Consider the following 144179-nt stretch of genomic DNA (forward strand, 5'->3'; position numbering starts at 1 on the left):
ATTGTGGGAAAGGGACAAGTTTAAAATAATGAAAGTTTGGAAAAAAATTTAAGAGACACAATAAAAACATTTAAATACATTATAATGCTTTTTTAAAGCTTCAAGAATAAAATTTAAATTTACCCTGGGGGACAAAAAACTAAATCCCCTGAATGCAGAATCAGCCAAATCCATCAGAGAGGCAGATGATGCAATGATGCAGGGGTTGTTTTGTGATATCACAGCATTGTGTAATGGTCATCACTGATGTCAAAACAAAAACACCATCGATTTGCAGTTTTAATATCAGAGCGTGGTGGACACGCCAGACAGGAGAAAAAAGCCTGCTCCTGATCCTTTTATTTCTTTAGTGGTCACTTTCGATTTGATTACGCTGATTCATGACACACACATCATCACGGCCGTGAAAGTGTTTCCATGGCAACCGTGTTTCAGAGGTGTCTGTCCAGAAAAGTAGAGGAGGATTCAGAAACCTGCACACCCCATTTCCAGCAGAAAGAGAGACCACAACCATTCACAACAATGATGGCAAACGTACGCTGCAGATGGGCTCTGGCAGCTAGTGTTCAGTGCATAAATCTGATCAATGCTATGTAAAGTCTTTAATGTCTGTGCTCGGAGATCTTTTAACGGACTCGTTGATCATTTGGTTCTGCTGAAAAGTGAATCTGCGAATGTTCCTCGTTCATACTCATTAGGTTCATCATGTCCATTGATGCTCAGCAAATATAGATTTTTTGTGCTGATTTAAAGAGGTTTATTCAGCAAAGTGCTTATAATGAACTGAAAAATAACTAGTTCATGCTGTTGTTAATTCACCATCATGTCGTTCCAAAGCTTTCTGAGTTTCTTCTGTCGAACATAAGAGATGATACTTTGAAGAATGTTGCTGGTAGCTATTGACTATGTCTATCTATGGTTATAATTAATGGGTAAAATTGAGGGAGAAAATACATTTAATAGACATCAGCAGCATTATTGGCATTAATGACACTGGCCTTCATTAATAATAGGCTACTTAGTAAAAAGATGCCATTAGATGCATATTTAAAACATACCATCTTTATGTTCTACATTAATTTGGGCATTCAGTGTGAAATTATGACATCATAAATATATTAATATGCGATTAATCACAATTCATTGCAGAAAAAATACCTTTTTACAGTGAGTTTGGGTTTTTCAGTGAATTATGCCTTTGGTTTGTTCGGTCTGTTTCCACTCAAAGACATCGTATGACTTCTAGACATACAGACCACATTTATGGTGTTTTTGCCTCTTTTTTGAACCAAAGTCAAAGTCTTAAATACACATTCATCGTAACCACAGAGTTTCTTGTTTTTGTGCTTCCCATACTGGAACAACATGAGGGTGATGAAATCATAACATGTTCATTAAGTCTACTCTATCTTTTACAGTGCAACACAGAAAATGGTGAAATCCCACTTTGCCTTCTGTGGCTCCCAACAAACATCCAATGGTCACGGTGTCCTGGGGTCATTTTAATCAGCCGGGTCATTAACACAGGTGAAACAGTTACGCTTATTTGTTTACACACCATCTCGTTTCACCTGACCACAACTTTCATTGAAAAGCTTTTCACAATTAGCCTCTAATGGCCATGCACCTGTGTAAATTACCTAACGATTACTCGGATTGCGTTAGTGCTTACATTAGCGCCCCGAGAATAAGTGCTGAATTAATGGCTAATGATGTCACAGGCCAGCTGGTTGGAAATTTCTCTGAGCCCCAGTAATTAGATGGGCGATGTGTGTCGAGGGAAGTTCAGGCAACTTTATGCCCTTTAACCTGCGGGTTAGGAGTGCACTTTCCTTAAAATATCAACAGTACTATAGTATCAATATTTGGGATGGAGATAGATGTGTTAATAACTTGTGGCCTATGGCAGATGGGACGGTTCACAATCTGCAAACGTAAGGAGGATAATTCAGCACATGCACAAGTGAACACTGTATTTTATGGGTCTGGGTGTTCAGGAGAGCCGGACTTATAAAGCATAGCCAGTTTGTGCTTCCGTGAGGTGACCGAAAAAGTTTGAGCCCACAGCAGCTGGCCAATCACACGCCTCATGTCCTTATTCAGCTGACTGAGAGGATAAAGACACTGGTTTTTGACCCGTCTTACTCAGCGCCCGCAGCCGCCACATCACATCGTATTTAAAATCAGGATTGAAGTCTTCGCTGCATGTCACTGGATATGATCTCAGTGATCTGATTTAATGTACAGAATGAATACAGTGAAATATCAGCATAAATGAACCAGGCCTTGTTTTCCATTGCAATTCAGAGGCCTGTTTCAAATAAAGTTGGAGGCCTCCAATGAGAAAAAAAAAAAAAAAAAAAGACAGTGAAAACATTGTATGCAGTGCGACTGCATTTACTTCATTATTCCTGTTAGATTTAACACTGTTTGTAAATGCATTCTAACTCTTTAACAAGAGCTATTGTTACAAACATGAGCAAAAACAAAAAGAGCATTCAATCTTTGTCACGCTGTCAGCCCCTCAGCTAAAATGAAATATTAAAACCTCCAGCAGGTGGCAGCAAATCGTTCTCTTAATAAGTGAGCCACTGAATCATTTAGTCAAATGATTCTTTCAAAATGGGGGATTCATATAAGGACAAAGCAAGTGGGTCATTGATAGAGTGATTGTTCAAAAATACAATTTCATTCAGTGACGAAACTGAAACTGTTTCTCAGAAATGCACAATGGCATTTGGAAAGTTTTTTTTTTGGCAAAATAGTGCAAAAACAGTCAATATAATGTGTCTAAAATGTAAGTCACTTAATATTAACAACTTGTTCATTGAACTGTTGTATGAAATCAATATTACATTTGCACACATCCTGCTGATATTTAGGAAAATTTGTGTGTTTTTTTTTTTTTTTTTTTTTTTACAAACTCTTGGATATTTGGGGCATTTTTAGTATTTATTATTAATTTCCTATGTTGTGTGCACAGTGTGGTGTCGAGAGGAGCCCAACCCAACAGATTAGGTTGCATATTAACCCCAGGCTATTCTTCTGATTACTGTCATAAAAATGGCAAGAAAATGAAATATAGTATAAGATTTATGCACACAAAGCAGTAAAATACAATATATTTATACAAGAAGACACTTTTCTGACATCTTGAACGCAAATGAATTATATGATTATATGTCTTTACTAGCCTATTAAATTTTGTTTACTTATTTCTGGTTCCCTAAATTGATTTTTTTTTTTTTTACTTGGGAGTGGGCACAGCCCTTTTTAACTTCCAGTGTGATTAGCAGCACAAAAACCATTATGCTGTTTAATATCGCAAACTGATATGTTATCAAATAATTTGAATTTATTACAGTATTCTAATAATAAACACACTAGTTTGCATATAGTGCAAATCATTTTACAGTCCACTGCATTTTGTTATTTTCTATGTACCTGATGAATCAAAAGTCTCTGAATAGCTTACTTGCATGGTGAAAAAGGCTCTCTTACTGTTTGCATCTCTCCACATGCCCATGTTTGTGTTTTAGACAGAGGATGTGAGAGTGTGAGTGTTTCACATGATTCAAGGGTTCAAGTCTGAGCATCTGTTTTTTTTTTTGTTGTTTTTTTTTTGTATTGTGTGTTAATTATTTTTCTCAATATCAACATCCTAAATATATATAGCCAGTGAATTGAAATCAGATATAACACTTGATATTTCAGTGTCCGTATTGCATTCCCTAAATAATTAGGGAAAACACCAAAACCTGTTTCACACTGCATGCACAGGGGAAGCAGCAGCTTAATTTCTGACTTATCACACTGAGTGTTTCTTTTAATAATAGTACAACAGTTATGGGAGTGTGCCATTGAATTTTATACACGTGTGATCATTCCGAAATCTAATTGAGGAAGAGGATCACATTTACACACAAATGGACATTAATCTGCACTGAACATAATCCATACAAGTGTAGCTATGTATAAAGTGATTAAATTGTCTTGATTCAGTGTTTTTTTTTTTTTTTTATATATATATTTTATGTTGCTTTATAAAAGCTTATATTGTACAATATCGCATTGATAAATAGGTTTATAAACTAACTAAATAAATATGCACTGCTGTTTAATGTGTTGTAAAACAGGCCTGACAAGGTTTATTTATGCTTTTAATTCATTGCAAAATTAACACAACAGGTTGCAACATATGCTTTTCAAAATGTACCTCTACCAAACTCCAAAAACACCTCTATACATACAGTACAATTCACTGCAGTTTCCAGCTGAAATGAACACTAAAGGTTAACGCAAGCAGTTAAACACAAGCAACTTCTGTTACTTGTCAAACATATTATTACAGAGGCAGATTATTGGTTTATAAAGACTTATCACATGGTTCCATCCACAATACTGTGTTATGAACTCAAAAGGCTTTATAAATTAATACATTTTGATGTTTGCATCACATAAGCAGCTCCATATGTTTGGCTTTTCTGACATAGTAAACTTGCTCGTTAGCGCACCCAGTACAGCATTGCACTTGTGATGTGAGTCCTGTCAAACACAAGTCAGGATAAAACAGCTCCAAGACACGTAGAAGCAAGCTAAAACGACATGGTTGTGTTTGTATCTCACATTTGCCTTTTTTAACACTATCGGTTGATTTAGGGTCAGGTTTAGTGGTGTTTGATTTTCAAACCCAAAGCACCATTTAGCCCCATTCAATAGACATTTAATTTTACTGCTGTGATACAAAACAAACAGTGTAATAAACGTTTCCTGATTCACATTCATCTGTTCTGGCTAAAACTTAACACTCTTTAGCGCCACTCACTGGACATTTGACTTCATATCGTAATATAATTTTACAGAATGTCACCAAGGACACATTTTTCCATAAAACTTACAAATGTGAGACAAAGTCACAGCAGGAGATAGTTAATATGTACACCATCGCAAAAACAATCCATTACAGTTCTGGAGATGGTCAGTGAGGTAATATCCATAAAAATGCTGTCAAGACTGCCAATTCTGATCTTCAAATAAATAAATGAATGAACAGATTGGAGAGTGTAAAGGCTTTGGCAGTGACTAGTACGCAATAAGTTTGTCCCTCAGAGATTTGCCAAGAAAAGACAAGGTTCACAGTCTGTAAGTGACTTTCATTTATTGGCGCATCACATCAGGTTCTTGTTTTTGCTCTTTTAATCCATTGGAAATGCATGTCTTAATTATCACCCTTTCAAATGTTCTTCAGTGATCAAATGTCTCTTTCGAGGATGGCAGTCTGTTCAAAATAAATTTACAGGCCATCAAAGTGAGAGATAAGCCCTTGAGGAGCTGTAGAGCTGTGAAGAATCTCCGGTAAGTAAAGACGATGTTCTTGCCCTGATTACACACAATAGTCAACCTTTTGTTCAATTTCTCATACGCTACTTCAAATAAAAGAAATTGATTTAATAGCTCCTCTATTATATCTGGACTCATAAAGATTTGCTTTAGGCATAGCACGGGCTTCTTTTTTTAACCAATGTAGCATGAAATGCGCATGCTATCTCTTCCCTCCGAGTGTGGAAAAGAGGATTCAATGTGAAAGGCCTAAATGGAAGCAGTTCTTTCTAATGCTCCATACTGACTGCAAGTGTCAGATGCTGTTAGGCGTTAGCAGCTCCTCAGCCATTAGCAGCAGCCGGTGCTCCGCGCCGTACAGCTGGATCGGAGGTGGGAGGAACTGGCTCTAATAGGCTGGCATGGCATTGTTCTCTGTTGGAACACTACAGATGCACAGACCGGCAGATATCGCAACACTGCGCCAAACACATATGCTGCCGTTGGAACATGGCATATTCAGACCTGGACTCCCCCTGGTAACTTTAATGAGATGAAAACACTTTCTTGTAGTCAAGTGCTTGTTCCTGTGAAGATCAAAAGTGCATGTTTTTGATTTGAAGTTGGTGTATTATCTACTGACGTACCAAGCCATATATATATATATATATATATATATATATATATATATATATATATATATATATATATAGGGCTGTAACCACCATAGACTTTGAAGTAGACGAGTCCTCCCCAATATTTAAAATTCTTGCACTAATCTGCTGCACTACATTATGCAGCACTTTGTTTTTAGGATGGCAAGAGGTTTAAAATTACATTCTTAGTCTGATCTGCCTCAACAGTCTATCTGTGCTCGTCAGAGTTAAAATGACTGAGATAACCAATCAAATCAAAGTAGACGGGGCTTATAGTGCATCATGTCAATTTAGCATTGCAAGAGAGTGAGGTAAGAGAAAAGTATGAAAGCATGTAATATTTGTGTTTTACACTGTTAAACCGAAATGTTAAATGACCGACAGTAATATCTAGGGATGCAAACTACTCTGCTTTTTTGTCAAATACAGCATGGCCGTTTTCTGTTTACAAGTTTGACAAATCATGTTTTTCAGTAACATGAAAACAAATGTGCTGGTTCTGTGCTGTTTGGTGTATTTGCAGGAGTATATTTTTATCTAGCGGCAGCAGACTTTCTATGTTAAATTGATTTGATTAGGCCATCTCTGTTCCAGGAAGAGCATTGTTTGCTGTGGCTAATTCTCTCCACTTAATGCCTGTCTCTTTTGCCAGCATCAGATCTCCAGCTCTCTAACACGCCCATCTCCCCGGTTGGGTTTTCTCATCATATTTGGTAGAGCACTCAATATGTTGTATTGACCTTCTGTGCATGGCACAAATGGATCAGATCGCTCTGGCTAAAAGCAAGCTAATTCCAAACACCATCGCATGCGTAAAAGTTTAATGAAGCTGCTGAACCGTAAAATGAGAGAATAATCTGAAGCGCTGTGTGAAGGGAGCACGTTCGTGATGTGAGGTTTGCACGGCCGCGTCATCCAGATAAGCGGCGAGGTAAAGGGGTCTCGCTGTAGACCTGTGTTTGCTAATGAATAAACCATAAAGCTCAGTCATACATCATCTTGTAAGACACGATCAATGCTGTCTTTCACGGAGGCCTGGCTTCTGAATATTTTATACCTATCAAGGTAGCCTTCAAAAAAAGCGATGACAGAGAGTAAAATCAAAGTATCTGACATCACACTAATTTATTGTAAGAAATGAATATGTGGTGATGAGAATAGCAGTGAGACTTTAAAGGAAGAGACAGAGGTTTCGTTAAAGTGATCTGACCAGGCTGATTATTCATATTTGTGCATTACTGCTTTGGTTATGTATGCTTGGATAGACTCTGAATTAGGGTTGGGTGATGTCTACCAAATTGGCATCAGTGAATGATTTGCAGATCCTGAGCACTACAGACAAACATCTAATCTTGTAAAATGTGTGGTAAGTACTGCTGCTCCGTAGTATGTGTGATTGTGAATCTTGAAAGTGAAAGTAAAAAGAGAGCACACATTCAAAAGCGGTTTCAATGCCCCACATATTAATAGTGGCTCCCTGATGCCCACAATTTATATACAGCATAATTACCCAACGATATAACCGCGAGAGAAAGTATATATTTTCAGTGAAGTACATATATTTTTTTCCTTCTATCTCGTATTTATTTCCTTTAGGGGTTTCATAGTACATGCCATTTTTGTTAAAGGCAGAACTAAAGGCAATAAGAAGAAGTGTAGCATAATTTCCAGGGGTGTCCAAGTATTGAAGCAAACAGTGCAGAAGACAAGCCACTGCGTCATCTGTACCTCTTTTCTGCTTGTATGCAATTTAAAGAGAGTCCAAAAATGATGGAAAATATATATTAAAAAAAAAAAAAAAAATTGGACCAATTTCTCAAAACATTTCATTATGATTGAGGTTAACGATGGATGTGATTTTTTTTTTTTTTTTGGGACAGGAATGACAATTGAGGATTTCCATATGACCAGTATTTTTGAAGTGTCAATATTCAAAATTATTATTACGTTTCTCATACTTTTAAATCACACTTTTATTTCAAGCTCTGACCTGGAAACATACATTTCCATCAGGTTCTTTCGAAACGAGAGGACAGAGTGACAGAACATGCATGGACGATGTTTTGATATGGTTTTTTCCTACAGCAAAACACAGTAAATGACACGAAAGCTCTCGTCACGATTTGATCGTCACACGCGTCTGTGATGAATCTGTATTTTAAAATGTGTCATAACATCCTCCATTAGGAGCAGTCACTGTCCACAGGGAAATCACTTACGGAGCGACCATGCTTTTAACTGTATTGATGTGCCAGCGGAAGCCAGATCGCCCGCAATTAAACATGCTATCATATTACGAGATTAATGCTGCATTTCAGACCCAATGCAAAGCCGCTTCTGCTCGCAGCATGCTAACATTACAATAAACACATAAGGGAAGGCCAGTGTGATATAAGCGTCCTCTTTCATGACAGTCTGTCTCTCTCAAGGTCATCATGGTTGTGTTGTGTACAGTCCTGTCTCTTTCCAAGGCTGAGGAAATTGAAAGCATTAGGAAACGATTCCTCCCTCCAGAGGAAATAGGCTTAGGCTGCCGGCTGTCATCACAGGCAAGCGCAGATTGACATTTGGGTTTATTTTGGAACGGAGCGAATCTGAGGTTATCACAGAGGATCCATTTAGTGCATCTACAGCTCACTCTGCTCTAAAAAGCAATATTCTTCTAAAAGAGAAAGACTAGTTGAAGCTAAACAGCCGGCAATCGTGTTTTTTATTTATTTTATTTTTTTCTGAATGGTACACCTACATTTGTGCGTATACTGTATACAGTCCAGAAATAACTGAATGCCACACCAGTGATGTGCGAATCGAGATTCACAGTGGTGGCAAAAATTGTTGAACACATGGATCTGAAAATATTAACCTGTTTTTGCCTCCAAATCACGATTTCATTTCATAATGTTCATGAAACATGCAGATGGATGCTCAGAGCACAAGTATCAGATGGAGTCGTACTGTTTTTATCCATTTTTAACTTTAATATTTGGTATGTCCACCTTTTGCAGCAATTACAGCAGCACATCTCTCTGGCATAGTGTCAATATATTTCCTGAGATCTTCAACACTAATGTTATCCCATGCCTTCTGCATTTCTTTGAATGTTCAGTAGATCTGTCCAGTTTATTTTCAACTCGCCTTTGAGGGGCTAGTCCATAATTTTCAATGTTCCAGTGGATTCCTTCCATCGCAGGTACTTTCGGCAACAAAATCAAAAACAGCTGAAACCTTTTAAATATGCAAAGTGTTCTAATAATTTGTGCCACCACTGTACTTTCCCGCTGGTCACGGAACTTTATTTTATTTAATTATTTATTGTCCTTAGGATAATGGAATCGCTTAGCTTTTTTTTCCTCAAGTGTCGCTTCCAGCATCATATTCAAGATCATCAGATCTCTGTGATACTGCACCTGTCACAAAAACAGCAATGCACTTTGTGATTTGGTTCCTCATATTTCTGTTTTGATTTAAACCAGTAGTTGGCTTCATCATATGGGTCATAAAGTCACATTGTGAGATATGATGCCACAACTGAAAGATGTAAAGTTGTATTTTAGTATTTTTGACATACTATTATAGTTTTTATTAATATTTTAAATGAGTACTAATTTGTATATTTTCTTCTATTTTCACTTGAATTAAGTTTGTCATTTTGTTGTGTTTTCATCATTTTATTAGTTTTTTATGTGTTTATACAGTTTTTCTTATTTTTATTTTAGTTTAAGTTATTTTAGTACATGAAGTTGCAGTTATGAGAAATAACTTAGCTTTTGTGAATTATAAAGTCATATGTGAGATATAATGCTACAGTTGGGACAACTGAATAGATACAATGTAACAATTTTGAGAGATACATACTGTATCATCTTTTATACGCATTTTACACTAAGGATTCAGAATGAATGCATTAAATTGATCAAAAGTGACAGTAAATACATTTATAATGTTCCTATATATATAAATATATATATATATATATATTATTATTATTATTTTTTTTTTTCAAATAAATGCTGTTGAACGTTCTGTTTTTTTTTTTTTTAATGTTGTTTGTGTTTCACGTGACACTGAAGACTGGAGTAATGATGCTGAAAATACAGCTGCACATCACAGCTTTGCATTTTAAAATATAAAACAGAATTTAGAATTTTTACTGTATTTCTGATGCAGCCTTGGTGAGCAGAAGAGACTTCTTTCAAAAACATTAACAAATCTTAAGACCCCAAAGTTTTTAATCTAATGTTGCAATTCCTTGCTAACCAGTGGCTGTTTTATATATACTGTATATTAACCAGGCAGTTTTTGTTCACATCTACACGTCTGAAGAAGCCATGGTATCAGTATTGTGTCTTAGTGTGAGTTATAGTAAGTTCCAACTCTATTAACCGACCCTCTTTTAGTTAATGAATTCCATTAGTATGCGCTAAGGAAGAAAACAACAAGGCAATGTTTAATCAATTATAATCGCTTCATCACATCAGCCTCGGCGTCTGTTCTGGTGTGTGTGGCTGCACGTCCGTTTGTGCTCCGAACACATTTAGCTGTTAACACACTCCATAGTTTCTCAGATGCACCGTTTGCAACTTTCTGTGCTCATACTGAAAATCAGGCCATGCATCAGCAGCAGTGATGAATAGACTCCTGAAATTACAGCACAGCAATAAACTGGATTATCTTCACAGTACGAGCACAATGCACATGTTGTATGACTACATGCATGAGAACATACAGCACTAAAGTGGTCGTATCATTCATGAGGAATCTCATTTTCATTTTGAGTTAAAAGAGTTTCAGTGCAGTCTGAACATACTGTACTCTCTAGCCATGCTTGGAAACAATATGCTTTTTAAATGTTTTTAATGAAGTCTCTTCTGCTCACCAAGACTGCATTTATTTGACCAAAAAACAGTAATAGTGTAAAATATTATTGCAATTTGAAATAACTACCTTCTATTAAAATCTATTGTAAAATGTAATTTATTGCTGTGATCATATCTGAATTTTCAGAAGTCACCACTCCAGTCCTTGGCATCAAACAGATAGATAGATAGATAGATAGATAGATAGATAGATAGATAGATAGATAGATAGTAAAATTTTTTAATTTTTATTTTTACCATCCATTTGGATTTTTTAGTTTTTGTATTTCAATTAATGCATGAAATCCTGTTTTTTAAATCAAAATGCAATTTTTTACCCTACTTAGTCAGCATAAATCTGTTCATTGTAGGAAAAAATAAGTATTTGAGTTAAAAAGAATGACTACTGATCAAAATATGGCTTTCTGTTGAACAAGAGTTATTCTTTTAGTTACAGTTTTTTTCAGCTGCTTACACACATTTTCAAAACATTGCCTCTTTTTTCAAAACTTTACACATAAATCAAAGAATTGCACACAAAATGCAAAATGCCTCACATCTCTTGCAAAATGAAGCACTGCATTCAACATAGCACAAACACATCTCAAAAGCAAACATTTGCAAACATCTTTGCCATAATATTAATTCCTGTTAGATTTGTGTGTGTTACATAGAGAATTATCTGTGTTTTGCAAAAAGTGTTTTATGAAATTGAAAACTGAGTCAAAGGCTGAGAATTAGTGTATGGTTTTGCAGATTTGGTGTGTTATTCTGCTGTTTGAGTGTCAGCTTTCAGAAACTGTGTGACAAAGAAAGATTTTGAAAAAAAAAAAAAAACGGTAAAATGTGTGAGATGAGATGCTAAATTATTGACAATAAATAATATATCAATATAGTTATTGGTTATAGAAATCTGACCTGTTTAATTTATGTATGACTGACAAACATGTATCACATTAAGTTTATTGTTGTCTAAAATGAAATTTTCAGTTGTAAATGAAGCAAATATTATTGCAGTATGTTTTACAAGAAAATACTACTTCAGTTTTTCTACTTTAAAACTTCACATTTAATGCACTTGCCATTTCTTTGTAGTTGTTTATTACACCCACTTGCAATTTCTGAGTGAAAATTGTTTCTACAATTTTTAAATTCAATTAATATATAAGGTGAAAATCATTTATGGCTTGAGCAAAGATATTTTATTGTATGAGCAAAGATGGCAGATTTGTGAGTGTGTACATCTTTGGATTTTTTTTTTTTTTTTTCAGCTTGCATCCTTTGTTACACTACATTTACAACTTCTCATCTCTTCAAGAGGGAGCACTCATGCTAAAGTGAACATGAAATATAACTTCTTAAAGTATATGGCCATATAATGACTGTAATTGTTCCTCCCTTGAGATCGTCATCTTCATGCTAAATGCTGTTTTCTTTATTAGCGGTTGTATTTCCCTAATTTGTTTACAAGATTTTCCCTTGTGCTCGTATTCTGTGACTTGTGTAATGTACCAACAGGCCACCGTACCCCTACTGACTTTAATTATTTGCTTATTTAGCCGCAGCTGATGTAGAACAAAAGCGAGATGACACCAAACATCACAACCCATTTCCTTAAAATTATACACGCTTCCCTGCAACTAAAGCGATTTGGCTCACAATGGCAGAGATAAAAAAGGATCCATTAATGATTTTTTTGCTAAGTTAATTAAAATCAAGAGAATTAAGCACTTAAGCAATAAACACTTGTTGAGCTATAAACAGGAGTTGTCTTCCAGAAGGCTGACTTATGGAGCGGCTTCACGTTCAGATGCAAGTAAAGAGAGGCTGACGTGAACATGTGCATGAATGCAGTTAAAATGTCCCTATAATTAGGTTAGGGTTAGGGAGTTGTGATTTTGTTATGGTTGAGTTGAGAATGTGAATTGTTTCTGTGAAATTATTTAATACGTTGCTATGTTGATTTTTTAATTTTATTCAATAATTAAGGAGTGAGTTATATTTTTGACACAATGATTCAATGATCCATTCATAAAGACATGTGCCTACTCATACTACGCCTTTACATAGCTACTCTTTTTTTTGCAAAGAGAAGTACACAGTTTTGAGTTTATAGTAGCAAGCTTTGTGACATACTATCATGTCTATGATCAGGGTTGATCTGAACTCTGCAGGATCTCCAGGGCCAGGATTGGGCACCCCTGATTTAATTTGATTTGTGTTTTACTTTAGTGTGTTTGATCTGGGTTGATATGATTTGTGAACCCTGATTTATTTGTTGATTTATATTGTATATGTATTGTTTTTTTTTTTTTTTTTTTTTTTATTTTCATGCAGTGGAAGTCATTGTGGTTCATGGGTTGGTTAAAAAGGAGCTATGAATCGATACTCGAAACCACGTTCAGCAATGCAGCGATTGGCAATGAAATGACATCATCTAATTAAAAAAAACACCTAACAAATTTCAGGACTTTTATAAGGAAACAACCAAGTGAACAAAACAACATAAATGCTATAATAGATAAATAAAATGTTTAAAAAAATTTTTTTACGTGATTCCCAATTATTTATATTCACGATTTCTAATATTTGTACAGGCTTTACATTTTTATTTCAATGTAGTAATTAGCAATATATTTAATTCTATTTTATAACAGATTTGTTATGTGACAGCATTAATTCAAGTTTCTTAAGGGTGAAGATCATGTTTTCACGTTTTTTTTTGGTGAATCGAGTAACTCGGGTTACATATGTAAGCTTTTGAATTAATGCACAACTCTACATTATCTGTATAGCATGTGTGTAAGACTCCAATACAATTATGAAGTAATTATTTTATGACAAATAAATATTTCAATGAGTAAAACTGGCTGTGTCTATAGTATTAAACACTGCACAACATTATAATATTATATTTAAATACATTTTTAAATGATTATTATTTTACATTATTGTTCCTTGGATCAGTTGGATACTCTTGTAATAAAGTAGTGGTGGTAGCGGACAGATTTTAAGTATCAATTCTGATTACAAATTTATATTTATATTTTTTATTGTGTTTAGATTGATTAAGAGTGGTCTTTAGATTTTTTGAATTTATGGACTTGAAGTTTTTTTTTGTTTTGATTTGTATGAGGTTTTCCACTTTGCCACAGTCCATTTTAAATGAGGCTTGGCCCAGAGAAAACACCTGCGCTTCTGGATCACGTTTAGATATGGCTTCTTTTTTTACCTATAGAGTTTTAGCCGGCGACGGCGAATGGCACGGTGGATTGTGTTCACCGACAATGTTTTCTGGAAGTATTCCTGAGCCCATGTAGTGATCTCCATTACAGTAGCATTCCTGTATGTGATGCAGTGCCGTCTAAGGGCCCGAAGATCACGAGCATCCAGTATGGTTTTCCGGCCTTGACCCTTACGCACAGAGATTGTTCCAGATTCTCTGAATCTTTGGATGATATTATGCACTGTTGATGATGATAACTTCAAACTCTTTGCAATTGTTCTCTGAGAAACTGCTTTCTGATATTGCTCCACTATTTTTCACCGCAGCATTGGGGGAATTGATCCTCTGCCCATCTTGACTTCTGAGAGACACTGCCACTCTGAGAGGCTCTTTTTATACCCAATCATGTTGCCAATTGACCTAATAAGCTGCAAAATGGTCCTCCAGCTGTTCCTTATATGTACATTTAACTTTTCCAGCCTCTTATTGCTACCTGTCCCAACTTTTTTGGAATGTGTAGCTCTCATGAAATCCAAAATGAGCCAATATTTGGCATGACATTTCAAAACTTTCAACATTTGATATGTTCTATATTCTATTGTGAATAAAATATAAGTTTATGAGATTTGTAAATTATTCCATTCCTTTTTTACTCATAATTTGTATAGTGTCCCAACTTTTTTGGAATCGGGTTTGTATTTAGCATAGGACACTGGGAAGCAGGGAGTCAAAAGCTTCCTGTCTAATTGAATTATTAATGAATCTTTTGAATGAATGATTCAATGAATCACTCATTAAGGCACTTGCTGCCACCTACTGGTGGTTTTAGTATCATATTTATTTATCCATGGCAGTCCTAAACCAGCTTAGGGACCAGCACAAAAACTCAAACAATCCCAAAAACTATCAAGATATCATTTTTTTTTTGTCAATATGGCACCCTCCTGCATGGCTGTGCATCCTCATCCTCATGACTCCACGGTTTGACTCTCAGAGGGTGGGATGGGAGAAAGCGTCACTGTGAAGAAAGCTGGGAATAACAACATATATAAGCAGGAGGAGAGAGAGAGAGAGAGAGAAGCTCGTACCTGTAGAAGGTTAGATAAGGTCTGAAGAGACTGAATGGAAATTATTCAGTGTGTTTGATGGGAAAACATCCTTTTCATTAAAGAAAACAGATATCTGGCATGTGTGGTGTCTTATCTTTGATTATTGTGTCTACAGGTGCCTATAACAGTGTTTTTTTTTTTTTTTTTTTTACTTTGTAGATAATTGGAGTGTGTTTCACAAGAACAATTTCAGTTTTCCTACTTCAAAATGTCATGTTTAATTCAACGTGTTACTTGCCACTTCTTTGTAATTATTTGTGAAACTTAACAATTTCAGCTTCTATTGTTGCTTTGTCAAGTCATGTCACATTTATTTCTGTAGTGCTTTATACAATACAGATGGTTTCAAAGCAGCTTCACGGTAATAAACAGGAAAATAACAGTATTAATGTAGCAAAGTTCTTCAGTTATGAAATCAATCATCTCTATACAGAAGACAATAGAATCATTATGCAGCTCACTTACGTTCAGTGTTTATTCAGTTTAGTTCAGTGACAGTGTCAGTGTTGCAAAGTTCATTTGTTATGAAACAAACTCAGAAAAAGCAGCTCTACAGAATCCAATAGCTCAACTCAGTTCAGTTCAAATCATGGAACGAGACTAAGATCATCAAAGTATGAAACAACATGCAGCTCAAGTTTTGTTAAAAGAAATTGTATCATTGTTTATAATTTTAGAATTGGCTTCCTTTTCGATTCATGACTGGAAATTTGAATTAACAACACAGGATGTTGACTTTGCATTTGAATCAGTATTTACTAAATTGTAATTTAACTATATATATGTGTGTGTGTGTGTGTGTGTAAATCTAAGAAAATGTATAATGTTTATATATATATTTTCCTCGCATTTTCATAGTTTTAATTTAATTGCAATTTTATACAAATACTTATGACTATCCAAGGTGTACAAAACTAGAATAATTGCATCAATAAATAACTAATTATGTATATTTATTCCATTATGTAAAGGGCATTTATTCTCAACTGAGCAGATGCTAAATATATATTTAAGATTTTTTTTATATATATATACAATAAAATATAATAATGATTAGGCATAATTTACTAATTATAAGAATGTATTTATAAACATAACACTTAATATTCTTTCTGTATGCTTTTCTATTTGTACGTTTCGATGCTAAAAATCGAATTATATTTTAGAAGTTATATGACTTTCTTTGAATTTCATCCTATTTTAATTGTTCTTTAGTTACAGTAGTGTAATTTTCAGTGCACTGAGTCATTTCTGAATGATGCACAGTCCTCTGAGGAACAACGCAAACTTGCTCTCACTCTTTTATTCTTCCTACAAACATTCTCTAAAACACCATTGAGTTTGATCATTTGACTGATGGATATCATTTGTCAAACTACCTTATTATTTTGTCATCTTGGCAAGGAACATTTTATGTTTCTCTAATTGAACATCATTCAAATGAGATTTCCCACCTGGCATCATGCTGTCACACGGATAAGGGTTCAAACCGGAGCATGTGGATGTGCCATAGAGGACAGCGGCTCTGACTGACTGATACTCTCAGTTTAATTCACATTTGTTAACACAAGACCTAGATGATAAACACACTGGCTTTTTATTGGCATTTATATATCAGCTACTTCAAACAGTTAGACTTCACCTATCAATAAATCCATCCATTTAATAATCTAAAGAACCTTTTTTCACTATAAAGAAACTTGTATGTGAAGGAAAGGTTCTATCAATGTTAATAGTTCTTTGTGGAACCATTGCTGCCAATAAAAAAATAAAAATAAAATAAAATAAAATAATTTAAATAATGAATCTACGTTAAAATATAATTTATTTCTGTGATGCAGAGCTGTATTTTCAGCATCATTACTCCAGTCTTCAGTGTCACATGATATTCAGAAATCATTTTAATATGATGATTTACTGCTCTAGAAACATTTCTGATTATTATCAATGTTGAAAACAGTTGTGCTGCACAATATTTCTGTGGAAACTGTGATACATTTCATTTTTCAGGATTCACAGAAGAATAGAAAGTTCAAAAGAACAACATGTATTTGAAACATAATCTATTGTAACATTATAAATGTCTTCACTGTCACTTTTGATCAATTTAATGCATTCTTGATGAATAGAAGTACTATCTATCTATCTATCTATCTATCTATCTATCTATCTATCTATCTATCTATCTATCTATCTATCTATCTATCTATCTATCTATCTATCTATCTATCTACTGTATCTATCTATCTATCTAGACAAAAGAAAGAAAGAAAGAAGGTTGAATAGAGAGTGGCATGTGAAAGGGAGTCGGGTCGAGCCGCAGGATTCATCTCCAGAGCTGATAATATGAGAGCAGGACACGCAGGTCATGAGATGAATACACGGGAATTAGAGTCATCCCTCCAAACTAATTGCAAGTTAGCGAAGGACAAAAGAGGCATCTGTAAAACTATTGGCAAATGTTCAAATTTTAGATTAGACAATGGAACGAACAAAAAAGCACATTATACCAGTGAAGATTATTAATGGTGTTGTGCATGAGTGCCTCTGAATACAGGATATTTAGCAGATTGTTATTTCACAGATGGATTTTACTATTGCCTGTATAAGACTTGCAATTGTGTTAAATTTATACTATTTGCAGTCTCCGCTCTACGAGTAGGTGCTGGAATATATTAGCGCCACGACAAAGTTCATCATTATCTGCTTTATACTCCATTACTTTCAAGTCAACGCTAGTTGCGTGTAGGCCAGGAACACAGCTCGTGATCTGACGCTGGGCTCTTATGAGTAATTCAGCACTTGCGTTTGATCCGTAGGATGAGATTCAGAACAAACGGCAGCATGCGTGTTCGTAGGCCACCCGTCCAGTCCTGCTAAAATGCACAGAATGTTAATAAAATTCAGTTCGCACTTGTGTAGAAGGTGTTGCTCTCCGCCGAAGTGGGCTTCATTTTCTCTCTGTTTGAATACAAAGCAGAAGCCTTTTGTTCTCAGGCTCTCCAACTGTCTGCAAACAAACCCTCGTCAATGCATCATTAGTTATTTTGCATTGAGCGGTACTCACCTCGCTCCTCAGCGTGACATCGGTCCAGCAGAGGAGCTCATCAGAGAGAGCTGCTGAAATACAGTACTCCAGGACAGAGAAACACTCTTCAACATCGACGTGTGCTCGAATGCTCAGGCACTCATTTCCAGAACTTTTAATTAACACCCTGACCACTTTGATGTTTCTCTTCAGTGCTAGAAAGCAGGTCAGTCTCTCTGAGGAACACACAGTGCTGGGAAGGTTACTTTAGAAATGTAATCAGTTACAGATCATAAGTTACCCAATTCAAAATGTAACAAGTAGTGTAACTATTTCAATTACTTTATCAGTTAGATTACTTTTGATTAGTTTTTGACCTTTTTAAATGTCTAACATATGTTTTCAACTGTTAATCATTTTCAAACATTTAAAGCAGGCATGGTATGACTCAACACTGATTACTTTCAGAATCCTTCACCACTTGAATTAAAATTATAATAATTATTTAATTTTAAAGCTCAGCCACCACAAAATCAGACTTTAGCACCTCTTCATACTTTAAGATTGTTCTGAGGTTGAATACAGTTATCGAATAAGCATGTGCCCTATTCTGTGTCCTAAACTCCTGAAACATTGGTGTCTGACGACGACTTTCATACTTTCCTGGACCTTGACAGTGTTTCTTGATTTATTTGGCAGTCTATGGGACAGTCTCAAACCTCCAGGTTTTCATCCAAAATATCTTAAATTGTGTTCCGAAGACGAACGAAGCTTTTACGGGTTTGGAACGACATGGGGGTAAGTGATAAATGACAAAATTTTCATTTTGGGGTGGAGTATCCCTTTAAGGTTTACTTCAACTCAGCCAAAAGGTCAGTGGTGTTTTGGATATGTAAAATTGCAGGTCAGTGTTCAGCAGATGTTTTAGCATGAGCTTGCCTTTCTGGTCTCCAGTATTCATTTGTTTGTGTATGTATGACTTTTTGTGTTCCCATAAAGTTCTGCTTAATAACAAGTGATATCATGCAGTGCTTTGGGGAACGGCCGGTACTCCAATGTAAATAACATACAGATGGTCATAAGAGCGTGATCTGCAGCATTATCACATCTCTCAGCACTGATCCCGAGCTTTGAGAATGTTAATGATGAATCTTCAGAGGAATGGTGTAATACCGCATTTACCGCGGTGTTTAACTGCCCCCTCGAGAGCTCTGGTGGGTTCTGGACATATCCATAAAATATATGAAAAATGATTTGGCTGTGACTAATTGCCTGTTTAGTGTTGTAGAAAGTTGTCAAACAGACCGTTGACTTTTAAAACCTAAAGTAAGGAACGGGATTCATTATTCAGAACTATATTCCATACAGTCAAGCTCTATACATTCAGTTATACAATTACAGGAATACTATAGGACTAAAGACAGCGGGACGGATGGGTTCTATCAGACGATTAAATAAAACACACCACCTTTGAGAAAAAGAAGTACATTTTAGTTTAAAAAAAGAGTAATTATTACCAGTGTTGGGGAAAGTTACTTTTAAAAGTAATGCCTTACAATATTGCGTTACTCCCTAAAAAAGTAAGTAAATACGTTACTTAGTTACTTTTTATGGAAAGTAATGTGTTACATTACTTTTGCGTTACTTTCACGTTACTTTTTAAATATGAGCAGGGCTTGATTGTTTTTAATATAAGAAGTTCTATTTATAGCAAATGTAAAAGCCCTTTCACACCAAAAAGTGTAATGAATAAACCTCAGGCTGAAGGAAAAGTAAATTCACGTCTGTACAGTAGAACACAGGAGAAGAAGGTTCAACACTCTTCAGCAATAAAAAAAAAACAAAAAAAACAATGAAGCACAATTGTTAGTTTATCTAAAGTCATTTTTGATTATTAGTATGGTTGAACTGTATCATTAAAGGTCAGCAGCAAAGACACTGTTAATAAAATGGGAATAGATACATTTGTGTTATTTAATATATTTAGTTATTGCAGGTTTGCGTCATATTCTGAGTTTGCATTTCACTGTTTTGATTAATTTTGATGAATACTAAATCTGTATTGGTTTTTTTGTTTTTTTTTTTGTGAGTGGGATGAATTAATGCACATTCACATTTAGTCTAGAACTACAGTAACATCATGTTCACACACAGCGCACACAACGCCTCCATACTTCCGATTTCTCCCAGTATGGGAACAGGAGGCTTGTCAGTCAAAAAATGGGAATACAAAGTAACTGGCATTACTTTTTTGAAAAAGTAACTCAGATATTTTCTTGTAAATTAAAAAGTAATGCGTTACTTTACTAGTTACTTGAAAAAAGTAATCTGATTACGTAACTCGCGTTACTTGTAATGCATTACCCCCAACACTGATTATTACTAAAATAATATGCTTTAACAGAATACACTTAAGTTTGAACTGAATGTAATGATTTCAGAAACTTAATTGCATAATTTGACTGACAAGACTAAAATATACTTTAATGTCATTTCTATTGAAACTTGCAGGAAAATTGTTAAAATATATTTGTAATTAAAAATTTGTAATGAAGTTACAATTTAGTACATTTCAAATATATTAATTTAAAATGTAATTTCAAATAGCACACTACAGTTAAAAGTATAAGTACTTTATGTGCTTTAGTTGTATATAGTACCATATGTATACTGTATATACAACAATGTGTGTGTGTGTGTGTGTGTGTGTGTGTGTGTGTGTGTGTGTGTGTGTGTGTGTGCGCGCGTATATATATGTATATATATATATATATATATATACTTTTAAGATTTGAAATAAACTGCATGTGCACATTCAATGCAATTAAGCACACTTATTTTTCACAAGGGTATATATTTGGAATTTATTTGTATTTTTGTACAAAGCATTTATACAAACAGTAAAAACATGATTTATGGATTATAATCTTTAGATATTCATATAAAGAGGTTGTAAGAAGCAGCAGGGGTCTGTCACTGCTGATCAGTGGAATAAAACCTCTTTACTAAGAGCAGACAGATTTGTGGAGCTGTGGACTTTTTTAAAGGACTGCTAGCAGTCCTGCGCTAAAATTCATTTTTAGCTCTCCACTTCTTCACGATGACAGGATCTTGGCATGTCCTTTTCTGAATAGAACTGGAGTACTTTCGAAGCGGCCAATAAACCAGGATCCCAAGCATGGCGTTAGAAGAAACCTCTGCAGCAGCACTTGAAGGGATGCTCTCGAGTGCCCGAGGAGTGATTGAACAACAGGACGTCTGGGGAATCATTACTGCCTGATTTTTGAGAGTGTGTGGGACATAATATAATACTGATTGAGTCTGCTCCACATGAGGCCCTGACACAGACAGTGAGAGGACTGTGATCACGGGGGGTCAGTGGCTCTGATGGGGCTTCATACGGATGCTTCCACCTTCAGTTTCGTAGATTCACCTGAAACAAACGGCCACCAGAGCGAGGCCAGTGGAGTAATTGAAAATGAGTGACATCTGCACCACTCACCGGCCTCGAGTCCCACGGAGGAGCTCCAGAAGGATAAGAGGAGGAGTAACGACAGTGAAGCACAAGAGAGGACCAGGCCTGGATTTTATTTTGTTTTGTTTCTGTTTGTGCGCGGCAGTCGTTCACGAGGGGCTGTCGTGCTATTTTGTTTTTATTTTATTATTAAAGTTTTATTTAAATGTTCGTCAGTTCCCGCCTCCTTCTTCCCGATGTGTTTATTTTGTTAGTAAAGTTTTATTTAAATTTTTTTTTGTTGATTCATTTTTATTTGTTATGTTTGATTTTTGTTATAAAAAAGCATTGATTCAATTCATTAAATTGTAATAATTTAATCATTTAATAACAACAATAATAATTATTATTATTTTAAATTGTACTTTTTTATTTTTATTTTTTATTTTTTTCTCAAATTTGATGTTTTCCATTTCATTTTTTCTTCATTCCATTAATTAAATCAATTAAATTGTATATATATTCACTTTCATTTTTGTAGATCCTGTGTTTTATGACATAATACATTGCTTTTATCAACAACAATGCTCAAATGATTACTTTTAGAAGTACACAATTCTGTTATAATTTCTTCAAGTTAAACTGAACTTTTATTTTGGTGTGTTCTAGTGAAAATCTTAGAATTTCTGTTTGTATCTTCCAATAGCTTTCTCAGATGAAACGGCAAAGTGCTGGTGAAGTGACGATGTTGATGATGATACAGTAGTTCATGTCTTCATATCCTCATATATTGATTTCAGTATTAGCAGTGCTTTACTATTGACAGACATATCAGCATTTGATTAAGTGTGCAGTCTTACTTTTGGGTTACCAAATTAATTACTGGATCATATAGAGTGCAAGTATGCTATTATATGCACAATAACCATAAGCAATAATCTTTTGAAATATGAATACATGTGGGCAAAACCTGCTTAGTTCAAAATAGAAATGCAAAATGAAGCACCAGACCAGACAAAGAAAAACTGCAGAAGGATTTGAGCAACTAACGCACCGAAAGTAATGCAAACTTGATCAGCTTGAAAATGATTTGCTCCCGTGGCCCTGAAAATTCACCTCCGGAAGCGTGTGGGTGGATCTCGCTGATTAAACAAATTCATCGTATGGTCCAGCTCATAATTAACCCCGCGCCTGCATTCAGCGCTCTTCATTATCCCAACATGTTCTTTTAGTCAGATACCAGAAAAAAATGAAAAATCCTCACAGCCTGCTTCACATACCCACATATGTGTGTATTTACAATCAAAAACCGCAGGTCTGAGGTGTTCTGTTTATCTTATTGTGCTCCAAGTGCGTCCATCCGTCCATACTGAGATTCATATACAGTGTGTATATCTTGTACAGCAGATGTTTCTGTCTGTTCTCTGCATCCGTGTTTTCTATTACAGGCATTTCAGTCTGTGTTTAGCTCTCATTTACATGCTGAAGCAGACCGTCAGCACAATTGTGCCCTGCTGACCCGTACCTGTGATTGCCACTGAAGTGCTGACAAGCTGACAACCCCATACACGCTTAAAAGAAAAATAATAACGTCGTGTTTTTCTTTCGACCTCATTGTGCTCTGTCAGAAAAGTGGTTGCTAGACACATCAAGCATTATGTTTTTCCCAAGCAAACAGTGCTTCTATTCAGACTCCGCACTACAAGTGACCTCAATTCCCACAGGCTTAGAGCACTTTATGAAATGACTTGGTTAATGCATTTACAGTCTTTTTATATCTTTGCAGCCAAAACATGTAAATTTCAGTTTTGAAGACTGCCAGCTTACCTGAGCTTGTCTTTCAGTCGCATTAGACATCTATCTATTTTTAATCAATCATAAAATCACACGAACATTTAAATGACACTGTATTTGACCTTGCATTGTTTTTTTTGTTTTTTTCGAATAGGTGATACATTGTCGTAAACTATCATTATTAAGGATTATTATTCTTCATAGAAATATCTGATTAACCAGTTGTCAGTTTCATAAGTTTTCATTCACATTTTTAAAAACAATTTGATGCCACGCACCACTATTTAGATTTTTTACATTTTAGAATTTTAGAAGTATGATGCAAGTTGCATTTAATGCTACACATTCTTGCTTTGCTCAAGCACCAACATTCATTTAACTTGATTTTCACTTGCATCATCCTCATTCTCTGCATGCATGATGAGGTAGAATAAAAATACATTATTTATGGAGTATTTCTGATGTGAATTTCATATCAATACTCAATTATTTATTGAGTATTTTTTATGCTTTTTTATATATACACAAGACTAGAACAACTAAGATGCCTTTAAATTAAACCAGCAATGTTTTATTGTTGCATCATGTAGAAACTGTTTGCATATTCCAGTTCCTATTGAACAAAAGCATCAACCAGCTTTAATATCTGGATATTTGGTAAAGCTGGACAATGTGAGATAAAGCTAATGATCCATACAAGATTTTACATTCTGTACAATATGCAGTCATTACCAAACATATATATACAATTAGATATTTTTCATGGAAATGTAAATAAAAATGAGCTAATAAAAATGTATACTGAGATTTTTGTCCTGACAGATTTTTATTATTGAATTATCTAAATATTTCATGAACATTTGAATGTTTGCATATTGTATTGTAAAAATGCATTCATTTATAACTTATATTGCATCTTATGTTTATGGATTTAAACCTGTAAACATATGAAATGTATATATATATATGTATATATATATATATATATATATATATATATAGAGAGAGAGAGAGAGAGAGAGAGAGAGAGAGAGAGAGATATATAGATAGATAGATAGATAGATAGATAGATAGATAGATAGTTTGCTTATATAAAAAGGCCAAAGTTTTATATAATCCAATTACAAAATATATGTTTTGTCCTGTTTAAATGTGATTTTTATGCATAGTAACTCAGAAGATAGTCAGTGCTGTCTTTTTAGTCGACTTCATTTGATCATCAAACAAAGCATCACACATGAATACAAATCACACCAGCCACTGTGGAGAGAAAACATATTAGAGAGGTTGAGGGAAGAGAAAGAGTTTGTTCAGGTTGCAGCAGGAAGTAAATGACAGAGATGAAACAAATCAAGTCTGAGTAGCTTCCTTGAGTGAGCCAATCGTCAGCAATCAGTGCGACTGCATCCAGCTCTTCCTTATGGACCCTGAACATACGCCTGTCATCCATCTGCTACTGCACTGCGAGCCGTGATTGCTGTGGTTTTGTGATGTGGCTTGTGTTTCAAGAAAAAAGCACAAGAATGAGCACAAAAGTGAGGAGTGATTTTTGCTAACAAGATGATTGGAAGATTAGGATTATGTCAAAAAACAAGATCAGACCCCTTAAATATGCATGTTCAGTGACTGGATCACAATCAGATTTTTCTGTGATCAGATCACACTCAAACTGCATTTATGTTGTCCATATAAAACTACACATGCAATATATAATACAGAGGTTGTGCTACAAGTCATTATCATTTGCTGTGTAAATTTACTGCCATGCTTTATTTCTTATCTTTCATTAAAATATTGTAACACATAGTAATTTTAATGTGACGTCCAGATCATTTATACAAAAACAAAACAACTTTAATTAGTGCTGCATTGAGGATTCTTGGCCTTTTCTGTCTTTTTTTAGTTTTATGAAAACAGAACAGACCATGGAGTTTGGCGGTTTTCCCACTGGATATTATCTGAAATCTCTACTCTCTCTGCCCAGTCCTTGACTCATCTTTCTCTTTTTCTTCACCACAAATACATTTAACCATCCTTTACTGTTTCTTAACTCTATAAAGCCTTGATACACAAATTTCTAAGGCCTCATGACCAGTGTTTTATCCAGTCAAAGCTCTTTTAGTGTAATTGTACAAGCGTCCAGCTTCAGCTGCTGCTTCTCGTCTCAAATCTTGACTGATTTTGAACATCGCACATCTTCTGAGGAGCATTTATTTCTTCATCTCTCAATCAGCATTGGATTGCATTGCATTCATTGCATCTTTGGATCATTTCAATCTCATCTAAAACATATTATTGGAGATATAGAGTGAATGATATTTAGATCATTTTATGTCATTATCTGCTTTACTGTTATAAATATTTCATTGATTTACATTACAACATTTCATCATAGAAATATCAGCATCTGCACCAGTTTTACTCAGTTTGAGGCTCGATAAAAATAAGCTGTTTTTTCGTCTATAAAAGCTATAAAAGCCTGATGATCAAATATGATGCAAAATATAAAACACATATGCAAAAGTTGATTGTCTAAAAGGTTCAATAAACTGTTTCATTTACTATTGGACTTTATTTCATATGACTATTATTATAGGTTTTACAGAGTTAAGTAGAGAATGCAACAGACCAGGTTTCTTTTTTTATCCGACCCTATTTTATATGAATTTTTTCTTAATTTTTGTAGATTTACAAAAATGTTTAGTTGTGGCAGACCTGTGTCCAGATCCAGAGCAGGCCCACCAAAACTACAAACAGTCGCTACTATCTCACAATATTACCGCAATTCTGTCGCATTTATGGCAAATAACATCGCTGACCCTGCTGACAAAAACAATAGAAACCATCACAGAAATTCTAATGATTTCCACTACAAATACCACTAAAAACCATCAACCTTTAACCATTAAATAATGGTATCATGTAGTGTGTGTTTTGGGACATATTACATTAGGATTTAATGGTTTTAACAAAAGCCACCAACATAATGCAACCAATTACCAATTAAAAAAATTGAAATAAATGTATTATCGTATGAACTAAAATACTTGAAATCTATAGAAAAAGAGCAGAATGTAAAATGTATAATATAGCCCTATTCACACGGGATTAGTATGACCTGGTGACCTCCAGTCATTTGTAATAATCGCAGAGGTTATCTGTGATCTTAATCCGGTGCGAATCGGCCATGTCTGTAATTTGTAAAGTAAACATTCCCCCGCAGATGACCTACCATATTTCACCGAACACCGAGGTCCTGTGATAATATTAGTCCCGTGCGAATCAACATCTCATATAACATTTAACAACGTTTTTGTTTCCTGTGCCTTTTTATCCATCTTTCGTGAAGAATGGAGCTGTGTTGTAATGTTATTTTTTATTACAGAACATTCTCAAAACAACATAAGAGGACAGTTAAAAAGGGCTTATTAAAAATAAATAAATAAATAAATACTTATTCCAAATGGTTCCATAAAATAACCGGGTAACTGCAAGATTTTTTAAAAATAAAATAAAAGCGCTTAAAAACCTTTTAAGACCTGCACTTCACATTTCAGCCTTTAAACAAATTTTAAGAAAAGGGAAGAGTCAAAAGCATCAATATCTATATTAATTTAAACAATTAGGCTATTATTAATCAATTATATTAAATTACATAAATATATCTTAGTGTCTTAATTGTTTAAATTTTTAAAATGCATGAGCTTTTTGTCGACCCACTGGTTCACGTTTAAAAATATGTAGCAGAAATAGCAGACAGGCTTACTGAAAAAGCAAACTTATTCTATGCAGCAGCAGGTGTCACTTCCGGATCTAGCAGTTTCCCCGGTAACCAGAACAAAGCAGTGCGCCTGACTCTGAAACGTGCAGCGCTCAAGTTTATTCAGTGAAATCATAACCTTTTGAAATTTAATCTACATACTAATCTATATTGTAATTCTGGTCTCTCTGTCCCCAAATTTAAGACCTCTTATAATTAAGACTTTCTGTATCATTTTAGAGTTTACATGGCCTTAAATTTTAAGACTTTTTATATAAGGACCCGCGGAAACCCTAAGAACATAGTTCAGTGCAAACACTTCTGTCATGCATTTGGCAAAAAGCTTTTGTTGACAATGCATTTTACCTTTGAAATTTGAGGCAAGTGCAACTCTGGCGTCCCCATTGTTTGTGCATAGCAGTGTGATGATTTAAATAACAGATTTCCAAACACTACAAACATATAAGTATCTCTTTGTAGTTGGTAAAAAGATAACCTGTTTACCATCTTGACTGGAAAATGCTGTTTTCATGGTCTGTTTTTCATTTATTATTTGAATGTTTACATTAGAGTGCTCGTCCTACTACACTGAAATTAATATGAGGAGCGTCTGGAAACCAGCGACCTCTCCTGGTTGGAGATAGTATTAATATCATAAACTGAAAGCAATCTTTACGTGACTTACATTTTAGATATTTTCAAATTGATCATCCGAGTCTAAAATGATCCAGTAGGCCGTATTAAAAACATTGCGGGCTGTATATGGCAGTTTCTGTTTCTTATAAGCAAAAATACATTTCATTAGTGTCCCCTTTTGTCAGCTGTCAACGTCACTTTATCTGACACTTTTTCTTTGATGATGAATCAGTCAGACCGACGGCCCTTCTGGACTTCTCCAGAACATTCAGATGGCCAGTCCATCCCTGATCCAAAGCTCATGTGGATGTCAGCTGAGGTTTTTCTCCCGACGTGCCCAGAAATAAACACTTGACAGACGTCTTAACAGTAATGAAACGTCGCTGTTCTGTTCAGGTACAAAGTAATGATGGCCTGGAGGCGGTTTGAGATGCTGTCTGCTAGCAGTTAAAAATGTTTGCCACCCTCTCAGATTGAAGGCTTATTAGTTCCCATCTCTTGGACCTCAGTCTCCAATAGGACTGTATCAGCAAATCCACTTCATTATCCTCTTTAATTGGCTAAATAATCCCCCTCGCTCCCTCCACACTTGTTTGTTGGTGGGCAGACAGGCGCTGTATGGCTGACTGGAGAAGATCTAATATAAACTGGTCACATTTTTACACACGCAATAATTGATCCTGGATAAAAGATACAGACTGTCATGCATCTCATGCATCACACAGCCTGTTTTAACTCTAACTCATCCTTGTGATTCACTTCAGAAAGCAGAGCTTTGTAGTCAAATCAGCTCTGCGCCGAATCGCTTCAATTACCAAACCAAGCTCGTTCATTTGAAGACAAATCTGTCGATGCCGATCTGATCACCTAATGGCATGTTAGTAAAACAGAGCAAGCTTCATTCGGTGTTTTAGCGTTTACTGGCTGTGAAGGTGCTGCTCTTGGTCTGTTTTTCTGGTGATGGATGGCTTTTCTTGCAGCCGCTGCTTTGCTTGTTCATGCTAATGCGTCTGATGACCTGTTGGTCTTCAATCTAACCGGAGGAAATGGCAGCTGGAGCAGCGGGGTGTGATCTTTTGATTGTTATTCAATGCATCCTTCACCACAAAGCCTCACCAACATTAAACACACAAGATGAATGGAAATGTGAGCAAAACGTCGGGTTCAGTTTGCCAGCATGAGCACATTGCTGACACCATTGCTGGATGATTGTCTTCATTGTCTTGACTGCAATCCAATAAACTATACTGATTCTTTAGTCCCAAATCCACCAAAATACCTTAGTTAACACAAATTGAACACCGTTAAAACAGTAAAAATAATTCAAGGCATTAATGTTTGGCTACCAAACCACCACTGGCTCTGCACCTCTTTACCTAAATTCATTTCTTCAGACTCATATGCCTCTAGTCACTTTATTGTTCATCCCAAAGAGGCACAAAATCACTTTCACAGACTTTTACATTAAATGTTCCCTCCTGGTGGAATGATCTGGCCAACTCAATCCCAGCAGCTTGAAGAAACGGCTAAAACATTTCTCTTTCATCTTTATTTGACCCTCTAACTCTGGCACTCTCTATTCTAATTCTATTCTAAAAAAAAAAAAAAAAAAAAAAAAAAACACTTGCTACTTGTGCTGTTTTAGGCTTGCTACGTGTACTGTGTTATAGCACTTGCATATCATTGCTCTTTTGTTTGCTTCCATTGTCCTCATTTGTAAGTCGCTTTGGATAAAAGCATCTGCTAAATGATTAAATGTAAATGCAATTATAAATGTCTCTACTGTCACTTTTGACCAACCAAATGCCTCATTGATAAATAAATGTATTATTTCTTTAAAAAAAAGTCTTACTGTCCCCAAAATTTTGAGCTGTAGTTATATATACAGTATAAATCTGTCGATGCCGATGAGTTTTAGAAGCTGGTTTTCATGCATTACTGCAAACTGTGAAATAGCAGGTATCTTAATAACGTTTAGTTTGCTGTAGCGTTGGCAGAAATCTTCTGACCCGTACTGGGTTTTAGGTGACACAGAGTCACATTTAAGCATAATAACCTATAATGCATCCTCGAGTTTACACTGAACGTCATCCATCAGCGTGCTTGATTCAAATCCACAAGCTGACCTAATGACCCACCATCAGATTTCACAAGATAAACGTCTCGTCTTGAAAACGGAAGCAGTGTGTTTGGAAGCCCATTAGATGGAGGTTTGCGGAGCGTGCCGGTCATTCAGGATCTATGGGTCTGACCGTCTCAGCTCCCGCAGTAGATGAATCTGAGTAAATAATTATACAGAGGGGGTAAGTGAGAACAATCTGTCTTCAAACACTCATTTTGCTGGGCTACTTTGCCCTTCATTTGCCTTTCCGTTTTCTCTAATGTATAATTTCGCTCTCTTTTCTCTGTTCCTCCCACTCACAGGATTGTTTGTGCGCTGTGGGGTAAATACCACGAGCTCTAGCAGAGAGGCAGGTTTTTGTTAAAGACCCTCGAAGGCGCGAGACGAGGACTCAGCACGGAAGCCCCTCACGGAGGATCGATCCGCTGCGCTATTGGCAACATCCCTTTGAATAAAACACAGCACTATTGAGTTCACAATCCCCACTGGGCCCAAGAATAGGGAGACATAACCTTTTGCATCTCGGCTTTGTGCGCCGAGATTCAAGTCGTCACCCCCAACGACCTCCACCTCCCCGCCGAGAGGAGAGAGGCAAGAGAAGCAGTGTAAATGTCAGAGAGGAAAGCAGGCACTTCAAAATACATCTTTTTTATCCCTTCCCTCATCCCACCCAACCAAAGGCTCTGAACTGAGGGTGCGATCCTCAAATACTCTGAAAAATCAAAGGAGATTTATCTACCTACCGCCTGTAGAGACTAAGATTTTGTAATGTTTCTGAAAGAAGCCTCTTTCTGCTCACCAAGGCTGTGTTTATTTGATGGCAAAACAGTAAAAATTGTGAAATATTATTACAATTTAAAATAGCTGTTTTCTATGTGAATATCTGTTGCAATTTTGTATTTTCAGCATCATTACTTCAGTGTCACATGATCTTCAGAAATCATTCTAATATGATGATTTGCTGCTCAAGAAACATTTCTGATTATTATCAATGTTGAAAACAGTCGTGCTGCTTCCAAGGTTGTTAAAGTTAATTAAAAACTAAAAATAAAACTATAAAGATATTTTCATTATTTGAAATAAATGTTAACGGAAACAAACAAAAACAAACAAACAAACAAACAAACAAACATTTTTTTTTATTATTTCAGCTAATTGCTGGAATAAAAACAACATTTCTCATTTTCAGTTATTCTAACATGATGCAATAAAATGATAAATGTTTCAAAATATTTTAGTATGTCAATGATACTAAAGTAATACTGGCTTCTTCATATTTTTGATACAATGATTTTTTTTTTAATGCATTTATTTATTTTTTAAATTCTTTGCTGAATATAAATATTTATTTGTTTATCCATCCATCCATCCATCCCAAACTGTTAAATGAAAAAAAAGTGAAAAATAATAATAAAAAAAACCAACAACACAGGAATAAATTACATTTTCAAATATATTACAATTGAAAACAGTTATTTTAAATGTTAGTAATATTTTGCAACATATTATTGGTTGTACTGTATTTTTGAGCAAAAAAAAAAAAGCAGCCTTGGTGAGCAGAAGATACTTCTTTTAGAAACAAAACTCATTAGTGTTGGTCTTGTCTTGTCTGCAAAACAGTGTTTGAACCATTCCTAACTTCAGCAGTTTTCATATGAACACTTTAAAGACCCTGAAACCCTAAACAGAATAATGCTGAAAGGAAACCAAGATCTGATAATATATGAAAGGACGAGAATATCTTTTCTGAATACGTGTAAGAGTCCTAAAATGACTTTGGCAAGTCTTGAAATTTTCCCATATATAATTTATTTAATAATTCATTTATTGTTTTTTTTTTTTTTTCTTCTTTTTTTTTAATCTATTATCTATGTATTCAATATTAAATAGTATACAGTTCTTTGTAATTCTTTCTCAGTCCGTTGGTGTTTTGTATATGTAAATTTGGCTGTTCTCTCAGAGGTCCTTGTTTTTCTGTTTGGCGGGGACGTAGGGCAGTACAGTCTGAGTGCTCTTATCCGAAACCGTCTGTGTGCTGCTGTTCCGTAGCAGTTTTTGGGGGTTCAGAAGACCTTTTCTGGGTAAAGTGTGAGAGCCCATCACTGGCATCTTCACAGGAGAGGGCCCCGCAGACGCCGTTTCTCGACAGTTATAGACCCCCGGCGGGTGTTCAGCGGGCGGACAGGTCAGAGGATTGGGCACGCTGTCTATGTTTGGGGTCCCACAGTCCCCTTTATTGTCCTCATCGGCGCCACCGTCCTCCTCCTCGTCTTCATCGTCATCGCAGCACAAAGCGTGGTAGAGGATCTTGTCGCTAAAGCGGACGCGTTCTCTAGTTTTCTGGCTGTGAGTGGAGCTGGATGCCTCCTCGCTGGAGGAGTCTGGGGTGATGATCAGGGGTCCGTTGGGGACGGGGAGGCCCCCGTTCATCTGTGAGTAGACGCTGGCTGTGGACGATGACGGCCTCCCCTGGCCCTCATCCGTATCCTCTCGCTGTGCTTTCCGGTTGGAGGCCTCTAGGAAGTTGCAGAAGTCCCAGCCGTCGGAGAGCATGTCCTGGCTGAGGAAGTCCAGTCTGAAAGCCTCACCCAAGCCACGCTCGCTGCTCGACGTGCTGCTCGCCGTCGCCACCATCCAGTCATCGGGCTCCAGGTCAAAGTCGATATCTGATGTGAGTTTGTCGATCTGACCCACCACCTGCGTGACAGAGAGAGAGAGAGAAAGTGATGAAATAATCAGTTTGCGTCCCTCGATCATCAAAGATGCATTAGCATCACCTCGCAGGTCAGTTTAATTTTACTTTGGTCAACTCAGGAGATACCAAGCAGAGCCCTGAAACGATCCTAGGATCATAACTAATTTTATTAAACTGTTTGGACAAAAATGGAATTGAGTTTAGAACCTTTGACTTGAAGGTTGTCCAACATGATATTCGAAGCGAGTGTCAATATATGAAATTAATTAACTACAATTATTTTTGTGATTCCCAGCATGGGCTTTTACGGCTCACTCAGCATTATATTAAAAGCTGGATAGATACAGCACATCAAATTTATCTGCATACACTCAAAAATAAATTAAATTAAATTATTAAAATATGGATAGATAATAAAATAAAATAAAATAAAATAAAATAAAATAAAATAAAATAAAATCTTTTTTTTTATTTTGTAAGTTTTTTAATTGATTTTTTAATTAATGTTTTTGTTTACATAATATATGTGTGTGTGTGTGTGTGTGTGTGTGTACTGTGTGTGTACTGTGTATAATTATTATGTATATAAACACATATGGGTATACACAGTATATATTTTGAAAATATTTACATGCATTTACATGTGTAAATTTATATGCATATATATATATATATATATACAGTATATATGTGTGTGTGTGTGTGTGTGTGTGTGTTTTGTACATGCAAAATAAATATACACAGTACACACACATATATTATGTGAACAAAAATATTTTTTTGGAACGTGATTAATCGTGATTAATCATTTGATAGCACTACTTTTAAGTAATATTAAGTATGGAAATAAGTGAAATCTATGTAATATTAATGAGAATAACTAAATTGAACCCAGTTAGAGTTGTTGAGTAATTTCTATTTACTCATCTGAAGTTTACTCTGCAATACTCAAATACATTTTACTCAGTCTTTGGTTGTAAATTTTACCTGAACAGTGTAGCAATAGCAAGCTAGCTTTGAAAGCATAAGATCCCACCCTCCCTGCAAATCTCTCTCCAAAGCCACGCCTCCTTTAAACACATGACCGCGCACAGCAGAGTAGAGGATAACGCTGTCAAATTATCTCATCTCATTCACTGCTGAGAAAACATTACAGTACAAAGTGCATAATATTAAAATAATAAGACCAAAGAATATGACCAGACATGTTCTGGTCCTACACCTTCCACAGATGATATAAATATATTTAGACCACTTAGGGATTGCTATCGGGATGTGAACCAACATGTTTTTGAACCAAATCACCTACCCTCCCTTTAAAGCATGGTGTTCACTTGAATAAACAATACTTTTAAATAAACAAGGCAGGAGCTAGCCTGTTACACTTTGTAAAACAACACATCTACATAATATCATTAATGAGACACCCAACCGAACACAGAGACCTCAAGTCTTACTACACAATACACAATAACAGTGGATAGTTTTCAAGTAGGAATTGATCATTTTGAGTAGAAAATTAATTCCAGATATTACAAAACAGCCAGTTACTAAACCTAACAACAAAAGCAATGATAAAAACACTGTAAATACAACTAGAAAACAGTGAAAAATGCAACTTTATTAATCATTCATGCCCCAGTGATTGATGGGAACAACAGTATCAGAAAGTTGAGTAGGTTTTAGTCACTCTATAACTTTGATACTTTCTCAAAAAATCATTTTAAATAAACAATTCCAAGTAAAGTATATTTACAAGTTCAAACTTTAATTTCTACAAGCTTGAATTGAGTAGTAATGTAGAATTTATAATTCTTGCCTGGACTACATTATTTAATGCAGAGAGGACATTTGTTTTTCTGTAGTATTTAATCATTTTGATCAGTGTATATACAGCATACTATATAGTAAATATCAACTGTTTGTATCTTCACAAAATATCATCAGCATCATTATTTCCTGCAAAGCTGCCCTGCATCGTGTATTGTGAAAACCTATATAGGATTCTAATAGTTTCAAGAACTTTATGTTCTTTAATGAAACAATGTACTGCAGGATGGCATGATATATTCCATCTGAATCTACGTTAACCAGCATAAGCATCATCCATGAATCACTGAATAATGTGGTTATGTGCACTACATGTCACGCTGCACAAGAGAGAGACGAGCAGATGCTGGAGAACACTTTAACTTGACTTTTAATTCAATAAATCAAGGGAGACAAACACAGGAATATGTTTAACAGCAGATAAAGGAACGAGAACTTGAACACACTTTAAATACACAGGAACTGATGAGGGGAAGACGAGGGACACCTGGAACTAATGAGACAATCAAACTACATTGGGACAGGAACAGGAAGGACCAAATAAGGACAAACAGGAACATGCACGTGACTCTGCAGTACACATTATTTCTACTTGATCTAAGCCACTTTTAGTGCTGTAACCCCATATATATATATATATACACACATACACACATACACACACACATTTAATTTAGGTATTTATTTATTTGTTTGTTTATTTATTTCAGCTTGCATTTATTACCTTATTTGAGTGTTTACACTGAATATTTTTCCTTAAAAAAACTCACACTGCAGGACTAATTTAATTTATTATTATTATTATTATTATTATTATTATTATATTTTTAATTAAATAGCAAAGGTAAAATGGTGTTTAAAAACCTTCCAGGAAAATGTGTCCATTTATAAGGCCTAAGATAAAATGTATATTTATTTTTATGTTATGGACTCTTAACGATAAATGGTATTAAAACTGATATTAAAACTCAACACTATTTCATTTAACAAAGTCTGAATGGATCACACAAATACAAGTGAGTTTACTCATAACATTATTCAGAGGTGACCAGTATGAAAAGGAATATCCATTTGGAAAATTTCTAAAGATTATAATATTATGAAATGATTTGTGTTTTTAAATATTAACTTTAAGTGAATAATAGATGATGGTAAATACACAGTTGTTATATAAACACAGGGTAAATGAGGATGTACAATACATATCCAATAACAACTGATCATAAATCAGATATGGGACAAAAAAAAAAAAAAAAAAAAAAAACTCTATAACAATGTTAGTCTAATTAGTCTTGTTAAGATTAAAGGCATTTGTGTGGCCTTGATAAAAAACTCAAGTCACCTTTATTTCTATAGTATGAGTTAACTTTATACAACACAGATTGTTTCAAAAACAACTTCACAGTGATAAAAAAAAATGCAAACAGAGGTAAATTCTGCTGTGAAGCTGCTCTGAAAAGACAAGAGTTAACAGACATTATTCAGCTGAAATCAGTTCATTGTTGATTCAAATAATAAGGAAGGAATAATAAGGAAATGAGGAGTAATTATCTAAATGTTCTTCAGACCTGCGTAACATGGTGTCTTGGTTTAGGTGTGTTTTTCCTGTCACTGTGTGGCATAAACACAGACAGATCAGATGAATATGCCCTGCTGGCATGAAGGATTAAAAATCTAATTCATTTATCCAGCACAATGACTCCAAAGGAGCAATTAGGAGCTCTAAATCCCTGATTACACCGCAGCCAAAGCCAGAGGAGGGCCTGTGTTTCCGTGATCTGCTCGCTGATTTAACAGATGAGTTGCCTGAGACACTTTTTCATCTCTCTCTGTAATCACTGACTGAATGCATGATACTATATTTAAGCATGCACTGCGAACGCAGGTTGCTGAGTTCACTCTGGCGCTTATGGGATACGACTGCTTGACTTCATTCATTTAATGAATGCAATTTATATCAGCTAGAATTCATTTGTTCTGACTTGACCTACTGTACCTCGCATTGTTTGAAGATGTATATTTAGAATGAGTGCCACTATATCGTCAAATGACAAATATGATGTCCTGGATGAATGAAACCCCTTACAAAACCTCTTTAGTAAGAGATGTCAAATGCTATTAGCTCAGAGATAACAAAGGGCAATTTGGGTTTTAATTGAGTGACAGGTTATTAATGATGACATAAATTATGATGACCTCTGCTTTTATGCTTTTATAATGCAAGATTAATGTAAACAGCCTACTGTGAACACTCTTGTAATTCACTTCAACCTTTCCAAACTTTATGAACCATTATTTTTGGTTCAAGTGGTGTGTGATAGGAACTGGAAGCAGGCAGAGTATGTCTGTTTTTTAAAGCACACATTGCCATCTGCTGCTAAAAATTAAGCTCAGAATCGGTCCAAGAGAGAATCGCGATGCATTCAGAAAATCGCATAATTGAGCCACAAATTATTTTATTGTCCCACCCCTGATGAAGACTGGAGTAATGATGCTGGAAGTTCAGCTTTGATCATAGGAATAAATTACAATTCAACAGATATTTACATTGTAAAAATATTTCACAATTTTTACTGTATTTTTAAATGCAGCCTTCACTAAAAGAAAAAAAAAAGAAAAGAAAAAGTTTTTCTTTCTTAGTATTTTTTGTCTTGTTTTCCAGTATAACTATGCACATATTCATATATATATATATATATATATATATATATATATATATATACACACACACACACACACACACACATATGTATATATATATATATATATATACATATATATTATATATATATATATATAACTTGAGAGGCAAAATTACTTAAATCATTAATATTAAGTCTTGTTTTCTGGATTTTTTTTTTTTTGTTTTTGCTTTCAAGGAGAAAAATATCTGGCAATGGGGCAAGAAAACTAGTCTAGTTTTTGCTTTGAGTCAAGATTATTTTTCTTACTCCATTGGCAGATAGAATGTCGTGGAAAAGTTCATTTATTTCAGTAATTCAACTCAATTCGTGAAACTCGTGTATTCAATTCAATGCACATAGACTGAAGTAGTTTAAGTCTTTGGTTCTTTTAATTGTGATGATTTTGGCTCACATTTAACAAAAACCCACCAATTCACCAATCTCAACAAATTAGAATATGGTGACATGCCAATCAGTTAATCAACTCAAAACACCTGCAAAGGTTTCCTGAGCCTTCAGAATGGTCTCTCAGTTTGGTTCACTAGGCTACACAATCATGGGGAAGACTGCTGATCTGACAGTTGTCCAGAAGACAATCACTGACACTCTTCACAAGGAGGGTAAGCCACAAACATTCATTGCCAAAGAAGCTGGCTGTTCACAGAGTGCTGTATCCAGGCATGTTAACAGAAAGATGAGTGGAAGGAAAAAGTGTGGAAGATGCACAACTAACCGAGAGAACCGCAGCATTATGAGGATTGTCAAGCAAAAAAAATTCAAGAATTTGAGTGAACTTCACAAGGAATGGACTGAGGATGGGGTCAAGGCATCAAGAGCCACCGCACACAGACGTGTCAAGAGATTTGGCTACAGTTGTAGTATTCCTCTTGTTAAGCCACTCCTGAACCACAGACAACATCAGAGGCATCTTACCTGGGATAAGGAGAAGAAGAACTGGACTGTTGCCTAGTGGTCCAAAGTCCTCTTTTCAGATGAGAGCAAGTTTTGTATTTCATTTGGAAACCAAGGTCCTAGAGTCTGGAGGAAGGGTGGAGAAGCTCATAGCCCAAGCTGCTTGAAGTCCAGTGTTAAGTTTCCACAGTCTGTGATGATTTGGGGTGCAGTGTCATCTGCTGGTGTTGGTCTATTGTGTTTTTTGTAAACTAAAGTCACTGCACCCGTTTACCAAGAAATTTTGGAGCACTTCATGCTTCCTTCTGCTGACCAGCTTTTTGAAGATGCTGATTTCATTTTCCAGCAGGATTTGGCACCTGCCCTAAGTGGAAGAACTAAGGATGACCATGGTGTTGGTGTTCTTGACTGGTCAGCAAACTCACCAGAGTCAAGAGGAAAATGAGAAACGAGACCAAAAAATGCAGATGAGCTGAAGGCCACTGTCAAAGAACCCTTTGCTTCCATACCACCTCAGCAGTGCCACAAACTGATCACCTCCATGCCACGCCGAATTGAGGCAGTAATTAAAGCAAAAGGAGCCCCTACCAAGTATTGAGTGCATGTCCAGTAAATTAACATACTTTCCAGAAGGCTACCAATTCACTTTTTTTTGTTTTTATTTTTTTTTATTTTTTTTGGTGTTAAGTATTCCAATTTGTTGAGATTGAATTGGTGGGTTTTTGTTAAATGTGAGCCAAAATCAATCGCAATTAAAAGAACCAAAGACTTAAACTATTTCAGTCTGTGTGCACTGAATTTAATACACGAGCTTCACAATTTGAATTACTGAAATAAATGAACTTTTCCACAACATTCTAATTTATTGAGATGCACCTGTATATATATTTGCTTGTATAAAGCAAAAACTTACAAAAGTTTGTTACATTTCAGAAAACAAGACTTAATATCTTATTAACATTTTGCTTCTCAGGTACATACCTCTAGATACAAGAATGTTTAGATATTTGTACTGGAAAACAAGGCACAAATACTAAGAGTTTTATTTTTTTTCCCCACAGTGTTGTCACGTTGCGCTACTTTGTTGGAACAAGGAACAAGGAGCATGCAGGAGAATTACCATAAACACAATCTTTATTTTCTGTAACCACAAGGAACATGGAAACCACACATAGCTGGGGATCAACGAACAATACCAGACACCAACTCAAAACAGGGAACACTATTTAAACACTGAACAGGATAATGGGAAGACGAGACACACCTAGGATCAGTTCTTGAGAAGAAGAGACTTTTTTTTAAATACACACACACACACACACACACACACACACAGGAATAGTTCATGAGATATTTTAATTAAAAAAGTTTAAAAAAAAACTAATAAAATATATACAGTATATACTTTCTCCAAGTATTATTACACCTCCTTGGTTTTGAGGCTCTGCACCTAATTTCTGGTAGGTAAGTAATCCTGGTGTCACTGTCTGCGCAGTGGACTTTCTGTAACTTCTGCGGTTGGGTGTGTGTGCACTGAATGAAGGCTAGAGAAGCTTAATAACACATACTGAGGTGTTGACTATGGGAGATGAATTGCTGGCCCAAGGGCGGATGAGATAGCTTTGTTTACTAGATTACTGGTCCCGCAAAAGCAGGATTTAATTCAATCAGTGTTTTCCGGATAGTCTGGCACCGTTAGACACGTTTTGCAAACCCCTGTCATCCAAGAGAGGAGCGTAATTTTATCAATATTAGGTCCGTTATGACTCATGCCATTTTTAATATTAATTGGAACTGCACCATATCAAAACGGGAACGAGTGCACTGTCAGAAGAACTTATTTCCAATTCCAAATGAAAGGTGAAGTGTGTAATTTCAGAGCCACTGGAGGCACTAGACATACACTCATAAAATATAAAGTTTCCAAAAGGGCTTTTTTTCAGTGACACCATAGAAGAACCTTTCGGTGATCAGTGATTATAAGAACCATTTTTTATGTCTTAGTTTGAAGAACATTTTAAAAATCTAAATAAACTTTTTCCACTATAAAGAATGTTTTGTGCAATGGAAAGATTCCATGGATGTTAAAGGTTCATAATTAAACCATCAGTGACAATAAAGAACATTTATTTCTTAGACTGTACATGCAAGAAATTGGGTCAACAAACATGCACTGTAAAAATAAAAAAAAAAAAAAATCTTAAGGTTTTGCAGCCCATCCTCCACCTGACCCTGCAAAACTGCAACAGAACAGATATATATATATATATATATATATATATATATATATGTATATATATATATATATATATATATATATATATGGTGGTCTATTTGAAACATATCTATAAAAAACATCAAACAAACTAAAAGTATATACATACATAAGAGCAATATAAAAGCAATATGAATACATTTCTCCCTATATCAATCTTGTGCAAAAAAGAAAAAAAAGAAAGAAAAAACACTTTATTTCAACGTTTATTCACCTTATACAGTCTGAAGCAAAGCATGCTCAATACAATCACCTCATTTCATTTAGTTAATTTTACTGCTGGGTTTTACAGTGCATTGATTGAACCAGTGTTGTTGTGTAGGGAAATGTCTATCTACAATTAACTGGGGCAGGAGAAAGTATTGCAAAAATTACACACTTCACCCTCCCACCTTCCCCCTCGCAGCCCAACACAAACTGCTAACAGAAACAGAAAACGGCTAATTTCGCTGATAATATCTGTTGTGCTGCATAATCATGAGCCACCGCCTCCGTTCCCATGGCTTGCTCTGGAGCAGGCGTTCCTCAGGGTAAAAAAATCATTCAAATGAACCCGTTTAGGCGATGCCCTCACCCCACTATGGCTCCTGAAGCAATTTAACTTGATAGCAGCGCAAGCTTAAAGGGTCTGCGCAACCTTTCTAGGTCACAGATGGACTCGACGCAGCTACAATGAACAGTAATCCTTGCACATTTTCTCCAAGATGCCGAGAGAGTGAGTGGGCTATGGAGTAAATTATTGGGTAAACAGATTGCCTAAGTGTAAAGGATGAATGAACACATCAGGAAGAAGTCATTAGCGTTGGGACACATTGCGTTTTAACTGGAAGGAGCACAGTGAGAACCTGAAATACTAATTACAGTCGATAGGGTAAAACTCACATCCTTTTGTCGGCCTTGGCCCTCATAATGGCAGAGATTGCAGCTGGATTATTCAGTTCGGAAAAGATTCTTCTTCCCACTCCGGTGCTTTCAGCTGATGCTCGTCTCACTGGAGCTAAATTATACACCAGCAGCAGCTCGAGGAAAACAGCACATTGTGGCCAACACGTGGAGGGCGAGAGTGACACAAAGCCTGCATTGTGGAACAGTTATATCTGGTAGCACGACACCAAACTGGCCGTTCAAAGCTACTTTTCTAAAAAAGTGTGAAAATGTATAACCGTTTCGATATATAATATGGCCATTTACATTGTGCATTAGTGGTCATTTTCACTAACTCTTTCAGTAGACCAGTAGGTGGCGACAAGTGACTCTCTCTGAATCTTTCAATCAAATGATTTGTTCCAACAAAGGGCTCAGATAAAAACACTGGAACAAAATATTTGACTGTGTTTATGGCTCATGGGTGAGTCATTGAATCAGTCATTCAAGTGTTCTTGGTTTTTTTTTTTTTTTTTTTTTTTTTTTTAAATAACACATTCCTTCTGGAATGAAACTCAAATATGTGTTTGGATTAGATTATACTGTAATATACTGATGTGTAGAAAAAATAAAAAGAATAAAGTAATGGCACAGTAGTCATGATTGGTCTGTCACAACCAAATCACATTAATAAAAAATAAAAAAAATAATGAATGAATGAATGAATGAATGAATGTGTTTTTCTGTCTTTGATAAACTGTCTGAATTTATCGCTAAATTGCAATATATATTGAGATGAGGTGAACATGTATAGGATGATGCATCATCCAATATACAGTAATATTAGTGCCCCCAATTATGGGTTATGAAAGGTTTATATTTTGGTTTTGGGAGTCCCCCAACAATAGGTTGACATGCATTCAAGGTCAAAAATCACTTTCATTGTCTTATAATATGCATTTATTTTTACCTTATTTGACTAACGACTCCCAAACGATTCGTTCAACGATTCATCTTTCGGAACTCCCCCTTGATGCTTATCTGTGGTGATTGGTCGATTGGTCTCATTTACATTTGATCATGCCTGTAATGCCCGATAATGCAGCATTTGTGAGCACAGTGCTGCTTTGTGTACAGCGTTACCGGGGAAACCGCTATTTGCTCAAAAGCAGCACCTAGTGGCTTGGGATTTGTTTTAAAAATGACTTGTTTCAATGAATCACAGTCAACTCTTTCTTTTGAGAGACAATAACTTTATAAATGGTGCACTTTCAGATTTAAAACTTTGCAGGATGTTTCCATTCACTTAGAGCTGTGTTACACACTGCATGAAAGGTGATTTTCAAAAATCCATAACTGGGGCACTTTAAGATTGTATTAAATTAATAATAATAAAAATAATAATAGTTGTATCATACAAATTTGGCAATATTTTGAATTGTTTATTTTGTATATTTTTATTTTAATTAAATATTAAATATACAATTTTAAATTACATAAAATTTTGTTTAATGGCAGGTAGGTAGGAACAAACAAACAAACAAACAAACAAACAAACAAACAAACAAATAAATACATAAATAAATAAATAAGGACTGACTTTATCTCAAAATCGTTCGCATATTTTTCACAGCTGTTCACAACACTTGCTGAAAATGTTGGTTTAGATAAAAAAAAAAAAAAAAACTAAAAAAAAAACATTAATAAAAGCATAACCATTTAATAGACCGTAGAGTTGAGATTTAGTGACCACTATAATCACAAAAAAAAAAAGAAAAAAATCCCTTGAAGAAGATTCTTACAGATCAAACCGACTGTGATCACCTGCTGATATTCAGAAAAACAGTAATCTTGCTTCTGTGATACTCTGTAAATATCTTGTCTAGAAATAACAGCTTCAGTATAACGCGCACAGTATACTGAGTGTAGCATTTAGGTATTTCAATGCTTGGAATGTTATTTCTATTTCTATCCGCAGTGATTTGAGCGGTAATTGCAGTCGGTGTGGAGCAGGTAGCGGTGGAAGAACGGAGAGAGGTTAGCAATCCTGAGAGTGACAGCTGACTCTCTGCCAAAGCCTCCTGCAAAATGTCATCTGTGGCGCTGATCCGTGAATAACACGCACTGGAAAGGCGATGCAAAGGCAACGCAAGGCAACTTCGTGTGGAGTACAGACAGAAAAACACATGCTGCTGTTGCTTCATGTGTTTCAGCTGAACCTTGTCCTGCGTCGAGGTCACTGAAGAACATTTTCGCAGCGTTAGAATCCCATTCGCGATTTAACTGATCCCTTTCTGATTACATACATATAAATATATAAAATTAATTATTAATTATAAGCATGCAAATTAAATGATAAATAATAAATAAGTTTTTTTTTATGTTTTAAGTCTCTCATGCTCAGCAAGGCTGCATTAATTTGATCAGAAATACAGACAGTAATATTGTGAAATATTTTTACAATATAAAATATCTGTTTTCTATGTGAATATATAATACAATTTAATTGATTGCTGTGACCAAAGCTGAATTTCCAGCATCATAACTCCAGTCTTCAGTGTCATGTGATCTTCTAATAAATCATTCTAATATGCTGATTTGCTGCTCAAGAAACATTTCTGATTATTATCAATGTTGAACACAGTTGTGTTGCCCAATATTATTTTGTGGAAACTGTAAAAGATGTTTTTTTAGATCGTTCTGTTCATCAACGAATCCTGAAAAATGTACCATGCTTTCCACGAAAATAGTAAGTTTAATGATGCAGCGTTCACCTCCACAATAACACTGCTGTCCTATTACAACTTCTGCTGAATCCTGAAATCCTGTGCAGTGATGATTGTGGGCATTTATAAAGCTCTTCGATAAAAAGACTAAACAAGACGAGTGTTTGCTTTCATGCTGTCTTTGTCTCAAACAACCAGTGCCATCAGGCTATTTATATAACAGCATACATTCCATCAAATAGCTATTGGAAACAAGTTTGTCGGGGAAACTTTTCAGGCCTCTGAATGATCCATTATATAATATCCAGCCTCTGGCATGAATTTCCCAATAATCTGATTGAAATGTGAGCAGTATGGTAACAGATAAGTTTGTTAGGTGAATTTTTTAGGTGTGGCATACGGCCAGTCGGAAGTCAGATCCAGATATCAGCACATATTCATCACCATTTCAAATAGGGTTAATTTAGTTATTGATGTCATCTTCGCCGTGTTATTACCAGGTGGCTTGCACAGGTTCTTTAGGCTATATATGAATTATTCATTGCAAACAAGTCACACATGAATTGTTAAACATAAGAATCACTTACATCAGTGTCCCGGAGTACTGCCAGTCATTTAAAATGAAATAATCACACTTTTGCATTTCTGACAGAATCATATCATGAATGTGTTATAAATGTGTTATAAATGTACTGTAAGCCATAAAGTGCTTATATAATGATAAAACATCTATGATGATTATAGTATCTAACATAACTTTTTCTGTCCCTCTATACTGCCAGCCAGTCAAAATAAAATGATCAGGTTCTTTCTCTTTTTCCACTGTATTTTATCACATGTGTTATAAATGCAGGTTGCACTTTATTTTAAAGGAGACATATTATGCCCTTTTTTACAAGATGTAATATAAGTCTCTGGTCTCCTCAGAATGTGTCTGTGAAGTTTCAGCTCAAAATACCCCACAGATAATTTATTATATCATTTTGAAAATGTCTGTTTTGAGTGGAAGCAGAAACACGCTGTTTTTCGTGCTTGTCTCTTTAAATGCAAATGAGCTGCTGCTCCCCGCCCCTTTTCTAGAATGGAGCTGTGCCTTACAGCTTGTACCTGGTTCTGATTATCATGTTTATCGTATTGAAATCATGCATTTTAAACCATATTAAGTTTAAACTTTTGATATACGTTTTTGTGAGTGCAAACATACAGAAAGCGGCTGTCAGCATGTGGGTACTAAACTAAGTTCTCATTCACATACAAGTTTACATTAGAAATCACATGAGTTACAAAAACAGTGGGTTATGTCTGTGAAGGCAAACAGCTGAGAAATAAATTGCTAGTTTATATTAGATCTGTGTGGCAGCAGCAATATGCAGTAAATAAATCCACTGCTTGTCTCCTCTGAGGCTGGGACTCTAAATAGTGTTCTGTGCTCGTCTGTGAAGCCAAAGGCAGAACAGTTGGCATGTTTTGCTCAGACTTTAGCCATGGCATTAGAACCGGTACACTGTTGTCACTTGCAAAATCAAAATGACGGCACCGTGGGTGGGAATTTACAGATTAAGGGGCGGTTCTTTCTGTCCCTAAATACTTTTGCAGTGTACTTTTGCATTTCTGATAGTTTAACATTATACATGTGTTATAAATGTATTATAAGTGTGCTATGAGGAGTAAAATTGCTTATATAGAGATACAATGAAGATTATGTAACAAAAGTACTGCCAGTGATTTATAATGGCATAATCATTTACTTTACAATTTTTTTTTTTTTTACAGTAATGTAATACATTATAGCAATGCTGTAAATGTATTAACAGTAAAAATGCTAATATTGTAGTATAGGGACCAATTCTCACTATTAATTAGTTTCTTATAAGCATTTCTAATATTAACATTGTTTATTAGTACTTATAAAGCACGTATACTGAATTATCATATTCTACATCCCTTATCATAACCAATGCCTAAAATTACACAATTACCTTACTAACTATTAAAAAACAGCAAATTAGGAGTTTGAGGCAAAATTTGAGAATTTGACCTTAAAATAAATTGTGGCCTAATTGCTAATCGATAGTATGATGAAGATTACAGTATGTAGCATAACTATTTCCGTCCTTAAATACTTCCAGTCATTCAAAATAAAAATGCACACTTTTGCATTTTTTACAGTATAATAATGTTACACATATGTAATAAATGCATTCTAAACAGTAAAATAACATATATCAATAAAACATCTAAGATGAAGATTATGAAATATGTTTATTTTTGTCCCTTAATACTACAAGTACTTTTACATTTCTGACAGTTTAATGTTATAAATGTGTTATGAATGAATTATAAATGTGTTATGAGCAGTAAAATAGAGCGATATATAGAGATAAAACATCTACTCTGAAAATTATGTAACAAAACTCTCTGAGTGCTGCCAGTCGTGCATAATAAAATCATGGATTTTTGACAGTAAAAATTAGTATGTAACAAAATTATTTCTGAACCTAATAACAGTCATTCAAAATAAAATAAAATGTATTTGCATTTTCAACAGTAAATTAATTTTATGCATGTGTCCTAAATGTATTAGAACTGTGTTTTGAACAGTTAAATTGCATATATAGAGATAGAACATCTACTATGAAGATTAGGTTACAAAACTAGCAGAGCAGTGCTAGTAATTAATAATGTAATGTAAGGTTGTTTTTTGTTCTTTTTTTTGTGACAGTAATATAATGCATGTGTAATAAATATATTATCAGCAGTAAAATTTATTTTATAGTGATAAAACATCTACAATTAAGATTTTGGTATAACATAACTCTCTTTTTTTAACATCTACTCTCTTCCTGAGTACTGTCATTCAAAATGAAATATGCACTTTTTGCATTTTTTGACAGTATGTAACATATGTTATAAATGTATTATAATCAGTAAATTGTTTATATAGAGATAAACTTCAACTATTAACATCTAACATAGCACTCTTTCTATTCCTGAGTACTACCAGTCCTGCATAATGAATTATTTGAAATTTTGACAGTGTAACTTAGTTGTTGTACATGTGTTATAAATGTTTTATAAGCAGCAAACATGATTATGTAAAGAAATAAATCATCTGCTGTGAAGATTATGTAATTAAACTATTATGAGTTTGACACTATCAACCCCAACATTATTTTGAATAGACTAGAAAACTTTGTTGGCATTAGTGGAAGTGCATTAGCATGGTTCAAATCGTACCTATCTGACCGCCATCAATTCATAGCGATGAATCAAGAGCTATCATATCGATCACAAGTGCAGTATGGAGTACCTCAAGGCTCAGTACTAGGGCCGTTACTTTTCACATTTTACATGTTACCCTCGGGGGATATCATCAGGAAACATGGTGTTAGCTTTCACTGTTATGCTGATGTTACTTAGCTCTATATTTCTCCATGGCATGGCGAAACATACCAATTTGAAAAACTAACGGAATGCATAGTCGATATAAAAATCTGGATGACAAGTAATTTCTTACTGCTAAATTCTGAAAAAAAAAAAAAAAACAGAGGTGTTAATTATCGGACCTAAAACCTCTCCATGTAATGACCTAGAACATTGTGTAACACTTCATGGCTGCTCGGTCAGTTCTTCGTCATCAGTAAGGAACCTAGGTGTGCCCAGTTCTGTCAACACTGCACTTGTTTCCCTATTAAACATCTTATGGATTTTAAAATCTTGCTAATTATTTATAAAGCTGACTGAGCCTGGTTTCTCCCAAGTTTTTTTTTTTCTCCATTCTGTCACAGATGGAGTTTTAATTCCTTGACGCTGTCGCCTCTGGCTTGCTTAGTTGGGGACACTTCATTTCCAGTGATATCCAGTTGACTTGATTTTAAAGATACTATTTAAATTGAACTTATCTGGATTATGACATCACTGAATTCAATGATTAACTACCTTTAACTGAAAATTGAGTGTTTACTATTGTCCTTTTGCTTTACTGACACATTATTTTCCTATTTAATACTACATATTATACTAAAACTAAATAGTATAATATATACTATATATTATACTAATACTATACTAATACTAATTTCCGTTTTTGATTATTCTGACGTTTTGTTGGACATTCTAGTCGGAGGTACAGCTGTGTTGTTCAAACGCGCGTACAGACACAGAAGAGTGAAATGCGCCGGCACCCTGGTGAACCTCCGCGCACGCGACTTTCGATCACATCGCGGCGTAAACGGGGAAAACGAGAGGTGGTGGATTGTGTTTCTACATCAACGATAGTTGGTGTTCAGACATAACAACGCTGAAAATGGTATGCTGTCCTAACTTAGAGGCACTCATCATAAACTGTTAACCTTTCTACTCGCCTCTACTGAGTTTTCCTCTTTCATTCTCGTGAATGTGTACGTGCCTCTGGACGCGTGCGTGAGAGCCGCGATGCAACAGCTGGCCAAATAAATAACTGAAATGGAGCAAAGGTACCCAGACTCTATTTTAATCATCCTTAGAGATTTTAACAAATCAAATCTCTCCCGTGCAAACTGCCAAAATACCAGCAGCACATTATGTGTCCCACCAGAGACAGTAATATATAGGATAACTGTTACACAGCGATAAAGGATGCATATCACTCTGTCCCACGGGCAGCTTTGGGGCTTTCCGATCACTGTTTGGTTCATCTTATACCGACCTACAGGCACAAACTGAAATCAGCTAAACGTGTTTTAAGGACTGTTGAAAGATGGACTTATGAAGCAGAGAGTGATTTACAAGCTTGTTTTGACCTCACTGATTGGAGTGTTTTTGAAGTTGCAGCCACCGATCTGGACGAGCTCACAGAGACTGTAACTTCATATATCAGTTTCTGTAAAGATATTTGCATTCCTACCAGGACATTCTTATCATTTAATAATGATAAACCGTGGTTTACTGGGAAACTCAAAGAGCTTTGTCATGCCAAAGAGGATGCTTACAGAAGTGGGGATAAAATATTGTATAACCAGGCCAGGAACAGACTAACAAAGGAGATCAGAGTGGCTAAAAAAACTACTCGGAAAAGCTGAGAAAAGAGCTGTCAGCAAACGATCCGCCATCAGTATTGACTGGTCTGAGGAACATCACCATGTAGAAGACACCTCCCCCACAGTCTGTGGAGAATCAACAACTGGCTGACAATCTGAATGTGTTTTACTGCAGATTTGAAAAAGATAGTCTACCACCCCCATCCGCTCCGATCTGCATTTCACATATTCACTTACCACCCCTGCAACCCCCCTCCCTCCCCCACCATTTAACCTGTGCTTAAGGTCTGTGTAGAGGCGTGAACTGGTGAAACCGGGTCTTCAGGAAGCAGAAATCTAGAAAAGCTTCAGGCCCAGATGGTGTTTCACCTACCTGTTTAAAAGTCTGAGCTGACCAACTGGCCCCCATCTTCACACAGATTTTCAACAGATCTTTGGAGCTGTGTGAAGTTCCCTGCTGCTTCAAACGCTCCACCATCATTCCAGTTCCCAAAAAGCCCAAAATCACTGGACTTAACGACTACAGACCTGTCGCTCTCACTTCTATGGTCATGAAGTCACTTGAGAGACTGGTTCTGGCCTACCTGAAGGACATCACTGGACCCTTGCTGGATGCTCTTCAGTTTGCCTACAGAGCAAACAGGTCTGTGGATGATGCAGTCAACATGGGATTGCATTACATCCTGCAACACCTCAACAGACCTGGAAATTACGCAAGGATCCTATTTGTGGACTTCAGTTCGGCCTTTAATACCATTATGCCTGACCTTCTCTCTGACAAACTCACACAGCTCTTTGTGCCCACCTCCATCTGTCAATGGATCACCAGCTTCCTGACAGAGAGGCAGCAGCTAGTGAGAATGGGCAAACTCACATCCAGGACTATCACCATCAGCACTGGCGCCTCCCAGAGATGTGCTCTCTCCCCACTGCTCTTCTCTCTCTATATGAATTACTGCACTTCAAAGGACCCCTCTGTCAAGCTCCTGAAGTTCGCAGACAACACTACAGTCATCGGCCTCATTAAGGATGGAGACAAGTCTGCTTACAGACAGGAGGATGAGCAGCTGGCTGTCTGGTGCAGTCTCAACAACCTGGAGCTCAACACTCTCAAAACTGTGGAGATGATCGTGGACTTCAGTAGAAACCCCCCTGCACTCCCCCCACTCACCATCATGAAAAGCGCTGTGACTGCAGTGGAGTCATTCAGATTCCTGGGAACCACCATCTCTCAGGACCTAAAGTGGTATACTCAAATAGACTCCATTGCAAAAAAAGCCCCAGCAGAGGTTGTACTTCCTTCGCCAGCTGAGGAAATTCAACCTGCCACAGGAGCTGCTGAAACAGTTCTACTCTGCCATCACTGAGTCTGTCCTGTGTTCATCCATAACTGTCTGGTTTGGTTCAGCTACCAAATCAGACATCAAGAGACTACAACGGACAGTCAGGACTGCTGAAAGGAGGTGCCCCTGTGCCTTCTCATTGGTGCCCCTCTGCCCAGCCTCCAAAGTCTTTACATCTCCAGAGTGAGGAAAAGGACTAAAAAAATCACCTTGGACCCCTCACACCCAGCCCACTCTCTCTTCCAACTGTTGCCTTCTGGTCGGCGCTACAGAGCACTGACCACCAGGACAGCCAGGCACAAAAACATTTTTTTTTCCCCGCTGGCTTTATTCAACCTGAACAATTAATCTTACAACATCCTTCACAGCTAACATAGTTATCTGACATATTTATATTAAACTGCACACTTTGTAAATAACATATCTGCACACTAATAACAAACCTGTACATTTATCTAAATAATTATCTTTTTTTCTATACTTCTATTTCTGTATATATATAGTACATTATTTATTTTTTATTCCTTTTATTCCTTTTTTAAGTGCTATATTACATCCCTACTGTGTTATTCCTATGCATGTCTGCACAATGTTGTACTTCTGCACTGAAAGCTGTAGTCAAGTCCTGTCGTCAAGTCAAATTCCTTGTATGTGTAAACATACTTGGTAATAAAGCTCTTCTGATTCTGATTCTGATTCTGATACAGCTGCTTTGACACAATCTGTATTGTTAAAAGCACTATATAAATAAAGGTGACTTGACTTGGCATGAGCACTGCCAATCATTCATAATGAAATAATCATGCACTTTTTAACAGCAATGTTATACGTGTTATAAAGCTATTATTATTTGTAAAATAGCTAACAGAATATAGAGATAAAACACATACCAGCATCTAACATACCTCTCTTTTAGTTTCTGAGTATTGTTTGTCACTCATAATGTATCATGTACTGTCCTTCTGCAGCTTTGACATGATAAAGTAGTTATGTTATACATGTGTTATACAAATGTCTTATAAGTAGTAAACTTGCTGAAACAGAACTGAAACATCTACTATGAAGATTATGTAACATAACCCTCTTTCTGTCTCTATAAATGCTGCATCTAGGTGCGTAGGATGATATTCATGGTGCCCGAGTCACAGGTTGCGTGAATTTAGCAAAGTCTCTGAGAAGAATATGTAGAGATACTCTCAACAAGGACCCAAAACAAGATGTATAAGGCTGCTTTTCTGCAATAGACTAAATGTTTGCTCTTTCCTCTGCCCGATGCCTTGCTTTTTACAGAGAGAAACACAGCGTTCTATCAAGTCAGTTCTAATAGCATGTTCACCATTGTTAAAGACTGTGACAATGTGCAGCACTACTCATTAATGAATCAGAAGGTATACAAAATGAATCAGCTCTGCCCACGAAAACAACCATCTTAGATGCATTTGCATTCAATGATGACAACTGAGGCATTGCCAAAGAAAGATTTACACAAAGAAAGCTGCAGCGAACCCACGGCCTGACTCTAAAATCAGGGGTTTTCTTCCCTTTAAGACATCTTAATGTACTGTCAGCGTGTGCTGTAGTTTCTTCCTCGCATTGAACCTCAGGATTATATAAGGGAGTCATTTCATCAGTGAAGCATGTGTTCATGGAACAGATTCTAAGCATGCACTCGATTGGTTGATGCAATTGCTTATGGCAGTCTTTAGAGAAAGAGCAGAGTAATCTGAATTGCATTCGCATCACGTAACTGATGTTCTCTGGATTTTCCGAATGATTTTCTAATACTTAAATTTGAATATTTTTCACATTGCGACTTCATGACGCAGTTTGCAATATACTACATCCTCTGTAACTACCACTTTTCATAAACGACTTTTCTCATCTCTTTGATGAAACAGTGGGGAGTTTATTTAGACTACCTGATGGTGGCTTAAAGAGAGTAATTTGTACGTTATAATGGTGAAACCTACTGCCTACTCTCAGTGGCTGACAGTATAATTGGAAGTAAGACAGGGAAGAGCTTTCGAAAAGACATAATAGAAGCGTATTAGTCACTAATTAAGTCACATGCATTTTTCTCTTCCCTTGACACATTCATCATCCTTTCAGTCCCTTCATGTGTTACTCAGCGCTTAAGTGTGAAGCAGTGTTTATACGTGCATGTGTGACAGAGAAAGAAATGCACACAAAAGGGTGCATGGGTAGTAATTAACTCTCAGCAGCTATAACCTGGATGACACACTGAAAAATGGCCAACAAATTGCAAACTGTTATGCCATCTGAGCTATAGAAAGTCTGATTTTCACACTGCATTTCTGGAGGTAAAGCAATTAAAAGGGCTTTAAGCGATGTCAGTCATTTTTGCTAAACACCTGACTCTAAAATAGACGAAACACTGCCGACCCATCATCAAATTCATAAATGGAAGGGAGTTTTCTCATTGGCTCAAAAAAAAAAAAAAAAAAAAAGAAAGAAAAAAGGTTGGGTCTAGACCAGCCTGATGTCAGTGTAAAAAAAGAAGAAAAAAGTCCTTTACAAAACAAATCCTTGCTTTATTTATTTGAAATATATTTGTAGATATATCACCTATTATCACTGCTCTGGGTGTGTGTTCACGGTGTGTGTTTGCAGTTTGGATGGGTTAAATGCAGAGTGCAATTCTGAGTATGGGTCACCATACTTGGTTGTATGTCACGTCACGTCATAATTATATCAATATTTGAAGCCTTTCCAAAAGTGATTGCATGATTTTGAGAGCAACTTTTCACACTGAGGATAAATAAATAAATAAATAAATAAATAGTAATAACAAAACATTTTCATTACATAACAAAGTAAATGTTACATGAAATAAAACATAAAATAAAATTCCAGCTAGTTTCCAAGGCAACATATCTAATTTTCATTTACTTTAACTTGATGTGCTAAAATAACAACAACAACAACAAAAAAAACTATATAAATAAATATTAATGAAACTATATAGACATTTAAAATAACCAGTAACTAAAAAAAGAAAAAAAAAAGAAAAAAAGAAACCTAAAATTATATATATATATATATATATATATATATATATATATATATATATATATATTATATATATATATATATATATATATATATATATATATATATATATATTCTAAGTAATTCAATGGGACGGGTACTGCAACACTAGAGTGAAAACATTTTGAATATGGTGATCAGGGTAAACTGCACCGGTAAACAAGTATATTATTTAGCATATGTGGCCTATACTAAATTAAAAAAAATATATATATATATATAAAGACGTTTATCCTTTTCAAATTAATACTTTTCATACATTGTTTCATTAATGAATGTTTGCATCTTTACAAAGCTATGCAGATCATACTAGAATCACGCTTTATGCACGAAAACATGCAATAACTAATGAAATAATATTGCAGATCCAGGTGTGAATCTCAAGACACCCATCAAAACCACAGTAACCGATAACATGAGCGTCATGAACATATTGCAATTGCTGTTTGTTTTTATCCAGCAGTGGATAGAAGATTTTGTCTGCCATGCTTGTCATTTTCTTAACAGGAGATGTTTGGATGCGTCCTGTTTTTTTTTTCTCTGCAGTTTTCTGCCAGACAGTATTTTCCCAGACTGTGGTTTGCCCTTCGTCACTCACAGGGCAAAATCAGGGCTTGAAATAGCATTGGGCTGGAGAATCTGAGGGAGACTCTCTAGTCTTATTCAAAGACTCTCATTCTGTCTGTGATACAGGCCATCAGATCGATGTTTCTCTGGCCAACACTGCATCTGTTTAAATAGCTTCCCCTTTCTCATTTCGCAAATCCCATATATCATTACTCAACAAATGTAACTCGCTCTACCATACTGAACTGAAAATACCAGCATTCTGGATAAAAAAATAAAAAAATAAATCTGGATTTAAAGCTAACCATAGCACAGAGACAGCCCTGCTCAAAGTATTAAATGACATTTTAAATACAGTTGACTTTGGTGACTCTGTGATTTTAATTTTACTAGATCTTAGTGCAGCATTCGATACGACTGATCACAATATCCTTATTACTCGTTTAGAAAAGACTGTGGGTATCCGAGGCATAGCCCTTGAGTGGTTCAGATAATTTCTTTCTAATAGGACCTTTTCAGTAAATATCAGTCAATCTTATTCTAAATCTGCTCCATTGAATTGTGGTGTTCCCCAAGGTTCAATTCTTGGCCCATTATTGTCCTTACTGTATATGCTGCCCTTGGGTTCCATTTTCAAAGGCATGGAGTTTCTTTTCAGTGTTTTGCTGATGATACTCAGGTGTATCTACCTTTAAGGAAACAGGACAAGAGGAAAATTACATCTCTACTAAATTGCTAGCATGAAGTTAAACTATGGATGTCAGCATTTTTTTATTTTTGTTTAAATGAAAGTAAGCCTGAGGTAATTTGGTTTGGAAACTCTGAGTCTCAAGTCCTTTCTGATTTGGGAAACTTCCGTAAATCAGTAGTTAAAAATCTTGGGGTTTAGTTTGATGTCTCTCTGAAATTTGAAAAACAGATCATTTCGGTGGTTAAGTCTTGTTTCTTTCATTTGAGATTACTAGCTAAGGCAAAACCATTTCTGTCAACCAGCAACTTTAAAAAGCTAGTTCATGCCTTTATTTTCATAAGACTGGATTACTGTAATTCTCTATATGCAGGTGTGAGCCAATCGCTGTTAACTCGCTTACAACTAGTGCAGAATGCTGATGCTAGATTACTGGTAGGTGTTCATAAACGCTAGCATATAACAACTATTTTAGCTACTTTCCATTGGCTTCCAGTTCACTACAGGGTAGATTTTAGGCTACTTATCTTAGTATATATAGTCTTACACAATCTGGCACCCTCTTATTTAACTGATCTTTTACAGTACATGTACACAAACCTCAAAGGAATCTAAGGTCATCAAACCAGATGATTTTAGACATCTCTAGGACAAGATTAAAACTGAGTAGTGACCGGGCATTTTCAGTGGTGGTCCCTAAGCGTTGGAATAGCCTGCCTTTATATCGTAGACTTTTACCTACATTGCGTTCTTTAAAAATAAATAAATAAATAAATAAAATAAATTGTATTTGTTAGAGTTAGCCTTCGGCTCAACATATTGACTTAACAAAGTGGCTATCCTTCTTTTCTGTGATGTTTGTTTCACTTGCTTTTTATTACTCTTTTTCTTCCTGTGATGATGGTTTCTTCCTATGATGTTTTATTGTGCAGCACATTGGTCAACAGAGTGTTGTTTTAATTGTGCTCTATAAATAAATATATATATATATATATATATATATAGAGCTGCTTTTATACGGCATGGAGCATAGCAGCAGCAAATCTATTTCCATTTCTCCGTCCTTTTCGTTTGGACTTTTCCAAGCTATCGTTGGAATTACCTTGACACAGCCAGGAACGGTTTACAATCAGTGATGCGGTGATTTGATGGAGGGCATGGCAGGACCTGCGGTGGAAGCAGGAGGAGACAAAAACATTGACTCGATTGCCTGAACTGAGAAACATGAGTCACGCTGTTCAGTCTGCTTAATCAAGAGAACAAAGCTTTTTGATTTTGTGTATTAGTATTCAGATAAATCACAGGGGGTGTAGTGATTTAAAATCAGCTGGGCTGTGAAACAATATTCGCAGTTTATGTTATGAATTTTTATGCATGTTTGAAAGGATGTTAAATGACTTAAGGAGGCAGTTTAAAGGAATCTTCACTTTCAGCGTTGATATTGATGGCATATTGCATATGGCATATTGCATGAAAAAAAAATATTGATGCATATCTTGCTATGGGGTAAAAAAAAAAAAAAAAAAAAAAAAAAAAAAAAAATATATATATATATATATATATATATATATATATATATATATATATATATATATATATATATATATATATATATATATATATATATATATTATAATATAATATATTTAAAAATGAAAGATGCAACTGCAAATACATACATACTGAGTCAACCAGAGTCAACTGTAGTTAAAATGTAATTTCCTATGCATTGCTAAGAACTTAATTTAGAGAACTTTAAAGGTGATTTTCTCAATATTTAGTTTTTTTTTTTTTTTTTTTTTTTTTTTTTTTTGCACCCTCAGATTCCAGATTTTCAAATAGTTCTATCTCAGCCAAATATTGTCCTCCTATCAAACCATACATCAACTGGTTTTGTGGTCTAGGGTCACAAATATAATAACAAAAATATAAATGTGTGTTTATACTGTATTATGATAAATAAAAAAAGGTAAATTAAAATTAATATGTTCCTGCCAAAACTGTTGTGAGCTTCTGCTATTTGTAGTTTCAAGCCATATTTACTGAAAACACATGTATTATTTAATTGCTTTTAATAACTGTAGCGATTTGCAACAGTGCTTCTCTGGAGGTTAGTAATACGGATTTAACAACCTCAAAGTTAATTATTTCTTTGAAGAAGAAAGGAAACAAAAATAAGACACTGAATTGTGCACAACAAAGTGTTGCATCTGAAAGTCTTCGGTCAGAAGGCACAGCTGGTGAATATTGAGACGACATACCCATACTTGACAATCTACATCAATCTATAAGATGGACTTCATGAAGGGTGACTAAAGTCTTACACAAACACAAATATAAATATTCTTCAACTAGATTTGGGTCAGCATCACCAGAAACAATTTTATTAGTCACATCAGAATACTAGAAATATTTGCTTATATTTATTCAAAAGACTGAATCGTCTGTAAAGCATCACATTTGTTTTTAAGCATCTTACTGATCAACCCCATATAGCAAAAAACTTTTTTTTTTTTTTTTTGACCAAAATATTGTATATTAAATATACAGTGTGTTTTAAACAATGAGGTTATGAAATGCAATATATATATATATATATATATATATATATATATATATATATATATATAAATTTAGTTTCAGCCTCTGTGTACCAAAATATATGTTACATTATAATGTATAGGCTAAATAATGACATTATTGTTTTTTAGAACTGCTTAGAACAGAAGAATCTGGTCTGTCTTCATAGTTGAGTTAAATTTTCCTGTTTCTCACTGTGAAGCTGCTTAGATACATCTGTATTGCATAAAGCACTACAGAAATAAAGCTGACTTGACTATACAAACTACAATGACCTGAATACATAAATACGTAATTAAACTGGCATTCATTGAAAAGAGATTAAAACAGCAAATGTAGGTGTTCGTACTGATGGTATACGAGTTCATTTGGGAATGAGGGTTGACAGTGTTGAATTTGTTATTTCAGTATTTTTGATTCTTTTCTCAGATGTGCATAGAGCACTCAAGCCATGATCAGGGCACATCTGTATTCAAACGTTCAGAGGTCCTCAGGTCAAGAGTGAAAGATTTGTTTCATTCCTTCCCTCTCAGTGGGAAAGGTTGCGATTCGCTTCTAAAACAACAAAGAAGCTCTAATTTAAGATGAGTTTCCGAAGCTCATCAGCTGCTTCCTGCTTTCACAGTTAGTTATCACCACCGAAAATCTTCAATGGCGTCGGCATTCTGCCAAACATGCTTTCAGTGCCGTTATTAGAGCAACTTCAGCTGAGAGATGTGAAATATGACACGTCCGTATGATGGATTTGCATCTCACAACGCCTCGCCTTACAATTCATGTACATTTACAGTTTTTCTCAATCGCTTTGGTGCATTTCTCAAATCAGAAATTAAATTCTCAAAACTACTTGTACAACCTCCACATCATCTAGTCATTTACACACATCATAAAACCAGTTTCTCATTCTTTTGAACAAGTTGCGATTGCGTTTGTACATTCCTGCAATTGATTATGCACATTTATCTGTGGTTTCCTACATTATCAGTTGCTAATGTCATGTTGCTCAAAATGTATTATATAGTTATCTGTGCAGTAGTCTTACCCCTCAAAACATCTATTCTTTAGTTCATCGTGTAAGTCATTAAATGCAGAATGGTTCATCTAGCTGTCATAAACTGTCAAGCACATTTATTTTTTACACATTATTATTAGACTTTTTGTAAATTTGGCATGAATTGTGCAAGTGAATCTTGACTAATGAAGAGAATGTCGATCAACCAATGATAAACCACTTCTCTGAAATAGCTCAAAGGTATACTGTATAGACAGAGGACAGCAAAAGAGTTACAAATTCTGACCATGGACTAATTTTTATTTTTATTTTCATCTTTGTGGGCATATTTCTTTTTTCCTTTTCTATATCACAATGACATTGTTAAGGTTTTTTTTTATTATTTTTCTCTTTTTTTTTCTTTTTTTGTCAGACAACTAGTAAAAGTGTAGTCTCTTTCAATCAATATCCCACATACAGTAATGTGTAAACTTGTACTTTTGAAATGGATATGTAGCATACATAAGCATATGGCATACTCTTCAATACAGTAACTGTCATCCAAAATGTTGCCATAGTTTACATCAGGTAATACTAACAGAGTGCACTGTTATATTGACAACATGACTAAGCATTTTGACTATCTTGTTTGAGAACAATCAGTGACACAAGGACTTTTCATTCTGATGGCACTGACATGTTGACATAAATACTTGCTTTTGAGAGATGAACTAAATATTTTGAGTAAGTTACAGGCTTTTGCAGGTAACCCATTGTGTGGTGCTGTTTGTACGAATTGTTTTGAGAAATGCACATACTTTGCAAATATTAAGGATGATTCGAGAAATGCACCAAAGCGACTGAGAAAAACTGTAATAGTTACATTTGCAGAGTAATTATATTAATTATCTGTAGCAAATCACAGTACAGAGAAAAATAAACTGCAAACAGATGTGACTGAATTTAACAATAGACGAAGATACAAATACAACACACACACACACACACACACACACACACACACACACACACACACACACACACACACACACACACACACACACACACACACACACACACACACACACACTGAGCCTGTCAGACCCATTTTAAGAGCTCACCAGAAATACACTGTACACACATCACTATCACAGTCAAAACTGAAGAAATAACTCTGTATCCTGCTATAATGGCATTACTTCACCTAAACAAAACACATTAGAGGAAGACAGTAATGACTCCTCATTTAAACAGTGTTGGATATCAATAGACAGGATGACAGATTGAATGATAGATAGATAGATAGATAGATAGATAGATAGATAGATAGATAGATAGATAGATAGATAGATAGATAGATAGATAGATAGATAGATATGATTGTGCGTCTGTGATCATGTACAGGACGAGGATCTCTGGAGCTCCTGCATGACGCCACTCCTCAGCGCTCTCAGAAACAGCTTTATGAATAATGAATAGCTGTGTGTCTGACACCTCACACACCACGGCCGCGCTGGCAACTTCAGCACCAGATGAAACAGAGAAGAGAGGAGAGATCTATCCTTCCGGGAAAGGGACGGAGAGAAGGAGATAAGTGACTAGCTGCTGATGAGTCAATGGATGGGATGGGCTTGAGCCCGACAGACGAAAACAAGAGAGATAGAGAGAGAGAGAGAGAGAGAGAGAGAGAGAGAGAGAGAGAGAGAGAGAGAGAGAGAGGCCAGACAAGGAGAGGTCAGCAGGGAGAAGAAGTGCAGGGAGGGGAACGGCAACAAGAGAGAAAGACATCAGGGAGTCAAAGGGAAGGAGACACCTGACAGAGGAAAAGAAAGTGACATGGGCAAAAGAGAAGATAAAGAAAGACAGTGTAGAGGAAATTAGATTCACTAATTAAAGGGAGAGTTTGCTCAACAATAAAATGCTGTCATCAGATAGAATAAATAAACATATGAGAAAACCAGTCCTGCAACTTCAAAGGGATTGATTAGTGAACGAATCATTGGTTTTGTGAACTGAATCAGCAGATTCAATGACAGATCATGCTCAGAGAATGATTCATTATTCACTGTTTCTCATTAGAATAAATAATGAAACTGTAGAGACTGAGATCACAGCAATAGCAAACGACAACGATCCAGTCAATTCCCGATGGACAAAATCAAGTCCCTAGTAGATTTTTCTTGTTCATGAAGCCGTTTTACTGAGATGCACATCATAATAGAAAAGAAAACACTATCACAACCTCCTTTCATGGTGACTTTAAGGGAACCTCATCGATATCACCTTGTTGAATAATCATCACAGTACATTAAGAAAATTGTTTTGATAATGACACATTATCTAATTAAATATGCCCAAAATTTCCATACATTTCCAGAACAGAAATCTGAGCACTGGAAAACTCAATAAGCTGGCGTATGTAAAACTCATTTTGAGAAAGCAGCCTTTAAAGATATGAATTGAAATTGAAAGCTACTATGCAAATAGATAAAGTACAGTAAAACAAACACTCAAACGTGCATTTTGAATGTTTTCTTTTCACTAGTATGGAGACCAAAATCTCAAATTTGATCAATGCATGAAAAAACAATGGTTTTTCCTTGTAGTGTCTTGCCTGAAATGCCAGACTGAATATTATCTTTAATAATTCCAAACTATGGTTCTGTTTGTGTACAGAATACAGGAGTTGTTTTTGAAACTGTTAAAGCATTTTTATTTATTTATTTTATTTTATTTTATTTTTTTGTTTATGCAATTTAAGCTGCAGCTTTCATAGAGATTACTTCTTAACCATACGGCCGGAAAGAGAGACAGACCAGTGTCAAAATTTGCAAACAAGTCAGGATGTGTACATTTGTTTTCCAGCACCGCAACTCTATTCAAAGGACAATGACATCACTGCATTAACAACCGGCTGTTCAGATCAGTAATGTACACACTATACAGGTTTAATGTGCCCTGTAAAAGTGCTTTCTACTCTCGTAAAGGTCAGAGTAAACACTTAGAGCAGAAGTGGAGTGAAAGCTGTGTGCATGGATCCACTGTGATGCTGGTTATGCCTTCATCACAATGATCACATCATGCAGGAGATCTGAGTTCATGACTAAAAGCCACAAAGCAAAACTGAGCTGTCAAATCAATCCACCAAAGATGCACACACAATATGCATGCTCTGTGCACTGTTGCTTATATAAAAACGTCCATGCATTTATAGCTTTCACACTAATGTGCATGATTCCATGCCAACAGCATTTACATTATTACATTATTTCAGAAAGCTTTATTGCATGCAACACGCTCAAGCCCTTCCGAGTCCTCACCAGGCAGCTGATAGGAAACCAGTTGCCTTAACTCATCTTTGCTGTCTAAGCTAATTTAATTGTGTTTGTGATGGAAGCTAAGTGAAGTATAGTGATACTATTTTATGGTACATGCTTTTTTTTGCAGAAGGTAAGAAGGATGAGCTCATGGCTGTTAATCGACACGCTCTGGGACGCCAATGGAAACATAATCAACACTTCACAAGACTCTAATCAAGTCAATGTGAAATCAGAACTGGCCATATTTACTTTATTGCATGTTGCTGGTCTTATTGCGAGTGATTCCTCAGTGCATGTTATTCTAAAGAAAAAAAAATGTCTTCACAGTTTTTTTTTTTTTTTTTTTTTTTTTAATCAAACTGTAATACCTTGTAAGCCTCTGAAACATCAGACAGCACAGGTGGGGAACATTGTTAACCATTAGCCAAATAGCTACTCAGTCCTAGTGTTAGGCAGCTGCTGTAATGCTGCCTTTTTAAAATATTGCCAATAGTTAATGCATGAATTGAGAATGCAGGTTAAGGATAATGCAATAAAGCTTACTGAAATAATGATAGATTGCAAAAATAAGCATTACCCTTGGGATACATCAAGACGCTTTCAAGAGAGAATTTTTGATGGCTTAAAAAATGTTCTTTCTCAGAGGAGACTCTTTCACAGCTCTTGAGGTTTAATAGAGTTCTCAGTTCTTTGTCTATTTGTTACACTATATTTTTCTAAATGCTGTAATATATATGCTGCTTCATGTTTTGTTTTGTTAATGTTGTTACAGTATGTTGTTAATGTTGTTACATTATGTTAATGTTATGTTAATTTTCATAACAGTATGCTACATTAATGTTAAGGTATGTTCTGTTTTTTATGTTAGTGTTACAAAGTTACAGGTATATGTTTATATTATGTTATGTTACATTATGCTATGTGTTATGTTTATGTTATCTCACAGTATATGTTATGGCAATGTAATGTTACATGTTATTTAGTGTTATGGTTCTGTTATGTTACATTATGTTACATGTGCTATTGTACTGTTATATTATGTAACATCTTATGCTATAGTACTGTTAGGTTATATTATATAACGTATTATGCAGTGATAATGTTGTGCTATGGTAATGCTACGTTACATTATGTCACGTTATGTCACAATATGTTAAATGCTATAGTATGGTAATGTACTGTTTGCTACAATATTTTAATATTTTTTGAGTTCATGTACTGTTATATTTATGGCATGGTAATGTTATGTTTATGTAACATTATTTTTATATTCTAGGTCAATGTACTGTTATATGTTAATGCGGTAATATTACAGTAGGTTATGTTTATTTTATGTCCTGCTGCAGTATGTCATTTTACACGTTATGTGCTCATGTAAATTGAAAAGTACATTACATTTTTATTTTATCTTAAACAAATTTAATATGGTAAACGGAAGCTCAAACGTGGGTGCTTGACGTGAGAACCAATGATCAATGTTTTCATGCAACAAGCACACACATTTCTACTTTAGTTATGACTTTCATCAGGTGATGTCTGGCTTCAAAAGGTGAGGCAAAGTTTTCCAAAACAAAAAAAAACAAAAAAAAACAAAAACAAAAAAAAAAAAACACATGTATTCATTATTCTTTCTGTTTTGATAGAGCTATTAGCTGTGTAATACATTGGCTGAATGCACAAGATTGAGAATGAGAAATTAAGCACAAGTAATATTTTTTGTGGGAGTGATTGTTTTTGTTTTTAATGTTAAATGTTACAAACCTCCAAAAAAGTGTTTAAATGAACACTGCATGTTAAATTAATTATAATTCATGTTTAGTGATGTTCTTACCAGGTAGTGAATAATATGACACATTGAATAGCAATAAGGACTGCCAATTAATATTTTTTCATCTTAATAATTACATGATTTGCTCATTAATTAATTGAATTAGTCACAAATAATTACTTATCAATATTTGCTGAGAAAAACTCTAAATGTCCCCAAATAAACAATCAAAAGTTTAATTATCCCTTTAGACAGTGACGTTGAATAGACAACAAAAAAAGTGACCTTTCAAAACACTTATGTTGTATGTTTTTATTCCATGACTCTCCTTATTAATTCAACACTATTGTATTTTGTTTGGAATATGTTTCTAGCCTCTGCATCACATCTTGCTCTTCAAAGGGATAGTTTACCCCAAAATGAAAATTCTCTCATCATTTACTCACTCTCATGTCGTTCCAGATGTTTATGTCTTTCTTTCATCAGATGAACACAAGCAAAGATTTTTAGTCCATATAATGCAAGGTGACAGGACCACTTCAGATACCACACAGTGTAATGTCTACAGTTTTGCTTAAGAAGATTCATCAACAGAGGTTGTATGAGTTACTGTCATATTCACTTTGTGTAGTTTTTGAAGTGTCATTTTTGGACGTACTATACACTTGCATTATACGAAGAGAGATTTTTTTTTTTTCCTAAAACTCTTTATTTGTGTTCATCTGATAAATGAGGGTCATATATACAGTACTGTATATATGGGATGGCATGAGTGTGGAAAGGATGGAGTTTCTTTTTAATCCCATTCCATGTATTTAAAAAAAAAAAGTACTTCTACTTTTTTTAATACTCTAGTACAATTAAAAGTTGTACTTTTTTACTCAAGTATGTTTTTTGGCCAGATACTTGTACTTTTAATTGAATAAAATTTTCACTGAGTATCTGTACTTTCACTTGAGTAAAATTTTTGAGTACTTTTTACACCTCTGGACATTAGAGATCTTATTTGAGATGTTTTATTCTTCACTGTGAGCCCACAGATGAAATCAATATCTCGCTGACTAGCCTGAACCCTCAGAAATGCGCCACCTCACCGAAGTAAAATGGATTGCATTTGATGTATTATGACTGTCAAATCACCGTCACTTTGTATTTTTATGCAGGGAAATACGAAAGCATTTATCTGTTCTAAGCCGCTGTTTCTGTATCAGTCTGTGGGGGTTTGTTTGTATGTTCATTTGTATGTATGAGGGAGAATGCATGTTGGTCTTCTTTAAATAGCCTTGATTTTAATCTCCAGACAGTGCTTTCTTGACAGCTCCAGCCTGTTTGCCTTTCCTGTCACCGTCTTTATTTAATTCTCTCTCTTATTCTCTATTCCTCTCTTTCTGGTATTCTGACCATTGCTCTCTGGCCCCTAAAGCCGTTGTCTCTTCTGCTCTGCGTCTGCATGTGAAAAGCCCAGTGGATTTATAGGGTTTACTGCCAGCTCCTCTCTCTCTCTCTCTCTCTCTCTCTCTCCGCATGCTTCCTGCTCACGCTCATCGTTCTCATGCTCTCTCTCTCTCTTCACCACAAGCTATTTCATTTTTCACACCATTCCTTTCTGTCTGGTGACACTGTCGTTATTTTCATTATGATCTCTGTGCTGCCGTTGTCTTAGTTCGCTGGAGCGGGAATGACCGGCAAGGCTCAGAATCCATGTGAACATAACACAGAACTGGAGGATGAATTTACATTAAACCCAAACGCAGAGAGGAGACACACATGACTGATTCATACACGGTTTGCTCTCCTGATGTGCTGAGAAGGAAGGCCAAGGGTGAGCTCTTTACGCTCATTGTATGCATCTATGATTGTGCGTCATCCCTGAGAGCAGAGATCAGAGGTGAGATTCTGCTAACCCAAGACATGAGACTGAAGAAGCTGTTGAAGAAACAGCTGTTCTCAGCTCGGCAGACGCAGAGTAAAGCATGACTGAGCGACTCTGAGTCACTCTCACCTGCCTCAGGCCTAATTCAGCTCATATTAGCCAAGCGCCCCACAAACAAGCTCTTTACACAGGGATAAACGTCTTTCGCACACAGGAAGTGCTTCATCGCCACTGCGACAATACTATAAAAAATACTAAATATATCAAACGGTCATTATGTACATTACCAAACAGATAATTCTGGTCCCGGATGCAGTCTGGCTAAAACAGGCAATATAAGAACAGCTGTGATACACAATATCAGTTTGCTACTTTACGTATCACTAAACTCACAAAGAGTAACTATTAACGTTATTCAATAACCAGTTATAGCAATAATATCAATTAAATATGTATACATGGACTACTGTACATTTTTTAAGAATAGTAAAATTCACAGAAGCCTGTGTTATTTTAGTATCACTGATATATATTGAATTTGTTTTTTAATTAAACTTTATTTTTTATAAAATTTAATAATATGTCAATTTAATTTTTAATTAATTTTGGTAAAAGTTTTAGTAGTTGTTTTTATTATTCAAATTTTGTCTTTATAGCTTTAATTGTATATTTATTTATTAGTTTCTATTATTTTAGTGATTCAAGTTCAACTAAACTGAAGGGTAAATGTTGCCTTGGCAGGAAGCTGAAATTATTATTATTATTATTATTATTATTATTATTATTATTATTATTATTATTATTATTATTATTATTATTATTATTATTATTTTCCCCATTACACATTAAATTAATCAAAAACGATCATAAAGATATTTATAATGTTACAAGATTTATTATTATTATTATTATTATTTCAAATAAATGTTTTTTTTTTTTTAAGAATCCTTAAAAAAAAAAAGCATCATGGTTTTGAAAAATATTTTGTTGATCACAATTTTGTTTGAAATGAGAACTGCCGCTCAGAAGGAGTTTTTGAAGCTTTTGATTGTTTTTGTATGATTTCTGAAGATCATGTGACACTGAAGACTGGAGTAATGATGCTGAAAATACAGCTGCGCATCACAGAAATAAATTACAGTTTAACACATATTCACATAGAAAATAGATATTTTAAACTGTAATAATATGTCATAATTTTTCACTACAGTTTTGATCAAATAATGCACCCTTGGTAAGCAGACAAGACTTCTATCAGCCAAAATTGTCCTCTATACTTAATTTTTAATATGCAGTCAAAGGCAGAGTTTGCTCAAAAAAATCAATATATAGTCAGCTTTTGTTTGTGTCACTGCCTTGTAGGTTGGGAGGTAATAAAGCCTGATAGGGAGAAACTGTGCCTTATTAAAGTATCCTTTTTGGAGACATCCAGGGCAGGACCCAGAGGGAGCGTGTGCTTACTGTGCAAGCCTGAGATAGTTTGAGTCCTCAGAGCCGATGTTAAAGAAGCTGACCTTTCCTCTACACTCACAGATGTGTCTCATAGGCTCATTGGAAATACGTGCTTCTACCTACATTTCTGCAAAACTAAAAAAAAAAAAAAAACCTATGAATCGCTGCAGTTTACAGTTGAAATGAACATTAGAGGCAGCAAAACTCTTTTATTCCTTTTCACACAAAGCATGGTTTGGAGATTCACAGTTTCGATCATTAAAGCCTAATTTTTGCATAATTGCTTGAAGAATATTATGTTATGAATTCAAAGCAATTTGAACATGCTGCATGATTTGAAAACTGATGCAGATGAAGAATAGCGTCACATATCCAGCTTCATATGCATGAGTTTTCTAATTTAGTAGGTTACGAGATACGAAGTTGCACTCAGGTGATGAAGAGCTTTGGTACAAACCCCGTGAAACTACGATTGGACAAAACAGCTCAAATCTGCATAAGGAAGTTAAAACAGCACGGCTGCATCAACAAAGGCATTTTTATATCACTTTTGCATTAGTTAACACTATCGGGTGGGTTTAGGGTTGGGTGTGGTGTAAGGGTACAGGATTCAGATATTTGAATTATGAACCACCGCAATACGTATTTGAAGCAACGTAATACAAACACAGCAATGCATGCCTCTATCAACGTAACAAAAACATCTCTAGGTCACATATTGAACCCGTGTTTTAGCGGCACTCACTGGACGTTTCACTTTGAAACTGCTGTGAAACGGCACGTAAAAACAGTGCTGCAGAAATGTATTTAGAGGCACGTATTTCGAATGAGCCTGGGTTGACGAATCTGCTCCGAGCACATCCCCATCCTTACAAAATGACATGCACTCTCACACATCAACCGTTACTAGCTTTTTTGCCATCATATCATGTAATTCCGCAATTTTGGAGCCCACAATTTGGCCACCCTGACCGTACGCCAGCCATTTCTATTCTGAGCCAGTCAGCCATCACCAAAGCGCACGCACAACATTTCTGTCTCTCGAAACAGGAATCATTTTTCCAGTGGCTGCATCGAATTTAGTAATGGACGAGGTACATGATGATGGACCACACACACAATTTGACATTATTCAGCTGCGCGGCCTTCGAATATTTGCCAGTCGGTGTTTGCAAACACACAACACCACATAAACCAGATAATTTTCAATTACGTGAGCACAAAAAGACAAAACAACAACACATGAAATCATTAGTCTGCTTCTCTCCCTGCAGCACATCTCCCTTCAGGCATTGTTCATTAGCTTGTTAGCTCACATATGATTTTTGTGGGTTTAGCCTTATGTCAACATGACAAACAAGCTCTATTACTGTGAGCCGTCCAAGTTACGGCATGCCAAGCACAGCTCTGAGTCCGAGATCGACAGTGCAGTTCAACCACAGATGCACAAATACTGAATTTAATGTGCTTTAGGGCCTGAGGAGGGTTGCATAAACTACTTGGACTAGTCAGGACAGTTATGGTAGATTGGTCTAATCTGAAATCGGAAAAGTAAGACTGAGTACCCCTTGGCTAACTGCTAGCAAGACACAGTCTTTGCATAAACATGTTTATGCAACTGGCCCCTAAATTACAAGATAAACAAGAATGCAAAACTTATTTTACTTAATATATATATATATATATATATATATATATATATATATATATATATATATATATATATATATATATATTGCAACAACAATATATATATACATTATAAAGGCCACAGATGGGAAAGGTGGGTCAATCTGAGGTAGCAGCCACCATATATAGAAGAACAGCCAGTTCTGGAAGTAAAAATCCCATTCGTGTTTTCTATAAGGGAATACATTTTTCACAATAACTTCATGGCTTCACAATAACCATTGAATACAGACCTACTCTGAGCTCAGAGGTTGTTCACTTTGGAAAATGCTTCAATTGAAGCCTTCTACCAGCATTATTTCAACTTAAACTTTTTTAATAATCATGTTTAACAGCTCAATTACTGGTGAAGAACTACATTACCCATGATTCTGCAGAAAAACACCACCAATCAGAGAACAGAGACAAGCAAATCCTTCCCAAAAAAATCACTATGAATGACATAACTGAATTTCTATTTACACAATCAAGCTTTTTTAATCAACAGCTTTATATTTATCTATTGCTTTTATTTGACTATGTCACTCATAACGATACGTGGGGTTGTAGTTATTTTGCTCATTAAATTTGTAATGTTGATATAAATGTTAAACAAAGACTTTTTAAAATCCAAATGGGGGAAAAATGAAAATAATAATAATGAGAAAAATACTTTTCAGAACCAAGGCTGAAACCGTTTCACTCTTTAACCACGTAACACAACACACTTACAGACTCTTCTAGTATTGTTGCATTAGCATTATGGCAAGACAAGCACATCTAACTGTATTTCTTAATTTGCTGAAACTTTTGTCACTGATGGCCCAGGGCAAGACATCTGAAACTTTTCTATTAACATCCAGACGAGTGGCTTTCCTCTCTCTGACATGCAACAATCATTTATTCGTAATGAAAATAGATTGAAGCTCCCCTTAAAAAACGCCTCTGAAGAGCACACTGCAGTGCATTTACGCAGCTCTCAAAAACGGCCTTGCACAGAATCACGGGGTGTTTAAAAGAACAGTTTTGAAAGATTTCAAATGACAATCCATCTGTCTCCGTGCGGTTCTGTCACAGAGAACAGTTCCTGCTGTCTCAGTGCTTCATTGTGTTAGCTTTGCACTAAACAAAGCACTTAGCGCTGAGGCTTGAAGTTCAATTTTGGTCTCATCCAGCCATAGACTACTCTTACAAATTGGCGAGTATCTCGCGCCTTGGGCAGACCAGATGCGATATGAGATTTCTCAGCTAAGGGTCCCTTCATGCTCCCCTTTCACAGCTCGATTCATGAAGAGTGTGTGATGTTGGATGGTTTCTCCTGTCTACAGTATGTCATATGAGACGCTGTAGGGTTTATGATTACCTCTCTTACTATGACTCCACATCTAAGAACCTTTAATGCAACTGTGCTTCGAGGTATACTGGATATTCTTTATATTCAGAAATATCATGCTAGAAATATTCCCAATGCCTCCTAATGATCTCAGGTGCATTTTTCCTGAAATCACAGACATAGTTATTCTGGCTGTAATTTAGAGACGCTACTAACTGAAATCAAAGGCATACTGTACATTTCACAGCACTGTCACTGTAAATGACTGTTAGTTACATTTGGAGAACGTTAAACTCTCTGACAACCAGTTATTTTTCACTTAAGACAGTCACATCTGCTTACTAAGTATTGTACTCTCACAAACCAACCATTTCCTAAATCTCTAAATTAATTTTGAGAAATCAGAGAATTCACCTGTGATATCAGATATCATATTTTCTGTATTTACTTTTTGAGAGTCCCTCACTCCTGCTTTGAACAAAACTCACCAACGTCTTAATTTCTTACAGAGCAGAAAATGACCAATATTTAAATCTCTCACAGTAACAAAACTGGCCAATATTTCAATCTCTAATAGATCAAAACCAAATAACATTTAAATATCTAAATGAAACCAAATGAACCAATATTAAATTGTCTTGCTAAAAGAAAAAAACAACCAATACTGACATGTCATAATATAACATAACTGACCAACATTAAAAATGTTTCAATGAAAATAAATAAATAATAAATATAAATAAATAAATAAATAAATAAATAAATAAATAAATAAATAAATAAATAAATAAATCTGTCAATAGAACAAAACTGATCAACTTTTAAATATCTTAATCTGAGAAAACCAACCAATATTTAAATCTCTTAATCAAACAAAACTGACTACTATAAAAAAATCGACTAATATTCACATTTCTGTGGCACTGATATATGTGCAAGACAACACTATAAATACAGTATAGTCAGATCTAAACTGAAGTATCATTGCCTAGGGCCAGCGCTAAAACTTGCTCTGTGATAAAACACTAAAGCATCACAGACATGACAGTATGACTTTCTGTGAAGCAGCTATGAAAAGATCCATACTGTATAAAGAGCCATACAAATAAATTTGCCTTGACTCGACACATATTTAATACAGACAGGTGGGTTTCAAATCATTACTTGGAAGGAAGTTCAAGCGTAATTGTTCATTTAGTGTGGGTGGATATACAGATTGCAGATCTATTATTTTCTGCTGTTTGTCTGTAATTGCTTGAGGAAAATATCCATTTTTGTTTTTTTACTATTTGAATTCAATGATATTTTAATGCAATACAATGTGAAAAACATCTCATAAGCTATAGTTCACAAACACAACTGTGCCGCCTTCATTCTTGAGCTGTGAGTACATTTTGAATCTCATTCATTCCAGGCTCTGATTGGCTGGCTCATGATCGGCTAAAAGTGATTGGCTGTGAGGCGTGGTGGGCGGGGCAGTTGCTATGATCCCTCCAGCAGTTCTTATGTTGGAGTTTTGGATTTGAGAGATTTCTGTTGTAAGCTGGTGTACCTACAGTGACACGGATGAGGGCTGGAGAAGAGTTCGTGAGCATGAATGTGCATGAATACATCTATGCTAAATGAAGGTCATGGGTTAGAAGAACGGAGCGGCTTTCGTTCTCAGGGTGGCATCGCTAGCTTTTACACTTCTACAGGTCATGTAGCCAGACAGTGGGGATGGATGCGGAACAGAGATGAAGCCGGGATGCGCTCCAAATGCTGGGGGGAAAAATGGGTCTTGGCCAGACAGCGGTGAGGTGACCGCTGGACATGTTGCTCCAACACACACACACACACACTCGCGCCGCACGACCGCTGTGCAATTGTCACTTGAATGATGAAGCACCTGGACGCTCCTCTCGTCTTCTGTTTTCTCTCTCTTCTTCATAAAATCCTGTTCAACTTCAATCTCACATGCCAGTTCCACTATCTGCCGCAAATCTCTCTCTCTCTCTCTGGAGGGAATTCTCTCAATCGAAATGAATTGTGTGAACTGATTTTTATGTTGTTTTATGGGACGATTCACTGAATGAAAGCATTTTTTTTTTTTTTTGGACTTGCTGTTTTGTGTGTGGATGCCACAATCTGACTTTTACTTTACAGCCTTGGTGCAACTCTTTAAGTCAAGCACCTGGATCTTTAAGATACCTGGATGTCTTCCAGTTTATAATGCAGTTCTACATCATTTGAGGAATAACTGCTGCCATAATCAATAGAAAATGTAACCAAACAAACCTTTGGTTTTGGTGGGCAATTACAAGGTAGCTTTATTTGTCACAGGAATCTGACGTTTTTCACATAATGCACTAAAGCAACAGAGTCAATGAGTCTAATTTATGCATTAACTAAATTTAGCAGACGGCATCCTTATTTAAAATTAAGTAAAATATGCAAATCAAATTAAATAAAAGTTTTATTTCAGTACATTATCACCTGGTTTAACTGGAATGCATGTTCTGTAGTGTTAATTTAGTATTATTTATTGTATATAATATAACAGTATGTATTTATATATCGAATTAGCTTTTATTTTTAAGTAAAAAATAATAATGTTTGTTTTTGTGTATATTTCTCATGAGATTTTGGGATTTGTATTATTTTTTTAAATATATATTTTTTTAAATCTATTTAGTTTAATTTATATTTCAGTTTTATTCTTTTTTATTCATCAACTATTTATTTCAGTTTTTCATCAAATATTAATTTCATTTTAGTATTATATTTATTTATTTACATTTTTTATTTTATTTCAGGTTTATTACATTTGATGAAAAATATTTTTTAAATTGTTTTATGTTTAGTTAATAAGAGAGATGAGAATTCTGTCTTCATTTACTCTCCCTCAAGTTGCTTTAAACCTGTATGAGTTTCTTTCTTTTGTTGAACATAAAATAACTAATCAGTTTGCCATAGCCACTGAGTTGTGCTTCATGATTAAGATGCAGGTTTTTGTGCTGAATCTCTAAACGCAAAAGCATCACAGCAATTTATTGAATTTTTCCCAGTGACTACATAACAGTGGATAAAAATGGGTAGTTCCAGTGGGAGCGAGTGCTTCACGTAATAGTACGTGTGCGAGTGTTTTTTTCATGTGTACGGGGGATTGGAGGTCTCGTACAGTGGCAGTATGTGGGAGAGATAGAGATGGATTCCCCAGTGTCCAGATGCGAGCTGAGATCAAAGGCTGCTGTACTGGCCATCCATACAACTGTCAGCACTTCCCCTCGATCTCACCCCCTCCATCCCTCAAACAAACTCCTATTAAAGAGCACAGCGCTGACGGACTGATGCAGTCATCCAACTACAGCTCGATGATGGATCTCTACTGAAGTTATGCGATATTCCCCGATCCATTTAACCGAATCAGTTTGTTTGGATGGTTCATGTATATCAAAAACTTCCAAAACGATACTGAAGACAATATTCAGTTGCTGTTTCATGCTGCTATGTTTTCAACGTTAAAAGTACTAATTATATTGGTTTCTATTGTTTTGGTAACACTTTACAATAAGGTTCCATTTATTAACATTAGCCTAGTTGATCATATTAGTTAACATGAATTGACTATTGCATACTCTTTGATGAATTAGTCCCCCCCCCCACACACACACTTTTTTAACTGGATTGCACATAATGTAGTTATTTTAGTATTGTATTTATAATATAATAGTATGCATTTACATTTTGTATTAACATTTTTTATTTTTTTTTGGTAAGTATTGGTAATTGTCATGAGATTTTGTGATTTTTATTAGTTATTGTCCAGATGCATTGCAATCCAGACTTGCAAAGTGCAAACCACAAGCTACAGTTCTGATGCTGATAAAGCTGTTGTACAGTAAATCTCTTTGTAACCTGTTTAATCAGTCACTACACACCTCAAGTATGGCTATACTCAAAGCCGAACAGATGTGCATTCATCTTTAGTCCTGTGAATAATTCTGCAATTTGGCAACTGCTACAGTCGTCCACCGGAAGAGAAGAGAGGAAGACAAAGAGAGGAAGAGAGAGGCATGGGGTGTGAAGATGGCCAGAGAAGTGAGGAAGAGAGACAGCAGAAAGGATGAATGTAAATAAGCAAGAACAAAAAAACAGAAAACAGAGATGGAAGATTTGATTGACTCTTGTCATGTACGTCCAATAATGCGATCAGAGTCATCTCATTCGAACGGATCATGCAAATATTAAATCTGTTGAGTAAAGTAACAGAATAAGATGTTTATTCAAGGATATGATCAGGCTGTTTGATTGGCGTCTATAATGAACATTAGAGTGCAAGTGTCTGCGTGAGATTTACTGTGCGAGAGATTCTAGCCTCGCTCAAGCCTTGCCGAGGCTTTGCAGTGTCCTGATTAGTATTCTGCAGAGGAGCAGGCCACGGTCTAAATATAGCCAATGAAAACAAGACCAGTAGCTTCACACTGCTAGCACTGGAACACTGACTGCTCACCAGTCAGACACAGAACACAGACTCGCTCAGATCCAGACAGACATCAGCTCAAAAACATGCTGCAGTTCACTACTTAAAGGCAATGACTTGCTAAAATACCTTCTCTTATCCCACATTAATATGCACACATGACTATAAATAGCCATTCGTAGGACGATTCAGCTGAAACATGTGAAAACTGGCACTTGTAAAACATTGCTTTGTTCTGTTTAAAAGCAAAACTGGCTCAACCATTGGCACGAATTTGGAGGTGGGGCTATCTGTTTGTCTGACCAATGATAAATGGGAGGAGAGTTCAGGAGATTCAGAGCTTCAGAGATTATTTCAAGAGATTTGTTCATTTTCAGTTCGTTCATTAAAATGATTAGTTCAAATTAGTTTACTGTTTCGGTCAGTGACCATTTCTTCATATTAAATAAATATGCCAGCAGGTGGCAAAAAAGAAAAGTAGTCTTATGTGTTCTATCTTAAGTCAACAAATGTATTTACTTGTTACAAAATAATGATTTGGCTTTATTAAGATGTGCGCACTACTCATTAAATAAATAAAATTAGTCTTAATACTTGGTTCAGATGAACAACATTTAAAAAATCGAAACTTATAAAAATCAAGTGTTTGATAATGTCTAAATGTACATTCAAATGCAAAACCTAAAAAAAAAGTAAGCAATTATGACCTGCAGAACTCTTTTGAGCAACTAGAATAGAGCTAAATACATGTAGGCTGTATTTATTAAACAGGAATACAGGCATCTAGTGGTTAAACCATGGCATTGCCTATGAATATTATTTTTCAGGCCACCAAAAGCCTCTAATTACCACTTTACACTGGAATAAAAAAAAATAAAATTGCTCTATTTTAACCCTAAATACTACATACTGTCAATTGTAATATAAACAATAAGAACATTAGAAAATGATATATTTTAAATGGTCATTCGTGGATCATAATTATTACACATATTAATTAGTACCAAAAATCTCCTCAAAATATTAGCTAAATAGAACTGAACTGAAATATAGCAGGATAATTTAATTGCTGTGACTGCTAAGGAGTATTAGAACATATTAATGCTGTCTCTTTATCACTTTATCACAGAATAAAATGCTATTGTAAAGCGTTGGAACTATCGAGAGCTCTGTGAACCACATGACCATGAGGCGGCGAGATCAAAGCATGTTACAACTCTGTTTCTCAACGGCTCTGAGGAGATTTAAAACAGTCATTACTTTTGTGATGTGCAGTTTGTCAGACAAACGGTTAGTCCTGACCCAAACTCATGCCACTGGTTGAGCCAATATCAACTCGAAAGACACTTTCATTTTACAGTATAAAGATGATGCATTTTTATATGCTAAAAATACTTCTCTTATTCAACATTCATAAGCAGATATGACTATAATCAGCCATTCGTAGGCTGTTTCACCTGAAATGAGTTAAATAGGCTCAACCAATGGTGTGAGTTTGGGGGCGGGCTATCTTTTTGTCTGAAGGTAAAAGAGGAAAAACTGCACTCTCAAGATATCCTTTCATAAATTTCTTCGTACCATGTCTTACACAGACGCGTTTCAGCCATCATCACTGATACTTCTTGGATACTTCTTTATTACTGGCATTCATTAAACGACTCGGGAGTTGAGCGCGCCTTCTCCACTACAATATCTTTTTGTCTGACCAATGACAAATGGGTGGAGAGTTCAAGAGATTTTGCAGCTTCGAAGCAAGTGGGACAGTAATTACACTCTTCAACTTTATAACCAAATCAAATTAATCTCTCCAAACATTTTGAATTCCAAATCTCTTAAACTGCATTGAAACAGTCAATCAAGACATGAAGTCCTTTTGGGATGCATGATACGTTTCATATATATTTCACATACATGCTCCATCTCCCCTTTGGCTTTTGTCATGAGCATTAACACTACCTGAACCTTTAATGCCTGTCCTGTGTAACTGTTCTACAAACACAACAGAACAAACTTCAACACTTGTCTGGGTTGTCTGAACGTCTAGTTGGCTAGTCATCTTAAGGAAGTTGAAGAAGCTTGCTTAAGGTCATGTCTAACAGAAACCACCCAGTCGTGTTTCTTAGGGAATGTTCACACAAGTCTTGAGACGTGCATTCAATCTATATTTGAAATTACAATGAGTTTTTTGTATTTTTTTTTAATGAGTTAATGTACACTTTTTATCCCATGAAGCCATTTATTGCAAAGCAAAGTAAATAAAATAAAATAAAATAAAATAAAATAAAATAAAATAAAATAAAATAAAATAAAATAAAATAAAATAATCAAGTCAAATATTATGTCTGTTTTGGGGTTTTGTTTCATGTTCTTGTTTCCATGTCTTTTAATTTGTAGTTTGATTTATGCTGTTTGTGTCATGCTTCCCTTACTCTCTTGTCGTCTTGCTATTGGTTCCTCTTGTTCATTGCGTCATGTTCTGATTGGTTTGTCTTGTCATGTGATTTATCAGTTATGTTTACTCATTAGTTGTCTTAGTCATGTGTCTGTTTCCCATTGGTTTGTTCTTGTCATGTGACCTGTATTGTTTGTTATAAGTAGTCATGCTTTTGTCATTAGCGCTTGTCATGTATTAACGTAATGTTGTACCCTGCTGTCGGTGAGTCAAGTCTGTTTCATGCCAAGTCTGTTCAAGCCTCGTCGAGTCAAGTCTAGTCAAGTCTGTTCACGTTTGTTCAATTCAAGTCTTTGTTTATTGTTTGGATTTTGGATTGCACCTTCGATACATCAAATCAGCAAAATTGTCCTAAGAGCCCTAGATTAAAGTAAGAACTGATGTGGTTGGAACCAGTATGAACTCTCACATGACTGTTTTTGTGGGTTTAAAAATAAATAAAATAAAATAAAATAAAACAACTACAAAGCTCTCATGACTGTGTTTGTGGATTTTAAAACAAAATAAAATTACAAAGCTATCATAACTGTGTTTGCAGATTAATATATATATATATTTAAATTAATTTTAAATTTTTATATATATATATATATATATATATATAGATATATATATATATATATATATATATATATATATATATATATATATATATATATATATATAAATTTAAATTAATTTTAAATTTATGCATTTAGCAGACGCTTTTATTCAAAGCGACTTACAGTGCATTCAGGCTATCAGTTTTTACCTATCATGTGTTCCCGGGGAATCGAACCCCCAACCTTGCGCTTGTTAGCGCGCAATTTAATTTAAATTTAACGTGATTTGAACACGCAAACTTCTGATTTGGAGTCAGACGCGCTACCGTTGTGACACAAAGTCTTAAAACGTCTTTTGAATATATATAATAAAAAACATTTTATTAATTTTTTTCTTGGTAATAATATATGTTTTAATCACACTAAGGAACAGCATTCCAAAAAGATGCATCTTTAATCTCATCCTTGTAAAAGCTCCATTACTAAAAACATCCAAGCTAAAACTCAGGTATTTTTAGGCATACATGATTTTAGAAGAGAACATCAAACTAACTAGCCAACATCACTAATCATCTTCACCCATCTGAATCTAAACCCAGTGATTGTATTTGAACTTACAGTGTAATAACAAAGAAAATGTTTGAGACAACCTCCGGTCCTTCTGAGGCTGTGAGCAGCGGCCGGTCAAATGATACCCAACATCAATGAGGATGGAGAATCTGGATGCATCACTGGACGAGACTATTTGGAATCTGTAAGGTGACCTGAAAGTGGATCAGCCTCGGTCTCGCTCCAGACCACCATCATTTGTCTCCCTCATACACAGAGGATGCATCAGTAACGTCCTCGCATGGCACAGACAGATGCTAGCGCGCCGTGACACACACACACACACACACACACACACTAAATTACAGCCCCCAAACTCAATGTTCCCATCAGCCGCTGCACAGCACAAACTAGGGCACAGTTAATCTGTTGAAAAGATGGTAGAGGTGTCCTAGTTTATTTGACACACTGCAGTTACTACACAGCATGCTGCGGAGGTTGAAGGTTTACAGGAAGTGCAATGTACATAAAGAAAGATACACAAATATTATAAGAGCTAGATCTGTGTTTTAGTTATTCAAGCTACACACACACTATACAAATTGCCCTAAGAGACCAAGATTAAAGAAGGCAGTCATGAACAAATATGAACATCTTGTAACTAAACCAAGGCTCTCTCTCTCTGTGTATTTTCCTGCTTTCAAAGACAGCCCAGCACTAATGTTTTATTAGTTGGACCTACTGAATATATACCGAATGAGTCTGTATTTCGAGCCTGAATCAGAGCAGCGCTGTTTATCCACAAAATGTTGTTTAAACAACAAAATGGCATATTTTTAATGAATAAACGATGCATCTAACTAAATGATTCAAATTCACAAAAGCAGTTATAAGCAGCACAGGTATATTTGTAGCAATAGCCAACAATACATTGTATGGGTCAAAATTATACATTTTTCTTTTATGACAAAAATCATTAGGAATTTAATTAAAGATCATGTTCCATTAAGATATTTATTAAATTTTCTAACCGTAAATATATCAAAACTTTTGATTAGTAAGACACATTTTAGTAATTAGTAATATGCATTGCTATGAACGATTTTTTCATTGTTTTGATGTTTTTCTCAATATTTATATATTTTTTCAAATTGTTATTTTTTATTTTTTAATTGGTAATGGTGTTAAAATGTTCCGATAAAAATTAGTATTATTTATTAATTTTTATGTAATTTCAAAGGTATATAAGACGTTTCGGTGTCTATCCAAACACTATCAGTTGTAAAAACAGGAAGTATCTATTTAGTTGTCTGTACTATAAAAATAAACAAGACGTTTCGGTGTCTATCCATAATAGTCACGTGACTATTAATTATATATATATATATATATATATATATATAGTATATATATATATATATATATATATATATATCTATATATATACGTATACTATATTTACATTTAGGCATTTAGCAGACGCTTTTATCCAAAGCTATAGAATAGAATAGATAGAATAGAAAAACAATAGAGCAAGTTAGTGTTAGAGGTCTTTTTTTTTTTTTTTGTTTTGTAAAAACAGGAAGTATCTATTTTTGCTTTTGTTAATTGTATAATAAATGAAAAGAAAACAGATAGAATACAAAAAAGATTAGAAAGCTAGTTAGATTTTTTATTATTTATTTTTTGTTTTTTTAGTGCTAAAGTTAGAGGGTCAAATAAAGATGGAAGAGAGTGTTTTAAGCCGATTGAGCTCGGATTGAGTTGGGCAGGTCATTCCACCAGGAGGGAACATTTAATTTTAAAGTCTGTAAAAGTGATTTTGTGTTTCTTTGGGATGGCACAATCAAGCAACGTTCACTTGCAGAGTGCAAGCTTCTAGAGGGCACAAAAGTCTGAAGTAATGAATTCAGGTAAAGGGGTGTAGAGCCAGTGGTGGTTGTGTAGGCAAACATCAATGCCTTGAATTTTATGAGAGCAGCTATTGGTAGCCAGTGCAAACTGATAAACAGATGTGTGACGTGTATTATTTTTGGCTCATTAAAAATTAATCTTGCTGTCACATTCTGGATTAATTGTAAAGGTTTGATAGAACTGGCTGGAAGACCTGCCAAGAGAGCGTTGCAATAGTCTAGCCTGGACAGAACAAGAGCTTGAACAAGGAGTTGTGCAGCATGTTCCGAAAGAAAGGGCCTGATCTTCTTGATGTTGAATAAAGCAAATCTGCAGGACCGGACAGTTTAAACAATGTGGTCTTAGAAAGTTAGCTGATCATCAATCATAACTCCAAGGTTTCTGGCTGTTTTAAAAGGAGTTATGATTGATGTGCCTAACTGGATGGTGAAATTGTGATGAAACGATGGGTTTGCTGGAACCACAATCGGATCTGTCTTGGCAAGGTTGAGTTGAAGGTGATGGTCCTTCATCCAGCAAGAAATGTCTGTTAAATAAGCTGAGATGCGAGCACCTACCGTTGGATCATCAGGATGGAATGAGAGGTAGAGTTGAGTGTCATCAGCATAGTAGTGGTATGAAAAGCCATGTTTCTGAATGACAGAACCTAATGATGCCATGTAGACAGAGAAGAGAAGTGGTCCAAGAACTGAGCCCTGAGGCACCCCAGTAGTTAGATATTGCGACTTTGACACCTCACCTCTCCAAGATACTCTGAAGGACCTATCTGATAGGTAAGACTCAAACCATTGGAGTGCGGTTCCAGTAGGGTTGACAGGAGGATCTGGTGGTTAACAGTGTCAAAAGCAGCGGACAGATCAAGCAAGATAAGTATTGAAGATTTGGATTCCGCTCTTGCCAGTCTTAGGGCTTCAATAACTAAGAGCAAGGCAGTCTCGGCTGAATGTCCACTTCTGAAGCCAGATTGGCTGCTGTCAAGGAGGTTGTTCTGTGTGAGAAAGGCAGAGACTTGGTTGAACACAGCTTGTTCAAGTGTTTTTGCAATGAAAGGAAGAAGAGGGAAACTGGTCTGTAGTTCTCTAAAAGAGTTGGGTTGAGGGTGGGTTCTTAAGTAGTGGAGTTATACGAGCCTGTCTAAATGTTGAAGGGAAAAACACCAGTGTGGAGGGATATGTTAATGATGTGAGGTGAGTGCAGGTACAACTACAGGACAAATGGCTTGAAGGAGATGAGATGGAATAGGATCAAGCGGACAAGTAGTAGGATGATTAGAAAGGGTGTGTTTGGAGACTTCTACCTCAGAGAGTGAAGAGAAGGATGTGAATGAGTGTATGTTTGCTGATGAGATGTGCTTGACGGATTGTGGTGTGTAAAATTGTGCACTGATGTTTTTAATTTTATTAATGAAAAACGTGGCAAAGTCGTCAGTTATTAGAGTTGATGCAGGAGGAGGAGGACAAAGGAGTGAGGAAAATGTTTTAAAAAGCATGGGAGAGTTAGACGAATTGTTAAACTTATATTATATATATATATATATATATATATATATATATATATATATATATAATTTTATTATTATTACTGTATGCTAAGGTATTTTCCAGAGTCACTTCCTGTTTTTACAACTGATGAATGTGTTTGGATAGACACCAAAACATCTTGTTGATTATTTTTATAGTCCAGTGATTTTAACAAAAATGTAAGTTTATTATTACTGTATGCTCTTGATTTTAACAAAAATGTAAGTTTTTGAAATAGCTGTATCTCAGCCAAATATTGTCCTATCATAAGAAACGTCTCAAGGTTAAGCATGTAACCATGGTTCCTCGAGGGAACGAGTTGGTTGTTAGTGAGTTTTGGTATCGTGTGCAGTCTGTACAATGGAAGGGTGTGACGTCACGGGCGGGGTGACGTAAGTCACCAAGAAGCTATAAAAGCACATCCCGCGCAGCTGGCATCAGCTTCGAGGAGAGAAGCAAGCACTGGCAGGGGTGCTGGGAGTAGTATGGCTTCGAGACGCAGAGTCTCGTTCCCTCGAGGAACCATGATTACATGTGTAACCTTGAGACGTTCCTCTTCAGGAGGAACCGCACTGGAGACCTCAGCCTCAGCATAGAGGAGAGGTGATTTGTTGTTAGGGGGTGTCTGCCCACTGACTGGCCACCAAGGGGGACATGGTAGGCCGCAATGGCTGCCACGTAAACTTTTAAGGTGGAGTGGGTCAACCCTGCAGAGAACCTGGCTTGTAGCCTTTCCAGAACTGTTCCAACTGGGCAGTTAACTGGGTCAAGCTGGTGGTCTCTGCACCATGAGGTGAAGAGTTTCCATCTCATGTCATACAGTTTCCTCATTGAGGGAGCTCTGGATTGGAGGATGGTCTCAACAAGCTCAGTTGAGGGACCGGATGCTATGAGCTGTGCCCCCTCAGGGGCCACACCCACAGTTCCACAACTCTGGGCGAGGGTGAATTATTGTACCCTGCACCTGTGAGAGTAGATCTCTCCTTACTCTCTCCTGAGCCATCGAGGAGCGAGATCAGATCTGAGAACCATACCCAGAACGGGGATACTAATAACAGCCGAAACCCCGGTCCCGGCGTACTCTCGCCAGAACTCCCGGGAGCAGAGCGATCGGGGGAAAAGCGTACAGAAGAAGCCTCGGCCAAGTCTGTACCATAATGTCTAGTCCCAGGGGAGCTGGATGAACTAGAGAGAACCAGAGGGAACATTGCGATGTCTCTTGCTCTTCAGGAGGAACCGCACTGGAGACCTCAGCCTCAGTCGCAGAGAGGTCCACCTGAGCCCGTGGCGACAAGGTTTTTTCAGCATGTGTCAATGATTAGAGGCATCGTCGTGTGCCCTTGATAGTTTGAAGTGGATTCCCCCTCGGGGAAAATCCCTTGGTCTTGAGCCACCACTGTAGGGGCCTCATGTACAGCAGTCCAAAAGGTACATGTTGGACGCAGCTGCCATTAGACCCAGTAATCTCTGAAACTGCTTTACAGTGAGTGACTGGCCTTCTCTGATTCTCTTTACTGATGTGAGGATTGACTCGATACGAGCAGGGGACAGACATGCCTGCATCGTGGCCGAATCCCAGGGCAGCATCCACACACTTCATAAACGTGCGGGGTGAGAGTGCAAGGCCGAACGGAAGTACTCGATATTGGTATGCTTCGCCCCCGAAAGCGAACCTCAGAAACTTCCTGTGTTGTGGAAGGATGGAGACATGGAAGTATGCATCTTTGAGATCCATCATGACAAACCAGTCCTCGGACCTGATTTGAGATATGACATTCTTGATTGCGAGCATCTTGAACTTCAGTCGTATGACTGAGCGGTTTAGCTGACGCAGATCTATGATCGGATGCAACCCCCCATCCTACTTTGGAACTATGAAATACAGATAGGGACTCACCCGTCTCCATTCCCTCTGACAAATCTACCTGCGAACCCCACGAGTGCAGCTGCCGCTTTGCCTCGGCTTCCTTGAGAGCCGACTCAGCGTGTTTTGCCCCCAAGCAGACTACGCACAGACTGTGTGTATTCCCGCTCGTAATATAACATGGGCAGGGAGGAACACACATTCTGAAATGTGACCTGCTATCTCCCACTTGTTTGGTCTTAGCTTTGCTCTTTGACATATTGGAGCTTATAAGGACAAACAACACCAGATAAGGCCCACAAGACTGATAACACATGCATACAGAGTGCTTGCTGAAAACAAGAAATCTGATGCCAGCTGTGCGGCACGTGCTTTTATAGCTTCCTGGTCGCTTACGTCACCCCGCCCGTGACGTCATGCCCTTCCATTGGACAGATTGCACACGATATTCAGAGTCGCTCACACTGAAGGCATTCCCCATAGCATTCGAAGCAGCTCGAGTTCCTGAAGAGGAACCAGCTTATTTATTCAGGAAATTTAATTTCAGGAAATTGACCCTTAAGACTGGTTTTGTGGTCCTGGGTCACATATATTGACTGAAACAATGTTACTAAATGTTACTAAAACAATTATTATTATTTTTTTTTTTAAGAAAAAATAAAGAAGAAAAAAAACTGAATATAGTGTTTATGACTGAATTTAATCTTGTTCACAGATTAAATTAATCAATTAAGATTTCTCTTTCATGAATTAACTAAGCACTTAATTGATATATTATGTGAATATAATATATTTTATATATTATACAAATAAAATAAAATAAATATAATAATAATAAATAATTTAGTATTTAGTATTTAAATATTTATTAAATCTTGTGTTTCAGACCAGTTTTTTTATTTTTTATTTTTTATCCCAAAGTGTGCATAAAAACATATTGAATAAAATCCTGTTACTGCTGCCACAAAAAAAAAAAAAAAAAAAAAAATATAAATCATTTCTGAGAAGTTGAATCTCTAAACTTATCCCCTTTACAGCTGTGAAACTAAATACAACAAAGCCAAAAGTCAGGTATAAGGCAAACATGATTTTAACTGAACTAAATGAGGCATTTAATTCTTACATGAAAATTTAACTTGTCATTTGTAAACGAACAAGAAATCTTGTTCATATATGAACTGATTTAACTAGGATATCTCTGTCATGAAATAAACTAGGCATCTGGTTTATATATAGAAATTAAAAATTTTCATAAAAAAGTTGGCACAAAGCAGAGCATGCAAAAATTCTATGCTCATTTAAGATCAAACTAACTGAACTGTGACATTTCACAATATTATTTATGAATCGTTAGAGTAAATTATTCAACGACTCACCCGTAACACACAAAAACACACTCATTGTCCCCACTTTCTGCCGTATCGATGTGAGCTCCACTGAACGAATCTGTCAAGTGAACCTATTCAAAAGATTTGAATCACTGGGATGGAAAATCCCCAGCACCAGCGCACATGTGCGTTTTCTCTCCTTCTTTTTGCTCTGTTGAAGCAGCTGTTCAGAGTCTAACATGAGAACGATTGTGATTTAGCAGTCTCTCTTCTCATCTGCTCTCAAACCAACACCTCATTATCCGGTCCACCGTATCCATTCCTTCTGAACTCACTCAAATCAGCTTCCCATCAGGCGTTTTCCCAGCGCTGTGTCACTCATCCTGGAGCAGGAGACGTTACTGACAGATATTTTGACAATCTCACAAAACACTGCCAAACAAATGTTTGGCTTGTCCTTTCAAGCATCAGCGTGCAGTTTTTGTGCCATTTCTCTAAAGCCTTTCTCTATGTTTAATAGCTTAATGCCTCTTACTGAGATGATGCCTTGGGCAGAAGCCTTCTTTCTTTTCCAGCTTTGCCCAGTATTTTATCCCCCCCCCCCATTTCTACACCAGAATGTTCATCTCTTGAAGCGAACCATTGAGAGGAACCAAACTGGCTTCCCTTGAATTACAAACAATATAAAAGGGAGTCACAATGCAGAAAGCCATGCGGATTAAAGCGCATTAAAAATGTTAAATATAAAAAAGCACGGGCTCTGGCTCAGCATGGTCCATGTCCAACGGCTGTGTCTCACATATTGGCTCAGCTGGCATTGATCATTTTACAGTTGGCTGCCGAAGGTTTGCGGCCAGCAGACGTGCAAAACAAATTCACTCAGTAGGAGCCGCTCGCCTCGCTGCCCTTTATAGCAGCACTAAAACGCTGGCTGCCGTCTCCAGGTCGAGTAACAACCCGACTGCTGTCAGAAAATACTGCTGAAAGTAAGCGTTCGTGCTACTTGTTTCCCCTATTGTGAGTGCGAGCTGTCGGTTAAAGTGTTTTTCTTGAGCTATGCTCCGAGGCAGACTGTTTAACGTCTACAGGCGAGGCTGAGCTTTGAAATGAACCATTTGGCTCCCATTTCAACGCTTGTAGGGTACAACAGGGTAAAAGGCGCCTTTGATAATATTTTCCTCTAAACCACTTGATAGCAGAAAAAATTTGGACTTAGCACTTTCTAAAACATCTGCTTTTCAAGATGCACGTGCAAATGTGGCTGATCCTAGATGCGATCGCTGGAAGCAGTTTTTTTTTTTTTTTAAAGTAGCAAATGGGGTAGAGTCCACCCAAATGACTGTCTTGCCCACCCAATCAGAATTAGATAAAGATTGCTTTATTTATTTTTTTTATGCAGTGATTAAAACCAATCTGAAGCAGAATGTATTTTGAGAAGTTTAAGATATAGCTGGAGACTGATCCAACAATCATAAAATAACACCAGAAAATTGCAACATTTTTCTTTTATTAGCTGAATTCACATGGCGCTTCAGTCTGTGGCAGAAAAGCAGAGGCTGATAGCGAGCGGAAACGGGCAGAATTATTTGTGCGCTATCACAGGAAATTTAGGTGTTATGTATAATAGCCTACCATTGAAGCAGTTGTACCTGAGCAGTTTAATTAATATTCTTAAAAAAAAAAAAAAGGTACATCAATAGCATGCATTCATTGCATGGATGGGTCAAGAGCATAAGTGTCTAAAATGCATGTAGGCTATACAGTTCAGTTGAAAGCTTACCCCTTTTGACTTGCTGTCAATGCTAAATGTAAGAATGAAAACTGAAATTGAAAGTGATGAAAGTGCATTTGTTACTATAGCAACAGTCGTCTCAACTGTATGTAGTGTTCCCCTTCTATAAATAACTGAAAACCATTATATTTAGCTAGTGAGAATACTAGTGTTCTAATAATTTTGACCACCTCTGTATATTGAAATAACAAATAATGATAACATGTAAAATACTATATTTATTTGCATCAGTCCAGTGTTTCAGTCCAGCATTTTTAGGCAACATTCCAAAACTGGCATAAAAATTGTTGAGTGAAACCCTGTTATCTATTTTAAAAATAAAAAAAGTAACTAAAAGTAACAGTCCACACTACTTGTTTCCCTGTTGTGAGCTTGAGCAGTTGGTTAAAGTGTTTCTCATGCACTTGTGTCGAGGTGAGGCTGAGGCTTGAAATGAACCCTGTTTAACTGGCTCCCATTACAACACTTGTACTCTGTTTGTCAGATTTCAGACAGGTTGCGTCTTTAACTAAAGCACAGAGGTTCAGTAACGTGATGTTTTTAACAACAGCAGCTCTTGGCATCACTGAAAAGTTAGTTTTTTCCCTCTCAAGGTTATTCAGCAGTGTTGTTCAGTCACAGATCAATACTACAGCCTTTGCTCGCCCAAGGTTTCCATAAATGAGCTTCTTTGTGAATGGAATAGCCGCTCATATCGATTCGGTTTGCTTGTTTTATGTGTGTGAGAAAAGTCTTGTCATTTTTGGCGACGAGTCTGACTGTCGCTCAAAACTGTTTTCTCTCTCTGTCGCCGCACATCCGTAATGGAAAAAAACAACAATATTGTTTTTGGGCAGGAAAACTTTTTTGGTTGTTGTGGTTGGTGTTTTTTTGCAGGAATTATATATTCAGCGCACAGACAGGTTTTGGTGAAAGAATTAGCGGGATAGCTTGTGTCTATCTAATTGCAGGATTTGCAGTTGTGATTGCATCATACGGATGTGCTTCACCTCAATCTACCCCCCCGCTGTCGCTAAACAAATATCCAGCACACCACACACTCAAAGTCAAAGCAACCTTGAGGACGCTGCTGGCCGATATTGCCACCTGTCAATCAAATCTTGCAGCATTAGAGACGAGGTGTCAGCGAGCTCCAGGAGCCAATCAGCTCCTTCGGCTGGACAATAATGACAAATGGATGTGTGTGGGCATATCTGATTTTTTGATTATCATTTTAGGGGTATTCGTTGTTTTTTTTTTTTTTTTTTATTATTATTATTATTATTATTATTAGAGACAGCAGAGAAGTGGAGGCCTCCATCCAAATAAAATGTATAATGTCAGCTGCATATTTTGAAACTCATTTACGGTGCACTGCGTGAAAAAACATTAAATTTGATACTATGAAGAAATCTGTTATTTCCTAAATTACATCTATCTAAAATAAAAATTACAAAATTAAAGTTTTTAGTTATTATTATTATTATTATTATTATTTTTTTTTTTTTTTTTTATTATTTTATTTAAGGTAAGTGGTTCCAACCTATTTATTTTAGCTACATTTAAATTAAAAAATTTAGATGACTAACTAACCATCAAATTTTTTTTCTTTTTTTTCTTTTTTTTCTTTTCAGTGCAGTTAACCACAGATCCGACTTGTATTGTTAACACACTGGATTTTTTGTATTTATAGTCTCCTGTCTTGCTATTCATACGAAGGGATCATGTATTTCCTCTCGTACAGTTACAGTTAACACAGCCATTATATTCCAGCAGTTTAATTTAGTGAGTGTTTGTGTCCCTGGTCTGTCCACTCGGGCGACATCATCCGTCAGGGTGAAACTCCCTGCAGGTGCGTCTTTAAGAGCACCAGGCTCTTTCTGAGCTGTCAGAAACACAGACACATTTTGTTTTCCTCTGCCGGAGGCATCAATTAGTGCTGCTGCAGAAAAGTGCTGGAGACACATCCACAACACGCTGGTGTTCAGAACGACCGCGAGACCGGTTTATGGCCAGGTAAAGCATGTATGAAAGACTTTCTCAAACAGACTCGCTTATGAACATTTTAATGAGTTAGCACAGCAGCATATGTATGAATGTGTATATATGTATTATATATATGTGTGTGTGTGTATGTGTGGAAAGGAAAGGAAAGGAAAGGAAAGGAAAGGAAAGGAAAGGAAAGGAAAGGAAAGGAAAGGAAAGGAAAGGAAAGGATGATTTTTAAAAATCGACTGACAACCCAGATCGTTCTGAATGCAGTGAAAACTTTCATATGATTTCTAGAGAAGATCTTCTGGAAAGAACAGAATGTGACGATCAGATCTCAGGGGCGTTTATCTGAAACTCAGTGTTCCTCGGTGAGCTGATGATGGTTCTGGTTTCTCATCTCATCTGCTTTCTAAACGAGTGAAATATGAGCAGAACATTGATCTCTGAGACACAGAAGATCAACAGAAACATCAGCAGAGATGCTGCAGCTTCTAATGCTGAACACATCTCAGCCATCAGTAAGCCAGCGATCACAGGCCGCTAATGAGGCTGTAGCACGTGCATATTACCTAAAACAAACAAAAACATCTAGTTTGCTTAAAACAATAGTCCGTACTGGCATTTCTAGAGCATTTCTGCACTAAAGCAAGAACCTGTTTTGTTTTAACACAGCGAGTGGAGAGCAGACGAGGAGACATTGACCTTTTTGGACTGATATGTTAAGTAGCAAGTCGCTTCTGTACTTGCTCTAGCAATCGGGTGAGATGATGATGTGGCACACATCAAAGCTCATTAAAACACACTTCCATTAGTCGGCAAATGTGAGCACATCACAGGACGCAGAATTCTCTACAGGACAGAGTGTGTTAATACTGCACAAAATCACATGTTTCCAAAGTTCACAAACCATCACTCAGACAAACAGCAGTAAAGCTCTTTTTTTTTTTTTTTTTTTTTTTTAATAATAATAATAATAACAATTGTTGTTTTGATGTTAATATACTACTAGAACAAATAGTAATATTATTCTTATTCTTATTATACTACTATATTATTATCATTATTAACTTTACAACAACAGCAATACTACTATTAACACTTTTACTACAACTAATACTAATAATAATGTCAAAATACTACTAATAATTATAGTAATAATAACTGGTATAAAACAGAATTGTAAGAAATATTATATAAATTACAGAATTATTATTATTATAAATTAGAACATCACAGCTTTTCACAAAATACAGATTTGCTTACATCTGATCAGTGACCTAGAAACAATGCCAGATCAGAAATATTTCTCGATATTCTATGATACAAAAACAAGTAATGGAAATAACTTTTAAAAAGTATAAACATAATAACAGACAGTATTTTAGTCCATTTAGCTCCCTTAAACGACACTGATATAGTTTAACTGGTGCAGTTTCAATCCCTTCATTAATATTTAGACATTTAAACCTAATGATCGACCTTGGATTTCCAGCCGAAAGTCGCAGTCATCCACCATTTCACTTATTGTCACGGCCCAGGCTTTTAGTCCAACGAGCTCCGGAATTAGTGGCTTTGCCCATTAGTCGTTTAATTGCTTCTGGACAAGTGACATGCATACAGAATTACAGACTGACTGAAGGGTCAAAGGGAATGAATGTATAGCAATTAATGAGACCGCGGCTCGACCAACCAGCAGCTCTCGCTAAAACCTTTCTTTCTAAAACAGAAACTACAGCAGATGAAGACCATCCATTTACACACATGCCTCTTTTAGCCACTGCTTACACACATTTTATCAGTTCATTCCCCGCAAGTCGAATGCATGAACTTGTTCTGCTGGTCAAACTATAGAAATGCTCAAACATTCAAGCTAAATATTATTGCAAATAATAAAATAAAATAAAATAATAAAATAAAATAAAATAAAATAAAATAAAATAAAATAAAATAAAATAAAATAAAATAAAATAAAATAAAATAAAATAAAATAAAAAATATTTTGCATGCAATTAAATATTTAATACATATTAAAAGCAAAATAAATGTAAATTAAGCATGTAACATCATTTTTCTGTATTTTTAAGTATTTATTTTACTCACATGTAAAAAAAAAAAAAAAGAAATATTGCATTATTCCACAAAAACTACAAAAAACCAAATGCAGAACAGTTATGGCCATTGAAAAGCCCATACTGGTCAAGCTTTATTGGCCACTTATTACTAATAAAGAGCACATTAAGATGCTAGTCTGACTCATTGACCAACTCAATGAAAAAGCTTCATCTTTCTGTCCTATTCTGTAGATTACAGTAGTTTATGTAATAATAATTGGGCAAATTGGCTTGGCTGTTTTCAGACTGCACTTGTCGAGTGTAGAGACACTGGCTGCAGGATTGACTTTTGACAGATGTTAGGAGAAGTTCAGAGAGGAATCTGTCTCATTTTCAGTAAATGAGCATGCTGTCAGAGCCGTGGCCAGCGCTGATGACTCACGGTTGAGTCGAGGACAGACGTGCTTCTTCACGTCACGGAGAGTAACATGAGAAAAACTCATCCGCTTAAACACAGATGTCAGCACTGCTCAGAGCAGGTGGTGATGTTTAGCAATATTTACTGCTGACATATTTTAAACTCTACACATTCCTTTTCAATTTACCATGTTGCTAAATTCATATGCGCAGGAGAAGGGATTAAATCTGTATTCATCAATAAACAGTTTTACATTTGTGCATTAATTATCACTGTTTTAATTTTCAGTCACAACTTTTGTTTAGCTTTTTTTTTTATTTGCAATTGTTATAGCTCTAGAAAGCGCATTAAATTCAACCTTCAATCATTAAATATAATGTACTCTAAAAATACTGTACTTCAATAAACATTTTACATTAATCAACATTTACATTCACCTAATGAACTTAATTTCTATTATTTAATCTTGTCCCTTATGTCTATATTATTTACAATTAAATATAATTAAATTATACTGTAATTTTGTCTTCTTCTTTCTTTTTAATTTAAACAATAAAAGTAGTAAATAACAATCAAAACTATTTATAGTTGTAAAAAGCATATTAAAATTGACTCTGACTATTCAAATTTTACTGTAAAATACTGTACTTCAGTAAATAATTATACATTCATGCATTTATTGCATTTAAAATTTCACTCGATGAATCTAACTTATTTAACCCTGTACTTTTTTTTTGTTTATCAGTCTTTAGATTTAATCATTATAAAGTTTTACTGTAATTTTGACTTTTACCTTCCTTTTAATAAAAGGTAAATAAAAAATAAAAACAGCAACACAACAGCAATATTGTTTTTGCAAAGCACTGATCTTATATATATATATATATATATATATATATATATATATATATATATATATATATATCATTCTTGAAATTAATATTTTATTTATTTATTTATTTATTTATTTATTTTTACATCACAGTGTCACGTTGATTACAGTTTCAGCTAATTTTCAGTTTTAAACAGGATTTTGGATGGCAGACTTTTTCAGCAGCCTCGGGTGAATGGACTGATGCTATATGTTCCAAGCCAGTGCAGGATTGTAATATTTTAACATGATTTTTCAAACCAATGTTCGATTGTCACTCAACATTGATATAAAACTGCAAATCTGCCGTTTCATGATTCAACCTCATGTGACCACAAATTGGTCCAAAACATCCATGTAGAGCACATTAATCTCGTCCACCTCGTTCCATTCGCACAGATGTAATAAAAGACTCTAACAGCCGATTGAGAGGCTTTAAAGGTTAAAGGCTGCCTTTGGCCTGCTGCTTAAGCTCTGGCTGTTACAGTTCATTCTATCAGCAGCTACATTATGAGATCATTGCAAACTGGGTCACACTGTAATATCGCAGTGCTGAGATGGATGCTGTTCATCCGCGCTGGTTTCAAGAAAGCGTGTTATTTTCAAGGACATCATGTTATCGTATACAGTCATGCATGTCATCGTACGTGATGCACGCTCAGAGACTGCGGTCAGACCCTGTTGTAGTTAAGGCTGATAAAAGCTCTCTGTGTGCTAAGCATGCTTGAGAAACAATTAGCTCATGTAAAGAGTCAGTCTGCCATTTCTCACCCCATTAAGTTCAGCCCAGTGGTTTAATTCATAGCACAAAGATGCGCCAGGACCCGTCCCATGCACGACCATCAGAGCGACTGCTGTGACCGACCAGAGCCGTTTCACATGCCATCATCAGCCTGGCCAGCGAAAGAGAGACGGGAGACAGTCGAGGCGTTATCGCTGTCAATGCATGTGGAGGAAATGTGACTCAATGCATCGCTATCCTCTGCACTCGCAGATACTGTATGTCTGAGGTCCTGTTTAATAAGGCAAAAAGCTGAAGCTCCAAAGACGCTGGCAGATTTTGCAGGCATATTTTTATAAGCACTCGGGTAAAACAAGAGTTTCAGAAAACAAACCCAGCAATCTTTAGGAAAGGATTGCATCATTTCACAACAAACGTCATTGTGAATATAATACTGTATAGGGGTGTTTACAGTACGTCAGGAATACCTAAACATAAAACTATGCCATTATTTAGTCACTTTAATGTTATTGCAAAGCCACTGTTCAATGAGGCGGGGCACCTACGATGCTCCAAAAAATAAAAAAACACTTTACATCACAGTGTCACGTTGATTTACAGTTTCAGCTAATTTTCAGTTTTAAACAGGATTTGGATGGCAGGGGACTTTTTCAGAAGGCCTCGGTGAATGGACTGAATGCTACTATGTTCCAAGCCAGTGCAGGAGGAATTTGTAATATTTTAACATGATTTTTCAACCAATGTTCGATTGTCACTCAACATTGATATAAAACTGCAAATCTGCCGTTTCACATGGATTCAACCTCATGTGACCACAAATTGGTCCAAAACATCCATGTATGAGCACATTAATCTCGTCCACCTCGTTCCATTCGCACAGAGTCCATAAAAAGAGACTCTAACAGCCGATTGAGAGGCTTTAAAGGTTAAAGGCTGCCTTTGGCCTGCTGCTTAAGCTCTGGCTGTTACAGTTCATTCTATCAGCAGCTACATTATGAGATCATTGCAAACTGGGGTCACACTGTAATATCGCAGTGCTGAGATGGATGCTGTTCATCCGCGCTGGTTTCAAGAAAGCGTGTTATTTTCAAGGACATCATCGCGTATACAGTCATGCATGTCATCGTACGTGATGCACGCTCAGAGACTGCGGTCAGACCCTGTTGTAGTTAAGGCTGATAAAAGCTCTCTGTGTGCTAAGCATGCTTGAGAAACAATTAGCTCATGTAAAAGAAGTCAGTCTGCCATTTCTCACCCATTAAGTTCAGCCCAGTGGTTTAATTCATAGCACAAAGATGCGCCAGGACCCGTCCCATGCACGACCATCAGAGCGACTGCTGTGACCGACCAGAGCCGTTTCACATGCCATCATCAGCCTGGCCAGCGAAAGAGAGACGGGAGACAGTCGAGGCGTTTATCGCTGTCAATGCATGTGGAGGAAATGTGACTCAATGCATCGCTATCCTCTGCACTCGCAGATACTGTATGTCTGAGGTCCTGTTTAATAAGGCAAAAAAGCTGAAGCTCCAAAGACGCTGGCAGATTTTGCAGGCATATTTTTATAAGCCACTCGGGTAAAACAAGAGTTTCAGAAAACAAACCCAGCAATCTTTAGGAAAGGATTGCATCATTTCACAACAAACGTCATTGTGAATATAATACTGTATAGGGGTGTTACAGTACGTCAGGAATACCTAAACATAAAACTATGCCATTATTTAGTCACTTTAATGTTATTTCAAAGCCACTGTTCAATGAGGGGCAACTACGATGCTCCAAAAAATACAAAAACACAATAAAAGCAGAATAAAACAAGCGAGTTAAGCTTAAGTTTTACAGCTTTAAAGGTTCAGTGCAATTTAAGCTTAGAATTTTTTGACATAATGTTGATTATTTTACAACTGTCTTACAATAAGGCCCCTTTTTGGAGAATATAAAAGCAGAAATGCTAACCTTATGACTGTTAAGTCATTTGCATTAATTATGTCACAAAGTTGCTTTTTTTCAGCAGTAAAGTGTTTAAATAATTACACTTAATCAACAGAATTAGTGGCAGAATTTGATTATACTACAGACATTAATTGTCTTAAAAATATATATATATATATATAAATCAAAAGGTTTGGTAAATAACACAGTGAGGTACTTAAAATGAGGCCAATTTTTGGAGGATATTAAAACCGAACTTCATAAAGTTGTAAAAGTTGTTATACAGTGTAACTTCTGTTCAAATGTTTGCATTTTTGAGCTCAGAAACAGTTAAAATAATTATTTTACAGTTGTTTTAGTGTTTGATGTTGCTGTTGTTATGCAAAAAAAAGATATAAAACTGGACAACTGTGCACAGAAAATAACAGTAAGCAATTACTTATTTAGATTTTATATTTATATGTATAATTTACGTTTTTACATTTACAGATTGGTCCCTTTCACTTCCATTGTAAGTTCCTCACTGTAACCCAAAATTATTATAAATATAGAAAAGCAGGCAGGCACAAGTGGATTTTTTTAAAAAATATTCTGAAAAATATAGAGTATGATATGAGTTTTAGAGTGTTGTATTATTCATATGTGTAGTTTTTTTAATGTTCTACTCTTGTGTTTTACTGAAAAAGAAGCAGTGCATACAGGCTTGGAATCGACATAAGAGTAAATGATGACACACTTTTCATTTTTAAGTGAACTATTCCATTTAACTCAACTGAAAATTTTTGCCTCAGCATCCGGAAGCCTCTAATGGCCACTAAAGATGGAGGACATGGTGTGAGCCAAAGTGTGAGCTAATCCATGGCTTTCTCCAGCATCAGCACCACCTTGAAGAGTCTGGAGAAGGGTGTGATGAAGCTGGAAGCTCACAGCGTTTGGTGGTTGGTCAGTTTTCACCCAAAAACCTTTCCAAACAGGCTGCTGAAATCAGACTCGAATAATAAATCACTGCTTCGTCATCATCATCAGACCATCTCTCTCTGAAGACCGGCTGATGCGCTCCTTCCTGAGGTGACACTCATTAATTTAAGAAATTAATCTGAGTGAAGGAAATGAGGTCAAGAGAAAATGGAAATGGGTCTTTGAAAGAGGGTAAAGTAAGATGAAGGGACAGAGCCAGTGTTTGGCTGGATGCTTTGGTTTCTGATTTCTCCTGCCCGGTTGGCCGAGCCGCAGCGAGAGAGAGCCACCGTTAACAAGCTCCTGGCTTCACCAAAGCCTCCCCGTAATCTCCAGCAAATTGAGTCTGCTGCTGCCTGCTGGGAAACCGCTTTGGATCAACACCATCCAAAGAGAACCAGTAAACAGGTCCGGCTCTTTTAGAGCAAGTAACGGGTTTTGAGAGTTAGAAAACACTGAGTAAAGGCCCGTCCACACAACGGTAACTATATCACCATCAGAACTGGGTAGTAACTGATTACATGTCATCTGGATTACATAATCAGATTCCTAAATTGGTTACACTTTATTTTAAGGTGTCATTTTTACAGTGTAATTATACATTTAAGTACTATTATTTAATATAATATTAAATTATAATAGTAATATTAATTGACTAGTATGTAGTATATGGTTAGGTTTAGGATTACGGTTACTTGCATGCAATTATGTATAATTTAATGTTATTATAATAGTAAGTACATGTAACGTGTAACAAGGACACCCTATAATAAAGTGTTACCCAAACATTAAGTACTTGTTATCAGGTTATATTACGTTTTAAAATATGCATAATTTATGGCATCAAAAATGGTTTATTGTTAATAAATAAATAAGTAAATAAATAAATAAATAAATAAATAAATAAATAAATAAATAGTGCAGCTCCATTGATTTATTTTAAAATGATTTAGATTTAGTTTATTATTATTATTATTTATTATTATTATTATTATTATTATTTAGTATTTATTATTATTTATTATTATATTTATTTATTTATTTATTTATTTATTTATTTATTTTTGTTAGTTTCTCATGAACTTAAAAAATCACCAGGTGCTTTAGTTTGCGATTAAGTTGATATTTAAGACACAACTACACAAAGTGACGTGAAAGCAGAAAGCAGCAAGTTTGGGTATTCAAGATTGCTCAACCATAATCTTTTGTTGTCCTGTCAACTAATGAAATCTATAATCATTATATAGTCAGTAGCATTATACATCGAGCGAAGTTAGGGTTTGGGCTGTGACCAAGAACATATGCTTTTGGTTCTGAATCAATGTAAAGATGTCTTGTGAAGCATCTGAAGGAATCTGTCTGATCACAGCGCCTCTAGTGGATACGGTCCTGCCGGCAGGAAGCTGTGTCGGGGCAGACAGAGTAAACAGTCCCAGCGAGAGCGCAGCAGGCTTTGATTCGGGGTTTAAGCCCCCTGTGGTTTCCTCCGCGACCCGACTGATCCTGTCACACTCTCTCTGTCTGTCTGTGAGAGTGAGACGGCGTCTCATCACACACTTCATCACTGCTGCTATCTCTCCTCCCATCATTCTCTCTCTCTCTCTCTCTGTCTCTCTCTCTCTCTCTCTCTCTCTCTCTCTCTCCGCCTGTCTAATGCTGTGTATCTGTTTTCAGATGTTTGATACATCACCGGAATAGAATAAAATGTGAAGCTTGTCATTTCTGTGCTAAAAATGTGCTTCATGTGGATACATCAAAATATACTGCTTTTATTGAAGTAAAAAAAAAAAAAAAATCCATTTAATATGACTAAATCAGTGTCATTACAGTATCACTGATATAACATTATAGTTTTGTTAATATTTTGAATTAGATTTTCATCTTTGTATTCTGTTCTGGTTTAATTTTAGTTGTGCATTTTTGTCATTTTATTTATTTACTTATTTATTTATGTAGATTTTTACGAAGTTTCATTAGGTTTTAGTTTTAGTATGTTAAATTAAAACTGAGATTTTTTAATGGTTTTATTTTTATATTTGGTAAATTATAATCACCCTTGACAAAATGAATCCTGCTAAATAGCAAGAGTAATGTTAAGAGTCAAGAATGAAATACAGTAGCTTCCTAAGGTCACAACTGTTCTGCTGGGACTTTACCATTATTTATGTTTAATATTTTAACTTTTTACTTTAAATTGCATATACATACATACATATATATATATATATATATATATATATATATATATATATATATATTATATATATATATATAACAAATAAACAAACAAACTTGCTTGGTCTAAACTGACTTTCATTTTCAAGTCCTGTCCTACATCATCTCTCATATTAAATAATCTATTTCATAAATATGTCAGATTAAAAATGGGACGCCACTGACATTCTGTTACTGTAAAGCTTTTCAACTGTACAGGCTGTGTGTGGCATTGAAGAGGTATTGGCCTGCGGCACTGTCTTTACAGATGGGACTGATGATGTTTGATCAGGGGAGCTTCAGTGAAGTCATTACTGACTCCTTTGGCTTGATTGTGCCTTAAAAGAGCTATAGATCTCTATAAGGATCCAACATGACCGTTGCATCTGTTGGGAACAGATATGTGATGCATATATGCAGCGTGATCATGTTAGAAGGAATAGTGCACCTAAAATGAAAATTATGTCATTATTTATTCACTCTTATGTCAACTTTCTTGCATGAAACAAAAAGGAGAAATGTGTGTGAAAAATTGTGTTTGTGTGTGCGTTGGGTAATGTGTGTAGTCAATTAACATATTTCTGCAGTCATTAAAAAAAAAAAAAAAAAAAATTGTATATCATAGCCCAGCTACTTTAAACTGATTGATCACATTCTAGGGTTACTAGCTTATGCATAAAATGCAAAAAAAAAAAAAAAAAAAAAAAAAAAATCCAAATAAAAAATCCTTATACAACATTGCTAGATACAAATATAAAAGACAAAAAAAAAAAAAAAAAAATACAACCATCAACGTATTTCAAAATTGCTACTTTTTTGTAAAATATATCATCAAATTTTTATATTAGTGCTTCCGGTATTACAACATTAATATTGTAGCTCAATCGTAACATTTGAACTTTTAATTTAGTGCAATGTTTTGTCACTGCAACATTTTAGTGTAATTTTCACTAACAACTGCAATTAGATTTATATTGTATACCCAAGTTCACTCTTATCCCACAAAAGTACTATAAAGACATCATGAAAAGAAACTGGCATGTTTGTGTCATGATCAGAACAACAGTTGTTATTGACTTATAATCTATCCCTTTATTAACCTTCTAACTGAATCAGTGAGTTGAATTCAATGCCGAATCTGTAAGATTCATGAATCAGTCATTCAGACTAATATATTATATATTAGTATTGGCACAATACTGCTATTTTAAGCAACTTTTTTTGTTGTTGTTATTTTTTTTCGAAGCCAGAAATATATTATGCTGTAAAACAACTGGTTATATAATAAATAATGCATGTGTATGAGCTGACATTCTCTTGATTTATAGGTGAAGGTGCAGTAACTCTGATTGTAATTTCTCTAATGACAACAATCATGATCAATAATGATGGTAAAAAAAATTTATAACTGTAATAATCAGTTTAAACATCATGCAGCATGGCCATTTTTTTTTTTTTGACTAAAACTGGTTTAATTGGCTGACTGTGAAACAGATAAATAAATAAATAAATAAATAAATAAATAAATAAATAAATAAATAAAAAAACAACAACGTCAAGCTTTTATTTTGGCGGAAAACTGCAGCAAAGCCTCTTAAGTGTATATGGCAGCAGGTGTACGAACGTTAATCCTCTGTTAATCATCTGTTCACAAAAAAGATGAAAAGTATGCAAATTACCAAAATAAAGCACAACTGATGCACATTACATTCCCAAGTGCATCTCACAGCACATGAAAAGATGGAGTTTGCAGCATTTACTGCGAACCGAGGCTTTCTGCTCACATGTACATGAAAAGAAAGCGCAATTGGTACCAGTGTATCATTACTGCAGAACATGAATACTGAAACAATTTTAAATATTTAGAATTGATGTGAATAGAAAAAAAAAAAAATATATATATATATATATATTTATGATGCTTTTGCATCCTTTTTGAAGCTTGAGAGCTTCAGTCCTAATTCATCGTAATTGAAAAAAAAAAGGCAATGCAATAGTTATGTAAGCACTTTGTTAACATGCATTCTTGAAAATCCCTACTTTTTGTTTAAAATAAAAAGAAAAATAAAAGGAAAGAAAGAAAAGAATATCGTACAAGTTTTGAGTGACTCCGCTCAAGTGTGAATGAATGATGACAGAATGTTCATTTTGGGGCAAACGATTCCTTTAATGCACTGCTTCCCAAACCTCTCCTGGAGGACCCCCTGCCCTGCACATTTTCTGTCTCCCTAATCAGACACACCCAATTTAGTTCTTGCAGTCTCTACTAACGAGCTGATGAGTGGAATCATGTGTGTTAGATAAGGGAGACATACAAAAAGTGGCGGGCGGCCTCCAGGACAGGTTTGGGAAGCACTGCTTTATTAATGAGTCGTCTCATTATTTTAGTGAGGACATTAGAAGAGGCCGAGCAGTTTGGTCTGAAATCTCAACTTTCAGAAAGCCGTTTTGCCGTTGCATCACTCCCTCTGCTTCTGTGTGATAAACCAATCTCTCAAATTACTGAGCTCAGACACTTAACCGAGCTGCAGACACTGCACTGGAGCAAAGATAAGTACTCTTTGTCCAAATGACACTCGTCCCTCTCATTACATGCTGTGAGACACAGTCTCCTCTCCGTATTGTGTCTTTCGGTCGCCGTCTACTTCCTCTCTCTCTCGTTCCTCTCTAGAAAAAATGGCGCTTTTTTCACTCTCTTCTGACACTTCATTTCAAGCATTTTTTTTTGTATTTTCTGGCAATCCATAGACAACTTGTGTGGGACTGTTATGCATCTGGGGCGTTTAACCGTAATGGGAGTGTTTATGTTATCGATAGTTTTTGCATGTTGCTCTCCACGCCACAGAGAATTCGGAAACCAATCGGCTCGCTGAGGACAGCGGCAGTGAATCGACTCACTAATGAAACATATTGATCATCAAATTCAGCACAACAACTAGCTGACTCCAGGGGGAGCGCTGTCTGTTTCAATCAGAATGATAATGCTACGCTTAAACAAAGGCCCAAAAAACTCTTGCATGTGGAGCGTGATCTTATAACAATATTGTGAATAATATAATGTGCTTAACACGTATAGATGTTTAATCCAAATCAATTTACAGTAGGGCATTTTCAATGAGTCCCTTTGGAACCGCTATGGGTTAAGTGGTTTGCTCAAGTACACAATGGCGGTAGAACAGAAACAGGGTCTATAGTTAATGGATCACCTCTAAGTGGGATCAAACCTGCTGATTTATGGTTAAAAGCCTGCATGAGGATACCAGTAAGTGCCTTAAATTTATCAAGACAAGCACCAGAATTGGCGTGCGTATAGAAATTGATTTAACAATGATATATTGCACCAATCAATCAATCAAATAAATAAATAAATAAATAAATATTGCTTTAAGTTTCATTTTGTTAACCTTAGTAAATTAAAGAAACAACAAATATACTACATTTTAAAAGCATTTATTAATCTGGGTTAATGTGAATATATAAAATTGTTGATAATGTTTATTTGTAATACATGCTATTTAATTTATTCAACTAAAAAAAAAAATATATATATAAAATTGTTGATAATGTTTATTTGTAATATATATATGATATATATATATATATATATATATATATATATACAGGCTATTTAATTTATTCAACTAAAAAAAAAAATATATATATAAATGCATTAGTATATTTAAAAATGAATATTTAACCTATTGTAGATCAGGGTTGCACAAGTTAACTAAAACTAATGTTAACTGAAATAAAATATGAAAATGCTTTTTATTTTGGCCATTTCGGCAACATTTCTCAATTAAATTAAGTTTAATTTGATATACTTAAATAGCCAAATAAATAAATAAATAGTAATAATAAATAAATAAATAAAATGCAGACAAAAACTACTAAGAATGACAAAACTTCATCACTAAAAGTGTAAAAAGTGTAAAAAATTCAAAATGTTTATAAATATTGTTGTAGTATGTAGTTGTTTCTCACTGATACTAAAATAACCTACATTAAATGCTGCAAATGTATTGTTCATTCTTGTTCAACATATGTTGCCTTATTGTACCTAATCTCTAACTGCACAGTTATTGTTTGAAATGTCAATCATCCACTGACACGTCTAAATTAGGTCAGTCCAGTTAAGTCATCTTCTGTCCATCGTGTCGCTTCAAACTCGCATGACCTTTTTAATAAAAGTTATTAGCTATTATTAAAATGTCAAACAGTGATCACGAGCTGTCAAGTTTGGCTCTAATTTAAGTTTAGCTCTAATTTAGGAAAACTTTTTCCTTCAGTCATGTCTTATTTCATCTAGTGCACCAATGCTGCTCCCTCCCCTCCAAAAAAAAAAAATTAAAATGCATTGCTGCCTTTATTTTTAATGCAACCCGGGCTACGTAAACCATTCCTTTTCTATACACTATGTCTCCTACTCGAACGTCAGAGGAAAGAGAATGACAGCATTTCCCTCAGCGTTTGTTTGCAAGGATGATCTTAGCCTGCAGCGGTTAGCATTAATTAAAAAGTGCAGCAGCAAAAGCTTGGAGGGTTGAATTTGAGTTTGAGCGGATGGGAGGAGATGCGAAAAGACTTGACTCGTGCGAGATGCTTAATTCCTGCAGAATGACTGAATAACTGATGACTAATTCAGAGCAGTTAGTGCCATTTTATGTAAGTTACTGGTAGCGTTACATAAGTCTTTTCTATCTCAGCACAAACTTGGAGTACTTTGAAGTCAAACAGGGTTAAAGGGTATAAACAAACAGACATATGACTTAAACACCAAGAGCATCAATTCTCTGCGGCCTATGAGGGGTAGAGATGGTTTAACTGTAACCGTTTTGATCTAACGGGAAGAAAAGCAAATGTCTCTGCTAGCAAAACTACCTGTACTTGCTGATGTGTCAGAACAACAAACACACACACGTTTGTCTTTCTATCACGGTGGGGACTTTCCTTTAACATCTACTGTTTTTATACAGAGCTGATGTTATTTTCTACCCCCTAGAAACTTTTCTACATTTGAGTAGGTTAATTAAGATGCTATTTTGTATGTTTACTAAGCAATTTTTCTCTTAAGGACCACTGGATATCTCAAAATGTATGTGACTTCAGGTTTACAGTCCTTATGGGGACATTCAGTCCTCACAATGTTGGCAAAACCTCTCACACACACACACACTCAGGCAGAGTCTGCAGTCTCATGACGTGTGATGTGACCCCATTACTGCGCACCCCTGAAGTATCGTTGAGCATTGAGTGTCATCCATCAGTTAGTCCTCTAAAACAGCCAAAAGAATTAAAGATTTTATCCGACATTCGCGATCTACACATCTTCCCCCGGACTGATCATCAGTGCTCCTTAATGTAAAGCTCTACAGCCTTCTCATATTCTCCAACACACACTCTCTCCGTTCAGAATGCATACTCGTCTCAGAGTTTTTTACTTTATTTTTAGCCTGATCCATATGTAGAGTGGGCGTAGAGTCGTTTACCGGGCTACGCCGAGTCCTGGTGTTTATAAATAGCTGGAGCGAGCATTATTCCCACATCATCAATCACATTGGGGCACGAGGGAGAGACTCAAGGGGGTAGTTCTCCATGCCACACGGTCTGGAGGTGTGAGCTGGATGGGCTAATCTGGAGGGGAACAGATGCCGGTGGCCGGGGAGCTCGAAGGATGACGGATGGTTCGGGAAGGGTGAATTTTAGCTGGTGTGCTAGCGAGAGTGAACTGAAATATTTATTGTCCATATGGAGAGGGAGAGAAAGTAAAGAGTTCATTATTTTCTCTCGTGCATGCGCAGACTTATTCCCTTTTCAACAATTTCTGGCCTGTTTCTGCACATGAATCTATTCAGCTGAAATATGACATTGACGCAGACACACACTTGACACACGTCTTTTTTCTATGCCATCAGCTCACTCCCAAACACAGAGCAAGGAACACACACACACACACACACACACACACACACACACACACACACACACACACACAGTGGAATCTTTTCATCTTGTAACCATGGCACTTGCTAGAATACAGTAGGAATCCAGAACTATTGCATTGCCAAGCTCGACTCCTACCTTGCACACCTCTTTCCCTTCTTCTCTGCCTCTCACTTTTGTGTTCCCTTTCTATTTTTCTCACTCTGTATACGTTCACACCATCATTTGGCATCCATGCACTGGAAAAGTGCACCTTGCCTTGGATAAAATAGATAAACCCCTCTCTTTTGGTTCTCAAGGTGGTAAAAATCTCAGGTTAAGGCCGCTTGCTTTGGTTTCTTAGTGTAATGAGGCTACATTGACTCCCCACCTGCTTCAACCTGCCAGTCCAAACTAGAAAACATTCATTATTTATCTCCTGCCGGAGAAACCAGTCACCTGCAGTCCAAACCAAATCGACAGTAGAAGGCAAGCAAACCTTACCTCCCGCAGTTCATGTGCCACATCTTTCAGCTCCTTGAGGATTCCTTCCAGCTGCTCAATCACCATCTTCATGTGGCTGCGGATCTGTTCTCTCTGACTGGGGGTCTCAGAGGGTTCCCGGGCTGGAGCTCCGCTCTGGGACATCCTTCACAGGCTGCTCACGGGCCGGGGTGCGGAGCGCTGAGGGCAGGGGCGAGCCGAGCCACGATCCATGTCTGGGGCCTCCGGGAGCCGCAGTGCTACTGATCCGATCTGGGGCTCGGGCCACACGGGAAGGGTTCAACATCTTAAATACACCTGGGCAGCCGAGAGACCTCGCTGGGTCTGGGGTCAAGCCTCCTCTTGCTGTGTACAGCAGGGCATCTCAGGACAGACGCGACTGGAACGGAAGGTGCCGGAATCATTGAAGGATGCTTAGGCTGTTAGATCCAAGAACACACACCGAACTCCAGGATGAAGAAGTGAAATGCGCAAGAAGCGTGACTCATTTCACCCTAGAATGTGTTTAGTTTGCATGGAGAGTCCTTAGATGTAACTTTGGACAGAAAGCGGTTAGCTATGAAGCAGAATTCTTCTCTTCCATGAAGACATGGCAAGGAGAGTTGCACGAGTGACTGATCCACGTAAAATCCAATCCAGAAACAAAAAGGAAACTCCCAAAGATGCTTTTCCTGCGAAGAGCTACTTTGTTTTAGATCTGCAACATTTGTCTTTTTCTTGTGTTCGGAGTAAAAAAAAAAAAAAGTCAAACCAAAAGGTGAAATATTCCAACTTCAGTTGTCCTTGAGTTGGATCTGGAAGAAAAGGAGAGAGAGAGGGTGTAAATTCAGCCAAAAAGCCAGAGCGATTTTATGTGCTTGTTTTTCCTCGTTCATTTGTGTGTGTCTGAAACATTAAACCAAGGCAACGGACGTGATGCTTTCAGAGCTATTGCCAAAATTGCAACTACACTTACAATAAGTGTTATGATGAACGTTTCACACGTAATCCCCCGAGGGGCGTCAGATGGAATGACGCATCCTTTCCTCCGGGTCAGAGAGACATTTCTCACCCATTTTGTTAAATGGCTGGAAAAGACGGATCTCAATCTAGTTTCCTTCGATTACGGGTGAAATCCAGTTGTTAGCCTTTCTTCAAAAGCCATCAGAGAAGGTAAATTCCATGTATTTTGCTCCAGGAAGAATTGGAAGAGAATAAAAGAGGAGAACTTGACCCTTCAAGGCGCAGCAAAAAGAGACAACACCTGGAAAGACAGGGAGAGCAGTTTCTCTGTTTATCTGGTAACGTCTCTCTTCCTGTCATTTTTTCTCTCTCCCATGTTCAATTTTCTCAAACACATATCTTGATGTTCAAGCTTCGGTTTACTACACCAAATCAATTACAGACAGCAAAGAGAGACCAAGAAGAGCAGATACAAATGAACACGCTCACCAAATTGAATCCCACCAGCCACCGTGGAAATACACTTCATATGACAGTGGACTCTGGCACGCTTTCTCGCTCTCACCTCTCCCCTGGTCAGTGGCAGAAAGTGCGTGCAGGTTTGCCTTTCCTTTCTCCTGAAGAACGACAGGAATACAGTTTTCGGCTCGGCTGAGCTCGGCTCATCCTTCCCGTTTTGTTGCGGCGTCAGTCACCATCACACACGTCGTATTCCTCCCGATCACCCCCACTTCTCTCTCTCGCCCGTTCCCACACACAATCCCACTCTTTTATGTCTTTCCTTTCAGCGTACGTCCAGCCACACTCACCCACTGTGAGTTCATTCAGAGCTGTCCTTCAGAGAGAAAGTGAAGCAGCAGCGGAGGAGGAGGAGGAGGAGGAGTGAGGGAGGAGGTGGTGGATGAAAGACTGGCCCTGGTTCCCCTCTTTTCGAGCCCGCGGCAGCCTTGGCTTCTCCACTCCTGCTTAGAATCCTGGAAGTCCTCAGATGCTCTTGTTGCTGCGGCGACCGTTTCCGCCTCGCATTCCGTCTCTCGGCCGTGGAGCAGACACCTTCTGTCGCCGTGACGACAGCCTCTGACTGAGGGAGGGATGCTGCCTTTGCCTCTGATTCTAAACCCTGTGGATCCACACGGACTCTGATCGCCCTCTCTCTCTCTCTCTCTCTCTCTCTCTCTCTCTCTCTCTCTCTCTCAGTCCCTCCTGCCAGATGGAGGGGGACGAGGCTGGAGTTTATAGACAGGCTTTGGCTGCTAGTGAAGACGGCTCTCTCTCTGGCTCTGAGGGGGGAGGGAAGAGGAACTGTGAGGTTTAAAGAGACAGTAGCGAGCTTCAAACTGTATCTCTTTTATGTGTCTTCTTCTGTTTATTCATAGCACTCCATTTTATTTGTGGGTGCCTGTAACCCTTCACCCAATATAAAAAGTTATAGTTTTTCATGAAAATGTCATTGTATCATCATCAAATGTTGCAAAATTGCACTAGATACAAAGACTTGTTTCCCACATTTTCTATTTTCATTTTTCTTTTAAGAACACATCTAAGAAGTATATGATGATATGATATATAAAGCTATATTCTCTACAAATAAATATTTTAGAAATAGTGACACCAAATAGTTTTTAATATTACATTTAATTACTTTATTATTTATTTTATTTTTCACTTATAATTTATTGTGAATTCAAGGTAGATAATTTTTTTCTTGTTTTAAAGATATTTAAATATTTGTTAACAATTAACACTTATTCACTAAGATTTAAATTCACTCCTAATTGTATTTGCTGTAGTAGTTATGTTTAGGGTTATGGGATTTACATAGAGTCATGCATGTTCTCTATAAGTACTAATGAACAGCCAATATGCTATTAATGCACATGCTAATATGCAACTAGCTAATAGTGTTCCCTAATCTAAAGTGCTACCAGATATTTTTATTGAAAAACAAAACAAAACACAAAAATGGGAGGGTTACTGTAATGTGATATTCGTTCATCACTCACAGGATCTGACAAATTGAGAAAATGATGCAGAGTAAAATATTCCCTTTTGTATCATCCTCTTTGATCAATAAAACATTTTCCCCTTCATAAACTCAGCACACTAATACAACGTGCGCACTTGGCTTCAAACATATGTTTAGCTGTGTGTTTTCAGAGCACTGTATTGACTTTGCTCTTATTTCTTTGTATTTTTTCTTCTCCATAAATTTCCGCAACCAATTAAACTCAAACCACTTTGTGTAATGACTCAATTCAAACTGTTTTGCATATCATTTCAGTCTAGAAATGTGAACTCGTCGTATTTGCATATGCATTTTGACTGGTCACTTCCCTCACATCAATTTACATACAGAATTCTGATTGGTCATTTCTTTCTTGCATCTGTTTCACCATCTGTCCAGCAATGAGAAAAGCCTGAAACCTAAACTTACCTGTAGAAGCTTACCTATCATACTGCCTCGCAAAGGCCAATATTCCCTTCAGGAAATGCAAATCTAGTTATGAGTTTATTGTGCATTTAGATGTGGCTTAATTAAGGGCTATTGATCTACAGCTGTGAAGAGTGATGGCTGAATTCTCCGTTTACAAAAGCAAATGTGTCCCAAAGGCAATGTGCTCGGCGTATGTGTGAAATAAGATTATCTATAATGCTCCAGGTGCTTGAATTCGCTTATACGTAAAGCGCTGTGTGTGTGTGGGTCTGTGTCGGTGGAGGCTGATGTGGCATTATTCTCACAGATCCATGTAGAAGCGTGTAGGCTTGGAGGAACGGTTGCATTGCACTGAAAGATGTCCTTGTGATATGCCTTTAAAAGTCATAGATCACTGCAAACTCTCTTAAACACCTTTACAGCCCTGTTTAGTGTAATTTGGTGTCTAATGAACATCGAAAACAGAGTGCATTCATAAGAATCGTCGACAGACATGATCAGCGTTTGACTGCCGTCGTACCCCCTCCTGCTGCGATGATATTTCTTTAACGCTAAGGTCATTCTGACTGCTGGTTTTTACTAGCCGAGCTGGAGAGAGGCCAAGGAAATATCAGCCCCACTTAATATTTCCATCCTGGATTTATTGCACCTGGCCCGATTATGGAGAAGTTTTATAGAATGCAATATTTTTCTAGCAGGGCCGCACGCTCGTGCTTTCACAGGTGTACCTCCAGAGGAAATCACTCAGGTAATGTGGTACTACAGAGAGAGGGCGAGGAAATAAAGAGAGAGAGGAATAAGTGTTCGGGAAGAAGAAAGAGCCCCGTCGGGGGTTTATTTGACCACTTCTGTTTACACAGCAATGAGCAATCACACCCCGGTTATTTGATACTTCAAGATCAAGTATCTTTTTATTAGACGAGTCAGTATTTGGCTGGCTCTCTGTGTGCTGGGATACAGCCGCTGTGTCTCTGTTTGTGTGTGAGGATATAAGAATTTATTTTTTCTCATAAACCAAAACTTGAGGGACTCAGCTGGTCGATAGAGGCGTTCTAACCCTCGGCCGGTTTCTCGGTTCACTACTGGAAGGGAACTGCACACGTATCACTGCTGTTTTAAAACACATGAAGCCAACTCCTTCTTGCTTTGGAAACCTGAGATTCTCCTCTCCACAAGGTGGCACAGTGGTGCAGTGAAGACTCTGGAAACACACAATAGAGCAACACAGAGGACCTGGGGAAGAATCTCCATCTGTTCATTTATAAGAATGTTTGGATATAACTTTGTAAATGTATCACTGAATATATACTTGGCCATTTTTTAAGGATGAACTATTTGGTAAATAAATATGAATAAACTATCTGTGCAAAGCATAGATGATTTGGAAAATATCAGAACTTTTTACATTTGAGAAGTAGGCCTATTCTATTTGCAGTTTTGCTTTCTTTTCTTTTCACACTACAAATATATACTGCAGCAAGGGTTATTATAGATAACAAAAACTAAAACCATAAAAAGAAATGTTGTTACTAATACTTTATATATATATATATATATATATATATATATATATATATATATAAAATTTTAATATATTTAATATTTTAGTAAATATATTATGGAAATCTTTAAATTATTTTATTGAAATATTTTTATTAAAACACTTATAATGTACAAAATTTACTAAAACAATCAAAAAATATATAAAAATGGTATAGACATTCTTTCTTTTAAAATATATTTTTATGTATATGTTTTAGGAGGCTTCATAATAGTTCAATAAGTTCTGATTGGATGATGCACTTTAGTTAAAGACCATTATTATATCTCATAAATAAATGTGCATTCCTTTGACTGGACATTCTGTATTTTTTTCCTTTCTCAAATGTTATTAATATGTAAATATTTAGGGTTAGTGTAGGTTAGGTTGCTAACACTTTATAAGGACCAGTTCTCACTGTTAACTAGTTGCTTAGGCATGCATATTACTAGCATATTGGCTGTTTATTAGGACTTATAAAGCACATATTAATGCCTTATTCGGCATTACCATATTCTAGGTACCTTAATAATATCCCTTTATAAACTTAACAACCACCTTACTAACTATTAATAAGCAGCAAACTAGGAGTTTGTTCAGGGAAATCTCTTAATAGAGAATATGTGTTGCCTATTCTACAGTGTTACTGTTAAGGTAAGAAACAATGGGTTCCTTCTATCATAATGCTGTATGAAAGCAATAAGCCACCCAAGCCCATGCATTACAGTGACTTTACCACGGTTAACAGGGTTTTACAGCACTATACTCCCCATGATACAATCACTATAACGCACATCCTCCAGCAGCAGCTTATTGCTTTACTTGACCTCCTCACATTCAAAGCCCTCAAGCTCACCGCTCATCGCTTTCCGTGTTTGTCAGATGAATGTGCGTGTGAGCGAGAAGCTGGTCATGATGGACTTATTTCTTGTTTGTTTTTTAAGGACAAGTAAAAATGGAAGCTGTGATGTAATGATTAACCCGTGTCTGCTCTTCTTCACAAACTAGTGCTCAGTGTTGGGGAGAACATGTAATGTACATGAAGTACAGTTACGTGTAACGGAATTATATAATTTAATTACAAAATAAATGTAACTGGAAAAAAAAAAGTGTAACAATTAAATTTACTTACAAAAATGTTAACAATTATAAAGGGGGTCACATCTGAATATTATCACACACATACAGATTTGATTGATTCATTCCCAAATTGCAGTGACTGCTTTAAAATATGATGCACCAATGTTTCAGGAGTTTTTTTAGATTAACTGTTTTCTTCGAAGGCATTGCTAGATGTTTCTTGTCATAGCTTTGCAAAGATTAGATTTCAAAAAACAGTATCTTCGCTTTTAAACTATATATTGTGATTTTAAATGTGTATTTAACCTCATAACGATCTCAAATTAAAAAGAGATATAGGCCTAAAGTCTGATATTGTGGTGGCTGTGCTTTAGAATTAAATTGTTCTAATCTTAATTCAAGTGATGAAGGATTCTGAAAGTCTGACAGTGACCTGAAAAATGTTCAAATTTTGTTTAAATTTTAGGCTTTCACAAAAATGAGTTCATTAAGCCCTTATCTAGCGATCCCGATGCTCCAAATTCTAATTAAACATCTAAAAGTATCTATATTTTTGAGTTTTCTGAGAGAAGTACCTTTTCTCCACTAGCTTCTCGCGCTGATTGACATCCAAAGCGCCCACATAAAGACGACAGCATCCTGATACACATATAGCCTAATACACAGATTTACAGTAGGCTAAGTACATTTAAGTATTCACACAAACATAATCGGTTAAATGAATGTTTGGGGAACTGTTGGGGAAAAACATTGGATGTTTTATTTATTTGTATTGAACACACTAAAGGGATTTTTACATTTTACTATTTGTTTTATTTACTTGAATGCTTATGTAAATAAATAAATAAATAAATCATAGAGTTCATCACTTTGAAGCTCTTTTAACGGAGAATGTAAAAATAAAAATAACTCATTTTTGATAATTTGCTCATTGAGACTCATTTTGCCAGCACAGGTCACAAATGGTTAACAGTTGATGATTGATCTAATCAAAAAATAATCAGTACATTTGTAATCTGTAGCCTATTACATTTCCAAAGTAACCTTCCCAACACTGCTAGTGCTCAGAGAGACCGCTGACTTCATTCACCTGGTCGCTTTCTCTTGTTCTTCTCCATGAATGATCGTCTTCTCGTTGTCCTTGCCAGGTGCATGGGCTCCTTATGCTTGCATCGAGGGCGAGATGTCACTCAATATGGAGACCAGAGCGGATGCTGGGCCGTTCCAGCGCTCTCCACTTAGATAACGTCTCGTTTTACCACACTTGGCTTTAGTTAATAAAGAAACATACTAACTTTTGACTTATACAGTCGGTGTTACAGTAACAGGACTTCTAGGAAGGAGGCAGTGTGGATGGGTTGATGCTTGCTGTGATTATTATTATTATTATTTTTTTGTACTGTCAAACGATTAATCGCATTCCAAAATAAAAGTTTTTGTTTACATAATATATGAATGTGTACTGTGTATAATTATTATGTAAATATAAATATACAAACATACAGTAAATATTTTGAAAATATTTACATTTATTTACATGCATATATTTATATGCTTATATTATATAACATATATACATATATTTAACATATAGCATTTTTCATGAATATATATATAATATATATATAACTTTATTTTGGATGCATTTAATCATTTGACAGAACTAATTATTATATGTGACAACTATTTGAAAATCTGGAATCTGAGAGTGCAAAAAAAAAAAAAAAAAAAATATTTCAAAATATTGAGAAAATCACCTTTAAAGTTGTCCAAATGAACTTCTAAGTAATGCATATTACTAATCAAAAATTACATTTTGATGTATTTGATAGGACATTTATAAAATATCTTAATGGAACATAATCTTTACTTAATATCCTAATGATTTTTGGCATGAAAGAAAAAAATATAATTTTGACCCATACAGTGTATTCGTGAAGTGAAGTGAAACTGACATACAGCCAAGTATGGTGACTCAAACCCACAACCTTAGTGTTAGGAGTCAAACTCTCTAACCATTAGGCCACGATTCTTGGCTATTGCTACAAATGTACCTGTGCTACTTACAGTATGACTGCTTTTGTGCTCCAGGGACACATATTATTATAGGTAGATCATCACCATTACTATATATCAGGGGTGGTGAACGTTGGTCCTGGAGAGCCGCAGCCCTGCAGATTTTTGCTTCAACCCTAATCAAACACACCTGAACAAGCTAATCAAGGTCTGAAGGGTTACTAGGAAGCTATGGGCAGGTGAGTTTTAATTAGAGTTGGAACTGAACTCTGCAGGGTCTGCGGCTCTCCAGGACCGGAGTTCGTCACCCCTGCTACATATCATCATATCGCATAACAGTATGATTTGCTATAAAGCTGTTTTGAAGCAATGTGTATTGTGAAACACACTATACAAATAAATATGACTATTAAAAACAGTGTTCACCCCAAAATTAAATTGATTTTTGTGATTTACTGTCCTCTTATGACCTCTGATGGCTTCATTCTGACATTTTACATTTGACCTTCTTGAATTTACTAGCATTGGCATTTCTTTACCATTTTCTTTATATTCATGTTTTCTTTCTAGAAATGAAATGAATGCATGCAGGTCGGCCTTAGAGTGTGCCTTCATGAATCAATATGGAATTACAAATGCAAAAACAGAAATTTATAGTTAATATCTATAGATATCAAATAAATTAATACTGGTTACTAGAGTCTGCCTTAGCTGATCAATAGTCAAGTCAAGTCACTTTCATTTATATAGCACTTTTAACAAAACAGATTGTGTCAAAGCAACTGTACAGCATTAATTAGGAAAATAGTGTGTCAATAATGCAAAATGACAATAGTAAACACTCATTTTTCAGTTAAAGGCAGTTCATTACTGAATTCAGTGATGTCATCATCCAGCTCCGTTCAGTTTAAATAGTATCTGTGCAATCAAGTCAACCGTATCGCTGGAAATGAAGTGTCAAAGCATCAGCGCCAAAGGCAACATCAGCAAGGAACCAAAACTCCATCAGTGACAGAATGGAGAAAAAACCTTGAGAGAAACCAGGCTCATTCGGGGGCCAGTTCTCCTCTGACCAGACAAAACCAGCAGTTCAGTTCCAGGCTGCAGCAAAGTCAGATTGTGCAGAGGACTCAACTGGTTCCTGGGGTCTTGTCCCGGTGGTCATCTGAGACAAGGTCTGTACAGGGGATCTGTATCTGGGGCTCATCTAGTTGTCCTGGTTTCCGCTGTCTTTCAGGGCTGTAGAGGTCCTTTCTAGGTGCTGATCCACCATCTGGGCTGGATACGTACTGGATCTGGGTGACTGCAGTGACCCTCTGATCTGGATACAGACTGGATCTGGTGGCTATGGTGACCTCAGAATAAGAGAGAAACAGACTAATACTAGCGTAGATGCCATTCTTCTAATGATGTAGCAAGTACATTGGGTGTTATGGGAAGTGTTCCCGGTTCCGGTTGACCTAATTAATGCAGCCTAAAAATTCCTTTAACGGATTTGAATATTAGAAATGTGTTAGTGTGTTATGTGTAAGGCAGGTAAAAAAAGACCCATCTTTTTTTACCTGCCTTACACATCCCACAGTTGATTTTGATATTCTAGGTATTATCAAATTGCCCGAGTTTTGAGAACGCAGCGGACGTGGAGGACTATAATGTAACAAGAGCTCGTTCAAATACTGAGGTGCTAAACCATTCAGGGCTTTAGAAGTAATAAGCAAGAATTTAAAATCTATACGATGTTTGATAGGGAGCCAGTGCAGTGTTGACAGGACCGGGCTAATATGGTCATACTCCCTGGTTCTAGTAAGAACTCTAGCTGCTGCATTTTGGAGCAGCTGGAGTTTGTTTATTAAGCGTGCGGAACAACCACCCAATAAAGCATTACAATAATTTAACCTTGAGCTCATCAATGCATGGATTAACATTTCTGCATTTAACATTGAGAGCATAGGTCGTAATTTAGATATATTTTAGAGATGGAATAATGCAGTTTTACAAATGCTAGAAACATGGCTTTCTAAGGAAAGATTGCTATCAAATAGCACACCTAGGTTCCTAACTGATGACGAAGAATTGACAGAGCAGCCATCAAGTCTTAGACAGCATTCTAGGTTATTATATCCAGAGCTTTTAGGTCCTATAATTAACACCTCTGTTTTTTTTTTTTTTTTTTCAGAATTTAGCAGTAAGAAATTACTCGTCATCCAGTTTTTTATATCGACTATGCATTCTTCATCAATTGTTATGTTTCACCAGGCCGCAAAGAAATGTAGAGCTGAGTATCATCAGCATAACAGTGAAAGCTAACACCGTGTTTCCTGATGATATCTCCCAAGGGTAACATGTAAAGCTTGAAGAGTAACGGCCCTAGTAGTGAGCCTTGAGGTACTCCATACTGCACTTGTGATCGATATAATACCTCTTGATTCACCGCTCTGAATTGATAGCAGTCATATAAGTATGATTTAAACCATGCTGATGCACTTCCATTAATGCCATCAAAGTTTTCTAGTCTATTCAAAAGAATGTTGTGGTCAATAGTATTGAAATGCAGCACTAAGATCCAATAGCACTAATAGAGAGATACAACCATGATCAGATGATAAAAGCAGGTCATTTGTAACTCTAATTAGACCAGTCTCCATTTTCCTCTAAGAAGGAATATAATTGTAAGGATACTACCTTTTCTAGTATCTTGGACAGAAAAGGGAGATTCGAGATTGGTCTGTAATTAACTAGTTCTTTGGGGTCAAGTTGTGATTTTTTAATGAGAGGCTTAATAACAGCCAGTTTGAAGGTTTTGGGGACATATCCTAATGACAATGACAAATTAATAATAGTCAGAATAGGATCTATGACTTCTGGAAGCGCATCTTTTAGGAGCTTAGATGGAATAGGGTCTAACATATGTGTTGTTGGTTTAGATGATTTAACAAGTTTATACAGTTCTTCCTCTCCTATAGTAGACAATGAGAGAACTCATAGTTGACAATAAAAACAATGCATGCAAACACAGACTTACAGTATACCTAATATTTGGTGAACAGAATTTAGTGAAAAGTAAAAGAAAGTTTGGAGCCAATAATTTATGAAAACTCAGTAGCAGTCCTCTAAATCAAATCAGATACCAAAATCCTAGAGATTCACAATAGAAAGATTTTATAATGCAAATTGTGTCTGTTAAACATCAATGACATTACAGTAGCTCAGGAGGTTTATTATGTAGTTTTGCCCTCTAGGACAGTGCTTCCCAAACCTGTCCTGGAGGCCCCCCAGTCCTGCAACTTTGTATCTCTTCCTTATCTAACACACCTGATTCCACTCATCAGCTCGTTAGTAGAGACTGCAAGAACTAAACTGGGTATGTCTGATTAGGGAGACATAGAAAATGTGCAGGGCAAGGGATCCTCCAGGACAGGTTTGGGAAGCACTACTCTAGGAAATTCTTGGTAAAGCAGGTCTGGGTGTCAGGCTGAAGGAAGGGGAAGTCATCCCACTTATCGGAGAGCAAAGTGCTCTGTAGGCGGCCCTTCAGCCCTGTTTCAAAGCCTGTCATCGCCACTGCAGGCAGGCATCTGTAAGTTCACAGTCAGCCAGCGACAGCCGGAGCCTCAAGCTTGAGCTTAGGTGCACAAACATATGTAACAAAGCAAATAATGCCTACTGTAGCTTCACTTTGAAATCGAGTGCTCTATTTAGGGTGCAGGAGCTGTGCTAGCTGTCTACAGAGGCGACAACACAACCGCTGATCTATGTGCTCGGAAAATGCAACATACACATGAGTCAAGAGGACAATAAACCTGAAATGAGGAATAAAACAATAGCAGGAGACAAACGTGACCTTCACTTTGACCAAAGACATTAAAAGGGGAAAAATGACAAAAAAAAGAAAGTAAAACAATAATATATATATATATATATATATATATATATATATATATAGGAAGTAATAATAATAATAATATAATAATATAATATATATATATATATATATATATATATATATATATATATATATATATATATATATATATATATATATATAAAGCTGAATAAATAAGCGTTCCTTTGATGTATGGTTGGTTAAAATCTGACAATATTTGACTTAGATACAACTATTGGAATATCTGAAATCTGAAGGTGCAAAAAAGTCAACATATTGAGAAAATCACTTTTAAAGTTGTCCAGATGAAGCTCTTAGCAATGCATATTACTAATCAAAATTTAGGTTTTGATATATTTATAGTAGGAAATTTACACAATATCTTCATGGAACATGATCTTTAAAATAAAAGAAAAATCTATCATTTTGACCCATACAAGGTTTTTTTTTTTTTTTTTTTTTTTTTTTGGTTATTGCTAAAAATATACCCCAGCGACTTAAGACTGGTTTTGTGGTCCAGGGTCACAATATACACACATGCATACATGTGTTTGTGTAGCTATCACATTTTTAGACCTGAAATGGTGAATGTGGACTGAGATCCTTTTAGAATCAAAGGTCAAACTAGTCAACTGTTCGCACTTATTTATATGCATTTATTTAGTAGTTTTATTTATTTAGTCTGCTAGTCTTATTTATAAACTATATGCACACAATGCAGAGTCCCTTTGGATTGATCGTTCACCACTTTGAGAAAAATGTTTCTGTTGTCATCAGAATTTCTGATTAGCATAGCAACTTTATTCATCATTTATTATAAATTAGGTCTCGGTAAAGGTCTCAGGCAGATGCATACTAGTGGTGTTTACTGTGGTAATTATCTGTGAAATTCATGCTGAAAAACATGTTACAGTAATTCCTAATCACTGCAAAAAAAATGTTTAAAAATAAAATAGATTCATGCAATATACATGATTTGGCTGTACTGAGAGAGACAGCTGAAGGCTTATGATGATGTTGATGACAACTGAAGTTTGTCCATGAAGAATCAATGCATCAAGGCCAGAGCAGAAAGGTAGGAATAGAGATGAAGGAAAGAGAAAAATGCAGTATAGCAAGAGACTGAATAAATTTTATTGCCACTGAGTTCACAGTCACTCCTCTCAATGTCCACAAAGATTCTCGCTTTGTCTTGAAACTGCAAAAGAGGCCTTCGCAGTGGCATACATGCATCAGTTTACGTAGCACATATTAAGGGCCCCAGGGAACCATGAGACGGGGCCCGCCAACAAGTTGTGACATCAAAACTGACTGATAGAGACATAGAGTGAAAGTATTTAATAAACTGTTCAGCCAACTGCATGATGAAAGCTTGTTTTGATAATACCTTTGTATATTTTTTTTAAACAAAAGTACACTATCGTAAAAGACTGCTTGTGAGAAAGGAGTGCACTTCACTGTGTACTTCAAATATTATATTGAAAACACTGTTCTTGCACATAATGAAATGTTAGCCTAAAATATTAAAGTATATTTTAGTTCATCATTAATGCTTCTCAGTACATTCAGCAGTAACTTTAACCATATTTCAAAGACAATAGAAGTAATTATGGCATTGCATATAAAGAAATGCTCTCGTGGAGTAAACTAACTAGATGATAACGGTATCGTTTTTGCCTTGCACTTTGAAACGCACTTTTTTTCAAAAGTGTAATTTTAAGCACTCCAATTGGCTCATCAACAGCAATATGGTCTGAACTAATATGCAAATGCATTATGTCACAAATTTAGAGTTAACTTAGAGTCAATAATGGTATCATTTTCAAAAATGTAATTTTTTTTTTTTAAGTTAGCATTTTAGCATGTTGCGTGCCTTATTCTGTGTAAGAAGCCACATCATCTCACAGAAGGATTTATTTCAAAAACTCGACTGATGTTATGAAGTGAGTTTGGAGTAAAAACATGTTTTTAAATGTGGTATTTTCACATGCTTTCAGATGAAGCAGCATTTACTACACGGAGCTGAGCAAACAGCTTTCATAATCGCAGAACGATATCTTTGATTTCATTATCGCACATTTAAATTGCCTGCGTTAATGAGAATGATATTGTGTAGCTTGTCAGTGAACTATGGTTCTGTGTAGTAGATGCTGCTCTATCTGAAAGCATGTGATGGAGATTTACTACTAATCTCAGAACCGGCTTTACTGACAAGATACGCATGACTATTGCATTCAATTGATCATGCAGCTCTAGACTGAAAATGGTGTTAAGTAAATGCCCCTAAAACAGGGATGGGCAATATCTTATCATTTGCGATATACCGGTATAAATTCTCCCCACGATAAGGATTAGTCTTCCCGCAATAATAATGATAAAGCCTAGACATATTTCTGTGCGCGAGAGTGCAGAGCAACATTGCAGGAGGCAGGTCTGAAATTGATGAAGAGTTTATCGCTAAATGAGGAGCTCCTTCTACAATCTGCAACTGGTTTGGTCAGGGCTGTACAGTGCGACAAAAAAATTGGTCTGAGCCTGGAATAAATGTACTACAGTAGCACATTTGTGATACGATTTTGCATGTGTATGAGCCTGTTTACAAACCTGCTATCCAACAAAGATATAATTTATTGACATGCTTTTTCTCCAAATTAACTTCATAACATCAGTCATCAATTGGCTCGTCTACAACTATATGATTTTAACTAAATGTGCAGCTTAAATGGGCAAAATCTCACAGTACACACCATTGTCACCATCCTGCTTTGACCTCCGCAGAGCACCAGGTGTGTTCTGAGCTCAGGACGCGTCTCCCATTCACCTGCCCAGATACTAAATGGGATTTTATCTCTGAGCTGCACCCTGCTGAGTGTATCGTGAGTGTGAGAGTGTCCCATTCCAGTCAGTGGAGCAGGTGAAAGAAATTCCCACCAATTCGATGTGGCTTTTTTAGATGAACCTGCCACATCGGTGCGAGTCGACGGACGCAGAGCTGCCCTCGTGGCAGGTAGGAATCCTCGCTTGGCCGGAAGGGTTTATCTTCTCACACAACTCTGCCGACTCGCTTTACCTCGCCTGTCCTCTTCTACCCACTTGTTTTTCCCTATTTTTTCATTATCTCCAACCTCCTTGGCTGACTTCAATCAGATTCCATGTAAGAGGGATTTAATTTGTGTCTCACGCCTCACTAGTGCACTCACCCGTCTTATCAGTGCGTTCTCAGAGTCGACAGCCGCTCTTCATTGCGTCGGCGCCACACAGAGTGAAATATAGACCGAGACAGCAGAGTCAATGCTGCCGCTATTTTGAGGCGAAAAGCAAAATCGCTTTCGATTTCTCAGTGCCTCACGCTGCTCAATTGTGATGAGGAGACGTTTGCACAGAGGCAGACAAAGAGATAGAATCGCTCAACTATTTGGAAGCGAGCAGACACTTAAATGTATCTATATTACAGAGCTGGGGATCTCCATTAAAGAGTCGCCCTCCCTCCTTCTCTCGCGTGGGGCAGTCAGCGCAGTCTTCTCTAACTCAGGCTGACATGAGAGAGCATTAGGCCAGGAGCTGTTGATGGAGTGGTTGATTGGACCTGTCACCTTTTATTGTGGCAGTGCAGCTGAGCCGAGCTGTCACCGCTGCTGCTTGCTTTCCAGCGCGGGCCTCTGCGCCCTCGCACCGTGTGTGCACTTTTACCTTCGACCTCGGCCTTGCACAACCAGTCCCTGAAGCTCACGGTCAATATGGACGGCAATCAATCAACGGCTAAGAGAGGGACATTTGAGAGGCAAGTGTAGGGTGCAGCTGATGTTTGCTGAATAAGCTGTTGTGAAAATCGAAATGTTAGGCGTTTATACTCAGGCGCTCAAAGTTTAGCTGATTAGCATGGGTTAAGTAAGTCCCGTCTGGCAGATACCATAACTACACCATCTGGACCCAAAATGCATCTTTCTCTATTGATAGCCATTCAAATGTAGATGCTATTCCAACCCGATCTAACAGGAAAACATAACTGTTTTACAAGGTGGCAATTTCGTATGAATTATTATAATGTGAACCATATGTAAACATGACATTTTTATAAAATAAAAAAAGTAAGCATGACAAGTAACTGTGTATTCCAACCTGACCTCACAGGAAAAGTGTTGTGATGATTTAATATGAATTCGTACAATGTGAATTTTATGGAAACATACAATTTTCAGATAAAAAAAAGAAATATAGATATGTATTCTAACACGATCACATAGGTTTATGGGGTGCTGTTTTTGTATAAATTTGTACAATTTGATTCCTATAAAAGTGCAATTTTTAGGGTATGCAGGTAAGCATGAAAAGCTGCTGGGTATTCCAACTAGAATCTAATAAAAAAAATATTTTACAAGGTTGTGATTTCGTGTGAATTTGCACAATGTGAATCATACAGAGAAAAAACAAACAAACAAACAAACAAACAAAAAAACATGAAGGTGCAACTCTAAACCTAACTGTCACTGGATTGTAAGCAGATCGTATGAATTCATGCAAATTGGCCACCAATTTTCCAAAAAAATAAAAATATTTACTTATTACTACTTGTGTTCTAACTTTTTTTTTTATTATTATTATTGCAAATTGTTCTTAAATCAATACTGATCCCATGTCCAAAAAGAATAAATGTGCAAAAACCTTACAAAAATGTACATACAAGAATTCTCAATGTACAAAACTTTAACAATTTTTGTACATTTGTTCTTCTGCTGATACAGAGAGAATGCAGAACTGAAATACTCTTGACATAGCTTTCTGCAATACTTCTTCAGTAGCACCACAAAAACGCTAGTGAATCTTCATCATAACATATACAGCACAACCAGTATAGTATGATTATAGAGCAAATGACACTAATGAGCCAGTTCTTTTTAGTGAATCAAAAATATAAAGCATGACCAGTGCAGTCTGATTCCTGAGCAAATGACTCATGAGCTGGTTCTTTTTAGTGAATCAAAACATACAACAAAAACAGTGTAGCACAACCCCAAATTTTTAATTGGATCTAAAACATGACCCGTAGATTTTGATTCCCAAACCAATGACAATAATGAGCCAGTTCTTTCTAATAAATCAAAAACGCACACCACAAATGTAGTCTGAATCCCAAACTAATGACTCTAATGAGCCAGGGGTCTCATTTATAAACGTTGTGTACGCACAAAATAGGCATATAAATTGCATACACAATTGTCTACGCACATATCAGGATTTATAAAAAATAAACTTGCCATAAATATGTACACACCTTATGGACAATACATAAAGTCATTACTCAGAAGTTAAACAAAAATTATATGAATTTAGACATTTAGTGGAATGCGCTGGATCACTTATCCTGTGGCATGCTGTTTTAATGACAGCGAGGAGTGCTATAGGTGCACAATAATTCATCTTCAAACTAAACTGCAGATCTCGTGCTATGTGAAAATATTTTAGTGAGAATGATCAATGATGCACACTCAGGCATCTCCACAACATTATGAAAAATACCACTGTATTTGAAGGATACAACTTATAGAAAATGGTAATTTGCATGTTTTCTTTTTAAAATAATCTACTTTGTCAGTGACGCGCCGAGTCAGAATATTCTATTTGCACTGCAATAAATATAGGCTAAAAATAGCTAAAAGATGTTCACCTTATCAGCAAAACTGCATAAATTAATTTGATTTGAATTGTTTAAAACAATTGAAATACTGTTTGGCCAGTGGAAAAGAATGAGACCAACTCCGTTCCAAAATATTTATCTGAGAACTATTTTAAACAGTTTTGTTTTTATGGATTTTTATTTTTATGTATTTATGCTAAAACATAACAAGGATACTGGATGATTTTTAGCAATAAAAATTGTGTATGGCACAAATGGCATTTATAGTCCGTATCTCATATGTCCATAATTTCTTGTACCTTTAACGGTGTAAAATATGGTGTCACGTGGATGGGAATATGCATGGAAATGATATGCAGATGAGGTTATGCATAGTAAAACTAGGTGTTGTTGGGGTGGAGATGCACGTATGCACAATCTTCCCCTGACTGGGATTTATAAAGGGGTTTTTGTACAGGTTCTGGCATAAGCATGGTTTTATAAATCTGAAAACTTTTGTGCATACGTACACTTTTAGAATGAAATCTACGGAGAGTTTTATAAATGAGACCCCAGTTCTTTTCAGTGACTCAGTAGCATGCAACAAAACCGGTATAATACTATCCTGAATTTTTTAGTGAATCAAAAACAAAGCATGACCAGTGTGGTCTGATTCTGAGCTGGTTCTTTTTAGTGAATCAAAAACATACAACAAAATGGGTAATTATTATGAGTCAGCTCTTTTTTAGAGAATCACAAACTCATGGTTCCATGGCAGAATTAAAATCACCACCACAGACCTAGTTGTGCATAAATGCCAAAGAAAGAAAGAAAAAAATAGATGAATGACAAGAGGATAATGACCAGTTTGATTTCCAGCACTTGTCAAAGGTGATATCATGCACAAATGCTAATGAATTGTACAGGTGAGTCATATTTGTGTGTGTAAACCCAGACACCGCTTTGGAATGACATGCCAGTTAATGGAAGTGATGTCTTTGTTGGCTTGAATTTCGCTCTCATTCCTCTCAGCGCAAAATAAATGGAGCAGTCCTTTTAGCTCTGGGTCAACTACCTGTCCATCTCAGTCGTTCCCTCTCGCTCTCATCCAGTCGCTTCTCCTTTCTATGATCCCGTCCTCCGCCGTGCCTGTGTCCTTTTCATTCTAGACTTATTATTTGGCCGCTAACGGAGTAGCTTTGCCATTATATGAAAATATGACCCCATCTTGCCGGGGATCAGTGCCAATAAGTAGGAGACACGGAGGTGGAGCCACTAAGCCAGAGATTTGACTCGTTCGTCCATTGGGTCAAAGGTCACGCTCTCGCACCTCCACCTTCCGTTTCCAAAGGTAATGGGTAGCATCTCCCCATCTTTCTCTCTCTCTCTCCTTATCTCGCTCCCCGTCCCTCTTTCTCACTTCCTCTTTATTGATGTTGACCTTTTGCTGAAATTAAGCTTGCCAATCCCCAGGCAGCTAGGGCAAAGTTTAAACCAATTAAAGATAACTTCACCAATCAGCAGCTCCAGAAAGAGTGATTCTGCCCTGTCAGGGGCATTACGATAATTTGTTCTGTGTCACGGACGGCCGAGAGGAGGTGAAGTGGAGCTCAAGGGTTGGACCGGGTGAAAATGTGTAAGCGCTAATGCCACTGTTTTCCAGCATTAGGATGAACTCGGGCTCAGGTTTATCGCTGGCACGGACTGCGAATTACATAATGATGGCACCTAATGTACATCAGGATTTCTGTGACATCTAATGGGTCGCGCATGATTATGCCCTTAAGAGGGATCGTCTAACAGGCCGTGATTAAAGCTCCATTCAAATGTGCTTTAGTGAAGCATGTGATTATGAAGTTGTCACCCTGGGCTTTCATGGATGAGTTTAATACGAACCCTTGTGAAAGGAAATGTTTCGTTAATGTAGCCTGAATGAACAATTCATTTCGGCCTGATGTGCCGCATACAGTATGTGAGTAAAGACAGATATTGTGAAAGGATACTATAGCAAAAACAAAAATATTGGGCAGCACGGCTGTTTTCAACATTGGTAATAATCAGACGTTTTTCATGAGCAGAAAATCAGCTTGTTTAGTGTCAGTGTAACACAATGAAGAGTAAATGCTGCACAATAGCAGTGTAACTGATGCACTATTTGAGTGTTTTGTTGTGTATGCCTGTGGACTCATAAACCGGCTAAAAGAGTGGTATTTATTGCTTTTCTTCATCAAGAGCTAGTGCATAAAATGTTTATAAACTTAATTGTACTGTACCATCAACATTTACAATTTATATCCTCCCATCACGTCTCAGTCAATCACAATACAGAAAGAACTATCAAAGTTTTAAATAATAAACAAGTAAATAACAAATCCCCAAAATATTGTGCAGCACAACTGTTTTCAACATTGATAATAATCAGAAATGTTTCTTGAGCAGCAAATCATCATATTAGAATGATTTCTGAAGATCATGTGACATTGAAGACTGGAGTAATGATGCTGAAAATACAGCTGCGCATCTCAGAAATAAATTACAGCTTAACAGATATCCACAGAGAAAACAGCTGTTTTAATTTGTAATATTTAACAATTTTTACTGTATTTTTAATCAAATAAATGCAGCCTTGGTAAGCAGAACAGACTTTTTAGGCCTTTAAAAATACATAAAGTTACCAAGCCCAAACCTTTTAAGAGCAGTGTATATAAAGTATATATATATATATATATATATATATATATATATATATATATATATATATATATATATATATATATATATATGTCCTCAGCCTAAAATATAAAACACAAAAATCTTAAAAATATAAAATTACAAAAAAAATCCTCTATCATCCGTTTTGGCGTTTTTAATCAAAGAAAATGGTTTGAGTCCAGGAAAGCGTCAGAGCAGAGTCCAGAAACACTATCTTTGAGAATATAACCAAACTTAAATATTCATACGGTCTAAAGCCTAAAGCTTCCCCTCTCATGCCGTGCCAACTAAGTAAATGATTTCCGCACACTATATATCAAAGGAGAATATCTTCTGGCTGCTCATTGTGAGGCTCTGTGCTTATATTCAGTCCTTTTCCTAAGGTGAATCTCTGATTTGTTTACAGCCTCCTTGTAAAAAATTGATCCGTCTCTCGGAGAGCGAATGCACTGGGCTTACGACATCCACTCAGTATGCTTCATACAGGGTATCTCTGGCCACCTATCGACAGCTTTTATACCCAGTGTCACCTTGGAGATTAATTCAACCTCTCAGAGAGGAAAACCTGAATGCCATTATCTCTCCTGGGAATAGACATGTACTGTATGTCAAATTCCCTCTCGCTGTATGATTATTAGAGAGAGAGAGAGGCTCGGTGGCATACAAGGTGAGGCTTGGAAATCTAATTGTTCTCAATGGCATTGATAAAAGGGACGAGACACAAGCCTAACGTCAGTCAAAATATAATCTCCTAAATATTTGTTTCATCTCACCTGTCATCCATTTTAATGCCCAGCTTATTCTCGCTCTCCTTCGTCACTCTTCTTACTTTCCTCCTCCAGAAACACGTCACATGGTTTTCTTTGCTGACTCATGCATGACTGTTGTCTCTTTTTCTAAGGAAACTAGATCACCACAATTAAACAATGGCAGATTTTCTCTGTATTTCTCCTGTTCTTTCACAGCTGCTCCTCTGTTCTGTGTCCAATCTTCAGAGAATCTGTGTTCACAGTGCTGTGATGCTGATATTCACTCGAATAGATTTTATTTTGGTGAGTTACTGTGAATGTGAACTCTGTTTTCAAAGTCCCAGAATATACTGACTACAGTATACGATGAATTTAAATAAATGATGATTACAACAACACGCTATAAATTATTAACAAAAAAATAAAAATAAAAAAATAAAAGGGTAAATAAATAAATATAAAAAGAATTGGAAACCAACTAATAATATTTAAGTGGGAACAAAAACACTGTCATAGGCCTTATTAATCTGAGCTTATGCTCTGTTTTTAAGTGAATATTGTCAAAATTATCCACAAAATTATAATTTACTCAAAAAATAGGTGCATGAGCTCAGATCAATGAGGCCTATGATCAGTCAGTTCTAAAGAGAAATGCAAAATATGCTAAAAAAAAAAAAAAAAAAAAAAATCATTGATAAAAAGATTATCACCTCTAAGATTTGGTAATAATATGGCATAATACGAAAAAAGCTGGTCATTTTTGACTGGGAATGCAGCAATTTATGATTTTTATGCAATTGTAATTAAGTAAATAATTATCCAGAAACATTGCATTCAGTTTGCACTTAAGTGTATTATTTTAAAGTATATTATTTTCATAATAAGCACTCTATTCAAAAGTATACTAAAGTGGACTTTTTCACAAGGGTAGAATGTAACAACTGAAAATGAAATATGTTGCAATAAAAAATACTTCTGCACTGTATAAAACTGTAATACGACATTACAAGAGCACAAAAAACAGCATGTAGCATTTTGTCATTAAAGCACAACCTTTGGGAAAAGTACCTCCAAAAACTACTGAAATATGTAGTTAGCAACACTTGTTAGAAACTCCCCAATACTGAATCCAATAATTCAGAGCATGCATGCTAAATACTTGCTGTTGACCTATATATTTCCAAAATTGATATATCGGCCGATATTTGTCTTTTTTTATTATTATTATTATCAGCATCAGCCAATATATATATATTTTTATTCTGTGTGTAAAACTTGGATTACTGAGTGCACTGTTGGTTACAGTGTTCACTTTCTTCTTGTTCATATTTTGAATAACTTCTTTATTTGTGAAAAATACTCTAATAGAAATAGTCTCTTTATTTTACAGATTTTTTTTATATCAAGTTACTTTTATATATTCATTTATTTTCAAATTGCATAACTGATGCATGCTTTTAAAAGAAAATGAAATATGATTTCATATATATCGTCTGTCCTGCACTTTGAGATATTAAGTGAATATATATATTGGTTGACCACCACTACACCAAAGCTTGAACTGCTAGTCTATAAACCAAAATATTCTCCACTGAATTTTTTCACTGTTTTGCACATCCTTTTGTAACCCGAACCACCAAACATCATCTTTCGAGCCGCTCGTTGAGCGATACAGGTCTCTGTTGACTTTGAGAAGGACAGCAGTAAAGCCCAGAGCTCTGTGGAATTATATATTATTTGTTCCTTCCATGCGTTATTAATGGTGATTCTCCCTGGCCCTGCCGCTGCCGGATTAACTTGTCTGCAATGAACCTTGTGACGCAGTCAACAGCACACATCAATCCACACACAGCGTCTGTGTAAACACACACACAGGCATCAATCCAAGGTGAGGAGAGAGGTGACATCGAATGGAGGAGAGGATTGATAGGTAAAGAAGGATCGGCAGACGACTGTGTCTGCTGGTGAGGGAGAGAGAGAAGCAGCTTCTGAACTCCTGGGTTCTGCTTACTTCACACAAACTAGCTGTGATGAACTAAAGTACCAGAAACCACACACCAGCTCTTTTCCACTTCAGTAAGCACCGGCTGCTGCTATGTATTTATATGTGTCTTGTTCAGGAAGACTCTCAGCGGCGGCTCATGGAAAGGCTTTGGATTGATGGTCTGTTACTGGTAGAACAAAGCAGGTGTACAGGACAGGAGAAAGCTCATCTCAGTGGCAGTCCATCAGACCTGTCATTTATGTTTATTCAGTCCACTCAATGAATCAAGCCGTGTAATGATTGGAGATCAAACCAAAAAGTATAATACGAATAATACTAGGGCTTCAACAACTAATCGATAATGAAAATACTCAACAGCAAGTCTTATTACTGATTAATCATGTCTGTGCACAAAAAACATATGTGGAGGAATCAGACTGACCTGATACGAAAAAAGTGTACAACTACCAGCCGAAGCTAACAGGGCTAAACCAGCTAAACCTTGACCCGTGGGTAGAGAGTAGTGTTCCTCATGTCGAGCCCACAGCCAGAGGACTAACTAACAGGTCCAGTGAATATTCATCTGTCCGCAAGGCTCCTACACAACAGATTGCAGCATAGTTTCTGTCATGGCACGACTTATGAAACTCCAACCTCTTGCCAGTATAATTAGCCTCAGGTTCCTCTGGAGGGAGAGCAGACTCTTCTCGCTGATGAGGTGTCAAAGTTTTACTGTAACAAGTTTCTGGTCGCTTGCCATTCGGATGCTGCATTATTGATGTTACGGCCTCGTTCGGGACAGAAAATAGTGCTTTCTGAGTACAGAGAGCAAATCGCAGCGGAGGATTCATTCCGAACACACACACGACACAGATATTAGAGCCTGGAGGCTTGCGGGGAAGAGGAAAGCTGACAGAAAAAAACATTTGATCTGGCCCCTTTCAAGGTGTTATAGAGTCCCTTTTATGCCCGTGAAATGTCCATATCCACTCTGCGTTTGGCTTCTGTCTGCATCTTCCTCCGGGGGTCCGTTTCTTTATGTCCATGTTCTGACTTCCTGCGCTCAAATTGATTGCATTGCCGCTCCCCTCCGTGATAGTGGTTAAAAAACCGGACTCTTTCTGTCGCTATAGCTCTGAATCTCTCCGGCTCTCTCTTCACCTGAGCTCTAATCACAGCTGGTGTTTACGCTGTACCGGGAACGGGTGAATGGACAAACAGCTCTGAATGCTAATGGGCTCCTCGGCCGCATGAAGTAGTTGTTTGTTTGAGTGTGTTTCAAGAGCATGCATGCATATGTGTTCAAGGCCTGTTTACATTGAACTACGTTTGTGCTCGCTCAGCTGAGCTTATCATGTCGGGATGTGCTTTTACTCTGTTGTGGGTTCGAGGGAGAGTTTTTGTTAAGCCCTGGATCTGTTGGTTCGGTAATTGCTTCATATCAAGGCTGCTAGTGGAAACATTTTTAATTCTTCTTACAAGGATAACCAGGGCAAATGGAGAAAATTTATCATAATATATAAATCTACTGCATCGCAACTGAAAGCCAGCTTTTGTTGGGGAAGTTACTTTTACAAGTAATGCATTACAATATTGAATCACTTGTAAATTGTACGTCTGCTAAATTAATAAATGTAAATGTGTTACTCCTTAAAAAAAGTAACTAAGTGTGTTACTTAGTTACGTTTTATGGAAAGTAATGCGTTATGTTACTGAGTCATATTCTAAGTTTGCATTGCAATGTTTTTATAGATTTCAAAGATTCTTTAAAATCATCTGTAGAGGAAATACATTCTCTGTTACTCTTGGAACACTTTTATTTAGCTATGTTTTTAACTTGTGTTATCAAATGATGAGGTGTAAGCCTTTTCATGCATTTCGGCCCTTCATTTACACAACATTGATATTTTGAGGGAACTTTTGAAAACTGAGTGTACATTTTTGAAAGCGATATCATTGTCGTCTCCAAAAATGCAAATTTGTGAAACCAGTGATGTTATGCACATGCAAATTACGTGTTCAGTCTATAGGTACTGTATATGTACAAACATGTGGGCTAGTGTTTCTTTACCACCAACTCCTGACCTGGCATGAATAATACAGCATTTTAAGTGGTATTGACAAATCTGTGTAAATATGGAACTTTCTTTCAATGTATCAAAGTTATGTGATTTTAGCTTTCAAACTTGAGGTAAGGCACAATGTGGGACAAACCAAAGTTTAAAACTCAGGGTTTATGGTTCATTCAAATCCCCAGCTTTGAGCAATAGACCACTACTGATGCTCTACCTTGGCGAGCACCACAGATAAATAAACCTCCCTGCAGACTTTCCTCAGAAAGCTGCATGAGCTCCGGGGCAGATGAAGCTGAATGGGTTGTGAGTGAACAGGGACACGGGGACACTCAGATGTACCTGTCTGCCAAAGCGAGTGACAGAAAACATTTAGCTATTTAGCCAACTCATGTGTGCTGTCTGCAGGCCAAACTCAGGCTCTAACTTCTCTGGAGATGCTCTTATTTTTGGTTATCAGTCAATTGATTTCATGCTTTGCACAAATAACTAGTGTCTTCGAACAGTTTAATCCCCATCGACCACCAACTCCCCCCAGAAGTAATTAGATGGAACAACCTGACTATTTCGCAATTATCTCATCAGTTAAGTCTGGACATGTGTGTGTGTGTGTGTTGTCAGACACCAGGGACTTGTTCCCCTCTCTCAGCACTGAGGACATGCGGTGATTCTTCTTCTGTCTATCAATCTCTCAGCGTTTCGATTCCTGTAATAAAATCACCCAATCTCTTCCTAAAGGTCCTCACTCAAACATGGGCTCTGGGCTTGAATTTTACCTCTATTTCATTCTTTCTCTCTCCCGGTCAGGCCTCTGGAGTCCTCAGCCTCAGTAATGTGTGGAATAAGATGGCTGCGCTGGATGCTGGAGAGGTTTAGAGTAATTAGTTCACGGACTGAGAGAAACTCACCAGGGACGCAGAGGAAGTCAGCACAATCAAGATTTCACTGCAACACTTTTGCTAGCAAAACTGGTTCCTGTGTGGGCAGGGCAAACACACACACACACACACACACACACACACACACACACACACACACACACCCCAATACTGTGTGATCAGCATTAGGGAACACTACTTTTAAAAGTATCTTAAGGGAAGTTGTGTATTTGTTACTTTTTAGCATAGACTGCTATGAATTTAGGAATGAATGGAACTGATGTTTGAAGAAAGGAAAGGTTTTCAATTATAAGTAAACTGATTGATTTAAAAAGTAATACACGTGAAAAAGTAACGCATGGCAAAAAAAGTATTACAACTTCCTATATGTCTATAAGTTAAACCCAAATCGGATTATGATCACAAACAAATCACTGTCTGAACACTTAGAGGGACGTAATATTAATATTTTGAATCTTACAGCTTCATTTACACAAAGTACAAAATGAATGTCAATCCATCCATAAAGACCCAAAGGGTGTTTTTTTTTTCTCTGTACACAAGAAAGTGTCCTGTTTAATTTTACTTTTTCTAAACAAGAATAATGTCTATCATATATTTTTAACATGAGTTACAGAAGACACCCACTAAAAGGTAGCAATATTTCATATACCAACAAATCTTGTCAGGTATATTTAGAACAAGAATCATTAGATGACATGTTAAAACACTCTAATTAAGGATCACACTACAGCCTACAAAAACGAATTAATTGTCATTTTAAATCTTTACCAATCTATCATTCAAACCACTAGGTTTTACCTATTTGTCAGCAAAGCGTTTTTAATCATTTAAAAGAGAATACAATCTAGTATAATACATTTTTCTCTTTTTTATCATTTTAATAAGTACATGTAAGAATAAGTAAGCTATTTCATATTTATCTAAATCTTTATCTAATTTAATCCATATTTTGATGTTATTTTCACAAAAAGGTATTTGAAACATTCAGATAGACAACTTCTTACCATTTATTTATGTATGTATGTATTTATTTATTATACATTTATTTTGACATGCAAACAGTACCCTAAAACAGTGCATATTAGTTGTTTTTTGCATGTTTGTAATTAATATAATATAATTATAACTTGTAATTAATATAATATAACTTAACTTATTAAAGTGTCCAAAGACTTTAAAACCAGCTGCATTTAATTTAAGGTAACACATTTGATGATGTTGGTTTCAGTTTAATATCTGGCATGTCTTACAGCTTTATATATCGTGATATATAAAGTCACATATATTATGTGTTTCAAGATGGCAGCACGTCCACACGCAGCAGCTTCTCTCGCTCCTGTCAGAACGGTGTTTTTGTGTTTTTTGTCTTGTGAGTCGCAGTGTTTTTGTATGAGTTCCTCACGTCTACCTGTCTTTAAGCGTGCATACAGTCGTTAGTTTCTGCTGGATGTCAGCAAAACCACATTTTTAGAGTTAAACTTCGCACACGCGGAAAAGCTGCTGGACCTTGGTCTGCTCCGGAGGCCTACATCATCATCGACCCCCACTGCTGCATCTCGCCCACAGCGGAGGCGCCACAAGTGGCGTGAGAGGAAGCAGAAGAGGGGTAAGCGCGGAGGTATCCGTGCTAGGCTAACGGCTAACCCACAGAAGCCAGCTATCCCCACCACTGTACTGGCTAACGTACGCTCTTTGGACAGTAAACTGGACTACATCCGATTACTACGCTCAACTCAGAGGACTGTAAGAGACTGTTGTGTTTTTGTGTTCATGGAAACATGGCTTAAGCAACAGCGTTCCAGACAGCGCTATTCAGCTCGACCAGCTGACATGCTATCGAGTGGACAGAGCTCTCGTCACGGGAGGAAAAACCCATGGAGGCGGGCTTTGTGTTTACATCAATGACCCCTGGTGGAGTTTATGATTATTAAGTGCCGGCCGTTCTATCTACCGAGGGAATATACAGCCATACTGCTCGTTGCTGTATACATTCCTCCGAACTCCAACAACAGCAACAGGAAAGATGCACTAAATGAACTGTACCAGCACATCAGTGAGCAGCAGACAGCCCACCATGATGCTTTTCTGATCATAGTTGGGGATTTCAACCATGCAGACTTAAAGAGTGTGTTCTCTTGGTGCCTCAGGCCACATCTCTGTCATGCTAATGCCTGCATACAGACCGCTCTAAAGTCACCAAACCAGTTCACAAACAAATTCAAGTGTGGCCGGAAGGGTCGTCAGGGGCTCTGTTTTGACACCACTGACTAGAATATGTTTAAGCAGGCTACCACATACAATAACACCACTGACCTCCAGGAGTACTCGGAGACGGTCACTGCCTACATCACCAAGTGTATTGATGATGCAACAGTCACAAAGACCATCACTGTCCGGGCCAACCAGAAGCCGTGGATGACAGGGGAGGTCTACAGACTCCTGGAGACGTGGAACGCTGCCTTCAGAGCTGGAGATGAGGTGGGCCTGAGAACAGCTAGGGCCAACCTATCCTGCAGCATCAGAGAGGCTAAGAGACACCAAGAGAATAGCCCATCAATTCAGCAACAGCAGAGACACTCGGAGCCTGTGGCAGGGGATACAGACCATTACGGACTACAAGCCCCCACAGCGGACCTGTGACAGCAACATCTCTCTGCTGAATGAGCTGAACACCTTCTTCGCTCGCTTTGAGAAACAAAACAGCTCCACTGCACAGAAGACTCCACCTCCTCCCGGTGACCAGGTGATGACTCTGACCCCGGACAGCCTGAGGAGATCCTACAGCAGGATCAATGCACGCAAAGCTCCGGGTCCTGACAACATTCCTGGGCGTGTACTGAGAGACTGTGCAGCAGAACTCACTGATGTCTTCACAGACATTTTCAACATCTCACTTAGTCAGGCTGTTGTTCCCACATGCTTCAAAACTACCACCATCATTCCAGTCCCGAAGAAGCCGTCTCCATCCTGCTTCAATGACTACCGTCCAGCTGCACTTACTCCTATTCTCATGAAGTGCTTTGAATGGCTAGTCATGCACCATATCAAGTCAGCATACTCCTCTGACCATCAACGGTGCGACTATGGAGAGAGTGAGCAGCACCAAGTTCCTGGGTGTGCACATCACAGAGGACCTCTCCTGGACCGTCAACACTGCAGCACTGGCCAAGAAAGCACAGCAGCGTCTCTACTTTCTCCACAAACTGAGAAGAGCTAGAGCCCCAGCCCCTCATTCTACTACCTCTTCAGTCAGTTTAAATAAAAGAACTGCTCTCTGAGCCCTTTGTCACTTTAATCAGACTGAATAAGCTTTTTTGCACTACAATCTTTTTATCTGTTTGTTCACTTCACTGGTTTGCACTCTATCTGCCATGTGCCTTGCGCTGCTTTATTTAACTTTATTTTTATTTTTATTATTTTTTACATGCCCTTATTTGTATAGTTGTATTTTATATTTTATATTTGATCTGTATCTATCTAGATTTTTAGCCTCTTCTGTTAGTGTTATCTGTATGCACCAAAGGTCTGAGAGTAACGAAATTTCAATTCTCTGTATGTATGTGCTGTACATGTGGAAGAATTGACAATAAAGCAGACTTGACTTGACTTGACTTAAACAGGCTTTATTACACAGCTTGTGCATCAAAGTTACTTTAATGAGAAATTATTATCTGTCTCTTTATTTAATCATTTCAAAAGCTAAGAAATGTTTTTTAGATAAATGAAGCAATTTATCTAAAAGTATTTTTGAATAGATACTATAAAATGTATATATTTATCTTTAATTCCACAATTAAAATAATAAATGTTTTTAAAATATATAAACTAACACTGTGAAAGTATTTGGTCTTACAAACAAGACCACACACACACACACACACACACACACACACACACACACACACACACACACACACACACACACACACACACACACACACACACACACACACAAAATCCCCTTTCTTACTTTGAAAGTAAAAACATTGAGACCCATGCAAACACTCTGTGCATACAAAACAGTAGTGAGACCTTCTCTTTCCATCATTCATTTTCTTTCTTTCTTTCTTTCTTTCTTTCTTTCTTTCTTTCTTTCTTTCTTTCTTTCTTTCTTTCTTTTCTGTTTGAATGGCTGTTTTTAATGCCAGTCTTTGTTTGTTCCTTCAGTCTCCACACAATACCCGTCATGCATCACCATTTACCTCAACAGACTTCATATCCTTCAGATTAACAGAATGATTAGTTGCCTCAAAGTCGGGCCGATACTGTTTACTCCCCCCGTTATATTAAAAACTAGAAAGCATGAAATGAATGGAGAGACCAAGGGCAGATCAATCAGCGCTGAATAAAACAGTTCCTAAAGCATCTGGGCCTTAAATGATTGAAAGCAGGAAAATAATTCATTACAGGCCAGCAGCCTTGAGCTCTTTAGGGCATGAAAATGAGCCCGGAGTGTCTCAGACAAGCCTCATGGTGAAATTTTAGAAGTGATGGTAACAAGAAACAATGAAGTGATAACCTAAGGCTCAAAAAGTTAAAAAGGTGCATCTTTGTACCTTATTTACTCTTAAATGATACATATTAGTATCTTAAATGTTAGTATATTTTGAAAGGGTGGCACCTTTTTCACCTTAATTCAATTACAGGGCAAAGAACAGAATTAGATTAAAATGTATTCTAATTTCAAATGCAATAAAATAAAATAAAATACCGATTTGGCTCAGCTGGTTCAGTCATATTTCTGTTTATAAACGGTCATGGATAATTAAAAAGCCATTTTATAAACCATTTATGATCACTTCTGGTGAGGAGTTGGAGATCTGAAGTTTTGTACACTTCAATTTTTTTTTTTAACGGCATGCAGCACATTGACTTAAGCATGACATTTTGAAGCAGAAAGACTAAAATAGTAAAAAAAAAACATGTTTTAGTGTAATTAATCACACTAAATTTACACATTTAAATGCATGAGGCCCAAGCCTAGCATTCTGCTTTGGAGGAGTGGAGATATTGGCCACGAATCACATACTTTGAATCCGCAGGATCAGCATTGAGTCGTCATCTGTCCTCTGTAAGGTACAGTAATGAGCAGTAAGCCCTGTTCTGTACTTGCAGGAGATTGAGGATAAACCTCACGTCACTTCAGGGCGATACACGCACAATAGTAACAACAAACATCCGTTTCTCTTAACAGTTCATGCAGCGAATGTAAAGATGCCAATGAAAACAAGACAAATGTAAAGATGCCAATGAAAACTTTTGAGTTGAGGAATAAAAAGTCCTTAAAGTCTGCTTTTGCATTACACTCAGCTGCATTAAGCTCTTTTTGATGCCCATATCAGCTCCCAAGGCTCGCTTTGATTACTTCCATGTACCTTTCATCCAGAAACTATATGGATGTTCAATATAATTTAGCTTGCTGATATTTAAAAATCCCTGACTGGTTTGTCAACAAAGCACACAGAAGTGTGAACGTGCATCTCAATAAAAGGTCTTTGAGTGGTAAGCGCAAACTTATAATTCACCAGAGCGTTGCTTAGCCCTTATCTTGCACTTCTGCTATTGCCAGACGAGGCTTTTCGGGCCGGCCGGTACGTCCTCGAAAAATAATGCTGCCTTTAATTGTTTCCGGAGGCAAGAAGTGACCCAGATGTGACCTCTGACGAGAAAAAAAAATAAAAAAAAACGCCACCGAGTTGCAAATTCGTCCGGCTGGCCTTTAATACAGTACATTTTGTTTCTTCAACCAGATAGGACCAATTAATATGTAAAGGCTGAAACATCAATAAAAGAAGTGTGGAGATTCGTATGCAATTACAGAGAGCCATTTTAACCATTAACTCGTGATAACATGATGATGGTTCATGATTAAATTAACAGTGAAACAAACAAATGGGGCACAAACGTTTCACGCAATTAGGCAAACTCATTGGAAATATGTGAGCCGTGCACGCCGGTTTGATACCAGGAGAGCAGCACGAGTGCTGGTATTTATACTGTCGATGTAATGGTAAATAAATATGTTAGTTCAAAGTCCATGAGGCTTGAAAAATCCAAAACGCTGTGAAAAATTAATCTACTGCATGTTACGACGAGGCTAAACGTCTGAGGTTACCTTGACGCAGCCTACATTTTTAATATTTTGATGTATTTAAAGGTGAAGTGTGGTGTTTTTTTTTTCATGATAAAATGCTTTCTGTCACAGTTTACTATACAAAGACATACAAATAGGGTGAGTTTGGGGTGGGACTACCTGTTTGTCCAGCCAATGGCAGATGAAGGGAAGGGCTAGTGACATATTAGATGACAGTAAAAAAAAAAAAATAATAAAAATACATACATACATATATATATATATATATATATATATATATATATATAATCTGTAATTGCATACAAATCTCCACACTTATATTTGTTTGAGCTGTTGACTGTGATTGAGCTGATTGAGCTATATTTGATTAAGCTGTGCTGTTTACAACACATATTTAAAATATGTTGGCCATATTTTTCTGTATGGTTTTATTGAGTGCAAACCTAACACCCAACCATATAACAATCTATTTAATCCAGTGTATGTGAGCTAGCCACCAAAACTAAGAGCATCAACAGGTCCGTGCCAGTCTAAAGATCTTGTCCTCAAAACGTCTGTCTCGTGTTTTTCTTCCCGTCTATAATTACAGAGCGCAGGCAGAAATGGTGCTGTGAGACTGTACTGTATGTGTCTGTCAGCAGGGCCTGCTTGAGCTTCATCCAAAGAGCTGTTTTTTCATCCATAATAGAGGGCGAATCAAAGTGCTCTCCTCTCCAAACTCAGCACCCATTACACAATGTAACTCTTGCTGCAAACCCTTTTATCCCACTCCTATACTCTCCTCTGTGTTTGATCTCTGTGATACTGCTAATTAGGGCACGGTCCTGGCAGGCACATGCCTCACACTAAAGACAAACACAGCACCAAAATATGAAGAGCCTTCACATTTCATTCCACGACTAAACAACGTGCACGATCACGCAACTCAGCAAAGATGAATTGCAAACGCCGCCCACATTTGCTGTGCCCTGAATCTGTTTTCCTTGAACAAGGAAAAAGCAAATCAGCAACTAATCTTGGAGCACAATGAAGCTGTTAGCAGTGGCATGTTGTGGACGCCTGAAATGTGGAGGCATGGTTTGTTTTTTTAGTCTAATATAAAGTCATGCTTCAGCAGCTCCGTTTGATGTTTCCCTACAGCATACAAAACAGGTTTACCTTGCATTTGACTTTCAACAAGCAAACATTACTATGAGAGGAGACGATCCTCCCTATACGCAAAATACACAAGCTGTGTAGGGCCCCCGAAACACCAGGGGGCCCCCTTGGTCTCAAAGATGATTTAATTTTAGTTTCGTTTTTGAATTTGGCAGGTGGTTATGAAAACATGAATTATCATTTATTTTGATGTGGTGCATTGTCGTCATTTCTACATAAAAATCAGTTAAAACATATAATGTGAATGTCGTACAGTCTTGCTCGAGACTAAAAAACAAGTTGAAAGCATATCGAGCTGCGGAAGAGACATTGTTTCTCAAGTGCTTTCCACGAGCGAGAAGACTGAGTGAAACCCAGACAAATGTGTTTCGTTCATAACCACTCATACCTCACTCCACCGCAGCACCTACAAGGGCTACAAGTGATTCTGAAATGTTGCAAGCCATTTCATGAATGTGTTACTGGCATGAGACATGAAACAGCCTACTGTGCAGCAGTACATTTATGCAACTTGTATATTGTATTCGTTTTGCTATATGCATGTAGATTATTAATGTGTGTATATCATCAAAATGTTTATTGTTGTATCGTTATTGTTATATATATTATATGTATCGTTATATATATATACTGTATATATTGCTATGTTTTGTATAACGTGGAAGGCTCTAACCACTTCCACTGATTAACCAGCTGTCTTTGATTGTTTACTAATTAAGAACACTTGCTTGAACAATTGATGTGTATCCTGAAGAATGCTGTAAAGCCGAAATTTTAAGAGTTTTAATGATTTAGCCCAGCTAATTAAAGGCTTTTTATTTTTACTACATGAGTGCCTTGGAGTATTTCTTCTTCTCGGTTTGATATTTACCTCGAAATATCCAAAGAGCACCACTGATAACATGACGAGACCAGTGCAGCATTCGTGTCTCCTGTTGTTTTGTCAAGACTTTTTTCTTTGTTGAACTTGCACACTGAACATAAGTTGAAGCTCTTAATTTTCTTATTTATACACTCAAAGTGCTCCAGATTAATGGATTTAACTTTAAAATGTATAAAATGTATTAGCATGGTGTGAGCCCCCACCTACCAACATTAGGTCCTGATGTTTTGGGTGCAGCCAAATCCTACAAACGCCCCTGAGCTTAAACATGCAACACTGAATGTCTGTCAATATAATGGATCTGTGCATTTATTGCATTAATAATGTTAATCAAACAAAAGAAGAAAAAAATCACTCCCTGCTCTTAATTAAGTAACTTATTGCTTTCCTAGGTAATTGTATATATGTACAGAAGAAGGTGAGAAGTGATCTTGTGAAGCAATTTGAGAACATTGTAGGAGATATTCGAAAATCATGCTCATTAAGATTCAAGCAGACATGCTAATCCAGCACAAATTAGAGCATGAAAAATCACCAAAATGGAGTATTTGAACCTCATAATTAAATACAAAATGGGTGTAAAAATGAAAAAGTCCACAAAAAAAAAAAAATCCTTTCACTTGCTTGGAATGTATGGAAGTAGACTATCGTTCAGAAGTTGCACTGGGTGGAGCATTCGTGAATATTCATAAACTGGTTCAGACGGTATAAAACGCATCAAAATTAGTGCCGAATAAAGTTAAACTTATATTCATATATGCACACCTCTATAGGCTATATTGTGTTTTGTTTGGTTTAATGATGACAGCCAATGATTTGCCAGAACATCATAAGGAAACACTCAGCCGACTTCCAATGTATGTTATGTTTTACCTTGAGTCTTTAAAGGTGTGCCATTTGATAACTTTGCCAAACTGGATGTAAAAAAGTTTTTATTATATATATATATATATATATATATATATATATATATATATATATATATATATATATATATATATATATATATATATATATATATATGCCAGTAAGCCAGACTCACTGTATCATGCCATAAGAGTTTTCTCACTGACAAACTCTAGTTTGGTTGTTTTGTTTTTCTTTTTGCTATGCAGCATCCTGGCTCTGCCAGCGGTAAGCTTTGGCCTTAGGCCATGGCACACACACAAATGTGCTTCTAACTAGTTAAACTTAAGCCAAAAATCCAGTCCAGGCACACACACACTGGTTTAGATAAACCTTAAGGGCCTGTGGTCCAGGTACACAGCTAGTTCAAAAAGCTCTGGGCTTTCCTGGACCAGTAGCACTAACTATTCAAGTCATTCTGCCATGAGTCAGTGCATCATGCACCGGCACGCACACACACAGCCATTGACAGGCTCGTCATTTTGGCTTTTTTGGCTTAGTGCTGTCAATTATCTGCTCATCTATATTCTTGTCTCCCTCACTGCCCTGGGAAAGAAACATTCCCAGCTGCAAATTTAGAGACTGAGAAAATACAATATGCAATCTCAAACACCATAAGTATTTATATTGAGATTTATTTAATGATTTATTTAAATAATTTTAAAGTCAATTTAATTTTTTTTTTCCCTGCTAAAATATTATTTTTTTATTTACATTTTACATTGCTTCAAAAATAATAAGTTTTTAGAATTATGAAAATATTATTATTTATAATATTGATATTTAAATGTATACATTTTTGCTCAAAATTATTCATACCCTTGGTAAATATGATCAAAGGAAGCTAAGAAAATAAATCTGTATCAATAATCCTTTTGATCTTTTATTTAAAAAATATACAAAAATGGCCAGTGAGTATCTCTGATACTCATTGGCCACAACTAATCATACCCTTTTATTAATTACTTTTTGCAACATCCTTATGCCAAGATAATAGCTCTGAGTCTTCACCTGTAATGCCTGATAAGTTTAGAGAACATCTGACAAGAGATCAGAGACCACTCCTTCATCCAGATCTCTCCAGATCCTTCAGATTCACAGCTTCTTCTCTTCAGTTCACCTCACTCGTTTCCCATACAAGCTTGGTTTTGTTCTCATTTTGATTTTGAGATTTGTTTTATTTTCACAGGCTTTCTTTGATCATATTTACCAAGGGTATGAATAATTTTGAACAAAACTGTATATGAAGTTCTAGAGTTATTGATGCATGGACCTGTATATGCACATCCGAGGTTGATGTATTTTGATGTCATCAGCTTTCATGTGTCTCTTCAGAGAATAAATCACACTGTAAATAGCTGAACTGTTAGGAACACTATAACATGGAGAAATATCAGATTTAGGCCTTTAGCGAATCCACTGATTGATCACCATCCGCTCTCATGTTGCATTCGCCGCTGGTTCACTTAAAGCGCCTCAGTAATTGGTTACACGTAATGAATTTGCTCTAGCAATGGCCCACCGCTGAATTCAACTAATCACATCAGCAGCCGAATTCCTCAACCCCACCAAATCCCACCATGAAATGAAAAGCGCTTCACATCTGTGTTTGATCTAGAGACACGTCGCTCTCTAAACTGTATGCTGACGTCAGCACGAGATGTGAGGATCAGGTAATTCATCTTACTGCGTGGGCCGAGCGAGATTCTGCATCAGCTGCATGCGTTAAACCTCAAACAAATGCTAATCTGTGAACTCCCAGAGATCAGGGTGTCTCCAGCAGAGCTGCAGTCAGAGACACAGGAAGATGGCAGAGAGCCTGGAAGAGCCTCCAAAAGCCCCTGATTAAGAGAAAATCACACACTACTGTGATGCGTTTCCTGTTTGCTCTGAATGAACCTCACTCGCAGCACTTGATTTCCTGCGCTTACAGTCTTCCTTTTTTCTCTCGATGAATAATGTTTGTTTCTGTCCCCTGACAGCACATCCATGTAAGCATACATCTTTAATGTGGCAGAAGATAGATGACTCCAGGAAATCTAAGAGAAGAGGCATGATCCTGATGCCAGAACGATGCTGAGGATGCATTTGAGCCAAATTCATTTCAAATATAGAAGCATATATAATATAAATCATATTTAACCCTTTGTTGCACAATGCTGCCTAAGGGAAACAAGCCCATTGTTTCACAAGCACGTCATGCAGGTAAAGCAATCAAATGGTTAATAAAGAGGAGATGACTTTGAGAAAACCAATTAAAAGTGTATTCTTGGACACACAACATCATATGATGGTAATTTTAAAAAGCTTTTTTTTTCTAGCACCATGTGAGGATGCATGTCTCATAACCTTGCACTTGTGCTTTAAACAAAAGATTCATAAAATAGATTTTTAAAATGTTATGAAAGTAATTTGTATGTTATGAGGAATTGCTTAAATGTGTGTTGCATGGTGCAATTAATATGTATTTACTAATTAATATGCATCAAGGACACATCAAATTGCTCAAAAGTGACAATTAAGACATTTATAATGTTACAAAGATTTCAAATAAATGCTGTTCTTTTGAACTTTCTATTCATCTGTGAATCCTGAAAAAATAAAATGTATCAAACTGTTTTCAGCATTGATAATAATCAGAAATGTTTCTTGAGCAGCAAATCATCATATTAGAATGATTTCTGAAGATCATGTGACACTGAAGACTGGAGTAATGATGCTGAAAATACAGCTGCGCATCACAGAAATAAATTACAGTTTAACACATATTCACATAGAAAACAGTTATTTAAAATTGTAATAATATTTCACAATTTTACAGTTTTTACCGTATTTTAAAGAAATAATGCAGCCTTTGGGGAGCAGAAGAGGCTTCTTTCCAAAAATAAATAAATAAAAAATAAATAAATAAAATTCAGGATGGGAGAATGTGTACACATTTAAATTGCATGCTTCACATAATACTTCAGAAATACTCTTTACATGTAATTAATTAATCAAAAACAAAAAATTCCGTGAGAAATGACTGACTGAGGTTCAAGTGCTGTTTTGAGCAAAACAGATGCAAGATGGTCATAAATTCATGCATTTGATGTAATAGTAGTGTTAGTAAGCGACTCCAGCCTCAAGCTGTGCCTAATGGTGGGTTTCTCCGAGAGAAATCCTGCAGAAACGTGTGATGCGATTTTAGCTGTAGCTGCGACTCGGCTGACCGTGTGTCATTTTTTAGGCATTCAGCTCTTCCCGCTTCAGAACCTGCTTACAGCATTCACATGATATGCTCCAGGATTTACAGTATTTAGAGTAGTCATTTATATTCATAGTATATTAGAGCAGCACAACACCAAACATTATGTATGGCATAATCATAAAAATGAAAAATAAGTCCCTTTCCTCGAGCTGAGCATCTGAAACACCTGAAAATGTGAAAAGCCTCTTGAGACATTAGTTCATGAAATATGACTGACATGCCAGCACAATGTTTTAATTAACAACCTTACTCGTTTGCCTCAACTAAAAGTGACACACAGGTCCTAATTTCACACGTTTAATTGTCAAACTCTCTTTCACAGCACAACTGTCACTAATGAACCAAAATCATTTTTCTCTGCATTATTTTTAGAATGGAGGCGACATGGAGACTTGATGGCATTCAGAAGCATTTCCACACGTTAAAATTGTACATACTTTTGCAAAACCAATCAAGCTGCTTGGAATTAGTCCTGATAACTACAGAAATTAGACACTAATTAGAATACTTGCCCTTAAGATGTTGCATAAACTAAAATGAGCTGCAGTTTTCAAGTCAGTCTTGTTTAAAGTGAGTTATTTTCGTTTTGTCTTCATCATAGCCTTCCTTCAGAAGATTTAAAGTGAGGAGAGAGGGTTCATTCCTCACTGTTTAAATGCAATGCACATTTATTCATACATAAATCTCTTAATAGAACAATAGCACTAAATAAAAAAATATATAATAATAATAATCTCAAACATCAGAAGGATCCATGTTGAGTTGAATCATTTTGAGGTGATTATTCTAAAAAGTATATAATAATAATAATAATAATAATAATAATAATAATAATAATAATAATAATAAATGAATGTATTCTGGACCAAAAAGAACACAAAGGCTCATCTTACATTTGCCAAAAAAATATCTTGATTATCCCCAAGACTTTTGGGCAAATATTATGTGGACTAACGAGACAAAAGTTGAACTTTTTGGAAGGTGTTTGTCCCATTACATCTGGCGTAAAACCAACACAGCATTTGATAAAATAAATATCATACCAACAGTCAAACATGGTGGAGGTAGTGTGATGGTCTGGGGTCAGGGCCTGGATGACTTGCCATAATTGATGAAAGCGTGAATTCTGCACTCTATCAGAAATTGTGACCTCAAGCTCAAGCGCACTTGGGTTATGCAGCAGGACAATGATCCCAAACACACCAGAAATCCACCTCTGAATGGCTCAAGAAAAACAAAATAAGGGTTTTGGAGTGGCCAAGTCAAAGTCCAGACTTAAATCCGATTGAGATGCTGTGGCATGATCTTAAACAGTCCATTCATGCTTGAAAACCCTCCAGTGTGGCTGAATTAAAACAATTCTACAAAGAAGAGTGGGCCAGAATTCCTCACATTGCCAAGACTCATTGCCAGTTATCACAAAAGCTTGATTGCAGTTGTTGCTGCAAAGGGTGGCACAACCACTTATTAGATTTAGGGGGCAATTACTTTTTTGATAAAGGGCCAGGCAGGTTTTTTCCCTTAATAAATGAAATCATTGTTTCAAAACTGCATTTTCTATTGACTTGGGCTATGTATGTGTAATATTAAAATTAGTTTGATCTGAATCTTTTAAAATTTGCAAAAAGTTAAAAATTAACAGGAAGGGGGCAAAAACCTTTTCACGGCACTGTATATGATGAATGCAAAATACCACCTGGATACTGAGGCCCACATAATTTGACATTGAAACTCCTTGTTTAAAACATAATTGGTCTTATACAGTGAGTATATACAGTGTCAGGTACTTTATCCAGTGCAATTACAGGATAAAGTGTTTGCTCAGTCATTGAAGGGTCTCCATCGAGAGAAACAGAATAATATAAAGAGTAAAAGAAAGCTCTGTCTTTGTTAGGGATGAAAGAGCTGCATTTACTCCTAACATGATTATCTTGATAGCAGAACTAATGTAAGATCAAAGCATGTCTGTGGATGGACTAAAGGGTCTGAACCTTCATCTGCATTAGAGAACACTGTCTGTACGCTGTTGTTTAACGTCTTGACTGCTGTTGCTGATAAATGTTTGGAGAACTCATTTGTCACACAAGAATGACACAACCATCAATATCCTACAGCATTATTTAAAAGACAAGCTGAATAGAAGATTATAATCAAGGATACTGCATCAAGTCTATTGCTCGCAACCACCTGGCAACCCACAGTAACAATCTGTTAAAAAAGAGCAAGAAAATAAAGCGATGACATGAGAATGAACACTGAATACATAATATTATGACTCTGTATTTTTAGCCTGTTGTTTCCTCTGCAACTGAACTTCTAATGGCAGTTTAAATTAGTCTAGA

General features: G+C 36.4%; 1 protein-coding gene across 3 annotated transcripts; it reads right to left on the reverse strand.

Moving 5' to 3' along the window:
- Positions 1-31473: 31473 nt before the first annotated feature.
- LOC109109395 (inhibitory synaptic factor 1-like) lies at positions 31474-106024 on the reverse strand. Of its 3 annotated transcripts, XM_042743422.1 has the most exons (4): positions 105050-106024; positions 104574-104861; positions 103619-104412; positions 31474-32657 (listed from the first exon to the last, which is right to left on the reverse strand). In XM_042743422.1, exons 3-4 carry the CDS (start codon positions 103760-103762, stop codon positions 31917-31919), a joined length of 885 nt encoding a protein of 294 aa, XP_042599356.1. In that variant the 5' UTR covers positions 103763-104412; positions 104574-104861; positions 105050-106024; the 3' UTR covers positions 31474-31916. The 3 variants fall into 3 exon arrangements, with proteins under 3 accessions (XP_042599356.1, XP_042599355.1, XP_042599357.1); XM_042743421.1 differs by having other exon boundaries at positions 104574-106024; XM_042743423.1 differs by having other exon boundaries at positions 103619-106024.
- Positions 106025-144179: the final 38155 nt, after the last annotated feature.

The sequence above is a fragment of the Cyprinus carpio genome, chromosome B18 (genome assembly GCF_018340385.1).
Source record: "Cyprinus carpio isolate SPL01 chromosome B18, ASM1834038v1, whole genome shotgun sequence".
Classification (NCBI taxonomy): domain Eukaryota; kingdom Metazoa; phylum Chordata; class Actinopteri; order Cypriniformes; family Cyprinidae; genus Cyprinus; species Cyprinus carpio.

Excerpts from the sequence above, each read along its gene's own strand:
- LOC109109395 (XM_042743422.1), bottom strand. The coding sequence starts at position 103,762 with ATGTCCCAGAGCGGAGCTCCAGCCCGGGAACCCTCTGAGACCCCCAGT. Across the intron at positions 32,658-103,618 it reads TGGCACATGAACTGCGGGAG|GTGGTGGGTCAGATCGACAA; the intron begins GTAAGGTTTGCT and ends TCTGTCACGCAG.